Consider the following 144,179-nt stretch of genomic DNA (forward strand, 5'->3'; position numbering starts at 1 on the left):
AATCAGTAGTGCTTCATTGAAGTTAGTGGAGCTATGCTGATTTATATCTGCCAAGGATCAGGCCCATTATAGCTACTAATGAGTACTAAGTAGCTAGCAAAAAGTTCATGTCTGATATAACTCTGGTAGATATAGTACAAGCCATTGATCTAGAGCAGTGGCTCTCAACCTTTTCCCAATAACTGGACCCCTTCCAGGAGTCTGATTTGTCTTGCGTAAACCCAAGTTTCACCTCATTTAAAAACTACTTGTTTACAAAATCAGACATAAAAGTGGCACAGCACACTAGTACTGACAAATGGCTTACTTTCTCATTTTTGCCATATAATTATAAAATAAACCAATTGGAATATATTGTTCTTACGTTTCAGTGTATAGTATATACAGCAATATAAAACAAGTCATTGTATGAAATTTTAGTTTGCACTGACTTCACGAGTGCTTTTTATGTAGCCTGTTGTAAAACTAGACAAATATCTAGATGTGCTCCCTGGAAGACCTCTGCATAGCCCGAGGGCTACATGTGCCCCTGGTTGAGAACCACTGCTCTAGTGGGCCTGATAATCTCTTTACCAGCTGAATCATATAAGGTCAAGCCATGCAAATTGCACAATACATTTTTATTAACATTCATAGAAGAATGCACTACATGAACACTACTAGTTAGTTAGGCCCAAAGCTCAGCTAAGCACTTAAACGGGTCGTTAAATGATTAGCTGAATCAAGGTCCTAAGGAGGGATCAGCCTTGCTCTCACTTGCTCTTAGTGGAATCAGGAGCAGGCTCTATATTACTTCCAGTAAACAAGGTAATCTCCTAGATGATACAGAGCCAAACCTTGCCACTTACTGCACTGATGGGATGCTCGAGCTCACCAAGGAGGCATAGTATGCTCATTCTAAGTGCCACCTACCTATACAAAAAACTAAACATAGGTCCTGCTGCTTAAAATATTGTCCTGTTTTACAGAACAATGTACTGTATTTCTAAAGGAATAAATGGTTGACACTTTATAGACATGCATTACATATACATACATTAAAAAAATGGAAGCAGTTCCATGGTTAAATCAAGCATGTTATAAATCTATTCTAAAATATAATTATCCCTCTAAACTAATCAGGGCAATTAAAGAGAAAAACTAAAGCCTGCCACCAGTAAGGTGCAAGAAACAATTGAGATGGAGCAAGTTGTAGATAAAACTACTTGTTTGCTAGCTATAAGTAAAACTATAGTATTACGTTAGCAGGTATTTATTCTTTCCAATTTATATCAACACACACACCCAATCAGTGCTGCATGTACATTTACAAACACTCTTGAGAGAAAATAGTTATCAAAAAAACCCAACATAGATTGGAAATATTTTGCTGCCTTCTGGTTTGCAGTTTTGCTTTTAAATATAATAAACCAAGTCACATGTACTATGAGTTTTTAAATAAACTGATGACATTAAAAGTGAGTTATGATTTAGAACAGTCAACTTGACATTTGAATCTGCTCCGTAATACTGCAAATGGGAAAACAAGGAAATAAGATTAGCTACCTAGTCCACTATGAAGTATGATAAATATTTAAAACTAGAATACACTTGTTAAAAGAACAAAATACATTTTATGATGCATTTACTATTGGTTTTAAGTGTTTTCACTTATCTGCCAATTCAGTAACATGCCATCATTAGTCCAACTTGTGCAAGATCTACCGTGCATAAGTTAAATGTAAATAAAATGTGGCAGTGTTTGAAACACCAGACTGAACATCTCTAGTGGTAAGTGCTTAAGTTAAAAACAAACAAAACCAAAAACTTTTGTTTTAATTTACAAGATGGGGCAATCTTTAGATGAGCTTAGGGATTTTTTGTTACCCTCCAGGAGTCCGCATGCACATATTTGTACTCCTCTCCACTCCAGACCCTGTACCTTGGACACCCTCCTACCAAAGAGGGCTCCACCACCACAGAGCACCAATGCCATATAACACCATATAATAGTAAAGGTTCTGTAGTGCATTTTACAAAAATCTCTACAATGCTTTGCTATGAGATCTTTGCTAAATGGAGAAGAGAACACCATTTTGTGTGTAAGAGTAGAAATTAGTGAGTTCCTACCGTCTCCTAGCTGTAGAAAGCAGTAATACAACTTAAACTCTAAAACAAGGAGTCCTTGTTGTTTTTGTGGATACAGACTAACACAGCTACCCCTGGATACTTTAAAGATCTCCTCGTATAGAAGGAAAACTGAATTTTCAGTGATCCTGGCTCTTGACTGTTCCTCAAATTTTCCTCTTTCACTCTTCTCTTGGTAATGTCCAGTTCTTTCCTCTCTTCCCCATCCAAGTCCAGTGATGTTGTCCTGAGGGCCAGTTTCTTCCTCCAAACACTAGCACTTTCCTTCAATAAAGTGAGGTTGAAAGTCCTTGATCAAGGTTACATAAACTCTATACCTACACCAACCCAGCCCTCTGGGATTTGTTCTATCCTACTTCCATGAGGTACAAGCCTGAAGGAACAACACTGGTCCAATTCTGAGTTGCATCCAAGCTGAACTTGGTGAAGTTCACAGGTAGAAAGGATTGTTGTAATTCCCACCTAACTGCCCATGTCTCTAAGGCAGAGGTTCCCAATCTGTGGGGCGTGCCCCTACAGGGGTGAGGAGGAAAAATTAGGGGGACATGGCTGGGGCCACGGCTGGGGCCACATGTGGGGTGGGGAGGGAGTGCCATCCAGCTCCGCTCCTGGCCCAGGGTCCCGGCTGTGCAAGTGCAAAGCAGCTTTCTGGCTGCTTTGTACTTGCACAGCAGCACAAAGCTGCTGGCGCCATTGCATTACACAGTCCCCAAATCTCCTCCAGAACATTGGCGGCTGCTGCATCTCCATAGCTTCAGAAAACAGTGTCCATCACAAGCTCACATTAAAGACAAAACCAGTTTGATCAACTTCCCACTCTCTCGGTACATCATCCAATGTGCTTAGAAGAGCAGTCATGAAGACATGTCCACTGCTAATGGTCTGTTTACACAGCAATTAAACACCCATGGCTGGCTCGTGTCAGCTGACCCAGGCTCATGGGGCTCAGACTAATGGGCTGTTCCTCTGCTATGTACACATTTGGGCTCAGGCTACAGCCTGAGCTCTGGGACCTTCCTGCCTTGCAAGGCCCCAGATCCCGTGCTCGAACATCTATGCCGTGTAACTTCAGTGCCCTCATGGCCAAGATGGAGTCTGCTCTGCAGGCAGCTCTGGCCAAGAGACGGCGCGTACAGGAATGCAGCAGGCAAAGTCCCTTCTACCCCAGCAGCACCAGTTCCAAACCCCCCAGAGTGAACATACACGTACGCACCCCCCTGCCCCGAAAGTACAATAAATATAGGAAAGGGAAATATTGATTTACAGAAGGACGAAAGGAGAAAAAACAACAGGGGGTGGAGATAAGGGGAGAGATAAAACAGGGTTACATTGAACCCAAGGTCCCACAGGCCCAGTGGTAGCACAGTCTGAAAGGGCAGACACTGAGCAATATGTCTACACTCAGAGTTCAGGAATCCTGGGCAAAGTTCCAGTCCAGTGGTGAGTCTTGGGTGCTCCTGGTCGTCTTCGGCAATAGAAAACTTTCCCCAACAAACCTGTCTGGTGCCCTCTTCTGCTGCTCTCTGCAAAGCCACACAGAGCGATAACCTCCCAGCGTGGCCAGCTACAGCCTCCCTCCTTATTCCCAATGCAAAGTCACAAGCCCAGGTACTCATGGCCAACGTTCCCTCCAATTTTTTCCACCCATATGCGGATTGAATTTTGTTATGTGCACCCATATCAAGGTAATGTGCAGATGTGCGCCATGAGTAGAAACAAAAAACCTAGATAGAATATATTTTTAAAAAGTTACCATAGGGATAATTACTTCAGCCAGGAGAGGTTAGGCATTTTAGAACTCACTACTCAAAAAATTAAATTTAAGCATAAGAGAAATAAAAATTATGAAATGCATAGACCAGTCAAAAAAATAAAATAGCACTTTGAAAGAATAAAATTACACAGAATATACGTGCATTGCAGGAAGTATGAAGTAGAAACAACAACACTACAAGTATGTGTTGGGAGGTGAGTGTATGTGTGTGTGTGTGAGAGAGAGAGAGAGACACACACACACGGACACACTGTGTGTGTGAGAGAGAGAGGGAGATAGAGAGAGAGACAAGCGTCTCTCCCCAGCTGGAGCTGGGGTAGAGAGCCATCTCTTGTCCCTGTCACAGGCCGGGGATGAGATGTGTCTCTCTTTTTACCGCCACAGCCCTGGCTGGAGCTGGGGCCAGGGAAGAAGCACATCTCTCCTGGGGGACACTTTAGGATCTTATTAATATCAATATTGCAAAATTGCAATGAGTTGTGCCAGATATGCCATGTAAAGTATCTGCAAAAATGTTAGTTTTCCAACTATGATAATCTTGTTTATATGTTTGTATCACATTTGTATTATGAGTTATAGATGTGTATGTCTGTATTTCAAACTTGTGCTATGCTTCTGGGTGACAGTGACACCCTCAGACAGTTTGGCATCAGAACTGCCTAGCCTGCTTGATGGCCCATTAAGGACATCAACTGTATAATGAACCCATTGAAAAGGTCAAGGGCTACACCTTATGACTCAGCAAGGCTTGCAGGGGCATGCCTATGGACAGAACTCAAAGGCTTCCAGGTCATGTGCTTGGCAGCTTGTGTTTGGAACAAAAGGAAGCACAAGCACAAGCCGCATGGCAAAAGACTATAAAAGGCAGCTGCATCTTATCCATTTTGTCTTCAGTCCTGCTTCTTACCTCTGGAGTAACCAAGCTGTGGATGTGTTCCAGACGGACTTTCAAGCCAGCAAATTCACCAAGACTGCTAGGAACCTGATATGTGGATTTTGAAGTCTTTGTATGTGTGTGACTGTTTTACCATTTAACAACTCTCTTCTTTTTTTTTCTTCTTTATAATCCTTTAATTTTAGACACTAAAGGATTGGCTGGCAGCATGGTACTTTGGGTAAGATCCAAACCTATACTGACCTGGTGATGTGGGTGACCCTTTGGGGTCAGAAGAACATTTTGTATATGTGAACAGAGTTTTTTAAATAACTTCTCACTTTACAGGACCTAGGTACTGATTGGGAGCCAGAGAACTGGAATGCAATAAGGGGGCTGTGTGATTTCTTTTTTGCTTCTTGATAACCAGTGTGGGGGATCAGAAGCACAGCGTGAGACTGGCTGGGGAGTTTAACTTCAGTGTTACCCGCCAGTCTTGGGAGTATCTGCTCTACCTTGTGCAGCCTGCCCTGACCTTGGCATTTCCAGAGAGGGCTGCCCCAGGCACCCTGGGTCACATCTCTTGTCCCTGGTGCAGCCCTGAGGGTGGGGCCAGAGCAGAGAGGCATCTCTCTCTCTCTCCCCCTCCCCATCCCCTGCCCCCCCGAGCTGCATGCCCCAAGCTCCCCCAAACCCTCATCACCTCACCCCACTGCCCCCACCCTCCACATTCTCCCCGCTCACCAGTGTGCGTTCCTGCACAGCTGCTGCGCCGCCCTAGATGGGCTTGTGTGCGGCTGCGCACCTTAGAGGGAACACAGCGCATGGCCCCATACAGCTCTGGGCAGCAGCGACACTGGGTCTAGCTCCGGTTTGTCCTTTTCAGGTGATTCCTCCCTGACACAGTGCTCATCCTGGGGTGTCCCCGATTGGCCGCTCTGTGCCTTCCAGGCATCGGGTGGGTTCTCAGCTGCTTCACTCTGTGAGACCTAATAGCTGTAGCCATTGGAGCTCCAGACACACACCCCCTGTCAGTCTCCCTCTCTCTTTGCTCCCTCCTGCCAAATCACCACTTCCTCCTCCTCAGGACAAAAAGATTTAAAGGGGCCATGCTCTCTAAACCCCAAAGGTGATACAACTGCAATTAAACAGCCCTTTCACCTGAGCCCCATGAACCCAAGCCAGCTGCCATGGGCCAGCCGTGGGTTTTTAATTGCAGTGCAGACATTTCCTAAGCAGCCCACAAATGTCAGTAAATCTACCTTACAGTATGAGCCAGCCTCATTATAGCTAGATGAAAACTTCATTACATAAATTATAGGAATGAGGCCACATTCAGCAGGTGTTACACTGGATCTGATCTGAATTTACTAAGGGGTTTGTAGTGCCAACAGTCTGCTAGGTAGTTTACAGACAAATATAACGATAATATGTCTGACCTGAGGAGCTTACAGTCTAAACAGGCAACATCCAAACAAAGGAAATGGAAGAGAACCAACACACACAACAGTGACTGAACAGTGATTTTTGTATGACGTTACTTTGAACAGTTTTTTTCAGTAAGTTAAAGGGGGGTGGGGTGAAGGAGCAAACCCATAAAATTTAAGGGTGTAGATCATCAGCACAGAATTCTTATAAGTGACTCGCAGCTAGAATAGGTTAATTATCAGTACATTAAAAGTAATGGCAATTCAAACTTTTCTTAGGAGATAAAGAATTACTAATTCACTGCATCAGAGTAATCTGTTTCACTGCTAGGAATTCTGTGATAGAAGAAATAGAACTTGGTTTTATATCTTGTTTCCTCCTAAAACCTAGAGCAGAAAGCACCCTGTAAAAAATTAGACTTGCCATTCACAGTGACAATACAGTACCATTTTGATAATCCTGGCAGATCTACCATACCATCATACTTACAGACCAGAAAATGGATTTTATCCTCTGCACTTGTCATTAAAACAGGTATTTGCTTTCAGACCAATTGCAGAACACCACCTCTGAAGGACAAGTGGTTAAAACTGTATATATTACTTTATTAGTTTATAGCAGCTGTTTAGATGCTTATCGATTTTATAACTGCAACCACATATAAAATAATTTATATGACTTTATTAGCAAAATGTAAGATCAGATCAGGTTTACTGGGATACAACCTTCTATCTGGATTTCAGCTGGCCAGCCGTTATATCTGTTCTTGCTATTCTCAGAATGGTTGATCTGGTTAAAAAAACAAACAAACAAAAAACCCCCCTTCCGTTTATTGTTTATAGACTGTCATCCTGGAAAACTTCATGCTTCCCTGTGTACCAAGAGGGAAAAGATATGGAGACAGGGGGTTGGAAATCATCAGATACACTTCACATTTTGCTTATCTTAAACTGGCACCTCCTCACCCCATTATCTATTATATAATCATTCCTCAAAATGTTATAATCCAAACCCCTTATTGCCCAGAAGACCTCACAGTATAGGACAATGGATGTTGAAGTCTTTCCTGTAGGTAATCGGTTTCAGTAAGTAACACCCAACAACATTCTGGAAAAGATGTGAAACTAGGGATAATTCCATAGATCATCAGAAAATAGAATAGTTAGAGAAATCTGTGGAAACTGAGCTGGGCCAAGCATATCAATTTCTTTCCCCCTCCTTGCATCACAGAAAGATGACTGTATGGAGCATATAAATTAAAATACCACTGCTATGAGGAGAAGTTCTGATACAGAAATGATTCCTGTTAAATTTTCGTCAAGTCTGAAGAAACCAAGATTTTCAAAAATGACTTGCGATTTTGGACATCTTCCTGCCTGGGTGTCCATCCTGAGACTCTTAAAGGGTCCTGATTTTCAGAAAATGCTGAGCGCCTACCCTCTGAAAATTCAGACCTCCTTAAAGGTGTCTCAAAAGTTGGGCTTTCAAAAATTGAGACATCCTACATGACTAGTCACTTTTGGAAACTTGTTTCCAGAAAGAAGTCACAAACACAAGGTTGTGATGGGTTTATGAAAATTATAGTTTTAAGAAACAAAACAGAAAACAAAATAAACCCTACCTTTTCTTTTTGAATGTTATCTGGTAGGTTGAAACCTTTGGCAGCTATAAAGGCCCAGCTTGACCTGAACTTCAAGTTCCATATTTCTTTACTGCCAAGCTCTGCTATTGCTTTTTTTGCACCATCCTTCAATCTAGTAGAAGAGTTGAAAAAGTTTACACTGGAGACTTTGAAATTCAGAACTTTCAAAAAATAAGTTACGTAAGAAAGGATATAGTCTTGATATTTTATGGTGTAATTTCTGATTTCCTATTAATGAATAATGTTTAAAGCCTTCCTGTATCTTCTACTGGAGAAGTGTCCAGTAATATGCCATAAAATTCATGGAACCAAATTCTATGTCCACTTACACCTGTGCAACTCCACTGATGTTAATAAAAGACAATGAGTTTGCACAGGGGAGCAGAGAGAAGAATTCTATGTTATTAGGGATTCTCTCTCTTTTGTACATTTTACTGTTTGAACACATTTCATGTAATCTCAGTGTTTTTTGAGACGTTCAGGCCGCGTTAAATGGGTAAGTGTTGAATGGGACAGCAACGAATGACTGAGAGAAGGAGGTAAGTGATTAAACCTGATCATAGCTCAAGCTGTAACAACTTTTGCTTCTCAGAAGGTTACCACCCTGAGTTGCAAGCCATTTATTATTCTAGCACTGGGCTGGTACACACTTTCTTGCTTACCTGCTGCTTCCGTCATCATGGGTCACCATCAAGAGAAGTGACCCTTGAGGTGCATTTTTAATGAAAGTAGTCATGGGTCCCGAGAAGTCTGTCGATACAACAAATGATTATTCATTACCCCCATGCCGATGCACAAAACACCTTATACTCAGTTTATTGCTACTTTTCAGCTTTGCTTCTCCAAAAAACAGAAGTTATTTTTCTCTAGCCAGATAATTCCCCCATAACCAGGCAGAGGGCCCAATCCTGAAAGGTACTGAGTGCATTCAACTCCCACAGAAGACAGTGAGCATACAGAATAATCAGCACCTCTCAGGAGCTCTGGAGTAAGTAGGAGGAGACAGATTAGACTCATAGACTTTAAGATCAGAAGGGACCATCGTGATCATCTAGTCTGATTGCCTACAGCACAGCAATCTAGAAATAAAGGCCTGACACAATTTAGTTTTTTTTTTTAGTATTAAACTGTACTCCAGATGAGCAGAGATAAATCTGTTTTGCCATCTGTTTTAGATTAATTACTGATCATTCTTGGAGATCTTTAGCAACTATCAAATATTTAATTGAAAAAGAAAAAACTTTTAGTCCAAATGTCTTCTGTATGGAAAAGTGTCTACAAGAGACCCTCTGCCACTTTTATTTGGTAACCTTTGGCTCTTACCTCCTTCCCACATGTCAAAAAACTCTGTAGATATAACTTTTCCTGTTTTATCTGCAATAAAGAAATGATACACTTTAAATACAGGGAAGGAAGGGGATATGTAAAGGGAAAGTAAACACAATGGTTACAACTAAAAATAAAAACAACACGGAATCCAGGGGCACCTTAAAGACTAACAGATTTATTTGTTTTATTTATTTAAAATAAATCTGTTAGTCTTTAAGGTGCCATCGGACTCCTCGTTGTTTTTGTGGATACAGACTAACACGGCTACCCTCTGATAACTTGAAACTATAGTAATATAAAATAATAGATGCACTTATTTTTAGTTTTCATTAGTTCCAGATTTCCTTCTAAGTTAAAAAATTAATCTGGTGTATACATATATGACCATAGTGATTCTCCTTGACAGCATTAATTCCTGCCCACCAATGGTACACAGAAGTGATCTGTTAAATCTATCCTGCAACTGAACACCAAAACTTTAGCATGACATAAAAGATTTCTGCCCAGATTCTTTCAAATAATGGAATTGGCTTTACTCTTTTAGTTTATGTTTAAAAGAATGAGTGAATTGTATTATAAGCTTTGGTGCTTGCATATACACTTTCTACTAATTCCTAACTAGAGTTGGGAACAACGGCTAAGGTTTTCAAGTGGCTGTTGATTTTGGAGGCCCAACTTGAGACAATTTCAATAGCCCTAATTTTCAGTGGACAGCTGCTCAGCACTTTCCAAAAAATCTGGCCTCTTTATAGTGGCTCAAGTTAGGCTCCCAGACTCACTACTCATTTGAGAAAATCTTGGTCAATAATCATAATTAATTTCATTGTTGTCCAAGTGGGCCTATTTTTGAGTTCATGAAACAGATGTAAAACTGGAGGTAATTCTCAAGACTTCAAAATTCTTTGACAAATGCATGAAACATCTTTTTTTGCGAGTAGGAAAACTGCAAATCCAGTGACCAATTTTCATGTTATGCTTTCAAATGCCAAATGGAGTCAGGCATTGATCAGTTACATAAGATATACAAAAAGAAAAGGAGGAATGTGGCACCTTAGAGACTAACCAATTTATTTGAGCATAAGCTTTCGTGAGCTACAGCTCACTTCATTGGATGCATTCAGTGGAAAATACAGTGGGGAGATTTATATACACAGAGAACATGAAACAATGGGTGTTACCATACACACTGTAACGAGAGTGACCAGGTAAAGTGAGCTACTACCAGCAGGAGAACGGGGGTGGGGGGTCTTTTTGTAGTGATAATCAAGGTGGGCCATTTCCAGCAGTTGACAAGAACATCTGAGGAACAGCGTGGGGGAGGGGGGAAGAGGGAAATAAACAAGGGAAAATAGTTTTACTTTGTGTAATGACACATCCACTCCCAGTCTTTATTCAAGCCTAAGTTAATTGTATCCAGTTTGCAAATTAATTCCAATTCAGCAGTCTCTCGTTGGAGTCTGTTTTTGAAGTTTTTTTTGTTGAAGAATTGCCACTTTTAGGTCTGAAATCGAGTGACCAAAGAGATTGAAGTGTTCTACGACTGGTTTTTGAATGTTATAATTCTTGACGTCTGATTTGTGTTCATTTGTTCTTTTACGTAGAGACTGTCCAGTTTGGCCAATGTACATGGCAGAGGGGCATTGCTGGCACATGATGGCATATATCACATTGGTAGATGTGCAGGTGAACGAGCCTCTGATAGTGTGGCTGATGTGATTAGGCCCTATGAAGGTGTCCCCTGAATAGATATGTGGGCACAGTTGGCAACGGGCTTTGTTGCAAGGATAGGTTCCTGGGTTAGTGGTTCTGTTGTGTGGTTGTTGGTGAGTATTTGCTTCAGGTTGGGGGGCTGTCTGTAAGCAAGGACTGGCCTGTCTTCCAAGATCTGTGAGTGATGGGTCATCCTTCAGGATAGGTTGTAGATCCTTGATGATGTGTTGGAGAGGTTTTAGTTGGGGGCTGAAGGTGATGGCTAGTGGCGTTCTGTTATTTTCTTTGTTGGGCCTGTCCTGTAGTAGGTAAATTCTGGGTATTCTTCTGGCTCTGTCAATCTGTTTCTTCACTTCAACAGGTAGGTATTGTAGTTGTAAGAACGCTCGATAGAGATCTTGTAGGTGATTGTCTCTGTCTGAGGGGTTGGAGCAAATGCGGTTGTATCGTAGAGCTTGGCTGTAGACAATGGATCGTGTGGTGTGGTCTGGATGAAAGCTGGAGGTATGTAGGTAAGTATAGCAGTCAGTAGGTTTCCGGTATAGGGTGTTTATGTGACCATCGCTTATTAGCACCGTAGTGTCCAGGAAGTGCATCTCTTGTGTGGACTGATCCAGGCTGAGGTGGATGGGGGATGGAAATTGTTGAAATCGTGGTGGAATTCCACAAGGGCTTCTTTTCCATGGGTCCAGATGATGAAGATGTCATCAATGTAGCGCAAGCAGAGTAGGGGCATTAGGGGACGAGAGCTGAGGAAGCGTTGTTCTAAGTCAGCCATAAAAACGTTGGCATACTGTGGGGCCATGCGGGTACCCATAGCAGTGCCGCTGATTTGAAGGTATACATTGTCCCCAAATGTGAAATAGTTATGGGTGAGGACAAAGTCACAAAGTTCAGCCACCAGGTTTGCTGTGACATTATCAGGGATACTGTTCCTGATGGCTTGTAGTCCATCTTTGTGTGGAATGTTAGTGTAGAGGGCTTCTACATCCATAGTGGCCAGGATGGTGTTTTCAGGAAGATCACCGATGGATTGTAGTTTCCTCAGACAGTCAGTGATGTCTCGAAGATAGCTGGGAGTGCTGGTAGCATAGGGCTTGAGGAGGGAGTCTACATAGCCAGACAATTCTGCTGTCAGGGTGCCATGCCTGAGATGATGGAGCGTCCAGGATTTCCAGGTTTATGGATCTTGGGTAGCAGATAGAATACCCCTGGTCGAGGTTCCAGGGGTGTGTCTGTGCGGATTTGTTCTTGTGCTTTTTCAGGGAGTTTCTTGAGCAAATGCTGTAGTTTCTTTTGGTAACCCTCAGTGGGATCAGAGGGTAATGGCTTGTAGAAAGTGGTGTTGGAGAGCTGCCTAGTAACCTCTTGTTCATATTCTGACCTATTCATGATGATGACAGCACCTCCTTTGTCAGCCTTTTTGATTATGATGTCAGAGTTATTTCTGAGGCTGTGGATGGCATTGTGTTCTGCACGGCTGAGGTTATGGGGCAAGTGATGCTGCTTTTCCACAATTTCAGCCCGTGCATGTCGGTGGTAGCACTCTATGCAGAAGTCCAGTCTGTTGTTTCGACCTTCAGGAGGAGTCCACCCAGAATCCTTCTTTTTGTCGTCTTGGTAGGAAGGTCTCTTTGGGTTAGTATGTTGTTCAGAGGTTTGTTGGAAATATTCCTTGAGTCGGAGATGTCGAAAATAGGATTCTAGGTCACCACAGAACTGTATCATGTTCATGCGGGTGGAGGGGCAAAAGGAGAGGCCCCGAGATAGGACATATTCTTCTGCTGGGCTAAGAGTATATTTGGATAGATTAACAATATTGCTGGGTGGGTTAAGGGAAACACAGTTGTGGCCCCTTGTGGCATGTAGTAGTTTAGATAGTTTAGTGTCCTTTTTCTTTTGTAGAGAAGCAAAGTGTGTGCTGTAAATGGCTTGTCTAGTTTTTGTAAAGTCCAGCCACGAGGAAGTTTGTGCGGAAGCTTGGTTTTTTATGAGAGTATCCAGTTTTGAGAGCTCATTCTTAATCTTTCCCTGTTTGCTATAGAGGATGTTGATCAGGTGGTTCTGCAGTTTCTTTGAGAGTGTGTGGCACAAGCTGTCAGCACAGTCTGTGTGGTATGTAGATTGTAATGGATTTTTTACCTTCAGTCCTTTTGGTATGATGTCCATCTGTTTGCATTTGGAAAGGAAAATGATGTCTGTCTGTATCCGTACGAGTTTTTTCATGAAGTTGATAGATTTCTACTCTCTACAGCTAAATTCAGTGCCTTGCATAATGACAGGTTTCAGAGTAGCAGCCGTGTTAGTCTTTATCCCCAAAAAGAAAAGGAGGACTTGTGGCACCTTAGAGACTAACAAATTTATTTGAGCATAAGTTTTCGTGAGCTACAGCTCACTTCATCAGATGCATGCAGTGGAAAATACAGTGGGGAGATTTATATACACAGAGAACATGAAACAATATACACTTCCCTGTAGAGGAGGGTGCTTTCCTCTGGAGCACTGTGTGCTGCCACTCAGTGGGAAGATCTAACAATTGCTGCTCCCTTTCTGGCTCATCTTGGCTCTCCTTCTTGGCAGGATCATGGTGGAGGGGGAAATATCTTAAAACCACAGGACTCTGTAAAAGTTATTTTCCACGATTCAGGAGGCAGAGTCCAGAACTGGGGAAATAACATTCCAGACCTGGGCCTCTCTTGAGCAGAGACCAGAGATCACACCAAACTGAGGATGCTGGATTTTACTGTGCTTGTATGTGGAATATTGCTTTTTCTTCCTGTGTTGTTAATCTTGGTTTATAATTTTCTCTTCCTTAACAACAAAAACTGGTCATTCAGAATAGAAAGGGGACAGCCATGTGAATTAACATATTAAAGTGATACTACAAAAAAAAGTGTTGATACAGTCTGTAGTGGAGAGGTTTAATTAATTAGAAAATATGCAGAGGATGTTTTACTGTATTGCAGTGTTAGATATGGCCACTTTTCTATCTGAACCAGTGAATAAAGGAAGCAAGATAATTAAGGAGTACATGTGAATATTTATTTAGCCAGAAACTACCTCTCAGTGGAAGGATAGAAGATATTCTATTATGAAATATTTTCACACATTCTAAGGCCCGAAAGGACCACTGTGATTATCTGGTCTGACCTCCTGCATAACACAGGCCATAGGACCCCACCTAATCATTTCAACATCAAACCCATAATGTCTGTTTAAGTTGTAGCATATCCTTCAGAAAGAGATTTAGTTTTGATGTAAAGACTTCAAGAGAATTCACTATATTAGTAAGTAAGTTGTTCCAATGGTTAATTACTGTCTCAGTTTAAAATTTTCACCTTATTTCTAGTCTGAATTTGGCCAGTTTCCAATCACTGGATTTTGTTATGCCTTTTTCTGCTAGATTAAACTGCTGTCTACTATCAGAAATCTCTTCCCCACATAGGTACTTGGAGACCACGATCACATCACCTCTTAATCTTTTCTTGGATAAACTAATTAGGTTCAGTTTCTGTAGTTTCTCATTATTAAAGTTTTGCTGCTCTTTACTGAACCCTTTCCAATTTTTAAGCATTTTCTTGAAGTGTAGACCCCAGAGCTAGACACAATATTCCAGTAATGGTCTCACTAATGCCACATACAGAGGTAATAGCACCTCCCTACTCCTACTTGATATTCCTCTACTTATACGTTCAAAGATCATGATCACCCTCTTAGTAACAGTCTCACACGAAGAACTCATGTTCAGTTGGTTGTCTACTGTGGCCACTAAATCCTTTATGATTTTTTTTTTTAATAGAAAATAAAAATACAAGGTAAGTTTGGTGACAAGGAAATGAAAATTTTGGACCAGCTCCTCAGCTGATATAAACAGGATATCTCTGATGTCAATGGAGCCACACCAATGTACACAACTTGGTTCTTTGTGTAGCTATTTACCTTCCAAGTGGGTGGGCAAACAGAACAATTTTTTTTTTAAATATTGCAACATTTTTGCATCAAAGCAAACACCACACTACATCTGAGCTTCTTTTCCAGACTCAGGGCTCTTATTCCTCACAGGAGAGGCCACTATTAAATATATTGCACCTCATCCTAGTCATTAGAGAACTGAGAAATTTCTTTTACGTGACATGCAAAGTAAATTTACTCTCTCTAATTTAAAATCCAGGGCCACTTGGACAATTTTTCATGGTTGTCCATTCTCATCCACTGAAAATTTAACAAGCTTATTTCTTTTTTGTTTCCCCACTATTCTAAGATTTTTTTTTCTTCAGGTGCTTCTTTTTGTTAAAGCGAAGAGGAATTTGAATCTGATAAACTAGAAAGTTACAAGCTGCTGCTGTGTAAGGAAACAGAACTCCTCTAAGGCGGTGAAAGAGATGTGAATGGCAGTCTCTGTACTACTGCCACGGAGAAGGCTGTGGTTTTCCTCTGGGGCAGTACCATAGATGGACTGCATGTACCTTTACACCCATAAGCGGGAGGGACAGAGGGGAGTGCAAAAAACTTGAGGGCACAAGATGATGTTACAATGACATACACGGAGAGCAGCCAAAACTCATTATGACTAGAGACTAAATTAAGGATTTAAACCAGAGACTAATATCACTGTGGCCTAGCATATAGAGCACTGGACTGGGACTCAGGAGACCTGAGTTCTGTTTCTGGTACTTGCCCAAAGTCACCAGACAGGCCAAGGGCAGAAATTTTACCACTCTATGCCTCAGGTTCCCTATCTGTAAAATGGGGATAATACTGAACTCATGTGTAAAGCGCTTTGAGATCCACAGATGTAAAGCTCTGTATAAAAGTTAGATATTATTATCTAGAATAGTAACTCATTACACTATCTGCAGTAGTCCTTTCTATACATCTTTTCAGATCAACATTCTTTACCCAATTTTAAGAAGTGTATCGATCACTCATATTTCAGGAATTGCCTTTCGTTTAGAAGGTAAAAGCTTGCTGGAAGGGGCAGAGAGGGAGCGTAAGAGAGGAAAGTTTGAATCCAAATGATTCTCGGTTCAGTCATTCATATATTGCAAGGTCACACTAAAAGTGACTGGGAGTGACAAACAATGATTGTTCTTGGTTACTCTACTTTCATAAGTGTCCAACAGAGAGGAAGTGGTAGTTTAAAAATATAGAAGGAAGACTGTTTGATTTTGCATGTCTGAGATGCAATCTTTTTTCTTAGTGTACTACCATTGTCCCCATAACATTCCTCTCTTACTTACAATTCACAATGGCAATGTTTATACCTCTTCCAACATTACCCTTCTGTTCACTTATGAGCCTGAAATTGAAATAAATACATCATCAGTCAGGAACTGTACTTGAGAAGGGTGGTGATATTTACCTAGGCAAAGTCATTCCTGTTATTCTTGTTTTTAGCTTAATCATTTAATTGAGGAGTCTACTGAAAGCAATGGAGCCATATCTTAAATATCTATGGCGCGTCTCCTCCAGAGAACCCATAATGAGTCTAGTTCAAAACTGTAACCTGTACAAGTGCAACGCAAGCAGAGTAAAAACAATGCCAAAGAAAAAATAATTCGTTTTGTGGCACCATTCCACACAGATTTATAGAATAGGCCAGTGTATCTTCACAACAGCTCCACACCAAGATTTTCAAAAGTGACTAGTGATTTTAAGGGCCTCAGTTTTTGAGTGCCTAAATTGAGACACTGTAAAGAGGCCTGATTTTCAGAATGCACTGAGCATCCAACCTCTGAAAATTAGGCCCTTTTATAGTGTTTCAAGTTGTGCATCTGAAATCTGAGGCACCCACAATCATTAGTCACTTTTGAAAATCTTGGCCCAAAGCAGTTTATATGAACAAAAGAGAAAAGCCAAGATGCAAGGTTAAAAAAAAAAGTTAGAGATAGAACAGAAAGATTACTTTAGTGACACAAGCACAGAGAAAACAAAATGACAAAGTAGACTAAAAGGAAAAAATCTAAAGTATCAAAGAAACAACCTAAGTATACTTTCAGAATACATACAGCGAGGGACACTGGAAAGATGCAATGGAACAGAGAGAAAATTAGGTGGAGTTTAATGTTGGTAATGGGCTTTAAAAAAAAAAAAAGGGGGGGGGCATGCGGCATTCTCCACACAGATGGAACAGAATTATTCAGGGTTTAAAGTTATAAGATATCTAAGAGTTGACACAATGAAGCCAATCATGTAGTCAGAAGAGAGAGAAATTAAAATTTCAGGGGTGTGTCAGATACACAGAAATAAGGACAGAGTCAAATTTTTGCCTCAGTAAAGTCAGTGAAAATTTTGGCGCTGAATTCAATGAAAACAGCATTTCGACCCAATGATGAAGAAAGCAATGATCTATCCCAAAGGGAGAAAACATATGGATCAGATGTAACAAAATTTAAGAGGTTTATAATAATTAAAATTAAAAACCACAACATCTAAATGAATCCCACCTCTGGATTTCCAACCGTGCTTCATTTGCTGTGTGCCTATCCTAGAATCACACCTATACTTTACAGAGGAGAGCTGAAATGGTGGTGTCTTGCTTGAGGGATGTAAGGAGCGTAACATGGTAAATAGTATTGAAAGTTGAAAACCCCAAGATTGGTGGTTTTGTATTATGTAGTTGGCGTTAATCCAAGAAATGTCTCTTTATAAAAAAGTTTAGTCTGTTGCTAAACCAAAATGCCCCTACTACTCCAGGTAGCCCTTGCTTAGACTCGAAGTAGACTGGTACTTACAACTCATCTTCAAAACAAATCTTGGCCAACTTTTCCTTGCCACCACCACTGAGTAATCGATAAGCATAGCTTCCAGGTGAGCATGGAGACCAATGGTCACATTTCTGTCTTTTGGGGGGTGGGGCTGTAGTGAATAAGAAAGCAGAACATGCTTTGTTTGAGAACTATGAAAACACCATTCATATACCAAAATGACCAATTAATTTCAATATATCAGAGAAAGGTCACACAAGTACTTACAAAGGCAAACCTTGTCAACCTACAAACATCATATCAAAAATACCATAGATTTATATGGGTTTGAAATTGGCACCTGCTTGCCAAATGAGGGTAGAGAGCAAAGAGGAATTTGATTGGGGAGAATGGGTCCAGCAGTCCTCTGAGATGATCTTTTGACCAGTGTTCTAGCGTACTATAAACGTAGACAATTGCTCAGATAAACAAGCTTGGTTACAATTTGCAGGGATATTGAGGCTCGCTTCTTGTTCACGTCACCTGAAAGTGAGAACAGATGTTCGCATGGCGCTGTTGTAGCCAGTGTTGCAAGATATTTATGCGCCAGATGCGCTGAAGATTCATATGTCCTTTCATGCTCCAACCACTGTTCTAGGGCACATACGTCCATGCTGATTATGGGTTCTGCTTGATAACGATCCAAAGCAGTGAAGACCAAAGCATGTTCATTTTCATCATCTGAGTCAGATGCCACCAGCAAAATGTTGATTTTCTTTTTTGGTGGTTTGCGTTCCGTAGTTTCTGCATTGAAGTGTCGCTCTTTTAAGTCTTCTGAAAGCATACTCCACACCTCATCCCTCTCAGATTTTGAAAGGCATTTCAAACAAGAACAAGAAGTAGGACTGAGTGTACTTGTAGGCTCTGAAGTTTTACATTGTTTTGTTTTTGAGTGCAGTTATATCACAAAACAAATCTACATTTGTAAGTTCTACTTTCACAATAGAAAGATTGCATTACAGTACTTGTATGAGGTGAACTGAAAAATACTATTTCTTTTATCATTTCTCCAGTGAAAATATTTGTAATATAATAATATAAAGTGAGCACTGTACACTTTGTATTCTGTGTTGTAACTGAAATATATTTGCAAATGTAGAAAACATCCAAAAATATTTAATAAATTTCAATTGGTATTCTATCGTTTAAGAGTGAGATCAAAACTGTGATTAATCATGATTTTTTTTAAATCACAGTTATTTTGAGTTAATCACATGAGTTAACTGTGATTAATCGATAGCCCTACTTATTATACAATCTGCTCATTCATTCTTAGGAGAACACCACATAACCAATCATTCATTAACTAACAACTCATTTGCAGGTTAAATTACAAAACACTGTGCTTCACTTATAATATATTAGCAGAAAAAAAAGTCATGTGACCACATACCCTTAAGTACTGGTTTCTCTCCAATTCTCTGAATATTTTCAATAGCTGATGACATCGAATCTTCAGGTATGATATCTGCAAACAGGTATCCCAAATACCAAGCACACACTGATGCTAACAGAAGTCCTGATAACTTCGCAAGGTCTGATAAGAAACAACAAATCCATTATTTAATGAGAAAAAAGGCAGCATGTGATAAGAAGTCTACACAGGGCTACTAAAAATATAGCATCTTCTATGGTGCTGTTACACAAATACACTACTTTGAGAGCGGGAAATTCAGTCCTTATGCACAGACATTCCACACCATTTGAGATCTTCGGTGGGGCTGCAGACAGAGTTAGTTAGCATGGCATTCAACAATGACAACCCCTTCCACCCCTAAAAAAAAAAAAAAAAGTCTTAAAACACAATTAACAACAAAAAGACCCACTCTATCCCCAAGCAGAGGTTTGACCCTGAAAAGGAGACATGCCAGAGATTCCCTGAAATCATCTAGAGACTTGGCTATTCCTATCTATTTTAGATTGGCAGCACCCAGATGCTACGGTGATAGGTGGCAGTTAAAAAACCTACCCTACAGATAGCTCACAGGGGGCTCTTCATATCCTCTTTGAAATACAGGAGAAGACTAAACTAGGCCTGAATAGGCAGATATGTAAATGGAATTGGGGTTCAGATTGAGGATGGAGTTGTGAAATCTAGATTTGCACACATCTGGAGGCCCAGAAGCCTGCACAGAGATGTGGAGTGACAACAGCCACTAGTCCAACCTCTCTCACTTATACTATAATTTCCATCACAATTGTAGAAGCTATAGTAGTGTCTATATGGGCAAGGAGACAGGTGTGTATCCGCTATGTTTTTGTGAGTGAAGCTGATAATTACAGTCACATTGTACCAGACACTTGGCTTCCCCTTCTCCAGAAATAAAAATTTATACCCTGACCTGGAGATGGGTCATACACCCTACCCCCATGTTAATAAAATATCACATTTCTATTGAATCTTTCACCACAAAATGACCCAAGTGCTTCACATTGTGAGTATGTACACTGTGTTAATTAAGGAACTACTTCAACCATCACTGAAATGCAGCCTTTTAGGGGGGCTGGAAGATGGGGAAGGGGCAGGGAAAACATGGCGGCTTTTTTTACAATACTCAGCACTTCAGACAAGAAAGTGAGGATGAACATCAAATTTGGAGATTCTCCTGTTTATTTTTAAAGTTTCCTTTCCCAGGAATAAATATGGGATATATGGGTGGTTCCCAAATCAAATTCCTGAGCAAGAAGTTCACAAATTCCCTGTGCTTTAGCACAATCCCAGCATGCTAGGTCCAGTCTATGCTGGAGGGGTAGGTGGGTTGAGTTTAAAATGACGTAAGTTAACATGATTTATTTAAGTGCTGTTTAAAAACGTTAGCACTAGGGCTGTACAGGAACCAACATTTCTGTTTCATGTCAAATTCTGAAATGCTGAATTTTTTTCATTCTGATTTGCTACGTGGTGTGACAAAGCTCCGACCTTGTCCCAGTGGATCCCGTGCTTCCAGACAGATTACGCTAGCCTAAGAGGCTCACTGTGACCCTCCATGTGGCCCTTCTCTCTCTAGAGTCAAGGGTCACACACTCCGAGCCATTTTCATCATAAGCCAGCAAGGAAGGTGGGAAGAAGCAACCCTCCCTCGCAGTCTCTGTTGTCTCACAGTCTCTGTGATTAATCAGGGAGAGTTGGGGAGAAAGAAGGAGGAAGCCTGGGCCTGCCCTCTACTCCGGGACCCGAATAGTTGCAGCTATTGGTAGCTGACCTTTTGAAATAGAACGAGTACAATTCCCTGGGCCAATTCCCCACAGCAGCCCCCATTTCCTCAACATCTACTTCACCCTTACCTCAGGGCCTCCTTCCTTGTGCCTGATAGGGTTTTTCCTGCCCAGTTTCTCCAGCAGTGCGGCTTCCTCCTACAAATCCTGACACATGCCTCTAACTGACTAACTGGGAGGCTTTTAACTAGTTCCAGCCAGCCCTTGATTGACTTCATGTGTCCCAATCAACCTGTCTCCACTGCTTTCTGGAAGACCCTTAATTGGCCCCAGGTGTCTAGATTAACCTGGAGCAACAGCCATTTGGTTACTATGGTAACAGGGATTTGTTTAGCCTGGGGCTAACATACGTGTTTCTCACTACTTTACTATAGTCATCTGGCCACAGTGGAAATTTCTAAATTTTCCGCAAAATAGAATTTGTAAAAAAATAAAAAAAGTAAAATAAAAATCAATTTTGGGTCAGGTGAAACACTGCACTTCAATAAAATCAAAATATTTTGTATCCATTTTGACTTTTTATATTATAATTTAGAATGTAAAATAAAAATTGGAGACAAAGTCACTTCAAAATGGAAAATTGAAATGTCCCAGTCCACAGAAGTCAAAACAGAACATTTTGACCATATCAGAATGCTTAATTTTGATTTTTTTTAAATGAAATTTCATCAAAATTGACACATTGCTGAGGAGAGTTTAGATTGCAACAAAATGGTATTTTCTGATGGAAAAAGATTTTGCTGGAAATTTTTTTTTACCAGCTCTAATTACTATCCAATTTATATGGGTTTTTAACAACTGAGTTAAGCTGCTCATGGTCTATGCTAGAAATGGAGGTAATTAGATATTGCAAACAAGTGCTTTGTATTAGAGCTAGTTGAAAACAGGATGTAATTTTTGCAAAATATGTCAAAAATTACATATTTTTGGTCAAAATTTGACATTTCCAATAAAAAATTGCATTGAAAAATTGAGTCAAGTTTTAGTACATTTTAGCTAGCTCTATTTAGCATTCACTGATTGCTAAACCCTAGTGTACAATTTATATGATTCAGCAGGTCTGAAGCTGAAGGGAGTGGTACAAAACAAACAATTGAACGGAGTTAAGTAATGAAAACAGAGGATTCTTTTAAAGTAAAATGTGAACAATGTCAAGAGTTGCTAAGCAGCAAGCTAGACAGGATTTGTAGTCACCCTCAAAACAGTGCAGAAACTCAGTTTCGTTCACCTTTTGCAGATCAAATGTGACACTGAATATAATTGTTAAAGTGAAAGAGCAGAACTTTGATGAGTTTGGTGATCATGTGAGAGATTTTCAGGATCATAAAAAATATCCACGCTGTTCTGTTAAGACCCTTGTTCCACGCTTATAGCTTTTTAACATTAGCTTGATTCAAGAGAAGTCTTTTGTTCATTTTCAGCATCCAAAGAAAGGCAAGGGTCGATCAGTGTTTATTTTTAATATCATAATCTGAAAAGCAAAGTTTTCCACTTGGTTAAAAAGCAAACAAAAAAGCCAAACTTGCAACCTTCCTTTACGCATTACCTTCAATGAAGTACAAAATAAGCATTTTAAAGAAATAATTGATGCACTTAGCCTTGGGTATACTCCTCCAGACAAATGTCAACTGACAGACCCACAGTTAGTTTTTCTCCATTGAAAAATTAATTCAAGTTTCTTATGCTTGAGTATTACTCTTGAGCTAGCCTAGCCCTAGTGGGAGCAGCAACACAGCAAAGTAACATGTAACATTTGAGCTAATTTGTGCACACAGGCACAACACTCCCTCGTGTGGCATTACACTTTTGTCTTCACTAACACAAAGGTGTGCATGATGGTGGGGGTTTTTGTTTAGTTGTTTGTTTACGCTAGATAACAGACAACAGTTATCCCACTGTAAAATCCTAAGTACAGGCAAAGCACTTTTATTGTTTATCGCGAGATACCTAGGTGAGGCCAACACTACATTACTGTCTGTAGTTGACCTCACCTAGTTTACTTTTAAATAAAAGTAGTGCCTTATCTCCACTGGGATTTTACAGCAGTATAGCTAACATATTTGTTAGTTATCCTGTGGTAAAAACATACCATTTTTGTCAGTAACGACATAGCCTAAGACTTCTGGGGGTATATCCCAGGGTTTTTAGTGTTGCAGTTAGCTGAATTGCTCCAGGAATTCTTTCCCAGTGAATTGTGGGAGGACTTTTCTATATTTCCTGGGCACATGGGAGGAATTGTGGGAAAGTGCTGGAGGACTAGCAGCATTTGAAGGGAGATAAGACCACTCTGTAGCGTGGACACAAATTAGCAGCTGATGAGTTGTGCTAACTCAAGAGTTAGCCTATACCCTCCAACGGGACAGCCAACAAGGGTTAAAAGCACCACCACATTCAAGTTCAGAGTTTGTCTGTGTGGATGAGGGACACATGTTAGGCATAACACAAGTTCTATGTTGAGTTAACTGCAGTGAAGACAAGTCCAAAGTGGGTCCCCATTCACTCAAGTTAACCTAGCTCAAGAGACGTAACTTTAAATAATGCAAGTTAAGGCTATATCTTCACTGCAGAGTTAAGTACTCCAATGGAAACAGAGGAAACAGTAAAGGAAGAACTAAATGGATCAGCGTTGATATTAAGGAAAGATGATGAAACATGAAAAATGACCCTACAACAGCTATAAGCAGCCATTCTTAGAAAACTGCAATCCCAATGAATACTACTGAGTTTATTTCTAAATAGAAAAAAGGAGAATACTGTGTCCAAGCTGCTGAAGATACCATCCAAAGAGAAATATCCCGAGGAAGTCTTTGCCATTGGCTTTGGCAATAAAAGTAAAATGAAAAAGATGAGTGAAGGTCTCAGGTGGATTCATCCTTAGCTTCTGATATATGAGTGTTCACCACAGTATTTGAACCTCATTGAGGAAGTAGGAATACCTAACAGTTCTAAAATGCATTCAAAAGTTCTTCTGTAACCCCCATCAGATTCATTTTGGTTGAAAAAAGGGGACTTAATGTCCCAGTTTCTCCAAGACATATGGTAGAAGTCTCAAAAAGTTTCTCTCTCCATAGCTGCATCCAGCTACCATAAATAATGTTGGAATTTGCATATATATGATAAGGTCTTAGATTTAAAAAAAAGCACATTTTTCACATAGCACTAAAAAGCAAACTTAGAGGGTATGTCTACACAGCTGCAGAAGTGAGCCTCCTAGTCCAGGTCGACAGACTTGGAATAGTGATCTAAAATAGCTGTGCAGACTGTGCTTTAAAGTTGTGCCTCAGAAAGGAGCCCTCCATAGGCTTCAAAGCCAAAGTCGCAACCTCAAAGCACAGTCTACACATCTATTTGTAGGGTACTAACATGAGCCTTGCAAGTCTGAAGCTGTTGAGCTGGAGGGAGTCTACAGAGCCCATGGAAGTGAGACCTACACAGACAGACTCAATAGATTTCAAATCACTCTAGTCTCAGTGGAAATTCGGTCTGATGTAATTAACTAAGAAATGGAACAACACAAGGACCAAACTGAAAATGATTCAGTGAACCCGTTACTGAGCCAAAATACAAAGGTCAAGCCAGAAAAAAGGTGAAAGTTTCTGATGGAATGTAAAAGTTAAAGATCCAGGTTTCTACCACAAGCCTATATTTGTGAAGGATGTTGGGTCACAGTTTTTTGCATCAAAATGGTTAAAATTTTTAGAACTAAAAATCACAGAAAAAAGAATTGATTTTAGAACTTTAAAAAAATAGCAAAGGCTCTGCAGTCCTGTCCACCCAGTTGAGCATCAGGCAAGTGTTTCTTATTGTTCAGTTGGGGGGATTATTATTATTTTTAATTATTGGTTTGGTCCAGTTCTGCAATAGACTTGGTGCTGAAAGAGCAAATAAATTAGTCCAAGTGTATTGGTGCCTAAGAAAGATACAAAAGAGCAGAAGACCTAATTCGTTAATAGATGAAGGACTCTGTTATCACATTCTTGTAGTTTACTTACATAGCTGCAAGCTTGTTAATTTTTCCAGTGTGTGCTCATCTCTCTCTCCTTCCCGCACCCTTCCTCCTTGTTTAAAACTAGTCGTTGCTCACTACACTCCCACGCCACCGGGCACCATGGTGTACATCCTTATGCCTATCACTCCACACTGAACAAGGAGAACAATAGCCACACATACACTGGTACCTGTGAAAACCACAGGGCAGCGTATATGTAGCCACAGTTGCAGGTTTCAGATACATGGACATAAATGTTCCCTGCCCTACCTCTGTTTTCACTTGGGATTTCAAAGTCACAAGTTGGTAAAAGATTTTTTAAACTTAGTGTTTGTTTGTTTGCACTTTAACTTTGTTCTCTGCTTCTTTGCACATAATGAAGTTCTATTTTTTGGAGACTCAGTATCTTTATTAGTTTATACCAGGAATTACAGTGAATAGCAGGAAGCAAAGCCCCACCCATAGTAAGAACACCCAAGGGACGTTATGTAATAACAACATTAGACACCACCACTGTGGCTGACTGATAAACTGGCCTTTTAAGATCTCCCTCAGCTACGTAGCTCTACAGTTGGCTGTTCCACTGGCCCTTGCCTCTTGCTGTTCAAATTCAGCAGACAGCCTGTCCCTTCCAACCCTTCATCCTGATGGCAGCTTTTACCCTTTGCCTCACAGCTATAATGCATTACACACCATGCAGGTATAAGTAGGAGGATATTTCTCCTCTCTGAGATCCAGTCTCCTAAATAAGCCATGCTAGTGTCCATTCAATCTACCAAAAGCATGTTCAACTGCACCTGTTGAGATGGTAATTGAATCTTTCCTTGATGCTGCCAAGGTGACCAGTGTACAAATTCATGAGCCAGAGGAGCAAGGGGCAGGCCGTATCGCTCCAGGATCAATATCGGCATTTCAATATCACCTGTGGTAATCTGCCCGTTGGGGAAAATGTCCCTTCTTGCAGTTTTTTTTTTAAAATCACATGTTTTTAAACATGCAAACATCATGCACCTTCCCTAACCAGTCTACCTTGATATCAGTGACAGATCACCAGTGATTCACTAGTGGTTATATAACCATGAAAAAAAATATCCCTTTCTGTTGATATACTTGGTGGCAAAGTGGGTTAAAGCCAGAAGAGGGATGTGTATGCTATCACCCCACCTGAGTTCTGGAACCGCACTGATATGAATCCATCTACTACTTCTTGTACTTTACCAGGAGTCACAGTCCTGTGTAGCAGGAGATATTTAACAGCCCTACACACTTAGACAACAATGGCCCCCTCTGTGATTTTTCCAATTCCAGATGCCACTGACTGAAAGCAATCTGGTGTTGCAAGCTTCCACAGCACGACTGCCACTCGCTTCTCAATGCGGCTCGCATTCTGGGGTCCGTGGACTGTCTGTCTGGTGCAAGTTCAGCACACAGATCCAGGAACGCAGCCTTTTGAACTCAAAAGTTCTACAACCCCCGCTAGTCATCCCAACTGTGCATTATGATGTATTCCACCAATCAGTGCTCATTTCTTGAGCCCGGATACAATGATTGTTGAGTGGAGCTGCTCTGTGAATGCCAGCGGCAACCTGGCTTTTTTATTTTTTGGGGTGTGGGGGCTACATCCATCAGCATCCAGTTATTGTGACAGAACTTCTCCCCATCATCACCATCCCTCTGAACTCTGCAAACACAGGAGAATCCTATGTCCTGTATCAGCAACACTCCTGAACACTGTGCTGAGCTCTTGCAAGATCCAGGTCTGTGAGCAAGATGGTGGAGACATAAGGGACAGTGGGAGGGGTTGTTTGTTTGTTTGTTTTTTTTAAGTGCAGAAATTATGGGATGTGGAAAGCATTATGGGGTGTAGAAATTGGCATGGTGCGAACGTGATCCCTAGCTCCCCAAAACCCCTGGGCAAATCGCTAGTTTCCCACAGAACACTGTGCCAATGATCCACAAGGCAGTGAGCCAGACAACGGGGAAGAGCACGCTGGGGTAGTTACCTACCTGTGGTGCACTACATTTTACAGAGGTGCAAGCATTCGTGGGGAGTACGCGCACTAGCGTTGACACACCGCTGTGCATGGGCCAAAGGGCGGCTGTACTAGCCAGTCAAACGTGGAAGTGTACAGGTAGCCAGACGAGGCAGAGAGCAGGTCCCAGCCCGTGCCAGTGTGGCTGGGGAAGAGGGTAGAAGCCCAGGAGAAGTGCCAAGAGAGGCAGGGATGGGAGAGGGGACGAGAAGCCCCAACACCTCTAATGTCCCAAGCGCCTCCCGGAAACGATCGGGGGGACAAACCTCAGGAAGCAGCAGCAGTCAGACTTGCTCTGCTGTTGGAGGGCCGGGGAGAGCGAGGGCTGCGGGGCCGGGGCCAGCCAGTGGCGGGCTGCCAAGCACACCCGCCCGGCCCGAGGGAAGTGGGAGGCTGAGCCCCGAGCCCCGGCGGCCAGCGCGACACCCCTGCGGGGAAAGGGGACCTGCCCGCCAGCCCCCACAGGAAGGAAGCCGGCGGCAGGGCCAGGGCCAGGGCCAGCGCCCGCCGCCCCTTCCCCGCAGCCTCCAGCCCGGCCCCAGGGCAGGGGGGCGGCCCGCCGGCTCCCGCTCCCGCCGGTGCGCGGCGCCTACTCACTGCTCCAGCCCAGCCGCATCTTCCCGGGCAGCGGGGCTCCTCCGCGGCGCCCCCGCCGGCCCCCCCGCACCTGCTCCGGCAAGAGCCCCGCCGCGCCCCGGGCTGGGGAGAGCGCAAACCTCGCTGCACCCGGGCGGGCAGGGGAATAAGGCGCACACCGTGACCGCTGGGCGGCGCTCGGGGGAGGCTGGGAGCGGAGCTTCCCGCCCCCGCCAGGGACCGGCTGGAGCTAGGAGGCGGCGCTGCCCCCGGGGAGCGGCCGCTGGGCAATCGCGGTGCCGAAGTCCGCCGGCACACCCTGGGGGCTGGGCTGTGGGGCGAAGCAGCAGCGATGGGAGCCCGCCCCCCTCCGTGCAGCGCGGCCCTCACGGGTCTCCCCTCACAGCGCTTTCGGTTTCAGCGCAAAGGCAAGGACGAGGCTGGGTCCGGCCTTTCACAGCCGGGAAAAGCGCGGGCACGACTCGCTTTTTGGTCCTTGCTCAAGCTGAAAGGCTGTCTAGCGTCGCGCAGCTGTTCAGCCGCAGCAAGAGTCAGGGCTCAGGTGTATCCGAAGGCCGGGACGGGGTTGGGGGGAACGCTGCTATGCTTTTTTACACACACACATCCCCCCCTTCCTGCAGGAAATGCTCTCTGGTCTGCCCTGATCTCAAGAAGAGATCAGAAGCTTGGGTCTCACCCCCACAAGTTGGTCCAATAGAAGATATTACCTCCCCCCCCACCTTGGGAAGAAGGTCCTTGAAGAAGGTTCACCTCTTCCCCACCATGGGAAGAAGGCCCTTGAAGAATTCCACCTGGATTTCAACAATTTCCACCCCACCATCAACCTCAGCTTGGATTGTGTTAGTGTTATCACTAAAGAAAGATCTTGGAGTCATTAGGGATAGTTCTCTGAAAACATCCACTCAATATGCAGCGGCAGTCAAAAAAGCTAACAGAATGCTGGGAATAATTAAGATAGGATAGGACAGAAAATATCCATGTTGCCACTATATAAATCCATGGTATGCCCACATCTTGAATACTGTGTGCAGATGTGGTCGCCCCATCTCAAAAAAGGTTGGAATTGGAAAAGGTTCAGAAAAGGGCAACAAAAATGATTAGGGGTATGGAATAGCTTCCATATGAGGAGAGATTAATAAGACTGGGACTTTTTAGCTTGGAAAAGAGACAGATAAGGGGAGATATGATTGAGGTCTATAAAATCATGACTGGTGTAGAGAAAGTAGATAAGGAAGTGTTGTTTACTACTTCTCATAACACAAGAATGAGGGGTCACCCAATGAAATTAATAGGCAGCAGGTTTAAAACAAATAAAAGGAAGTATTTCTTTACACAATACACAGTCAACCTGTGGAACTCCTTGCCAGAGAATATTGTGAAGGCCAAGACCATAACAGGGTTAAAAAAAGAACTAGACAAATTCATGGAGGATAGGTCCATCAAAGGCTATTAGCCAGGATGAGCAGGAATGGTGTCCCTAGCCTCTGTTTGCGAGAAGCTGGGAATGAGAGACAGGGAATGGATCACTTGATAATTACCTGTTCTGTTCATTGTCTCTGGGACACCTGGTACTGGAAACTGTCGGATGATGTACCAATGTGGACACAAGAACAAATGGATATAAACTGGCCATAGGAAGTTTAGCCTTGAAATTAGACGAAGGTTTCTGAGCCCTGGTCTACACTAGGACTTTAGGTCGAATTTAGCAACGTTAAATCGATTTAAACCTGCACCCGTCCACACAGTGAAGCCCTTTATTTCGACTTAAAGGGCTCTTAAAATCGATTTCCTTACTCCACCCCTGACAAGTGGATTAGCGCTTAAATCGACGTTCCCAGCTCGAATTTGGGGTACTGTGGACACAATTCGATGGTATTGGCCTCCGGGAGCTATCCCAGAGTGCTCCATTCTGACCGCTCTGGACAGCACTCTCAACTCAGATGCACTGGCCAGGTAGACAGGAAAAGAACCGCGAACTTTTGAATCTCATTTCCTGTTTGGCCAGCGTGGCAAGCTGCAGGTGACCATGCAGAGCTCATCAGCACAGGTGACCATGATGGAGTCCCAGAATCGCAAAAGAGCTCCAGCATGGGCCGAACGGGAGGTACGGGATCTGATCGCTGTTTGGGGAGAGGAATCCGTGCTATCAGAACTCCGTTCCAGTTTTCGAAATGCCAAAACCTTTGTGAAAATCTCCCAGGGCATGAAGGACAGAGGCCATAACAGGGACCCGAAGCAGTGCCGCGTGAAACTGAAGGAGCTGAGGCAAGCCTACCAGAAAACCAGAGAGGCGAACAGCCGCTCTGGGTCAGAGCCCCAAACATGCCGCTTCTATGATGAGCTGCATGCCATTTTAGGGGGTTCAGCCACCACTACCCAGCCGTGTTGTTTGACTCCTTCAATGGAGATGGAGGCAATACGGAAGCAGGTTTTGGGGACGAAGAAGATGATGATGATGAGGAGGTTGTAGATAGCTCACAGCAAGCAAGCAGAGAAACCGGTTTTCCCGACAGCCAGGAACTGTTTCTCACCCTAGACCTGGAGCCAGTACCCCCCGAACCCACCCAAGGCTGCCTCCTGGACCCAGCAGGCGGAGAAGGGACCTCTGGTGAGTGTACCTTTTAAAATGCTATACATGGTTTAAAAGCAAGCATGTGAAAGGATTACTTTGCCCTGGCATTTGCGGTTCTCCTAGATGTAGTCCTAAAGCCTTTGCAAAAGGTTTCTGGGGAGGGCAGCCTTATTTCGTCCTTCATGGTAGGACACTTTATCACTCCAGGCCACTAACACGTACTCGGGAATCACTGTAGAACAAAGCATTGCAGTGTATGTTTGCTGGCATTCAACCAAAATCCGTTCTTTCTCTCTCTGTGTTATCCTCAGGAGAGTGAGATATAATTCATGGTCACCTGGTTGAAATAGGGTGCTTTTCTTCAGGGACACTCAGTATAGCCCATTCCTGCTGGGCTGTTTGCCTGTGGCTGAACAGAAATGTTCCCCGCTGTTAGCCACAGGGAGGGGGGAAGGTTGAGGGGGTAGTCACGCGGTGGGAGGAGGCAAAATGCGACCTTGTAACGAAAGCACATGTGCTATGTATGTAATGTTAACAGCAAGGTTTACCCTGAAAGAGTGTAGCGACTGTTTTATAAAATGTGTCTTTTTAAATACCGCTGTCCCTTTTTTTTTCTCCACCAGCTGGATGTGTTTCAATGATCACAGGATCTTCTCCTTCCCAGAGGCTAGTGAAGCTTAGAAAGAAAAAAAAACGCACTCGAGATGAAATGTTCTCCGAGCTAATGCTGTCCTCCCACACTGACAGAGCACAGACGAATGCGTGGAGGCAAATAATGTCAGAGTGCAGGAAAGCACAAAATGACCGGGAGGAGAGGTGGAGGGCTGAAGAGAGTAAGTGGCGGGCTGAAGACAGGGCTGAAGCTCAAATGTGGCGGCAGCGTGATGAGAGGAGGCAGGATTCAATGCTGAGGCTGCTGCAGGACCAAACCAGAATGCTCCAGTGTATGGTTGAGCTGCAGCAAAGGCAGCTGGAGCACAGACTGCCACTGCTGCCCCTCTGTAACCAACCGCCCTCCTCCCCAAGTTCCATAGCCTCCACACCCAGACGCCCAAGAACGCGGTGGGGGGGCCTCCGGCCAACCAGCCACTCCACAACAGAGGATTGCCCCAAAAAAAGAAGGCTGTCATTCAATAAATTTTAAAGTTGTAAACTTTTAAAGTGCTGTGCTTAAAGTGCTGTGTGGCATTTTCCTTCCCTCCTCCACCACCCCTCCTGGGATACCTTGGTAGTCATCTCCCTATTTGTGTGATGAATGAATAACGAATGCATGACTGTGAAGCAGCAATGACTTTATTGCCTCTGCAAGCGGTGATTAAAGGGAGGAGGGGAGGGTGGTTAGCTTACAGGGAAGTAGAGTGAACCAAGGGGCGGGGGGTTTCATCAAGGAGAAACAAACAGAACTTTCACACTGTAGCCTGGCCAGTCATGAAACTGGTTTTCAAAGCTTCTCTGATGCGTACCGCGCCCTCCTGAGCTCTTCTAACCGCCCTGGTGTCTGGCTGCGCGTAACCAGCAGCCAGGCGATTTGCCTCAATCTCCCACCCCGCCATAAACGTCTCCCCCTTACTCTCACAGATATTGTGGAGCACACAGCAAGCAGTAATAACAGTGGGAATATTGGTTTCGCTGAGGTCTAAGCGAGTCAGTAAACTGCGCCAGCGCGCCTTTAAACGTCCAAATGCACATTCTACCACCATTCTGCACTTGCTCAGCCTGTAGTTGAACAGCTCCTGACCACTGTCCAGGCTGCCTGTGTACGGCTTCATGAGCCATGGCATTAAGGGGTAGGCTGGGTCCCCAAGGATACATATAGGCATTTCAACATCCCCAACAGTTATTTTCTGGTCTGGGAGGAAAGTCCCTTCCTGCAGCTTTTGAAACAGACCAGAGTTCCTGAAGATGCGAGCGTCATGCACCTTTCCCGGCCATCCCACGTTGATGTTGGTGAAACGTCCCTTGTGATCCACCAGAGCTTGCAGCACTATCGAAAAGTACCCCTTGCGGTTTATGTACTCGCCGGCTTGGTGCTCCGGTGCCAAGATAGGGATATGGGTTCCGTCTATAGCCCCACCACAGTTAGGGAATCCCATTGCAGCAAAGCCATCCACTATGACCTGCACATTTCCCAGGGTCACTACCCTTGATATCAGCAGATCTTTGATTGCGTGAGCTACTTGCATCACAGCAGCCCCCACAGTAGATTTGCCCACTCCAAATTGATTCCCAACTGACCGGTAGCTGTCTGGCGTTGCAAGCTTCCACAGGGCTATCGCCACTCGCTTCTCAACTGTGAGGGCTGCTCTCATCCTGGTATTCATGCGCTTCAGGGCAGGGGAAAGCAAGTCACAAAGTTCCATGAAAGTGCCCTTACGCATGCAAAAGTTTCGCAGCCACTGGGAATCGTCCCAGACCTGCAACACTATGCGGTCCCACCAGTCTGTGCTTGTTTCCCGAGCCCAGAATCGGCGTTCCACAGCATGAACCTGCCCCATTAGCACCATGATGCATGCATTGGCAGGGCCCATGCTTTCAGAGAAATCTGTGTCCATGTCCTGATTACTCACGGGACTGCGCTGACGTCGCCTCCTCGCCCGGTATCGCGTTGCCATGTTCTGGTGCTGCATATACTGCTGGATAATGCGTGTGGTGGTTGATGTGCTCCTAATTGCCAAAATGAGCTCAGCGGCCTCCATGCTTGCCTTGGTATGGCGTCCGCACAGAAAGAAGGCGCGGAACGATTGTCTGCCGTTGCTCTGACGGAGGGAGGGGCGACTGACGACACGGCTTACAGGGTTGGCTTCAGGGAGCTAAAATCAACAAAGGGTGTGCCTGTACATCAAGGAGTATTTCAGGCAGGACTGCACGGAGGGTTCCAATAAGAAATGGTGCACCAAAGTTATCGTTGTTATTGGAACAAGGAGGTTAGCCTGGCCTCTGATTGATACATGGCTAGATTAACCTCGCTGCGCCTTCTCTGTGACTGACTGCAGTGTGATCTAGACAGGGGAGGAGGAAAATGAGTACAAAACAAATCTGGTCTATTTCTTGTTCTGACCCACTCCATCTATCCTTTACATCTTTGGCTGGCAGCAGACAAAAAAGGCGCGAAATGATTGTCTGCCCTTGCTTTCACGGGGGGAGGGAGAGTGGGAACGGGGTCCTGACGATATGTACCCAGAACCACCTGCGACAATGTTTTAGCCCCATCAGGCATTGGGATATCAACCCAGAATTCCAATGGGCAGCGGAGACTGCGGGAACTGTGGGATAGCTACCCACAGTGCAACGCTCCAGAAGTCGACGCTTGCCTCGGTACTGTGGAAGCGCTCCGCCGAGTTAATGCACTTAATGCACTTAGAGCATTTTCTGTGGGGACACACACACTCGAATATATAAAACCGATTTCAAAAAAACCGACTTCTATAAATTCGACCTAATTTCGTAGTGTAGACATACCCTAACTATCAGAGGAGTGAAGTTCTGGAACATCCTTCCAAGAGAAGCAGTGGGGGCAAAAGACATATTTGGCTTCAAGACTAAGCTTGAAGGGGTGATGGAGGAGATGATATGATGGGATAGCCTAATTTTGGCAATTAATTGATCTTTGACTACTGGTGGTAGATATGCCCAATGGCCTTATGAGATGTTAGATGGGGTGGGATCTGAGTTACTACAGAGAATTCTTTCCTGGGTGTCTGGCTGGTGAGTCTTGCCCACATGCTCAGGGTTTAGCTGATCACCCTATTTAGGATCGGGAAGGAATTTTCCTCCAGAGCAGATTGGCAGAGTGTCACGGAGTCCCTGGGCGATGCTCTGGAACTGCTCCCCATGAAGCCAGTCAGGACTCTGGGGTAGTCGCCTTTCTGTGAGCAGCCTGTCTTCAGGACACACAGCTCACACAGCTTCCACCTTCCTGGGTCTGACCTCGGAGCATTCAGCATCCTCTGCCCCTCCGTGCGCTTCCCCCCAGCGAGTCCACTCAGGTGGGGCTCCTGGGGAAGCCAGAGGGTCCTGCACCCCAACTCCGCAGTCAGACGTGACTCTCAGCCAGCCAGTAAAACAGAAGGTTTATTAGACGACAGGAACATGGTCTAAAACAGAGCTTGCAGGTGCAGAGAACGGGACCCCTCAGCTGGGTCCATTTTGGGGGGCAGTGAGCCAGACAACCACGTCTGCACTTCACTCCATGTCCCAGCCAGCCCCAAACTCAAACTCCCTCCAGCCCCTCCTCCTCTGGGCTTTGTTCCTTTCCCGGGCCAGGTGGTCACCTGATTCCTTTGTTCTCCAACCCTTTAGCTCTCACCTCGCAGGGGGAAAGGGCCCAGACCATCAGTTGCCAGGAAACAGGGTGTCGGCCATTCTCTGTGTCCAGACTCCTGCACACAGCGGCCCTCTAGGGCTCTGCAATGATCATACACCCTTACCCCACCACCTAGATACTTAAGAACTGCCTAGGGGAAACTGAGGCACCCCCATACTATTCAGAGGAAACATTAAGAAGAGTCCCACTTCATCACACAGAGGCCCTGGGGTTTTTTTACCTTCCTCTGCAGTGTGGGGCAAGGATCACTTGTTGGAGGATTCTCTGCACCTTGAAGTCTTTAAACCACGATTTGAGGACTTCAATAGCTCAGACATAAGTTAGGGGTTTGTTACAGGAGTTGGTGGGTGAGATTCCATGGCCTGCGTTGTGCAGGAGGTCAGACTAGATGATCATAATGGTCCCTTCTGACCTTAAAGTCTATGATACTGGGCTAGATGGACCTTTGGTCTGACTCACTAGGGCCATTCTTACGTTCTTATAAAGAAGAGGGGAAATCTTTTGTGCCAAACAAAAAAACAAAACAAAAAATCAGTGAATTGACCAAGCTATTCAAAATTATTCCAACTGATTTAAATACAAATTTTTAGAGTTGTTTAATCAAAAATATGAAAATATCAGGAAAGTTTACCAATTTTTTTCTGTATAATTCAAAAAGGTATTTTTTGTTTAAAGATAAAAATGATTTCAACCAGCCCTAGTAATCAATCAGCCTACACAGAAGAGCGAGGGGAAGCCTGCTCTAGGGTAGTGCAAGGAACAAGGAATAAATAATTAATAGGGTAGCAAAATTTAGAACTTTGTCATGGCAAATTTTGATGAAATGATCCAACCCCCGGCCCCCTATCTATGATTCATCTTGTTTCCCTTGCCACCCTCCCCCCCATAAAAATTCCAACATATTCACCTTACACATTGAGGCAGATCAGTGACAATATTTCTAATCCCTCCTCCAGGGAGAGTGGCAGCAAGACTTCCTCTACCTTGCCAGGATCAGCTTCTGTGCCCCCCCCCCACACCCTATGCCATTTCAGGGAGCCCCAAGATTAAAAAACATAGAAAGATTTGCAGTGTTCACTCTCTTCCCCCCAACAGTAGGGGAGTGCGCTGTGAGGATGCTCCTGCCAACAGAGAGGGAGCCACTCCCTTCCTTGCTGGGATATTGCAGTCCCCCCCCCCCAGGAATTAGCCAGCCACTGCAGCCATTACCATTCCTTGTCAACATGACTCGAGCTGGTAGGTGAAAAGGAATGTCCAGGAGCCATGAACTACCTGGGCAGCATAGCCAGGATATCCAAACAGGTTCAGGCAGTAAGGAAGCAGATGCCAGGAGACAAGACAGGTGGAAAACGTGGCTGGGTGTGAAGGATACCAGATGTCAGAAAAGCAAATGCAATTAAAGGAGAAGAGAGAGAGAGAGTGTGTGAGTAAAGCTGAGAGAAGGAGCTGAGCTGCTATTACTTTTTAAAGTAAACAATTGCTGCAGTTGCCACAGGGATGTTGCAGGACAGCAAATAAGAGGGAAGGGGGCTGGGAGATGTAGTCCTCCCTATTAAAAGTTTTTAGCTCGCTGTAAGAGAGAATTAGAATGGCTTTGAATCTAAAACAGTTTAAAACTTGACAAGTGGCAGTTTCTTTTCTCCAGTCTGTGGCCAAGACACTGAATTAAGACTCAGAACAACTGGGCAAGATTCTCTGCTTTGCAATATGCTTCCTGCATGGCCTTTAGCAAGTCACTGAATCTCTATGGGTAACACTTTCCAAAAGTGAAGGGACTGGATATCCTGTGTGCCTCAGTTCCACAGCTATAAAATGGGGATACTTCCCCCTAACTTTATAATACCATTGGCGGTAAATTAATTAGTTAATAAGAAATGTCCAGTGCTCAGCACTTTGGAAATACCATGCGACTTTCTTAGGTACCTAATTATGGATTGTACAGTTTAACACTTAGCACCTGTTTTGAAAAATCTTGGCCATGAATGTTTGTGAGGTGCTCAGCTCTATGGTGATGCAGGACATAGAAAATCTACACACACACACACACAAAAGGCGCTCTGGCAAACAGCCTACAATCATGGCAGAGCAGAGATATGTTTAAGAATGACTCAATGTCAGTATTTTTATAACACCAGGAAGGTCATGGTTCTGTGAGTTGGTAAGGCAACTCCCATCTTTTCATGTTCTCATTTTTTTTCCCTTTCTCTACACACACCCCCACACACCCCCACGCACCCTGCCTACTGTATTTTTCACTCCATGCGTCTGATGAAGTGGGTTCTAGCCCTCAAAAGCTTATGCCCAAATAAATTTGTTAGTCTCTAAGGTACCACAAGGACTCCTTGTTTTTCCATGCAGGTGGATGGACTCTTGCAATCTCATGGAGTTCTATTAGCAGTAACTTGCAGGATCAAGGCCTATGTCTACTTCAAAACAAAAATAATGAAATAGACTCTCTGGTGACACTTGACGTCCTCCATGAAACCTGGAAGAAAAGGTTTGGGACACAAGCCAGACTTTGAGAATATTAGATTAGCTTCACTGAAAAGCAGAAGGCTTAAACAAAATACAAAAAACACAGGAATTAAATAAGTAACAGAGAAAGAATGCTGAGCAATAAAATAAGCACTTTCAAATGATGAGCTAGAACAGCCAGTGAGACTGGAATCCAATGGGTTGGTGGTGTACAATTTATGGTTTTGGTTTATGCTTAGCATTCTTTAACCTGAGGGGTGGAGGTTTGGCACATACTATTAGCCCAGAGTCACACTGCGCATGAGAAAATTAGATTTCACCTCTTCCAGATAAAAGGACATTAAAACTGACATTACAAGCTTGAATCAGTAGAGGCATAGGAGTAGAGATGGGCAAAATGGGTGGAGATGGGTTGGACTTGCAGGACTGAATGGGGAAGAATGGTAGGAATGAGTTTAATTGGTGAAATAGAGTGTAGGAGTGAACTGAAGGAGTTATCAGTAATTTGAGGATTAAAAATCCCTGCAGAACATTGTAGGTAGCAACACACAATCCCAAAGAAACGCTCCCCCACCCAAAAAAACCCCCAACAAACCAAACCAACCCCCACCCCAAAAATTAAAAAAGATGGAAGTCAGATTTAAGGCTTTACTTAAGAAATTCAAACATTGAAAAGTAGGAACATTCACAGCTAAGTTCCCCAAACTAATTTAACTGTCCCTGCAGGAATGTTCTGGGAAAACCATGCTACCTTATGTATCCATTACAAAGTTTCATATTATCAATGACCATGAACACCGTATCATCATCCTCTTAGTCATACATTTGCTAGAGCTGACAACTCTAGCCTTCTTTACAATTATATATGTTCCATAGGAAAAAAACTGCTTTACACAAATTCCTGGTTTGACAAACAACATATTAAGGCAATTATTCTCTGTTCCCCTTTTAAATGCTGAGTCTTGTGTGGTATTGAAGGAATTTGGCACCTCTTAGGATAGGGCCCAACGATTCCAACTACCAAAAATGCAAGTGCCATTAGACACAGATCTGACATCAATGAGGACATGAAACCAGTTATAGATGAAGGTCTGTGGAGCCCAGTTCACTATTCCATTTCATTTGCTAGCTGTACAAATTCCATGGCTGTTCAAAATTTAAGCCTTTAGGTAGAGGAGTTCTTATAATTCTCAGAAACGTTTCTTCAAGAAACAGACATCTTGCAAAGCCACTTAAAAAAAACAAAACAGGTAAGCAATTGTTGAGGGAGCAGTGACAAATTAGTTTGGGTACTTTAACCGTGAACTTTCATACTTTCAGATATTTGGGGTATTATATATTTAACCTTAACTCTGAACATCCTGGCTTTGAATAGGGTTTGTGCTAAATACAGTATTCTTTGTAGGAATTTTTATTCTTAACCTTATACTCAAATTTAACAAGCGTTTTGTCTGCAAGTGGTACGCACGCTTACTCTCCTTTTAAAGGGGCAAAAATGGTTTTGTTAAACCAAACAAATCCAATTGTGGATATTTGTATTGTTTAGGACAAAGTTTATATATAGTCCTAGAGAAAACTTTCAGGAGTACAGATGGGCATCTCATGGGCTGTACTCTGAAGCAGTGGAAGTTTTAGACGTGTAGGAGAAAGTCAAGCACAGGAAAGAACTCTCATCTGACCTGTTACCAAAAAGTTGGAAACAGGGATGTGTTACAGCCAGGCTTCATTGAACAGGAAAAGGCAACAATCAACTGAAATATATATGCAAAAGTATTGGGTAAATTGAAAATACTGTTCCATTTTAGAATATAAAAATGTATCTTGTTTCACCAAATAATCCCGGTATCCATTGACTAGCAACATATTTTGTACAAATACATAAAAAAGGCCACCTGGCAGCTTAGAAATAAAGGATTTTAAAAAACAGAATGCTGATTCATCAACAAAAAGAATCAGACCATCATTATGGCATAAGACAGGGGTTCTCAAACTGGGGGTTGGGACCCTTCAGGGGGTGGTGAGGTTATTAGATTGGGGAGTCACAAGCTGTCAGCCTCCACCCCAAACCCTGCTTTGCCGCCAGCATTTATAACGGTGTTAAATAGACAAAAAAAGTGTTTTTAATTTATAAGGGGGGGAGGGGTGTCACACTCAGAGGCTTGCTATGTGAAAGGGGTCACCAGTACAAAAGTTTAAGAACCACTGGCATGATTATTTATGTATATGGATTTTTTTAAAAGGAAACAACTTGTAAACTGTTTTGATTTTATTGAACTCTATCAGTTGTGAAGAAAGTCTCAAAGAAGCACATCTGAGAGATGTCACAGGAGTGCCACCTTGTGAGAGAGAATCCAATAGGCAGAGTGAATTTAATATTTCTAGATCTCTATGTATGACACCAAAAGAAAGTAGATACCTAAAAAGATATAGTATTACCAATAGTACCTTGAAGTTTGTGTCCCTTTTTATCTTATAGCCAGAGCATTAGATATAGCTATAGTTAAAGTAGCCAAAGTGTTACTAGTATAACTATTTTCCATCTGTATTTCTAAATGATCCAAAAGTTTCACTTACTGGGCTAAAATTTTCCATGTCTGATCTCTGTCCAATGGGGAATACTCTTGAGGGAAAGATGAAGCAAAAATAATTCATTTCTAAGTATGAATGTGAAAATCTCACTCTCACATACAGCAGTCAGCCTTCTGCAGGTTTTAACTTTCAATCACTTATAGACAAGTTCTACTCTTACTTTAGAGCTGAAGCCATATTGAGGGGTTACTGTTGAGAATCTTACATTTGGTCAAAGGTATCCTGAATTTCATTGCATTGGGAACAATATGGTTGGATACTGAACACTAGTGACCAGGAAGTGAAATACAACATGATTTAAAAGATACACTGAACAAGTTAGAACAATTATTCATTTATTTAAACAAGCAGAAATTTAAAATTTTTATATAGTGCAGATCGAAGAACAGTGGAACTTGTACAAAAATACCAACCTTTAGAAAATCCAGAAATGATGCTTAGCAGTAATTGGGAATAACATTGCACAGCAGCTGAAGACTGGCTTTATAAATGTAGCATCCCCCTTTCTAAAGATTTTGGCCCCATCTTCGTTTAGTTAACATTCAGCTCTGAACTATTCAAATAAAATTGAGTTCTCAGGTGGAGAAATTTCTCCAGTAAATGGAATTATTTCTTTAAGTGAAATTTCTATCTGGTGTATCATGTGGAACTAAATGTATTCAGTGTTAGAGTTTTAGAAGTCGATACATGATTTTCTCTTAAAAAAACAAGGCAACTTAAAATGATTTTCTCATTTATGTTTTCCCTTCCAGATGAGAGATATTTCAGAACTCAGATTCTTATAGTCACTCACACTCACGCTCTTTTGGCCAGTAATGCACGCTTCAGATGAGGCATTAGAGCAGGGGTGGCCAACCTGTGGCTCCGGAGCCACATGCGGCTCTTCAGAGTTAATATGCGGCTCCTTGTATAGGCACCGACTCCGGGGCTGGAGCTACAGGTGCCAACTTTCCAATGTGCTGGGGGTGCTCACTGCTCAACCCCTTGCTCTACCATGGGCCCTGTCCCCAGTCCACCCCTTTCTCAGCATGCCATGCCCTCGCTCCTCTCTCTCCCCCTCCCCAGAGCCTCCTGCACACCAAGAGACAGCTGATCAGGAGGTGCGGGGAGGGAGGAGGAGGTGCTGATAGGCGGGGTTGCTGGCGGGCAGGAGGCGCTGGGAGCGGGGAGCTGATGGGGGGCCGCTGACATATTACTGTGGCTCTTTGGCAATGTTCATTGGTAAATTCTGGCTCCTTCTCAGGCTCAGGTTGGCCACCCCTGCATTAGAGTAACATGTTTTGACTGTTGATAGGGAACTCACACCAGCTGTCTGCTCCTCTGATATTTGTGGCTCCAAAGGGGGGCAAGGCCCAACCCCTCCTGGCAGCCCCAGAGGAGGGGCCACTGCTTCCCCCCTCACCTCCCCAGGAGGCTGTGGCTGCAAGAAAAGCCCCTGGTGGCCATGTTTGAGAAATGCTGGCTTAAGGGCTGGTCCTGACTTACTGCTGACTTTCCTACAATTATTCCCTCATGTCACCTCCTTTAGAATTTCTTCCCTCTATCCCCGTTCCCTCCCCCACCCTCCCCCCCAGCATTTCCCAAGTGGCGAGAGAGAAGATATACATGTAGATAATATTTTGACACTAAAAGTTTAGAAACATTATTTTTAGTTACCATTATTAATTGGTGTGATCACAGCCATAATTTAATTCTTTGGTCACCAGTTCAGTTTTATTCCAAAAGGGAAAGAATAAGTTGTGTCAGCAGTTTCTCTCCCTATTTTGCTCATAATGTACAAACTAGAGTCAAATACACAGTTAAATTCTGATGACAATCACTTAATTTTAAATAAGACATGAAACATTTAATTGAAAGTTATGTTCATTTGAAAAGTTAGTTACTTTCTATATTTAAAGCTTTTGTTGGCTGAAAAAGTATCCTATCTGCATTTTTTGTCGCAATATAAACTGTCTGCCTAACACTAGAGAGCCAACCATGCTGAATTAACAATGAAAAGAAAAAAAAGCTTAAATATTTGTGAAGCTATGCAAGTAGTAATGAATATTTAATATATTTAAAATATATATAAGAACCTAGTTTCATTTGCCTGCAAATACACTATCAGCAATGCAGAAAAACAAGGTTATCCGCAATCAGAATGCGGGAAAAACTATGTAGTGGGTGCTTTGAGATTCCAGTCTGGAATCATTACACTTGTTAATGAGAATTATGCATCCACTCTGACGTGAAGAACATGAGAGAGGTTCTTTAGGATAGTCTTATTTTTGAAAGCATACCTACAAGTGAATTCTCACAGAAGGTGCCAGACTGTGAACTAAGATCTAAGTAGCCACAGCAGAGGTAAAGCCAGAGAAGCAGCAACGCAAGCTTTTCTATTCTGCCCTGCCAACAAACATGCTTCAGCTGTGATCAGTCTTTTAGTAGGTGCAGAGTACAGTCTCTTCGCATACTATTTTACAAAACTAATCCATTTCAACTAATCCTTAGCCTCTCTGCCTGTCAGCGCCAGTTGCAACAGAGGTTTTTGCAATATGGCTCCCTTTCCTATATAAGCCGAGCTGAGACCATCAGTTAATTTCAGAGCAGTGAATTATGTCACCTAAGAGCCATTAGGCAGTAGTAAGACCTGGGACCATTACGAGCCTAGCCTAGATATGAAGGAAGTTACTCTGAGAAGCTCAAGAGATGGGAGGATGATAATGGGATACAACCTAACTCGCTTATGATAGTCAAACAGCAGCAAGAATGTCAATGGTTATAAAACCAGCATCTGCAACAGTCCAGGAGTAGAGTCTGACTTAACTTGAACCTATAGGAGGCATAAAGTAATCTATAATCATTTGTAATATTTTGGCAAATTGTACCTGAAATTCATGTAAAGAATGCCAATTCTGTAGATTTTAAACTGTTTTACAATAGAAACAATTACAAATTATGGGCAGCTTACTTTTCTGATTTACACATATTTCATTTACTTTCACACTCATTTCTACAGGTTACCTTTCCAAGCTTCTTCATGCTGGCAAAGCTGATGTCAGAATTGGAAGACTCGTATTGGGACCATTAAAGAAATCAAAAATCACTTCAATGGAACAATCATTCTGGATGACCTCTGAGCCATAGAATCTAGTCTCTTGTATTTAGCAAATCCTACGGAGAATTGCTATGCTATTGGGATAGGTGCACCAGGGATTTTCACACACAGACAACACAAACTACCTACTACCAAAACAATGTACCCTGCAATCAATACCAAGGAAGACTTCCACTCTTATAAAGAAAACACCTTAGGATTCTACTCAATTACTGGCTTTATTGTTAAGAAGTTAGTGTTTCTTTCTTAAAAAGACATACAGATTCTTAGTTCTGAGGAGTCTGTGATTTACTATCTATTAATCTACACAAAGGCAAAGCTCAGAACTGGAATGTTAATGACTGATAAATCAGTGTGATTTAAGTAAGTTCAAGATCTATAGCAGAAGGATGCTAAGTGTAGGCTATTTAATTAACATTAGCAGTCAGCTCAACTTCATTACAATATATAAAAAAAATACTTTCAAAATCATATTTATCTGTTCTTGTCACTGTCTGAGTTGAGCAAGTTAGCCCAAAATAAGATCCCTGAAATTGAACTTGGAGCAACAGAACAGTAAAGACAGAATTTTTGTTTTCCCTTGCTGCAGCTTGAATTCCAGCATGAAGTGAAATCAATGGCACATCAAATTAATTAGGAAACAGCTAAATTTTATTAATGATTAAAGAAGCTCTGTGCAATGAACTATGACTTTTCCACAATTGCCTGGTAAATAAATTTAATGTTAAAATTGGGACTGCATTGCATCAGAAACTACTATGGTTATATTAGCATTGGGATATATTGGTCTATTACCCCTTCATTTGGGGTACATTTGTTTATTTTTTTAAAAGTGACAAACTGTCTTGAAAATCAATACCTATTTTCCCCTATAACCTTGTTTTTGAAGGCATGGTTTAAAAATCTATGAATATCCCTGAAATAAATCAACAGGAGTATCAGATACCTTATAGCACTATTTCAAAACTGGAAAAAAAATCTTCCTGAATAAGAAACACTTCATAAGATTTTAGTTTATCATTGAGCTTCATCTTTCATAGAAAAACGCTCAAGTGCATTATTTTCGTAATGTGCTGCTGGCTAACAATTGAAACCTGTAAGAGTTCCCATTGTTTTTCCTGTTGCCAGAGCAACAAAACAATACCCACCTGAATATCTGCCATGGTGAGTATCAATTTAGTAGCTGAGAAAGTTTGTTCGGCTAGCGGGTGTAACTAACAGCACTTTAACATAAGCCAGATTTTTAGTGGCAAGGGATGCCGTGAAAACTCACACTGTATTACCGCCTATTTAATTTCTGTTACTGGATTATTGCTTACGTAATTCAAGTATTTCTATTAAAATATCTTGACTGATGACATTTAAAATGAAACAAACAGAAGGGCTTTTATATGAAATACAGTACATTAAAAATACTTTATTGAACTACTCTGGAGAGAACTAACTTGTCAATACAAAGTATACCAATAATTTTGTCCAATAATTTGCTTAAGATCTTCTTCAGTTATCAGAAAGCTAAAGTGAAAATATTTCAAGGGTATGCAGTTTTTCCCCTTCAAAAGTAATAAAGATGGTTCCATTCTCCCCTGTACTATTAATCCAGATTCTGTACAAAAAGTCAAAAATATTTTAATTTAAAACAAAATATGACAAGAGTATTAAACATATTTCCTTAACAAAAACCAAAAAGATTATTTTCAGTCACATTCCTATGTGCCAAGCCAAACTCAGGAGGACTGAATGGAATTGGATTAAAGAACTAGAAACACCATTCTTTCCAAAGCAAAAACTTTCGTTAAAACTCAAAAAGGAACTTTCTTTTTATGTTTCAACTCAATGCTCCTAATGCAAATTTGTTTCAATGGTATGAACCTTCAATTATAAAGAAACTCAGGGCCACATTTTCAAAAGTTCTGAGCACCCCAGTGCCATGTGAAGTCAATAGGAGTGGTGGGAGCTCAGGACTTCAGAAAATCAGGTGCATTGCATTTTATTCTCCTTTTCTGCAAGAAAAGAAAAATCCAAACTTAATCTGAAAGTGCACTATGGAACAGAAATGACATGATATGTGAAAGAAAAAAACTCAAGTCACCCAGCTCACATGAGGAAACAAAGATGGTGCTTTCTTAGCATGATTTCAGTCATCTTCATATTAGAACTGAGAAAGGAAAAAAAAAGTCTATTTTTTAACAATAATAAAAGGGAAGTTGTGTGGATTTATAGTGAGAAATATCATCGGGATAAAAATCTATGAAAATAAGCCTAATTCTAACACATTTTTCTCATTCTTGCTATGCAGATTTTTACATTTCTTAGTATAGATTTTTTATAAGGCCAGAAGAAGAAAAAAAACCAAAACAAGACCTATGCAGAAATTTCCTACTCCTAGTTCCAAGAAAAGCATTTTCAGATGTATAAACAAACTCCAGCTATTTCCTCAGACAACCCAGCAATCTGAAACTATAATAAAACACCGTAAGAGGCACTTTTAGCCAGGGGACAAAATGTAGGTCGTGTTTAAAAAGTGTAACTATAATTGAATTTCTAAGCCTAGCACTGTTCCTCCCTCCCTTCCCTCCCCCCGCCACCCCATTGACTGGGCAAGAACTTTACGAAGAAAAGCAAGGTTGAGCTACTGCAACACTGGCTTACTAGCTATAAGAAAATACTCATCAATATTTGAAGAAAGGGTCATATTCTGATCTCCGTTAAACTCCAGATTTATGCTTGTACAACTGAGATAATAATCTGGTCCAGAGTGGTTTTTTATTTTTAATATAATTTTTAGGATTACTGGACCAGTACTTTTCAGTCTCTTACCTAGCGTTCCCACCGCTCAGCGTCAATATATTTTTCACCAAGATGGACATGCCAGAGCTAAGCTGACATACCTTAACGTGTTTAAGTGAAAAACTATTTTATAAAAGGAGGATTAAGCAATAACTATTTGGGAGTCAAGAAAATGCATCTTGTGGTAAGAGATTTCTAGTGGTTTAAGAGCAGTTTTATGTGCGCCACACTTACCAAGAGTAAGTATCCTTATAAATTAACAGAGGTAGTCTTGTTTTACACTAAAGCTGAGTAGTTTTGGTTTCCCATTTTCCCTCTTCAATCTATTTAGGAAGGATGGCCTACAAAGGGAGACCCATTCAAATGTCAGCAGTTTATTTTCTTGGAAAATAAAATAAAATTTCTGCTTGACCTGACTTTCTTCCATCTGCTGCACAAGACTCACCTTTCCCTCTCCCCCGCGCTGTGAGCACTGTTTGAAAATGAATTGCTGTAAACAGAAAATAGTATTTCTTTAATGTGATTAATAAGAAAAATCAATAAAACTTATGGTTCTTTTTTCTTTCTATATTCAAGGCTTGATTAAGATTAGAAACTTGACAGTTCTTTTCTTCTTGTGAGAAAGGGATGAGTAACATTGTGCATCTGATGGAAGAACATCACAATGTTGGTTTTTTTTGGTTGTTTTTGTTTTTAAAAGCACTACTGAGATCTTAAAGGTTCAGCTGTGCTATTGAGGAGCAGAACCAGTAAGGTAGCACTTGAGTAAGGTTATAATGTTTTGGTCAGAATCAGTGTTAGAAAATAAAGCGTAAAAGTTATGATGCAATATGCCTGCAGAGTATCCAGCAGTAGAACAGTGATTTGAGATTAATGTATATGGAAGATGGCCTTGGCTTTCTCTCCATGGTTGGAAACTTTATCCTTAATTGTGTTAAGAGAATCCAAGGTTCTTTGACTTTGATCAAGTTCCTCATTTCCATCGATGACGCACTAACGATGACTCGTCATTGACTACATCATTGTCAGTGAAGCAATGCTGACAGCGAGGTGGAAGAAGCAGAAAGATTATCAAGACAAGGAGGATGATTCCGCATAAACTCATGAGAGCATAAGAGATAATCCACAACATCGGTTCATGGAAGGTTATCTTGGCAACACAGTTGCTTGCTATATCTGATGTGGTGAAAGGGCCTTCAATCTCAGATACTGGAGAGCCACCAACTTCTGAGAAATTACAAAAAGAGAAACATTATCTAAACAGCTAATGCTGAAGGATGGGAAGAGATGACTTTTCTTAGCAAGATTTAAAATAAACTACAACAGTAGCAAATTCAAATAGTTCTGTATTTTAGATATTTGGAATAACTGCATCAGCGCTGTGCTCTTCACACAGTTTTTGGATAAGAATTATGCTTTATCTACATTTTTGGAAAAACCAGGGAACAGTTGTGGTAAAGACATCAGGTTAATGTGTTAGGGTTTACACTGTATGACAAACAACAGTGCTTTTCTATCCCTTCTTACTACTTCTACATAATAAACACTTTCCCTGTCAACTAATTTCTAGGGGTGATGTGTCATTCCCCATATTTCACCAATCACCCATGGAGTCTTCCAGCAAAACCAATGTAAATCACACCTGACGCTACTACTAATACAAAAATAAGACAAAAATAAGACAAAATATTCTATTTTAACACAGCAAAAAAGGGACACAATTTTACTGCTTTGCAGGTAGCCTTTAAATATATACAGTCCATAATCTCTCAATTTGTTTTGAGAGTAACAAAAAGGCAACCAAAAATGGTTGTCAGAGCAGCTGACAGGAGCATAAAAACATCCCACCAAAATACAACTGAATAAAATAGGGAAATCTGTCTAATTTATTAAAAGTTTTTTTTTTAAATATGAACCAACAATTATGACCACTGTTGCACTTTAGCTATGTTAGGGTATAAAATGGAGCCAGGATTCCATCATAGGTGCCCATGATACAACTTAAAATTCCAACAAATTTATATCAGTGTATGTTTTGCCATTGCTTTCAATAGGGCAAGAATTTCACTTCTGGGGTGGTGCTCCTTTTTAAACATACATGCATGCATAATTTGAAAGGTTTATAGTGAGACCAAGCAAATTTCAGCACACATTTCAGTGGTTTGTATTTTTAAATGTTGGCGGTGTCTGATAATTACTTTAGATAAAAGTTTAATGACTGTAAATATGACCATTGTATATCTGCTTTCTGTGTTTGGCCATGAGAATCCCTCAGAAAATGCTTTGACAGATTTAGGTTAGAAAATGATCAATCAGCAATATGGTCAAACTAGTTATTTTAATTTTTTTAAATACTGCTATTTTATACTTTTATCTCTTATACGGATAACACTCAGTATATTTCTTACATTCTTATAATTTAGTACAAAAAAATTTAAAGGCAGAATCTTACTACATGTAGAAGTTATGGTTAATGAGAGCTGCATTGCTTAATAAGCAAAAAAACATTAAAAAAAATCATATGATCTGAACATCTATTCCTGAGTGAGAATTTAGAGCCTGATCCAAAATCCTTTGTTTTTATTTTGCAGAGACAATGACAGGCTGCAATAGCTCTAATGAGGCAGCCACAGTTTATGAACCTTCCTCCTCTTCCCTCCATCCCCCCAAAAGCTGGTTTTTGTTATGAATTTTTCCAACAGTTTTAAAATAAACTGGATCTTTAGAATCTGGACTACTCTCCCCAGCCTATCACCTGAGAACTTTTCACAAATTCTACTTCAGTATACTCCTTTAAATAACATTGAGGCAGATTTGAAATTTGAAATGAAAGAAACTTGTTTTGAAGCTTTCCTTAAATTAAGCTCAAATGTTCAAAGGCTTATCTGAACTAGTAAGAGTTTGGATTTCTTCTCTTCCTGCAATAAACTGACAGCTTTCCCCTAGCCCTCTATCAGACCCTCCTCAAACTTCAGCTCTCTCCCAGACAAGCAAGGCAAGTACTGGAGAAACTGAAGGGGTAAGTGAGAAAGAAGGGTATGAAGATTTGGGGAATCTGTCTGTACAACTTGTGAATTCTCTCCTCCAGAGTGGTGAGGAAACTGAGGCAGGGAAATGCGTGTAGAGTTTATTATTTTTCTACAGATCTGTGTATTTATTGTGCACTTAAAGAGCAATGGTGTTAGAATCCTGTGCAGTCTGTATTTGTGTTTTTTGTTAACCTGTGACCCCCCCAAAGCACCCACACTACTGGAATTCTGAGAGGGGGTGTGTTTAAGATATGGGGGGGATGGGGCGTGAGAGTCTGAGGAGTCAGCCCTACTCCCAGGAACTAGCAACTGGACCACAGGATCTATGCTTTCAGGAAGATCAGCACCCCCAGGAGAGTGCCTAGGGTCTCCAAGATGGGGCAGTGCCTAGACTCTGAGGTCCAGAGGCTTAAAGCACATGGGATCCAGCCAGCAGTTAGTTCCCTCACAGCAGTGTGGTGCATGCCTGATAGGGGATGTTTGACTGGCACATCTTGGAGAACTTGAAGGGTTGAGCAAGCAAGAAAGGTTCCCAGAGATAAGCTAGTTCTTACTTTACCAAGTCAAACCTCAAAAGAAGTTTGGGGTTCAGTTCAGTGACTGGTTTTGGTCCAGTTCTTAATTTTTGCTAATTATATTTTTAATCCCTATTTAAAAGGCCATAAAACCCAGCAAATTCAAAGTGCAGGTCAATGTTCTATCATTAACCACCAACCCTGTTTCATTATATAACCAGGGACAAGAAACTATGTATTCAACAAGCTCTCAAAAGTGAGGAAACGTAATCAGTAATTCAGTTTATTTTAAGCCGGTGAATAGGCTTAAGAGTCCCACTAAAATACAGTAATACAGTTGCTATGGAAGTCATGGTTTGGCCCCTGTGGGAAGCCAGTTATGCTGATTAATCTCTTTACACCATGCTGACTGTTTACCATGCATACTCATGGTTTTCTGATGAAAAATTCGTTTACCAGACCTCTTGTATATCCATAATATGGAAGCTGTCAAGAAGTGAATTCAGAGTAACTAGTGTATTTGGCCATGTATCAACTTTCACATGTATGTGGGAATTGCCACATCTGCAGAATAGCCTGTTTTAGACAGTGGCTTACATCACATGAAGAAAGCAAGTTCTCATAATAAACATGGACAAATGTTACTATACCACAATGCTGAGGAGATTGGTTGAGAGAGGAATTCTTCCCGGCACCAGCTGGTGATCAGTTTATATCCTAGCTAATATAAATACAGATTCTATTCTTATTCAGCAAGTGTAATCCCTTTTCTTTGAAGTAAGATTCTCAGAACTGTATGAAGTACCCACATTTCATGGATTTATGACAACGACAGGGCACAGAGAGAGAGGAACCTGTTAGGTAGCCAGTTATGGCTCATTTGGCTCCCTGCCCACCATCTTAGAAGCTGCTCTAAACTAAGTCAGCTGGCTAGGCTCACTTAAGGTATGTCTACACAGCTACAAAAGACCCATGGCAGCAAGTCTCAGAGCCTGGGTCATTTGACTCAGGCTCACACGGTGGGGCTAAAAATAGCAATGTGAGCATTTAGGCTTGTGATGGAGCCCATGCTCTGGCACCCCACAAGGGGAATTACTGATGCACTCTCCTATGTTTCCCTAAAAACTAGTTAAGAGATGAGTGACAAGAGTTTACTCTGTACCCCTTGGTAACAACATTTCCTTAACCATTTGCTTAGGACCATCAAAAGCCTGTAAAAGTCTTTAATAAATTATATACACCTTTTCCAACCTTAATGTTTTCAGATACTAGTGAAAGGTCAGAAAGTCACAATTTTTACTCTTTTACAAGCTGTGCTGGCTTATTACTATGATCTCATCTTTACTGGCAATGGTGGAAAATTTGCATCAGCTTCTACTTATCTGCAAATTGCAAACTTGTAAAATGATTGTCCTTGTTGACAGAGCAGTTGATAAAGCTCCAGTTTTGAAAATGGCAGATATTTCCCATGGGGAATGTTTCTCTTACCTGCGCATGGACTAACTGCAAAGCCCACTCTCTTCTGAGCCCTGTCAAAGATAACATAGAAGCCTTCCATAACTGTAGCACCAATAACCAGGGCACTGGTGGACGAAGAGATGCCAAACCGGTAGCATTCTAAATTCTGTCCAATCCCAAGGATGGGTTGAATATAAAGCTGTTCATTTAAATAAATAAATAAAATAAGTAGCAGTAATCCACAGTATTTAGAAGATAATGACATTAGTCCATAACTGTGGATGCATGCAATAACACGGCTCTTAATCTGGAGTGTTCTCCAGAGCTTTTGATTTCTAATTTTGAGCACTCAGGAGTTCATAAGAAATGAATGAATTAGAGTAAGATGAGTGTTGTAAGATACTTAAAACTGGGCAGAGTGTCAGTGGAGTTAAGAACTAGGAACACTGGTTAAATTTGGACTTTTAATGAGCTGACTCTTAAAAGTCACCTTCACTTTCATCTAAGTGAACTTTTTACATTTTCTATTGTGTGTGTGTGTGTGCGGGGGGGGATGGATATGCACTCAAATTACAGAAATATTCAAAAGGATTATCTGGATGCAGGGGATCCAGAGAGCATTCATGTCAGCTTCAAGCCTCTACATGAATAAACTAAAGTCAGTTTCACACCCTTGTTTCTCACTCAGGGGATGAAAGACTGTCAAGCTACATGGTCAATACAGAAAAAGCTTACATCAAGCCTTTTCTCTATTTCATGTAAAGTTTACCTATATGTTTCAGCCAAGGTAAGAGGGTGTAAAACTGATGTTAATTGATGTTTAGTTCATATTGCCACCAACGCTGAAAAGGCGATCAGGAATTATATTGGTTTATGATTAAAGCAGAAGTGGCACATTATATTTTAAAAAACGGACAGTACATACTGTATCTAGGCTATAATGACAATAAAAACAAACTGGGAAATTGGCAAAGGGACAATAAGGTCCTTTGCCAAGAGTACCATTTTCAGGAAGAAGTGCCTCACACTGTCATGGGAGAAAAGAGTACAAAAGCATTCTTGGAATTTTTCCTGACAATTTGAAAACTCCCCCTTCTGCTCCACAGTTAGCGAAAAAATGGGGATGTTTTTGCAAAGTGTCATTGAAATTTTTCCCTTTTAAAATTTAGCTTTCAAATTTCATCAGAAACGTTCAGCAGATCTAGAAGTAGTCCTGTTCAGACAACCATTAAAAACATTTTTTGTAAGTAGGAACTCCAATGATAGTTAAATAAATGACTGGGATTGATTATCTGTGCATCACCAAAATAGCTTTATACAAATGGGATGAGAAGGCAAGCTGAATGCAAAGATGAAAGAACTATGTCATCATAAAGTTTACTTCTCTGTTGCTGTAAGGAATTATTAGACTGTAGTCAGAGTAGCAGCCGTGTTAGTCTGTATTCACAAAAAGAAAAGGAGTACTTGTGGCACCTTCTAGACTAACAAATTTATTTGAGCATAAGCTTTCGTGAGCTACAGCTCGCTTCATCGGATGCATGTATGGTAACACCCATTGTTTCATGTTCTCTGTGTATATAAATCTCCCCAATGTATTTTCCACTGACTGCATCCAATGAAGTGAGCTGTAGCTCACGAAAGCTTATGCTCAAATAAATTGGTTAGTCTCTAAGGTGCCACAACTCCTCCTTTTCTTCTTTAGACTGTAGTGTGGCTGATCAAATCCAAATAAGACAAGTTCAAACCTGTGGTAGGATAGTGATCCGAAATGATCTGCTAGAGTTTTCATCTCTCAGGTAGATAGAAAGTTTAGGAAATAAGGAAAATGGTGTTTTGGTTTTATCCCAGCATGCAAGCTGGGAACCAGTCCAGAATCCAGAGGAGAATGTTTGGATCTATGGAAAAAAATGTGACACACACATGTTACATATCCTCTAATAGATGCATATAACAATAATTTTAATCTCTTTAATATTCAGGCATGCTTTCTTCTCCCTTAACTAGGGGAGCTCAAGGGTGGACAAGTCCAGTGGAGGTGTTTGTCGTCTTCTGTGATAAAACGTATGAAGCTTGTGTCCATTATAAGCCATCAGTGAGGTCATGTCAACCCTTCAGGCTGTTCTAATGCATCAAACTGATTAGTGTTAAGACAGTTTATTAAAAAACCTTATTGTGGCATAAACGCACATAAATATGCCTAGTGGTAGGATTTTGGAAGGACTGTGGGACATCAACATCTCTATTAGGTCTGTGGATCAAAACACTAATTTAGTCTTGGCAGCAGGGACAGAATAGTTAGAAACTATTTAACTAGCTGCAGTAAATATGTAGGCAGGATGGTCAAACTCATAAGCTCCCTGAGCAATTACTGCAACATTAACAAACAGGAAAAGTAGTAACTAGCCGTTACTCCTTCTCCACCCATTCCCCGAACTTTCATGTACATCTGGAGCTGAGCATAGATACAAAGAAGTAGGTACATTTTAAACCCAAACAATCTAACAAAGTCAAGAACCTCCTCCCTTTTCCAGAGATACACTATTGTCTTCATGCGATTTCCAAGCTATGAATTTAGGGTCTTATCCAAAGCCCTTTGAAATCAAAGGGAACCTTTCCACTGACTTCAGCAGACTTTTGATCAGGCCTTTAGTCCCTTTTCCTGCCTCACCCCTCATACAACTTGACATGCTTTTGAAATAAAATTGATGAACAGCGTTTCTTACTACAGCCATGGTATTAACCAAGCAAACAATAAACCCTTGCAGAGCTTCTCCGCCCAAGACAAACATCTTGTTCTACTCCCTGAAGCACATAAATGTTGACATGATGCCAGACAAGACAAACACACTTCCTGAATCCTGTGCAGTACTTTGTGCCTGTTCCTGTTTCCTTATGAAACAGCACACACCACACAGTACGAAACACCATCACACCAAACATTCTGTGTAGGCGAACAAAAAAGCTAAACCCAACTTCCTCTTACATGGTTTATTTATGCGTATTCACCAAAATAGACTCTCATAACAAATTGAAGCCATATACCCAGAAATTAATTATATAGAAAATTCCAGTGGTGACATGTGTTTGCAAACATGGCTTAAAACTTTCTCTAAAGTCTTAAAATAAATATGTGAATAAAAAACCCCCTACCGTTTGGAAGTCAGAGCACAGTCATCAATCATTTAGACTTCAACATTTCCTAATGCAATACCTGTCTATCATTCTTGTATAACCCCCATTACTATAGTATCTGAGCACCTCACAACCTTTAATTTAGCCTCACGTCATCACTGAGGTAGAGAAGTGTTATTATCCCTGTTTCACACATGGGGAACTGAGGCACATAAAGATTAAGTGACTTACTCAAGGTCACATGCAGAGCAGGGAATTCAGCCTGGATTTCTAAAGTCTGAGGTGAACATCTTAACTACTGAACTGACCTTGGTCCCTTTAGGACAAGGTCTGCTCAAACTGATGCCATAGTACTCCTCCCACATGGTGTGTGGGGTTCACTTATTTTACAAAGAATGGGTGACATCATCCTAACAGCAGTGTCTGGAGAAATGTTTTGAGATGGTGATCTGCTTATTTCCACAAAGGACTCTGAAAGATCAAAGTTGCCCGTGGGCTATCCAGCACTGAACAGGCTGCTCTGTGTTAAGGGCTTCAGTATGGCAAGGTGGCGAGCACTGTTCCTGGGCTAGCCAAGCACTTAATCATGGGAGTTGTCCCCACTGAAGTCAATGGACTACTTGTGTGCTTGAAGTTAAGCACATGCCAAGTGGTTGGCTGGCCCAGGACAGAGTGCTCAGCACTTTGAAGGTCTCAGCCTTTGGTCTGAACTACTCAAAAATAATCTAGAAAGAAAATACTTCTTTTCTCTCTCAACCTTCTCTATGAAGATAGACCTTGCAATCTGAAAAATACTGTGTGCTGGCATTAGGCCTGGACAGGGCAAGACTATACGGTTTTGAATGCTTGCTTTGATTTCAAGAATAATAGTTTCTCACATTACACTTATCTGCCTTATTTTTATATGCCAAACCAATATATTTTGGGAGGCATGGCTTTATACCACATAAATGGACCATGCAGGTCATTAAAATAAAGGATTTTAGCCAAATTTAAGAATCCCCCTCCCACCACCACTTTTTAACAGAATGTTAATCTAAGCAAATGTCATATTTCAATGAAACAGTGCCTTCCACGAGCGAAACATGTTGAAAGTGGTACTACAGCACTGTGTTGCAGTAGAAAGTACAGCTACTGAAATATATTGGATGCTAAACACGATCCTGCTAACATTACTCATGTGAGTCAGAATCTGATACTCTGACTCCCCCTCCATGAACAGTTCTGATTTCAGTAGGACTGGTTCCAGAGCAAGATGCTTCTAAACATAATGGTGGCAGAATCAGGCCCATAAGTAGCTTTATAGATATGAATAGTCTCATTGAAGTCCACGAGACTCTAATGACAGTAGGCATTATGCCTGACAGGAAGTGCTCGCAGAATCAGCCCTTTATGTTTCATGAACATTTACTTTTGAATCAGTGAAACTAATTGTCAGACCCAAGTGCACTGAATTTGAGAAGCAGGGAATCACATTAATGGTTCTTCAGTGCATCAGAACAAGCATTATGCCACTGCAATAGTTCTCAACCTTTTCCATATTAGGACTCCTTTTTTCACACTGGAACCCGACCCTACCCAGAGCCATTGCCCATTTAGCAACGTGGGCGGGGTGATCGCAACCTCCAGACACATGAGTTCGGGACCCCCCAGATTGAGAACTCACGAACTCTAGTGCTAGACAACACCCGAAAATATCCACATGCAGGTTTTCCTTCCAGGAACAAGGCAGGTTTTACAAGATCAGCTTACCAATGATGTGTGCACAATTGCTTCGACCACGGCATTGAAGACTTTCTGGGGCAGGCGGAGGAGAGTGGTGCCACTGTCTACTATTGCTTTGTCCGCATTATACTACGAGAACAAGAGGGAAGGAGCGCAGTTAATATACCGTATGAGAGTTAAATGGTGTCGTCAGTTGCTTCATAACAATGACTAGACTGTTCTTTTTCAGTAGCAGTGCTTATCATACGAGTCACCATCAACAATACAAATGTCAAACAAACACTTCACCTACTTTTTACCTCTGTTTCTGTAGTAGACAAAAAAAAAAAAAGCAGAAGTGCACAAGGAACCACTGAACCAGAATGATGAATTCAAGTCTTATCACATTATAATCCATGCTTGCAAAATTGACATGTTTCTCTTCTCATATACAAAAATCCAGTAAATTCAGAAGCTTCTCAAGCATAAAGTACAGTATATGAATACATAAACATTAACAAGGCATGCCTTTTACAAAATACCTGTTAGTGACTATTGTTAATGATAGAAACATGTGGAAATGGTAGGGGTTTTTCTATGAACTTCTTTTTCTATCAATTGAACCAATATATGCAACATTATTTAGGAGTTGGATGTTTATGGCACAATTTAAAAAAAACAAACAAGGAAACAGAGTCTTTAATTAGTTTACACTCTTAAATTACAGAAGTAACACCACAATTTTAAATCCTTAAGTTTAATGAATATCAATTACATGGAATATTTTTAATGAAGTTCTGAAATGCACTGATGAAACTCAAATCTGGTTAAAACCAAAAGATACTTTGGTTTTCTTTTGGTAGTGCTTGGTCCTGCAGATTGCTGAGCACTGCTAAAAGAAATGCAGAGAGTTTAAGCATTATATCAAACCATTTAGTGTTCATTCAGCATGTGTGCAGAAATGCTTCTATGGAGCAGAGGGAAAGGGAATTGAGGGAGGAGGTTGTGGTCAAGACATGTATGTTTAACTAACACACAAACAAACAAACCCCACAAGCTAGTGAACACAAATGATAAGCACAGCAGTCATGTTTATTATTTTCAGTTACTCCTGTCACCACCAACTAGCATCTCAGAGCTGCACTTGGAAGCAGTTTATAGCAAACACAGTCATGATGGCCATCCACTGACAGAAATACATGTGAAGGTGCAAAGAAAGCAATATTACTCACAACCTAACAGCTCAATGCTTTCTATGCTAGTCACAGTGTGTTTAGACCCACCAGTATGCAAAGCCTGCTTGCCTTAGATTAACCTTACTGGATCACAGACAACAATCCACCAGATGCGGCAGCTATGCTGGCAACTCAGCACTTCGCTCCCCCAAATCCTCACCCCGAAGGATCAAGACCGTAACTGCAACAGAATACTAGACAGCTTGCCAGGATTGAAGAAAAGAGATTAGATTTTCCAGAGAGGAAAGGAGGACTGTTGTCTCTTGTGACTGTAAGTTTTACAAAAATGCTCTATTTCCTAATTCATTAGCAAATACTGAAGGGTAAGTCCAGTGGATCACAATTCATCCTCCCAGGGTAATCATTGTGCATCTATGCAAATTCAGAAGGACTAACGAGCTAGCTAACCTTATAACTACTCTGACCTTTGTCTACTGTTTAGCTCCTAAACTTTAATTAGGGGTCTGCTTTGATCGTGGCAGGGACTATGTCTTCAGACTTCTGTACAGTGACTAGCATGGCCTGGGCATTCTAAAAATGACAGAAAATAATAGCAGCAACAGTACCTGCAAAAATATTTAACTTCAGTGATAAAACTAAAGATTTAAGTGGCAATTTTTTTTGTGAAGGACTCATACCAAAAGGCTACAGAAGCAATGGCAACCCACTTCTCACCAGTACCATTTCAAGGTGCTTGTTACACAGTGGCTGCAGCCGAGCACCCCTTGTGGCCAGCGGTGCCTCTGCAATGCTCTGCCTCCTTTTCACTTTGTTCAGGGCTCCTTAAACAAAACTGCACACAGTCTTGCTCATCCGCTCAGAGCCCTTCTTGAGGCCCGGTTTATTTGTTAATACACGAGTTCCAAAAAAACAAACACAAAAACAAAATCTTGCACCTAGCATTACACTGGGCATAGTCTCTTCCCACTGTCAGAGCCGATAGAGAAGATGCTAGGGCCTAGCTTGCCTTCTCCCAAAGGAAAAACAAAACTTTCAGCTAAGTCTTCTTACCCAGCCCCAAATTCCTTCATCAGGGACCACTACAGGAGACCCCCTCTCCCTGCAGCTTCACTCTGCAGGTCCCCTTCTAGTTTTACCCTCACTCAGGGCCGTCCCTAGCTGTTCTGGGGCCATACGCAGCTCCCGCATGGGGTGTGGGGGGAGAGGGGGTGCCCAGGCCTCCATGTGGGAGGGGATGGGCAGGGCTGGCTTGGAGGACAGAGGGGAAGCACCCCCCAGCACTCACCAGCAGCGCAGCTGGGTCAAGGTCGCTGCACTTCCCACCGCTGGTGAGTGCAGGCCTAGCCCTGCTGCAGTCCTCAGGGGCGGGGGCCATGGGGAAGAGGCGGAGCGGGGGCTGGAGCAGCATGCAGCTGCACAGGGCACCAGGAAATTTGGGGCAGCTGCATACTTTGCATATGGGTAAGGACCGCTGCACCATCACTGAATTCCCTCAGACCCTTTATAGCCCAAAGGCAGCCCTGCCCTCTTAATTGGCTCAACTGGGAGCAGATGTTCTGGCACAGAGGCGCTGGACCTATTTCAGTAACCTTGGGCCAGCCACCCTGTGACAGTGCTGTTTGAAACATTTTCCTTTTCATGTGTTTGGCATATATACAAACACATCGTATTGTTTAAGATGTACAAAGTTTGTTCTTTTTCACGGGTTGTCACCAACTTTTAAATCTTGTAAAGAGGGCTGCAACATACTTCCATATAGAAGGGCAGTACATTTCAGAGTTTAACTCGGATTGCTTCACTTTTTGTTTTAAACCAAATGAATGGACTCTTTGCTTAAAAAATAGTTAGGGTGGTGTTTTTTGTTTTGTTTTTTTAAACCTATATACAAACAGTATTCTCATTGCAAATACCTCTCTGCAGTCCAGGTTAAGGTTCTGGCCTCCAACCTCCAGTTTGAGAATTTCAATCTGGTAATACCACTCCTCCTTTATAGGTGTGTACCAGATATCACCCTTGTACAAACTTGGTTCAATTCCACCCATGATCTGAAGAGACAAAATCGTAAGTTTCAGAGTAATGCAAACTCCCCCACGTACTTGCATAAAAACTAAGAAAACTGTGATTACACAGGGCAAATACATTTTACTGAGCTCCATCTGCAAAAATTCAGTTGTTGAACACAATTGGATAAAAGGATATGTTTCAAGTATTTCAAACGTCAAGATGCCAGAGGGCACTTGCTATAGTTAACAAGTCAAAGTCCTATTTAGGACCTCCTCTTGAAGTGTCCTAAGTGCCCGCAATGCCTGCCAACTTCAAATTGATTTCCTTATGGGAGTTCCCTTCTTGAGTTAAAATTAAACAGGGTTTTTAATGATACTGCCAAGGCTGAATCTAGGCAACACACAAGAATGGGAAAGAACATCTAGCCTTCACATGAAAAATTCACTTAAGAGTACAAAAGAGTTAATATAGCCTAATAATGCAATTTTTAGATGCACTTAAGAGAAATGCAATATGGCAGTTGAGTCAATGCTACCATTATTAGTTCCTGGTAGCATTTCCATTTCTGTTAATTGTACCTTTGATACACTAAAGTTAGTTAGTTTTAATTTAAGGCCATTTCTTGGTCTTACTGACCTCCATGGTAGCATTCTCTGAAATGCTTCCAGTTCCACATGCAAATAGGCAGAACTACAGGTCTCAATGTGTGGATGAGATGATGGTGTAGGGAGGCAGGTTTTAGGTTTATTAGGAACCTTTGAGGAAAGGAGGAGCCTACACAGGAAAGATGAACTCCACCTAAACCAAAATGGGACTAGACTGCTGGCATGTAAAATTGAAAAGGTTGTAAAGGATTTTTTTTTTTTTAAACTAAGGGCTGGGGGAAAGCCAATAGGTGCAGAGGAGCATGTGGTTTGGGCAGAGACATCCCTTAGGGATGAATTTATTAAAGGGGGAACTCTATAGTCTAACACAAAGAATAGGAAATAAAATCGGTAAAGTGCAGGTAGTAGCTAGTGAGGAACAGTCACACATAAAAGAATCCAGTTAAAATATAAACACATGGAGGCAAACAACTGACTATTGACAAAATATACAAGGGCTTATATACAAATGCTAGAAGACGAAATACTAAGACTAAATACTAAGATGAAGAAAGATGAGTGCCTGGCATGAAGTGAGGATATTGATATAATAGGCATTGCAGAAACTTGGTCGAATAAAGATAATCCATGGGACACGGTAATAATGGGTTTCCACTTTTGGAAAGGAAGATAATGTCTGTCTGTATCTGCACAAGTTTTTTCATGAAGTTGATGGATAAAGGGGTACAAAATATACTGGAATGACAGTTCATGCTGGTGGGTGAGTGGAACTCATTGCCAAGGGATGTTGTGAAGGCCAAAAGGATAACTGGGTTCAAAAAAGAATTAGATAAGTTCATGGAGGATAGGTCCATTGATGGTATTAGCCAAGATAGCCAGGGACACAACCCCAAGCTCTGTGTGTCCCTAGATCTTCAACTGCCAGATGCTGGGATTAAATGACAGATCACACAAAATTATCCTGTTCTCTTCATTCCTTCTAAAGGCTCTGGCACAGGCCACTGTCAGAAGACAGAATATTGGGCTAGATGACTTGTATGGCCATTCTTATGTACAATAAGATCAGAATTTGCTCTTTGTCATATACATTTCTCAAGTGTATTAACTTACACATTTGTCAAAAATAACTGTAGCAAAAATTTGCAAGGAGTAGGGACCAGATTCTGCCAGCTTTATTCACATCAAGTACTACTTTATTCCGAGTGTTCCTATTAATTTAAATTATGTTACTTGCAGAGTACGGGACAACTCAGTGTGAGCAAAGGTGGTGAATCTGGCCTCAAGTCAAAAAGTTAAGGGACAGTGCTTCTTTCTTACAAGTTTCTAATTAAAAAGACAAAATTCAATATGAAATGTAGCAGTTGGCTCAAAAAACACCAAAAGAAAAAAACCCAAAAGGTAATTAGTGGAGCATATTTAAGTAAAAATGGATAAAAGGTGGAAAGAATAAAGAGGCACTTTAAACTCTGTAAATTAAAATAGATTTCTTATGTTTATTAACTCTGGAAAGCGAGAGAATGATTAGTTTGAATGATTTTTCCCTTTCAGACTGACAGATACCCACAAGACTACCTCCGTTGGTACCACTTCCAGAAACAGGCCTTCCAGCTCCACACATCTGCAGGGAGAAAACGTTGGGAATCTCCGCTTGACTCACAAGGGAATCAAAGAATGTCCCCACAGAACTTGATGGCTAGAGTATGTTGAGGGGAAAAAAAAAAAAGGAAGAAAAAAAGCAGATAAATGCAGGATTATTCGCTCAGATGATAAACTGCTTTAAGAATAATTTTAAATAGGTTTTGTAGAAACAAGCGAATCAATCACAAAATTCCCCTTCAGTGGACGAAGATGAATTTCTGACAACTGATCGATGAACAAACACTCCAGATTTAAATAATTAATTAAAAGGAAAACAGAACAGACAAACTTTTGTCATTTCCCTGTCTTTAGATATTTCTCACACACATTTTTATTCTTGGCCATTGATACATGCATCCAGAAGACAACAGTGTACTCATTGATTGCAGTATTGGCTCCTGACAAAGCCTACGCATTTCACTGCTAAAAGCACCGAAGGGCACTCAATTTCTGCAGAAGGATTTGCCATATATTGCATTGTGGGTCAGCAGAAGAATCAGGAATCAGTTTTCCCTGCCACTTTTCCACGATCAAATGGCAGCATTTTAGAGCTCAATCATCCAGCAGTTCAGATTTGAACGCTAATCTTCAGTTTCTAAATCTTACCTTCCTTCCTTTGGAATGGGTGGAATATCAAAATGCACCTACCACAATTAACTATTGGTTTAATAATTGCTGTCATACACTACATGTCTAGAGTGATACTGTGCCCTCACGCTAGCCTTTACAGTTTCTATAAAAGCAGTTAAGCTGAGCAGGTTTATATTGAGATATATCAGCTCTGCATTTCATAACACTTGGGTATTTGTTCAGCACACAGAACACTAGGGCCTGATCCTGTGAGGTGAGCACCCTTAGAACTTCACAAAACCAATGCCTTAATAAAAAGAGAGCAAAACCCTTAAGTATGTTATTTGCCTAATCAGCAATTTGAAAAAGAGCTCCCTTCCCTCCCTGCTACCCTCAGTGACAGCGCATTACAGTAAGGAAGGTTCAACTCAATGTAATTGCCATCCAATTACGTGTAAAGAATTCCAGTTCTGGTGGCAACTGATAACACATTTTACGTTATAAGTGGGCAAGTTTGAGTTTCTGGATTTCTCAGGGCAGCACAATGAATGTAGAGTTAAGGTAGTTTGGGTAGTCTGATTTTCATCTCCAGATCTCTAGAGTTATTGTAAATTTAACCTTTTTCCTCCAAATTTCCTGGCTTTTTAATAGTAGGGCTTTGTGTGGTTTATAAAAATAATACCCTATGCACGTTTTTTTCCTCTCTTACATTACAGATATACATACTCCAAATCTCAATGTATGTTTGGTTTTTGTTTGTTTGAAATAAAATCAGCAACATGGGGCTTTGCCTAGAACATGCATCAGCTTCCAAGCAAGCATAAAGAGATTCACCAAGAACGCTCCATGTCCTAGCCTTATATATATTAGGAGATGTGTGGCCTCCTACCAGACGTTACTTACCCGGGTGCTGTAGTATGTTCAACAGCCAAACCTTCCACTACTAGAAGATTGTTCAGGCCAAATGAGCAAAAACTGGGTCATCAGCCCCCAGACAAGCCTAAATCCTCATTGGGGGTAACAGCTCCATTTAGGTTTCAGAGTAGCAGCCATGTTAGTCTGCATTCGCAAGATGCTACAAGTACTCCTTTTCTTTTAGCTCCATTTAGGTTTGCTGGGATCTGCCAAACCTGATAGGCTCCCAGCGGACATGGCGTAACTGGCAGGAAGCCTTGACAATTTTGCTAAGGGCTTGTGGGGAGAAGGCGGGGGGGGGGGGGGGAAGGACAAGGAGTCTAAAGCCTTTAGGGGAATGCTCCATGACATTTGAAAGCACCTCCCTTCATTACCCTGTTTTTATTTTTTGCTTTATTTTAATCATGAAAGGTGGGGTGGGGGGGGGGGAGCCTTACCTTGGCTAAGGCATCATAAGCAAGTCCAAGGATTCCATGCCATTTAATCCCCGGTAAAAAGAAATTCTCTGAGTCCAGAATGGTAGCAATGTTGACAGTGTAAGTGCCATTGATTCCCTTTGGAATAGTAATGACATCAGTGCCAAGCACTCCAGTCCAACTTCCTTGAGTATACCGAACAGCGACATCAGTGCCTTGTGACTTATATGTACTTGACCTATACAACGGGGTGGGAGACAGAAGAGATGCTATAAAATAAATGAACTGCTCCTTTATCATGCAAATACTGTTTAACTTTTTTTTTTTCATGAGTAGGAATAATTTAAAGTGACTTCTGGAAAACAAATCACATATACTCCAGGAGGATTGTCAGGGTAGAGAATGGAAAGAGAAATTGACCCCCTATTTTGGTATTTAACCCCTTCAGTGATTAAACTCTTCAGGATTTGAGATGGCTTTTTAATCGGGGATTGTACTAGACACTGTACAATAGGACCCGGATTCTGGTTGCACCAGTACCACTATAGAAACAAATAATAGTGCATTCAGTGAGAAGGTGGGTGAGGTAATATCTTTTATTGGACCAACTTCTGTTGGTGAGAGAGAGAGACAAGCTTTCAGGTTAGTTTCCCAGACCTGAGGAAGAGCTCTGTGTAAGCTTGAAAGCTCGTGTCTCTCACCAACAGAAGTTGGTCCAATAAAAGATATTACCTCACTCACCTTGTCTCTCTAATATCCTGGGACCAACACAGCTACACCACCACTGCAAACATTCAATTTACAGGAAACTGAATAGCTCTGTGTTCAAAACTGAAATGCCAAGCTAATTTAATAGTTTTAGACAGACACTTAATTAACGTTATTAAAAATTCCATTTTGGGTAAATAGGAATGTAATTCCTAGTTACATAGCAACAGAACATAAGTTATATGCATTTCAGAAAGTCTTAATTGTAATTCAAGGAAGGAGACAGATTTAATAGTGACTCATTGACTTACAGGAGGAGGGAGAAAAGTTCTGTATAGACTTAGAATCATAGAATATCAGGGTTGGAAGGGACCCCAGAAGGTCATCTAGTCCAACCCCCTGCTCAAAGCAGGACCAATTCCCAGTTAAATCATCCCAGCCAGGGCTTTGTCAAGCCTGACCTTAAAAACCTCTAAGGAAGGAGATTCTACCACCTCCCTAGGTAACGCATTCCAGTGTTTCACCACCCTCTTAGTGAAAAAGTTTTTCCTAATATCCAATCTAAACCTCCCCCACTGCAACTTGAGACCATTACTCCTCGTTCTGTCATCTGCTACCATTGAGAACAGTCTAGAGCCATCCTCTTTGGAACCCCCTTTCAGGTAGTTGAAAGCAGCTATCAAATCCCCCCTCATTCTTCTCTTCTGCAGGCTAAACAATCCCAGCTCCCTCAGCCTCTCCTCATAACTCATGTGTTCCAGTCCCCTAATCATTTTTGTTGCCCTTTGCTGGACTCTCTCCAATTTATCCACATCCTTCTTGAAGTGTGGGGCCCAAAACTGGACACAGTACTCCAGATGAGGCCTCACCAATGTCGAATAGAGGGGAACGATCACGTCCCTCGATCTGCTCGCTATGCCCCTACTTATACATCCCAAAATGCCATTGGCCTTCTTGGCAACAAGGGCACACTGCTGACTCATATCCAGCTTCTCGTCCACTGTCACCCCTAGGTCCTTTTCTGCAGAACTGCTGCCTAGCCATTCGGTCCCTAGTCTGTAGCTGTGCATTGGGTTCTTCCGTCCTAAGTGCAGGACCCTGCACTTATCCTTATTGAACCTCATCAGATTCCTTTTGGCCCAATCTTCCAATTGGTCTAGGTCCTTCTGTATCCTATCCCTCCCCTCCAGCGTATCTACCACTCCTCCCAGTTTAGTATCATCCGCAAATTTGCTGAGAGTGCAATCCACACCATCTTCCAGATCATTTATGAAGATATTGAATAAAACCGGCCCCAGGACCGACCCTTGGGGCACTCCACTTGATACCGGCTGCCAACTAGACATGGAGCCATTGATCACTACCCGTTGAGCCCGACAATTTAGCCAGCTTTCTACCCACCTTATAGTGCATTCATCCAGCCCATACTTCCTTAACTTGCTGACAAGAATACTATGGGAGACCGTGTCAAAAGCTTTGCTAAAGTCAAGAAACAATACATCCACTGCTTTCCCTTCATCCACAGAACCAGTAATCTCATCATAAAAGGCGATTAGATTAGTCAGGCATGACCTTCCCTTGGTGAATCCATGCTGGCTGTTCCTGATCACTTTCCTCTCATGCAAGTGCTTCAGGACTTGGGGCAACAGAAGTTTAGGAACAGCAAGTCAAAGAGAAGGGCAGAAGGAGTTCCGAAAGGAAGGAAGGAAGGGGCAAATCCACGCAGGGTTTTGGAAACTAGAAATGTTTTATGTTATTGGGTTTGGAGATTGACAAGGAGACAGATAAAGTGAGGTAAGATGAGGTTGGTACGGTCCTACTTCCTGAAGAAAGTCTGAATACAGCATTCTGAATGCTAACATTCAGGACTTGATTCTACACCACTAAAGTCAGTGGGAGTTTTGCCCTTGACTTCAATGAGAGCAGAATCAGGGCCCCACCAAGCACATGTGTGCAGGGCTGGTATCAGAAAATGGAATTGCCATAGCCTAGTGCTTTATTTTCAGACAGACATGCCAAAAGCCATTCTTTAAAAGCTAAAAGCGTAAGTCATATTTAGGAGCCTTGACAGAGTACTTAGGATTTTATTTTTTGAAGGCTCTGTTTCTAACAAGAACATAACCATCATTTCATGAACTTCACAATGATTTTTTTTTTTTTTTTTTTTAACATTACAGGAGAGCAATGAAACTTGAATTTCTTGCGATTGACTTTTGGTCCAATTTCCTGGCAATCAGTGTTTTAGTGCCAAATGACAGGGCTTAGTTTAGTTCAATACGTCTTTACCATCACAGAGTAAGAACCACCTTTGCTGGGAGCCTGTAAGTTAGTGAGTTTTATAGTGATGACTAAATATGTGTAAATACGTAAAATAGTATTATAATGTATAATTTAAATATATAGCAGTGAATATACATTAAAGACAAGCTGTGCTTGTTGAACCATCTGTATTTGGTTCTCAGCACACATTTATATTCAATTAAATATGAAGATGTGCTGGATGAAAATTTTTTGCATCAAAATCCAAAACCAAGCAAAATTCCCCTAACCTCCAGCGTTCATGGGAATCTTGAGGAAGAGTGCAGCGAGCCTATGCAACACAACACAGCAGCCTCTTCCAAAATTGTGCATTGTATCTTCGCAAATCACAGTGAAGTTGAATAGTTTACTTTACATGGTTTTTTAAATTATTATATATAAATAAAAATGGTCCAACCTCCAAGGACAGGAAAATTTTGAATTCATAACCTGATACCTTTCCCCCCCAAAATTGGGGGGAAAACCCCACCAAAATGGTTATCACATTAACATACCTCAGCACTTTTTTTCCTTGAGAACCAACATAGCTGTGAATATTTTTGTTACAAGGATTCCAGATTTTTTCCCCCTCCCAAGAGGCAAGTGGAAGCTGGTCAACTCACTTGCTTCCTTTCCTGTGAACTTACTCTGTAACAGGGCCTTCCGTAAGCTCAGCAGAGCCAGGGAAAAAACACATGAAACTTATTAGGTCAGTAGCAAGGAGTGTGGTGTATAAGGGACTGCATGAGCATCCAAGATTGCATAGGAGGCTCCCAGTTTTTCCATATAATCATGACATTCCCTAGAAAGGAGAACTCCTTTCATGCTCAGTGGAAAACTCCTTAAGAAACCCCAGCCTGGTCTGCGTGCGATTCCCACAGCCCTCGTTGAAGAGAAGGATGCAAAAGCTTTCTTTGGAGCTCAACCTCCAGTCCAAAAAGGGGGAAAGGCAAGCACTCTCAAGAAGCAGAGTGTCAGCTTTCTTGCATACCTAAACTTCTGGCCCATGAACAAAAGACCAAATTATAGTCTCAAATAAATACTGCCCTCCATCCACCCCTGCACAGGGGACCCCTGGCTATTTTGTTGGACTATAAAGCAGCCAAACTGCAGTTTTCAACTTAAAAATTTTCACTTAAATTTGAAGCCCTTATGCCTAGTGGTAGGGGAAAAGAAAAAAACCTAAACTCCATTCACAGATTCCCTAAAATTAAGGGCTGTCTAACCATTAAAGAGGTTAGGGTTAGGGTTAAAGGTCCGTAAGAGTCCATAATCCTCAAAAAGAAAAAAAAAAAAGGTGAACTAATGCACCACTCCTAGGGGCACTTCTTCAATGCCACTTTCCTAGTGTTACCTTTAGTACAGTACATACTGAAACTGTACTTTTCTCTTATCTTAATGGCACTTCTTTTCTAATGTACTTATGGATTTCTTTAGAAAGTCTGGCTACAGAGTCTATTCTTCTCTTCTCCATTAGGGAAAAAAGATCACTTCCTTCATGCATCTGAATTAGAGATATTCTTCTTTAATTGCAGTTTTATCCAGCACGCTCCCCTACAAATTTTGAAAATACCTGCTTCCAATAGCACATCTTCATGAACTTCCTGCCAGGTGTGTACCTCAGTCACTAAACATGTCCCAGAACCAGCTGAGCATCCGCTTTCCTTAAATTTCAGAAGCAGTCATACCACCTTTAACTTGTCACTGCTACAGTTGTGTTAACGTGATTGTGTATACCATTTGTACTGCACCTAGCACAATGGGGCACCTGATCCAGGGGTGAAAGTAAGTTTAGGGACTTATCGGTACAGGGCTGGGCTGGGGTCGGCTCTGGTCCCCAGAAGGGGCAGGGCCTCAGGCGGAAGGGGCGGGGCTGAGGGAGGTCAGAGCCAGCCCCGGCCCACCCTGTACCGGCAAGTGCCTCCTTCCCCCCTCCCTGGGGTAACAGTGGCAGCCAGGGGCTCTGGCAGTGGTTTAAAAGGGTCCTGGGTGGTAGCGGCGGCCAGAGCCCTGGGCCCTTTAAATCGTCCCCGGATTCCGCCGCTTCCCCAGGGCTCCGGGGATGGAGCTCCGACCGCCGCTACCACCCCGGGCCCTTTAAATCGTCCCCGGAGCCTGCCGGAGTCCTGGGGAAGCAGCGGCGGATCTCCGGGGACGATTTAAAGGGTCCAGAGCTCGGCCGCCGCTACCGCCCCAGGCCCTTTAAATCGCCACCCCAGCCCCGCCGCCACTACCCCAGGGCTCCGGCAGCAGGGCTCTGGAGGCAATTTAAAGGGCCGGGGGCTCCAGCCGCTGCTGGGAGCCGCAGGCCCTTTAAATTGCACCTGGGGAAGCCGATCCAGCCCGGGGCTTACCGGCTTACTTTCACCTCTGACCTGATCCCAAATGAAGTCTCAAAGCAGTATTGTAATATTAAAACAATTGTATAAAATCAAAATTGGGTCTGAATAATTGGCAATATTTATGAAGGAATCTGAAGGGGCTGTGGAAAGGGAGAGAAAAAAGGGGGCAGGTAAATTTGGGGGGGGCTTGTGTGGGACAACAGAGTATGGGAGAGCGTGAATTGGTGGGGCAGGGGCTGGGCGGATAAAGAAGGGGGCAAAAAAAAGTGTGAAAAATTACAGCTTTCCAAAACACCAGAGGACAGGAAGGATTAAGAAGAGAGAGTCCTTCTCTTCTTAGCAAGAAGTGAGATCTCCTTGTGTGAATGCATTTAAAGGTTGAATTTGAAGCTTGAAATGATCACACACAAATTAGGGGTGAAGGCTTCCATATAAAAAGCTGAAAAATACCTGAAGGCAAAAAAAAAAAAATCATTTATAAATGGTCACTGTTTTTAAGCCCCCTTTTTTAGGGGGAGGAGGGGAAGGGGGATGGGAAGAAGAGTAGAAAAATCATACTTCTGATTTCTGAATACATGTGGCTAGCAACATTGAGAGCATCTAACCCTTATTCTATAATTCACTTTCCCTCCTTTATTAGGAGAGTGACAACCCAGCAGCATCCTGGGATCTGATGACACCCTGGCGGAGGTAGTTTTATTCTATGGCATGTATATACACTTACTACATCTGCTCTGGACTGCATGACTAGAGTCAGCCAATATTTTCATCTGACTGATCCAAGAATGCTTTGACTTCTAGTAAGTTGTTCTAGTTCATGGTCCCAGTATTTTAAACTAACACAAAAAGAATCCTACACAAACCACATTGACCATGATTAGAAAATACAAGAGGCTCCAGCACTCCCTGAAAGGAGTGCACCGGAACTTCCGGGACAAATAAAGGGCCCTGACTTGCTTCCATGTAAAGCAACTATGGGGATTGTAGGGCCACTAGTGTTCTCCCTGCCAGCACATGGGACTGAAGCCCCCACAGTGTCTCCCTGTGATGCAGCCTATAGGAGCCTCCAGGCTCTTTCTAGGAGGCAGAAGGCACAAGCCGAGGAGGCAGCCAAAGCAGCAGGGCATGCACTTCAGGAGCACCACTGACACCAGCGCCTGCAGTTGATGGGCATTTTTTTTTGTGTTGATGATTTGTGAGGGAGGGGGCAATGACTCGATCTGGGGGAGGGAAGAGGGGAGGGAAATGAGTAACTGGGGAAGTGACTGAAATTATTTCAGAATTTACTGTTTTATGTTGCTAACAAAACAGAAAAAGTATATTAAAAGCTAAACCATTTGGAAGTCTTTTCTTAGTCCCCAATCCTGCACACCTCGGTAAACGGTTACACCCAGAGCCACATGGGCACTGCAGTCTGCTCAGATGTTACAGGATTTGGGCCTTAGACTAACCTCTTCTGTACTTGGAGTGTGCCTAGCATAACGTACATGCTACTGTAATATTTAAAAAACACATGCAGAGAAAAAAAAAAACCCAAGAAGAATCAGTTTAATAAAAACAAAAAACACTTCAAGTTTGACCTCAGTCAAAAATGGAAATAAGCTGTGGTCTCATTTGAGTGCTAGTTGTGTACCCATCTTCAGTATTAAATAAAACATAACCCAGTACATGTCTTCCTTGAAAGCAGATCAGTTCAGGAGAAGATTCACTGGCAGAGCAATATGAGGAAAACCTAGCACCCAACATGTCTATGATCAGTACATGGAATTCTTTCATAATCCCCACTCGCCACTCAAAAATGCCACACCCAGACCCCACAAGCCAGTAAAACTAGGCAAAGAGAAAGTTTGCTTCATATTTTCCTGTAAATCCCCTACAGTCTCCACAGATCCAAGTCAATGTCTAAAGAAACTCAAACAATAGCAAAGAATGAGAGAATCAATGGATTGAACTATTTTAATGAAAAGTTGTTTCTGTCTCTTCTCCCACCCCCCTCCCCACCCCCCAATTACAAAAACATCAAAATGCCAAGCAGACCTTCAATCATTTCCCTTGTTGCCAATTCTTCCTCTAAGGCAAAAACCAAAACCAAAACCAAAAAAAAAAAAAAACAAAAAAAAACAAAAAAAACAACCAACCCCCCACCAAAAAAACCAAAAACAACAAAACACACAAAAGCCACCAAACCAAAACAGTAAAACTCCTCATAAATCTCTTCCATGGTTTAAACTACTAAATATTTAGCCAAGAAGGCAAAGTTGGGTATTCTATTTGGACTCAGTTCTTCGGTGCATATGTCATTAAAACCATACAGGAATACTGTAAGGCAATGTGACTTACTTCTGCTTGTCCTTATGTATATTTTTAGCATGATGTCAATTAGATATAGCTAAAACAAGCTAGAAATAAAGCACAATTTTTTTTCCTTTTCTTTTGCCCAAACAGGGAGGACAATTAGCCATTGGAAAAAATTACCAAAGGTTGTGGTGGATTCTCCATCACTGACCATTTTAAAATCATGTTTTTCCAAAAGATATATGCTAGTTCAAACAGGAATGCTTTCAGGGAAGTCCTATGGCCCCTATCATGCAGGATGTCCAACTAGATGATCCCAGTGGTCCCTTCTGGCTGTAGACTCCATTTATGGATACTCCTGGCTCTCAATTTTTAGATATGTTCGACTGGGAAGTTAGATTTACCTCCCAAGTCCAAGGGATGATCAAGAACATGCATGCCCCAGTAGACGTTTCAGATCAGTTCTAATGCTTAGCTAACAAAACTGATAAGTTAAAAGGTTTTAGAGAAGAAAACTAGACGGATTTTCATGACCAAACAATTTGAAAAAAGTAACTTTATTTTTTTTTAAAGGATTAGTCTAATTGAAGACTCAACATGATATCTGAAATATATTAAACACCCCACACAACAGTTCAAGTAAATCCTTTGTGGAAAAGTAGCAAGCTACATTCACCAACAAGTATTTTTTGAACAGCATGAGAAAAAGAATGTTAAGAACTTTTTTCTTGACAATTCACTTGCAAAAGGTTCAAGTGGTTTCCATCCATTACCAGAGAACATTCTCACTATCCCACTTTAGGATTACTGAAACAGATCCTTATGGATGATAATTTACATACTAAACTAAGAGTAGTTGAACTATTAACTTTTCAAATGAAAGACTGTCAGAGCACCTCATAATCCCCAGCGTGTACTGCTGTTGTTTAATGGAATTGAAATTGCATGAGATATAATTGACGGGGAGGAGGGATTTGAAATTTTTTTTATTTTGTTTTAGAGCAATACAAATAGGCCCCCATCTTTAACCTCTGTAAACTGCAATGGGGTGGAATCCTGCTCCCACTGACATCAACTGTAAAGCTCTCCTTGCCTTCAATGGGACCAGGATTCCACCCACAGTATGTCTATGCTTTAAAGAAGTGTTTGGAATTAGAAACGTGCGATCTATCCATGTTCATATGTTCAAAATGCTTGTGCTACAAAGTCTTATATTATGTTGTCAAGGTTCCTCCCCCACTCTGAACTCTAGGGTACAGATGTGGGGACCTGCATGAAAAACCTCCTAAGCTTATCTTTACCAGCTTAGGTCAAAACTTCCCCAAGGTACAAAATATTCCACCCGTTGTCCTTGGACTGACCGCTACCACCACCAAACTAATACTGGTTACTGGGGAAGAGCTGTTTGGACGCGTCCTTCCCCCCAAAATACTTCCCAAAACCTTGCACCCCACTTCCTGGACAAGGTTTGGTAAAAAGCCTCACCAATTTGCCTAGGTGACTACAGACCCAGACCCTTGGATCTTAAGAACAATGAACAATCCTCCCAACACTTGCACCCCCCCTTTCCTGGGAAATGTTGGATAAAAAGCCTCACCAATTTGCATAGGTGACCACAGACCCAAACCCTTGGATCTGAGAACAATGAAAAAGCATTCAGTTTCTTACAAGAAGACTTTTAATAAAAATAGAAGTAAATAGAAATGAAGAAATCCCCCCTGTAAAATCAGGATGGTAGATATCTTACAGGGTAATTAGATTCAAAAACATAGAGAACCCCTCTAGACAAAACCTTAAGTTACAAAAAAGATACACAGACAGAAATAGTTATTCTATTCAGCACAATTCTTTTCTCAGCCATTTAAAGAAATCATAATCTAACACATACCTAGCTAGATTACTTACTAAAAGTTCTAAGACTCCATTCCTGGTCTATCCCCGGCAGAAACCAGCATATAGACAGACAGACAGACCCTTTGTTTCTCTCCCTCCTCCCAGCTTTTGAAAGTACCTTGTCTCCTCATTGGTCATTTTGGTCAGGTGCCAGCGAGGTTACCTTTAGCTTCTTAACCCTTTACAGGTGAGAGGAGCTTTCCCCTGGCCAGGAGGGATTTCAAAGGGGTTTACCCTTCCCTTTATATTTATGACATATGTTTAGTTAGGATTTGTTGAATGTTTTTGTTCCTCTCTGTATTCCCTCAGTGTCACCTACCTTTTGTTAACTATCTCCCAGGAGTGAGTCACAGTTGTGGTTCTTTTAGTGAAACTCATTACAAGCACAGCAAAGAGCAACCTTAGCCCTGGATTTCAATGTCCATTTTTTCTGCCAAGTGTTTTTCAAAGATAACATACACAAAACACCGACGTGTAATTACAACCTTCAAGTGTTTTGTATGGCAATTCTTAGGATGGTGTTGGGTGGGTGGTAGATTTGTTTTAAAATGGTCCTAAATCCTAGAGATAAGACCTGTCCCTACAGATACTAAGAAGTCCCTGGGGAAGAGAAGGAGGGCAAGGAAGGATCCCCTCCTCCCCCCGGGTCTGTTGGCCATGAAGTCTCCTCATAACCCAGTCCTCACCTACCAGCCTGTGAAACGAGTCCCTAAGCTTCTGACATCCTACAGTCTATACAAAAAGGGAGACTCCACTCTCTGCAGGTCCTCAAGATAGGGGATCGTTTGCTACACAGTCTAGGAGGGATATGGGAATTAGGCTCTCCTCTTGTGAGCCTCTGGATGTTTGCAGGACTGGGGCTGTTTTAAGGCCTTCTGGGGCAGAGGCAAGAAAGAGCATGGTTTACTGGAGGATTGGGGATCAACAAACCCGGAGGGTGTAGGGTAAGAGGAAAACCTCCTTCCCCATTCTACCACTGCTCCCCAGCCCCCATGGAGGGGGTAGGTCCTACTTCCTCCCTTCCTCCTCTGCTCCCACCCTTTGAGCCTTACGATACTAATCAATGCCTCCCACAACCCCCACCTCATGGCTCTCACAGGAGGGCTGGAATTGGCCGTCCTGCTTAGCTTCTGAAAGCTTACTGTGGGGGGAGGAGGGAGAATGAGGATTTCCCCTCATTCACAAAGCAAGAATAGAGCTGAAATTTTTCAGTCAAAACTTTTTCGGCCAAAAAATGCAGATCGAGCGACATTTAAACATTTTGCAGACATTCACGTCAGCTTTGCTGACTTGTTCATGTAGAAAAAACAAAAAATAATTCCCAAACAGTAGAAGACTTTCCTTTAGACATTTTAAAACAAAACATTTTGATTATTTTTAATTCAAAACAGCTTCTGATTTAGAAACTTCCTTCAAATTTAATACATTTTAAGACATTAAAAATGCTCTAAATCCAAGTGAAATGTTTGGTTTGACCCACAATGATTTTTTTTGCCTAGTTTTTCTGATTTGCCAGCAAAGCGAAAATATGTTATTTGCACAGCTTTACTCAGGAAGCAATCAGGTGATATCTTCCCCATAACATTTATATCCTCCTTAAAACCATTACTGAACAGGGGTTCTTCAGTTGGCATACAAGGACTCCAATATTAAGAATGACAGGGAGAGCACTGAAGAGGAAATATTGTTAGATGATAAATCAAAATTTACAGAAAGACAGAGTAAGAAAAATGCTGCTTCAGAACAGGCTTTGATTTAAAGACATTTACACTGTATATTTTGACACAACGTTGACAAGTCACATTTTAATGGTTATAAAGCTTTTACTTTTTGAATCTCGATGTCTACTGTCATTAAATAATTCTCTAACCACCCCCATAAGGTCCCACAACTGTGAAAATTTAAATATAATAAAAATTGCAATGCATAAGTTTTCACAACTATTAAAATTAAAAATAAAAATTTTAAAAATGCTTAAAAATAAACATTGATATCACAGTTGCCAACTTTCACGCGGTAAATAAGCACACCAACTTTAACAATAAACCAAAAATCAAGCTAATCCCAAATTAATCCCATTTTACAACAAGGCCAAAACAAGCCAATCCCTAAGAACTCCAACTCTCTATGTGATTAGATGCCCCCAATGTGCAGTCTGGGACTGTGGTGGGCCCCTTGGCACCCCGACTCTCTTCCTCCTCCCCTTAACTCTGCTTGCTGGGAGCCTTAAAAAAAAAAAAAAAGCTACAAGCCAAAAAACTAGCCAACAAGCAACTCACAAGCCAATTAAGCCAAAAACAAGCCCAATTTCTGCAGTTTTTTTGTGGGTTTGGCATGTCTGATTGATATCAGTCAAAATGATAAAAAAAGTAAAAGTGAAATTCTGGCAAACCTAGATATAGTTGCATCTTTTTGCAGAAACCTACCTAAAATAATTTAAACTAAGAAGAAAAAATGGTGAAAACAGCCAAACCCTGAGATGACAAGGCCTGAGGCCATTTCAATTAATCTTGAAGCTTATCTTGATCTTGTATTTGGTGCCTGGATTCTAGAGCATGTGGTATTGTACAAGTAATTTAGGGTCAGATTAAAAAAAAAAAACAAACAAACAACCACCTCATGCCGCAAGTAGCTTCACTGAAATCTGTGGAACCAGTTGTAGAGTAAGGAGATACTCAGCATGAGGAAAGGTGGTAGACACTCGTGCTAAAAACAAGAGACATATACACCACATTCAGCAATCAACTGCAATAGAAGCCCATCCACCTGCTTTGCATTGTCTTTTCCATATACAGTCCAGCACCCAGGACATTCAATCCTATTCAAAGAGTTTTATGAAGATACTTACTCCTTTGTATTGAAGTACAATGTTACATCAGGGTTTGGGGCAGCTGCGACTGCAAAATTACTGCTTCCAGTGTCAACCAGAATATTTAACTGCAAAACCAGAAAAGAAAGGGGGTTTTGTTTTCATATTAAATTTAAACTTAGATGAAAACATAAGTACAATCTTAAATTTATAAACGGAGATGAATATTCTTGTGGAGAATAAACTCAAACATTTATGCAAAAATCACCGTAAGGGAAGATATATTGTTGTGACCTTTCATCAAATTAGCCCACTACAGTAAAATGCTTTGACGAATCCACATGTCTACAAAGGAAGGGGAGAGGGAACAGCAGTAGAGCACTGAAACAATAATTCAAGAAGGAGATACATTCAATGCTTTCCACAAATATCTTTTAAGGATCAAATTCATTCTGAATTGTTAGTATGCTGTAACTCACGAAAGCTTATGCTCAAATAAATTGGTTAGTCTCTAAGGTGCCACAAGTACTCCTTTTCTTTTTGCGAATACAGACTAACACGGCTGTTACTCTGAAACCTGCCATTATGTATAGTTCTAGGCAGCCTGTTGCCTGTAGAGAGACACCTTGAATAAGGTACTAACTACTGAACAAAGAGCTATAAACAGCTGCAATCACTGTTTGCACCCAGTTCACTTGAAAAGTACATCTGCAATTGGAGCTGACTACAGGGGAAACAGACTAGGTTCTCAAACTTCCTTGCGCAACGACCCCTTTCCGACAACAAAAATTACTACATGACCGCAGGAGCGGGGACTAAAGCTTGAGCCCGAAGTGATGGAGGGAGGAGGGGGGAAACTTGGGCTTTGGCCCACAGCATGTCTAACGCCAGCCCTGGAGACTCCATTAAAATGGGGTTGCAATCCACTTTGGGGTCCCGACCCACAGTTTGAGAACCACTGGACTAGGATCTTGCAGCCTGGCTCCACCTATGAAGCTCTTCTGCATTTGAATTTCATTTTACTCCTTGGCTCCTGCTAAACCTTGGGAAAAAAAGTGTTAAAAAGGGGAAGAGATATAAACACTTAGGGTTACTCTTGAGTTTATGTAGTACCTGATCCTGTGGACAGACACATTTAACTTTAGGCACACAAGTAGTCAGTGGAACTATATGCATGCTTAAAGTTAAGCACATGTATAAGTGTTGTCAGGATTGGCTGGAGGGATAAAGATAGGGATAAAGGATTGGCTGGAAGAGATCAAGGGCATATGTTAATAGCCTGGGCTTGAAAATGTGGCCATTGTATAATCGATGTAAACGGAGGCGGTAGTTGGGGGGGGGGGAAAGGATTCCCAATGTAGCGCAATTAAAATATCAGATATGTTAGAATTTATGGAGTTTTTGCCCCAGGACTCGTTGGTAGCAGAACTAAGGGGAGATGAACGTTTCCTCTTACTCAAAAGATGAGATAAATAAAACACAGATTTCAAATATCTATAGCACAAGCAGCCGAGAGAGATCGGGGAATGGGAAAGAAAAGTCCCAGGTTAGAAGTGGGAGAGGAAGTGAAGAAACAAGGATAAAATATGGGGGAAGCAGGAGCATTAGGACATAGATTAAAAAATAAATAAATAAAAGGTAGAGTTTGGGTCAAGATATTTTAGTTCACAGTTCATCCTGAAATGATCGTTTTAGCAACATTGAGTAGAAATGTTCCAAAATCAGAAATTCTCCAAAGTTAACCTTTCAAGAACACCATCATTAAATGACCTTACGATTTGTCACTTTCAAACTTGCATTGGGAGTGCACCTCAGTTAACTTTTATTGGGCAGTCACTGGCAAGTCCAAGAAGCATATTTAAAAAATAAAAATGTTTCCATTCTCACTTTCTTGGGTAACTTTAGTTTACCTAGTTAATAAATGATATGGGATTGAACAGATAAGTAGAGATAAAATAACTGACCATCAGTCTATGGCACAATGTTCTGAACTGCTCACTTGTTGACAGAATAACTTATCCTCATTGCTATCAACACCAAAAGCATTCAAAAAAATCACAGGTAAGTTAAAATAATAGCTTTTGGATACTTTTTACTTGCCTTCTGGTTTCTCAGACTTTGGGGTACATTTAGATTATGTTTTCAAGCTTTATTCTGTAACCACAAGAGCTAGAAACTTACTTTTTCCCTAAAAAATGAAAGCTGAAATACTCATACTCACTTGATTCCCAGAGCTGAGGCTTTAAGAAAAACATTATGTATGACTGGCAATAAAATAATGATCTGACAAACTGTATCCTTCATTTAACCAATGGCTTGGAATAACGTCTTACAATTTATCTAGAGAGAACAACAATTTTATACTATTTTTCTTTACAGTAGAAATGAGTATTCTTTCCAGAAAGAAATGGCTATAGTGACTAAGCCCGTTAGAAACAACACATTTTACCTCGGGGGGGGGGGGGGGTCTGCATATAGAACTGGGTAAATAATGGATTGGTTCAGTGGCAATTCCCCCCAAAATTGAAAAAATAAATTTATTTTGAAACAAAACATTTTGTTCAACCTGAAATGAAACATTTCATTTGGATTCCAAGCATTTTTACATTTATAGATATAATAAACAATTTCAAAACAAAGAGTAAATCTGAAATAAAACAATTTAAACATTTCATTTCAAATGTGTTGAAATTAAATTTTAAAAAGGTTTTTTTTTTTAAAAAAAAAACAACCCTGAAACAATTTGGTGTAACTGACACAAATTCACAAAATGTTTTGGTCTCACCAAACCTGCATTTTTTGTTGAAAAAAAACATTTCAGTTGAAAAATTATGTCCAGCTCTAGATGCAAGACTTCAAATTAATTAGTGTTTCTCAAACAATTTGTGATCCTTGAGTGAAGTAATATTATATGTGTATGTGTTGTCTTGACATCAGTAAAACGCATGGCACCATACATGGAGGAAGAGTTTAATTTAAAAATCAAAAATCACAAAAGCTCATATATGAAAGATACTTTAAAACCCCAGAAAGGCAGCACCACACAATTCATGAATCCCTGAATAAAAGGCAATTTTACTGCCTACTTCACTGAGCAGTACAGGATTCACTCTGTCTGGTTCTTAAACAAAGAAAAAAAAATCCCCCCTAAAATACAAAGAACAGTAGTAGAACACAAAAAAGTCGCAAGCCCACTCTAGTATAACCAGCATTCACATGACAAATTGCTATTCAAACTCATTCTGCATCTATATATTTATGCATAACTAGACACAGACAGCTAATACAAACACGGATATTGTAGACTTCACAATAGATCCAGTGAGTAGTGGAACATTTTGGGATGGGTGTAAATTACTGAGTTTTCTTTTTTAGGTCTGCAGTTCCTTACAGCTCCTTCACATCTCATCATGAAGAAAACCCTTTCTGCATTGCCAAATATTGAAGCCTACTTTACATTGCACTGTACATTGCCAATATAACAGAAGCAGCTTGCCGTTCACACTGAAAGCTAGAGTTATCATTGTTACTTATGTGCGGGTATCCAACAACCACCATGTTTTGTCATGAAGTGTCAGAGGAATTTATTGAGAAATCCAAGAGCATAGTAACACAACTGAACAGAAACACAAACAAAAGATTATAAGTTAGCAAGACTGCTAAAGTGCAAAGCATTATTTAAGAAAAAAAAAAAAGACATGATTGTTTGCTCCTATTTGATGTATAAAGGAAAGCCTGAAAGGGTTTTTTTTAATTGCTGTTTCTAACTTCAATTTCATATATATATATATAAGAAGGTAGAAGCTACTTTTTCCTTTGTAGGTCACCTTTAATAGAACTGTAAGACATGCAATGAACATCTATAGGGACACTTGAGTGTTATTTTGTTGGATTTAAGTCCCTATGCAGAGGTGGATTAAGGTTTTGTGGGGCCTTGGGCCAGATCAACTGGGGGTCCCTCCCCACCCCTTCCATTTGCAGTCCCCAGTTCCCCTGCCCAGCACTCCTGCCGGGGCGTGGGAGCTTGCCCCACTCCACCCTCCCAGCACTCCTTCCGGGGAATGCGGGTGCCCATTTTTCTGGGGCCCTCCAATTGGCTGGGGCCCCATTGGCCCAGTGGCTAATTCACCACTGGTCCGATTCATGTTGGGTTGACCACGATGAGGATTACACTAAGAGCATCTAATCCAAAAAGCAGACAAGGTAGTGACATTTTTCTTTGCCATGCCAAATTTGAACATGACATTTTACACACTATTCTTTGTAGCTCTTTTGCTGAAGACACAATAATATAAAATGCCATCAAGTTGTGCTAGTAAAGAGAAATAAAACAAAGCCATAAATGTATTTAAAATCCCATATGCTAAACATGTTATGACATAGTGAGGAGGAAGGCTATACATTTATATGGCACAATCTATATTTGTTCTGAATTGGCCAAGATATTAAACCCAGGCAAAATGTCTATTAGGGAGTTAAAATCCCTGCCAATACATCATTTAAAGGATTCCCCAAATCTCCCAGTATTTGGGTTTTGATCCAACATCAAGCAGAGTTTTCTGTATATTGCTCTACTTCAATTTAAAACAAAAGATGTAATGATTTGGGGAAGCTATTCACTACTTATGAATTCTGGCTCATTTTATGAAGTTGCTGTGCCATTTAGTGTGTTTCAGCATATGCGGAATCAACCATCTGCTTTCAGAGCTGGTATCATATGTCTCCCAGATCTGGGACAATCCCAAGTCATTAACCTGAATAGCTCCCATTCAAATGGGAGTACCTTTGAACAATAGCTAAAGCCTACAAAATGGCTTTAGCTAAAGCCTAAAAGATGGCTAAAGCCTACAAAAACCAGTTTGACCCAGCTTGTCTGCAGGAAGAGGCGATGGAATTCCCCCAGAAGGTGAACAAAAAAGCCAGTTATCCCCACTAGCATACAGAGGTGGAGAAATTGATGAAGTACTCACAGAGGGACTCAATGGGGCAGGTTGCTTGAGCAAGAGGAAACCTCTTTGATCAGATGGAGCTGAAGGACATTGACTGCTGGAGTCACAGAGAAAGACTCCATACGTTCTGGAGGAGAAGCCATGAGCTGGAGGAGTACAGTCCAACACAGGGGACTTGGAACCTTGAAAGAATACTGACCCTAATTCCAAAGAACATTCAAGAGTGATGAGGAAACCAAGTCAGGGAATGGCCTACAGTGTTTATATTTTACCTGGAGCTGTATCTCTTGTGCTGTCTGAAGTAAAACCAGCGATTTTTTTAGAAACTCCTTTGCAAAGTGTGTCTATTTCCTTTAACGATAAAGTGTCCCAGAATGATTAAACAGTAAACCAGAATGCCCATGAGAGGGAGCTCTCGGAAATGTGTATGCATAAGCTACTGGGGTCTTGCAGAGGTAGGCAGTGGTCCTGGGGGCCCAGGCAGGTAGGCCATGGAGTCCCACTTCCAGAAGGGGTACCAGACAGGAAGTGTGCCAGAAATGCCAGTTTACCCAGTGACCAAGGGGAGCTTACAGGCACAAAGTCCCAGCATGCGGGTACAAAACCAGCAGCCGGGTGAGTATTCTGGGAAGCTTGACCAGGGTTGTGACAGACTTACCAGAGTGCCTTTAGGAGTTTTTGTTTTTTAAAAAACCCTCTCCATTGATTAATATCAGTTTTAGAAGCTACAAAACATTTGACTATTGATTTGTTGTCTTTTTCCATCTGGCAACACCTCAGTCATCTCTGGTTCTGATCTCTGTCCCACTTATTTGCTAGAACATGTGGTGTTCCTATAGTATCATTATTGATAGTTAAGTGAAGTACTGATAATGCCCAAGCATGGGAGCTAAATACTCAAACGTGCAGACATCAGCCAGCCCTTCAGGAAACCGTATCCTGCCAATCACTGAGTGTCATAAATATAAAGGGAAGGGTAAACCCCTTTGAAATCCCTCCTGGCCAGGGGAAAGCTCCTCTCACCTGTAAAGGGTTAAGAAGCTAAAGGTAACCTCGCTGGCACCTGACCAAAATGACCAATGAGGAGACAAGATACTTTCAAAAGCTGGGAGGAGGGAGAGAAACAAAGGGCCTGTGTCTGTCTGTATGCTGGTTTCTGCCAGGGATAGAGCCTTAGAACTTTTAGTAAGTAATCTAGCTAGGTATGTGTTAGATTATGATTTCTTTAAATGGCTGAGAAAAGAATTGTGCTGAATAGAATAACTATTTCTGTCTGTGTATCTTTTTTGTAACTTAAGGTTTTGCCTAGAGGGGTTCTCTATGTTTTTGAATCTAATTACCCTGTAAGATATCTACCATCCTGATTTTACAGGGGGGATTTTTTTATTTCTATTTACTTCTATTTTTTATTAAAAGTCTTCTTGTAAAACACTGAATGCTTTTTCATTGTTCTCAGATCCAAGGGTTTGGGTCTGTGGTCACCTATGCAAATTGGTGAGGCTTTTTATCCAACATTTCCCAGGAAAGGGCGGGGTGCAAGTGTTGGGAGGATTGTTCATTGTTCTTAAGATCCAAGGGTCTGGGTCTGTAGTCACCTAGGCAAATTGGTGAGGCTTTTTACCAAACCTTGTCCAGGAAGTGGGGTGCAAGGTTTTGGGAAGTATTTTGGGGGGAAGGACGTGTCCAAACAGCTCTTCCCCAGTAACCAGTATTAGTTTGGTGGTGGTAGCAGCCAGTCCAAGGATAACGGATGTAATATTTTGTACCTTGGGGAAGTTTTGACCTAAGCTGGTAAAGATAAGCTTAGGAGATTTTTCATGCAGGTCCCCACATCTGTACCCTAGAGTTCAGAGTGGGGGAGGAACCTTGACACTGAGTCTCTCAACATTTCGTATGTTCTTGAAAAGGCAAATGAGAAGGCAGCGATCATTCAAGTTCAGATGCACTGGAACCCTCCCATAGATCTGCTACCTGCTTGGGTCCTGGCTTTCTTTTAGACTTGAGCCCACACTAGTCAGAGTTATTAGTGATCTCTTGCTGGTTTTAGATGGGGGAAACCTGGTCATTCCCCACTTTCTACCACCTGGCACCCCTCACTGGAGTTCTCAGCACAAACTAATCACAGTACAGTTCTGATGCAAACTAGTGACAGGTTACCGTGCCCTCTCCACTTCTCTGAAACTGCTCCCACCAACATTTAACACAACCTTTTCCTGGTCAAGTCCCAGGACCTGCACTCCACTCTCATAGACCCCGCTGCTGCTTTCGATGCTATTTGTTGTATAATCCATATGAAACCACAGCTGATCTTTGATTCTGAAGACTGGACTGTGCAAATAGTTTTTTTTGTTTGTTTTAAGTCTGCTACTGCCTTCAAACTAGTGGACCTGATCCTTTTAGTTGCAGCGGCAGAGGTTTATACTTTTAGATCGAAAGGTCACACGTTCAATTTCTTGTGGCCTTGTCTTTACTGAGGTGTTGGTGGGGAAGGGAGCTTGGTAGGTAAATTCTTACCTCAAGGTAAAAATCCTAGTGACGACAAGGCATTTTGTAGTTTTCACCTGAGTTAGCAGGTTGAGTTGAAACACTTAACTTGACCTGCTAAATTATGGAAAAACTATGAACTGTCTGGTCTTCACTAGGCTTTTACCTCAATTTAAGAACCTACCCCCTCACCCCAGTGAAGATACAAAGAACCATTCAGGAGTTGTTACAGTCACACACTGCTCAAAACTTGTCCTCCCTTGCTCTCACGCTTCCTACTTCTCCTGCTTCAAATACGATTTATAGTCCTACTCTCTTGCTAGAGTGTGCCCATACAATACGCTTATTCAAGGGGCTGCTCCCCACCTTTAGGGACTATTCCCTTAATATGTATAGAAACTCCAATGCTTGCACAAGTGAGAAGCTTAGTTAGTAAAGTAGTACACTCTGACACATGCAAGTCTCATGAGACACTAAAAGTCTACCATAATTGAAAAAACCCAAACATGTAGCATTAATTCATCTCTTATTTTGTTTTACACATCTGTAATCAACCTGACTAGAAGTAATTTTCTAAACAATACATTAAATGAGGGAAAACAGTTAGGTTTGTAGTTAGTGATTAGCAGCCAGAAATCGTTTGGATAACACTTTTTTAAAAAAAAAAAGAAAAGCTGCTTAATAGATAGGAAAATTAGCAGCCAATTTAAATACTGCCTCATTTAACACAATGATTCCTAATTACTTCATCAGCCCATCTGGTAAGAATTGCTTGCAACCATCAAACAAGACAGAAAATGCAATCTTACTACTATATAGTATATTTGTCCACAGTTGTGTGTTATTTATTGGCACTGATTTTGCTAGTTGTGTTCTTTTACAATTTCATTTCTGAAAATAATTCTTAAATGTGGGCTTTTTTAAAAACAGTTACAGTTTTTCTCTATCTGGAATGAGATAACATTTACAGACAGATTTCTCAAAACAAAAGACTGAGCTTCACTATAGATTTTTTCCCACCTGTTCCTTTTGAAGATTCACTTTAATTTAAAGAAATAAATATTTGGAAGAATGCCTAAGTGTATAGGATCCCAGTGTTGTGCACAGCAATCAGAAACATGGCTCCACTTTTTTGCACATAGACTATACATTTACAGCTAATGCTTTTCAAGTGAGCCTGGAACAAAATACCGTCCAACTTTGCTAATCTCTACAAATGACTGAGATCCTGTTGTGGAACTCCACAGGTGACAAAAGAATTCCCAGGTTTGCCATCATTTCTGGGCAGTTCCCAGATTGCAGTTACACAGTCATAAATTATTCTGTTGTACCCTGCAGAAGAACCCATAGAATGGTTCTCAGCTGTTTCTGACTGGCTGTTATACAGCTGCTCTGATTCTGAATAAGTGGCCCACCCAGCTCTACCCAACTAATTCTGCAGCACTGGCTAAAGTCTCCATGTAAATAGCCGGCCCAACAGCGAAAGCTCTTTTACAATGGCTATCAAAGGGAGAGGGGACAGCATGCCGTTTCATTAAGGTAAACTGGGAGAGTCCCCAGGCTGATCGGGTGGGAGTGGCAGTCGGGAAGAAAGACATCTAAACATTGCCAGTCCTCTCACCCTAGCTTCATTTTTAAAAGGAAGGTTTAAAAATGAAGCTAGCGTGAGAGAACTGGCAATCCATGTGAAAAAGAAAAAAGGCGTACAAGACAAAATGGAGATGTGAAAACTTAATCATTTCTCAACATATTTTGTTACATGGGCAGTGCCACACATTTTACCAGTGTGTCACATTGTTTGGTTAGGCTGTTGAGAGATATGCAGATGAACAAATTTTGCAAGTCAGTGAGTAAGCAAATGAAAATGTCAAGGATAACACAATAGACAAACACACAGACAACTGCAAAATGATTTTAGTGTTAGTACATGCTCTGTAGAATATTTTGTAAAGAGTACTGGCTTAACATGAGACCTCCCCCCAGCACTTCTTCTAGCTGGGGTTGCCAACGTTCTGATTGCAGAAAACCGAACACCTCTGCCCTGTCCCCCCCCACCAGGCTCACTCCATCCCCCACTCCCTGCATCGCTTGCACTCCCTGCCCCGCCTGGTGAAAATGAGCGAAGGGAGGAAGTTGGTGTGGGAGGGGGTGAGGTCTCCAGGGTGGGGCCAGAAATTAGGGGTTCGGAGTGTGGGAGGGGGCTGGGGCAGGGGAATAGAGTGTGGGAGGGGATACAGGCACTGGGCTGGGGGTGTGAGCTCTGGGGTGGGGCCAGAAATGAGCGGTTCAGAGTGCAGGGGTGAGGACTCCAGCTGTGGGTGTTGGCTCCGGGGCGGATCTGGGGCTGAGGGGTTTGGAGTGCAGGATGGGGTGCGGGCTCTGGGAGGAGCTCCTGGATGGGGCAGAGGGTTGGGGTGCAGGAGAGGGTTCGGGGTGTGGGCTCCAGGTGGTGCTTACTTCAGGCGGCTCCCGGAAGTGGCCGGCATTTCCCACTGGCTCCTAGGTGGGGGGGCGGCCTGGCAGCTCTGCATGCTGCCCCCTTCCACAGGCACCACCCCCGTCCACAGGCACTGCCCCCACAGCTCTCATTGGCTGTGATTCCTGGCCAATGGGAGCTGCAGAGCCAGCGCTTGGGACAGGGGCAGCGCCCCCATGGCCACGCCTCCGCCTGGAAGCCGGAGGGAAATGCTAGCTGCTTCCAGGAGCCATGTGGAGCCAGGGCAGGCAGGGAGCCTGCCTTAGCCCCACTATGTCGCCGACCAGACTTTTAATGGCCTGGTCAGCTGCCAGGATCCCTTTTCGAGCGGGCGTTCCAGTCGAAAACTGGACACCTGGCAACCCTACTTACTTCTAGCTCTTTACTGAGCTACTACTGTTTGTTTATTAGCAGGTGATTAAAACACAAATTAAGGTTCTATTGCAGCGAAACAGAAGAGAACTCAGAAACAAGTTCCTCTATAAGGAAAGGAGTACTTATGGCACCTTAGAGACTAAAATTTATTTGAGCATAAGCTTTCGAGAGCTACAACTCACTTCACCGGATGCATGTAGTGGAAAATACAGTGGGGAGATTTTATATACACAGAGAACATGAAACAATGGGTGTTACCATACACACTGTAACGAGAGTGATCAGGTAAAGTGAGCTATTACAGCAGGAGGGCGGGGGGAGGGGAAAAAACCATACCTATCACTACAAAAGGTCCCCCACCCCCACTAGTAATAGCTCACCTTACCTGATCTCTCTCATTACAGTGTATATGGTAACACCCATTGTTTCATGTTCTCTGTGTAATAAAATCTCCCCACTGTATTTTCTACTGCATGCATCCAATGAAGTGAGCTGTAACTCACGAAAGCTTATGCTCAAATAAATTTGTTAGTCTCTAAGATGCCACAAGTCCTCCTTTTCTTTTTGCGGATACAGACTAACACAGCTGCTACTCTGAAAAAAGTTCCTCTGTAGTACTTCCACAGTATTTTCTCAACCATCGTACATCTCACTGACTTCAATAGGGCCAAGATTTCACTTTGTAAAGTATTACCCTAATCGTGGCCCCTTTCACCTGCACAGGCCCCATTGAAAACAGTAAGGCTCTCTCCAATGCATAGATCTGCCCCTGTGAAGCACATTGTAGGACTTGGGCCAAAGTGCCTTCCCTCCCTACAAAGCACTAGTCTCTTTCCTTTGTGGTTACAAGAGGATGAGCGTTATATGGACTAGTCAATCTGCTGGATTGTGCTTTCTGTAGGTTAGATTCGCATTTTTTAAAATACCAAAAATGAGCTACTGAAACTTATTAAACCATACTGGCAACAGAAATATGAACATCGGACTGTGGGAATGATGAACAGTCATTTAGAAGAGAGATATGGGAAATGCTTTAAATATATTATCATTTTGACAATAATAAAAGGCTACTACAGTTTAAATATAATAATAATCAGCCACTCAGGGTAACAAAATATCCAGTATTTGTTACTGTGCTTTCCCTTCTGCCAATTTCTGAACATTTCCCCTACACACACTTGTGCCATTTCTTGTGGTGTCATTTTTCAGACTGATATTTATTCTCAGTATTTAGATTTATTGCATATCCCATCCACGATACATGAACATGCTTCATTGCTGAACACAAGCTATTCCTTATTTATTTTAAAGCAGTGTGAAGTTTAGCAACTTCATTTAATTCCTCCTTGTACCAGATTTTTAAAAAAATATTAACAAATTTTTAAAAGATGTGATTTGGTGTAAGAGGCCTCTGCTGATAGTCTTGGGTACCTACAGGTTCTCCAGGTCATTTCCAGCCATTCTTCCTAAACTGAACATTTTATTTTTAGAGGCACTTTTGAAGTTAACCACACACACACACACACACACCATTTTTCAAAACATAAGTCTTTGTGAGTCGAGTCCTCTCTCTAGCTTCTCAAAGACCCTGATCCTGCAAACATGCACATGCTTAAAATTCACGCATGTGAGGAGTCCTGCTGGTTTCAAAGTTAAAGATATGTTTAAGCACTGACAGAATCAAAGCCCCAAATCTCTGCCACATTCCACTGTGTACATAATTCCCTGGTTTGTAGGGCTGCTCACGAGCATTAGGCTGCTAGCAATTATTTTAAGATAGTGGATTTTGAAAACACGAGCTAATTATATTGAAACAAAATGCCCTGGGTAAGCCACATTCTACGTCTATTAATGGAAGTGGTATTTCTTTAAAATTATGATGTTCTAATCCGAGCTTGTTCCTGCTCTTCAGCGCAAAAGGCCAGCCTCATGTCTTAGAAAAGTTACTCTGTACGACCTAGCAATTTAGAGACTAACCAATTTATTTGAGCATAAGCTTTCGTGAGCTACAGCTCACTGTAGCTCACAAAAGCTTATGCTCAAATAAATTGGTTAGTCTCTAGGGTGCCACAAGAACTCCTTTTCTGTTTGCAAATACAGACTAACACGGCTGTTACTCTGAAATCTGTATGACCTGCATGCACAAGGACACTAGCCAAGTTTTCCCAACATGATCAGCAATGCATGTCTGCATGTTGTAGGCCAGTTACTGTCCCTTAATAACCAGGGTGCTCAAGGAATAGAATTTTAATCTCAGAAGCAGTTCTCAAAATCTTGCATTGATTTATTTAATTAACTGAGGTCTGTAGTGTACGTAGAAAACATATAGAAAAACTTTCTTTGAACTCACAGAACACAAGATTATATATTATATATAAATAATATAAAAATAAAAGAGTTAAAAACAAAAACACAAATGCCCCATGAAAGTTATGAAAAAACTTAAAATCCCCCCCCAATCTTGTTAAATACAATTAAAATTTCTACTTAGTCTCCTTTAGGGAGAATTTAGGAACTGAAGCACTGGCATTCTGCTCACTACACTACAGCATTTACAAGAAAACTGATTACAAGCAGAATGCCACTGGGACCAGCTTTTAGATACTACTGTAGGGGATAGGTCTCAATACAGATGCAAAAATTATATTAACAATATTATTTTTAATATTAGGTCATTAAACTTGCGAGTGCCTTTACTGAAGCTTATGGTATATTTATCATTACTTTCATATGTATGGTAGTTGGAGAAAAGTTCCTCACATGCATGCATTTTTGTTTAATTATATGAAATATTGAAGCTGACCAAAGCAATTTTAAGAGGCTTCTACCTTATCTCCCAAGGACAAGCAAATATCAGGGAAGGTGAACATGGCTTTAGAGTCAAAATATTTATTATCTCCAAGTATGTTTATACAGACTCTGGAAGCCAGCTTTATAACTTCGATTTTGCTTTAACATTGTGTATTATTTTCCTTTATATGATGCTTTACAGGACACATACAAAGTTAGTTTTTGTGTTTTATGTATAAACAAACCGGCCCGCCAGGGGCTTCCCCTGCATAAGAGGCGGAACAAGTTTGGGAACCACTGGTCTAAGTAAATCTACACAAAGAAGTCTAGAAATATCCTAGCTGAAATGAAATTTATAATTAACCTAAAAAACTTCATGCAGAAGAGCCTGTTGGAAAGGTGCCTAGCTGGAAGTGTTTTCAATCTTTTGTTTGTTTCTTAAACATTGAAATAGCAAAAACCTTTGTGAAATGCATACTTGCAAATATGTTCGCGAAATGCAAAGCTCCTAATATGATTGCTGTGTAAACAGTAAAATGATTTATGTACAAATATGGCAAGATAATTTGATTCTAAACAGGTTATTCATATAAGAATATTAATAGGGAAATTAGTATCTGGTAATGCGGAATCAATCCCTCACCTAAATCATGAGGACAAACACAACCTCTCCAAAGACTGGTTAAAGATAGGGCTAGGGCAGGTCTTTTATGAGAATTTAAACTTCAAGAATTTAAATTAAAAAAAAAAAAAAGATTATTTTAAGAGCTGACTTGTATAGAAAGAACAGAAGTTTTTCGACTCATTTGAAACAGAATTTCAACTCCTATTAAACCCTGAAGGAACTGAATAGATCTCAGAGAATGCACTTAATAAATAAATAAATAAATGGATAGAAAGAATTAATACTAACGTTAAATGTTATCTGAGGTTTTCCCACCACAAGAACAAAAGGTAATTAAAGAAATATTGCATATTCATTAGGAAGACTGCATATTCAGGAGCTGAAGGTATCACCTCAGCCATCCCCAAAGCCATGAAGCCAATGAAAGAGCAACAGCAACTAGCTTTGAATCTAAACAAGCCTGAAAGGTGCATTTGCCTAATTCCATGGAAATAAGAGAAAAAGAATATTTTATATATAACTCTGAAGCGAGCACACCTCACACATACACCCTTCACTACCCTGATTAGGCAGCAAACACTTCACAATTACTGTCCATCTCTACAAGCAATCTGCCACAGACAGATTGGGGGGGGGGGGGTAGGAGGAGGGAGAAGAAATTTACCCAAGGAAAGTCACTCCAAAACTTCAACATGGATTGGTAATAGAAAGTTAACTAATAAGACACTGCACAGGAATTAGATTTAAACTCATATCATGATTTTACCGGGATACTGAAATGCTACTGTAACTTAAAATACTAACAGTTCCTCCTGTTAATCATCAAGTGATTAGACCATTCAGTTCCTGTCTCCAGGAATACATCTTCTTAAAGAGAAATAGTGGAATTTAAATATTCTTCATCTTTGTAATTGACCCTTCTCAAGACAAAAATCTTTAAATGGCTACTTCTAAATAACTAATTTAAATATTTACTTTGCCCAATTATGAACAGTCTGATTATTTACTAACAAGCAACAAGATCCTCTTGCCCTTAAACAAATTGTTTTGCCCATACATACATCTAATAAGATACTAAAATTGAATTCACAATAGTATTTGGAAACAGTAACTTTGGTCTTAACTTGCCAAACGAAGAACACCAAGGAGGCAGTCCATTCTCAGAGTGTAATGTCTGTTAGCTTTCCACAGAAACATATATAGAAGAGATTGTAATGGAAATAGCCATCTTATCATTTGTATTCTGTCATCTGTGTTGTTTTGTTTAATAAATTTTTTTCTTTAATAAAATAGCATTGGTTAATAATTGTGATTATTTTGCTTGGTTTTGATGATAGCATCTCCCCTAACATATGTAAAAGAACTACTGTGACTTAGGCCATGTCTACACTACGAAAGTACTCCGATTTTACATAAGTCTATTTTTGGGAACAGACTGTACAAAGTCGAGTGCATGCGTCCACATTAAGCACATTAATTCGGCGGTGTGTGTCCACAGTACCGTGGCAAGTGTCGACATTCCGAGCGGTGCACTGTGTCCCGCAGTCCCCGCTGCCCATTGGAATTCTGGGCTGAGCTCTCAATGCCTGATGGGGCCAAACATTTGTTGCGGGTGGTTATGGGTAAATGTCAACAGCAACAGCAGACAATCATTTTGCGCCCTTTTCCCTGGATTGCTCGAGCAGACGCCATAGCACGGCAAGCATGGAGCCCGTTCAGCTCACTGTAGCAATTATGACCATTGTAAACACCTCCCGCACTATCATGCAGAACCAGCACCTGAAAAACCAGGCGAGGAGGTGACAGCAGCGCAGTGATGAGGACATGAACTTAGATTTCTCTAAAACCGTGGTCCCTGGCAATTTGGAGATCGTGTAGTTATTGGGGCAGGCTCATGCTGTGGAAGAGTGGTGGTAGAGCGTGCATTTGGACGTTTAAAGGGTCACTGGCGCAGTTTACTGACACGATCAGACCTCAGCAAAACCAATATTCCCATTGTTATTGCTGCTTGCTGAGTGCTCCACAATCTATGTGAGAGTAAGGGGGAAGACGTTTATGGTGGGGTGGGAGGTTGAGGCAAATCGCCTGGCTGCTGAATACACGCAGCCAGACACCAGGGCGGTTAGAAGAGCACAGCAGGAAGGGCTGTGCAGAGAAGTGTTGAAAACCAGTTTCATGACTGGCCAGGGTACTGTGTGATACTTCTGTTTGTTTCTCCTTGATGAAAACCTGCCCCCTTGGTTGCCTCTAAATTCCCTGTAAGCCACCCGCCCTCCCCGCTTTGATCACAGCTTGCTTGCAAAGGAAATAAAGTCACTATCATTTAAAAAACATGTATTCTTTATTAATTGATTACAAAAATAGGGAGATAACTCACAAGGTAGCCCAGGTGGGGTTTGGGAGGAGGGTCAGAGGGAAGGAGAAGGCCACTTTAACACTTATTGAATGCCAGCCTTCTGTTGCTTGGGCTGTCCACAGGGGTGGAGTGGTTGGGTACCCGGAGCCTCCCCCCACGCGTTCTTGAGCATCTGGGTGAGGAGGCTATGGAACTTGGGGAGGAGGGAGGGCGGTTAAACAGGGGCTGCAGTGGTAGTCTGTGATCCTGCTGCCATTAATGAACCTCCACCAGATGCCAGAGCATGTCCGTTTGATCCTGCAGTACCCTCAGCGTTGCCTCATGCCTCCTCTGATCTTCCTGCCGCCGCCACCTCTCCTCACGTTCATCAGCCACTTTCCTGTACTCTGCATTGTGTCCCTCCACAGATTCTGCTGAGCTGTCGGTGCTGGATAACTGCATGAGCTCAGAGAGCATTTCATCGCACGTGCGTTTCTTTTCGCCACCTTATCTGACCAGCGCATCCATTTGATTCTTTGGTTTTCTGGTACGCTTGTCTGAGCTTCTTAAGTTTCACGCAGCACTGTGTTGCGTCCCTGCTGTAGCCTCTGTCCCTCATGGCCTCAGAGATTTTTTGAAATGTTTTGGCCTTTCATCTTTTGGAACGTAGTTCTGATAGCACGGATTCGACTCCCCATACAGCGATCAGATCCAGTACCTCCCATTCGGTCCATGCTGGAGCTCTTTTGCGATTCTGGGACTGCATGGTCACCTGTGCTGATGAGCTTGCCTGGCCAAACGGGAAATGAGATTGAAAAGTTCCTGGGGCTTTTTCTGTGTACTTGGTAAGTACATCCGAGTGCAGAGTGCTGTCCAGAAGGGTCACAGTGGTGCACTGTGGGATAGCTCCCGGAGGCCAATACCTTCAAATTGCATCCACACGAACCTGGTCACGAGTTCTGGTCTTTTGCTGCTTGCTGTCTGTGTGACAAGAACCAGAGAAGTGGGAGGGTTGAGGGAAAGCCCTCTAACATGGTAGACAACAATGAATTAGATAACTCAGTGATAATAAAAAATAAAATAATCTAACAACATAAAAGCCTGAGCCCTTGCTACACTCTCTGCCTGTTTTTTTGAGGTGTAATCATAAATGCCATTGTAGCTTTGGCAGCCACTTTTTGAGCCTACACAACTTACCTATTTTAAGCCCATGGGACTGTTCAAGAGACTAAAGCAGGGATCGGCAACCTTTGGCCCACAGCCGCCAGGGTAAGCCACCTGGCAGGCCAGGCTCATTTGTTTACCTGCTGAGTCCAGAGGTTCGGCCAATCGCAGCTCCCACTGGCCACGATTTGCCGCTCCAGGCCAATGGGGACAGCGGGAACCAGCGCGGGCCAAGGGATGTGCTGGCCCGCACTCCAACCCCCTCCTGCACCCTGAACCCCTCATTTCTAGTCCCACCCCCAAGTCCACACACGCAGCCGGAGCCCTCACCCTCTCCCACACCCCAAGCTCCTGCCCCAGCCCGGTGAATGTGAGTGAGAGTGGGGGAAGAGTGAGAAACGGAGGGAGGGGGGAAAATGGAGTGAGTGGGAAGCATGGCCTTGGAGAAGGGCCAGGGGTGTTCAGTTTTGTGTGATTAGAAAGTTGGAACACTATCTCACAATTTCATTGCAAGCCTTGTGATATTTGATGTTTGCTTAAAGCTCCAGCTCCCAGATCAATGCCGTTTGATTTTCAGCTTTCATTTAAATAAAAAACAAACAAGATTTCTAGCCCTCAGGCTTGTGGAGAAAAATTTTGTACATGTGACTTGAGTAACAGCTCAAACACACACACACACACACACACGCTCTCTAACATTTTAAAACCAATATCTGCTTTGAATGTTTGGCTTGGGCAATACTGCGACCTACTCAGCCCAATTCTAGATCCCTTGCTCCCTAGTAACCTCTCCAGAAATCAGTGGGAGCTTTGTGTAAGGGATGCAGTACCAATCCCACTTTGTGCTGATCTGTAATTATTTACAATGTCCAAACTTACATGTATGTTCTGTTACCAGTTTGGTAACTTATAAGAAACTAAAATTACTTAGGATAAAAAAGTGTCCTTTTTTTGTTAAAAAAAAAAAAAGGAAGTCTGATAGTCCATATCATAATGAACAAAAGTGATGTCAAGTAGTTTAGCCCCAAATATGGGTTCATTTGTGTATTATTAAAAAGGGAAGGTTACTAAATATGATTGTAATATGATTATCTTTTTAGTTTAAACAAATCAGTATCAACTTCATTGTTTTATGTGATTTAAACTTTTTTGAACACATACAAGCCATACATAACAGCAGTTTGTGCTAACGCATGAAAGAGAGACACAGCTGGTTATGTTCTGTTTTACTAGCAGTTTAATTGCAGTAGTCACAAACTGAATTAAGTACAGACTTAGAAGGAAAGTAATAATTTTTAAAAGTCTAATTTATTCTTCATAATTTATTATGAAACATAGGTAAGGAGAAATAATTCTCAAGTGTAATCATCTTGACAGTACCCCTTTAAAACAGAGCCTTTTAATTATGACACATTAATTGTATTTGATGCACTATAATTTTTTTCAGTTAATAGGAAATTTTTCATCCAACCTTTTAAAGTTACCTTTTGTGGAAATCCCCTCTCTCCCATGCACAATTTCTTCATAATGTAAGTGGGGCGTTTGTGTACTGTATGAACATGGAACCTTCCTAGATCTTCTTGTTAAACTGGAAACCAAAAATCTGCATCTCAGGAGGAAAGCTACAGAGCAGGAAGAACAGTTTGTTCCCCAATACATGGTTTATTTTTTCAGAAAATAAGACGCCAATAAGAAAAGAAGAAAAAAAAATAAAAAGGAGGAGAAGCAGGTCAAGGCAAAAAGAAAGAAAGAGGGAAGCAATAATGGGGGAGGGGAGAGAAGGAAACCATGACAATCCAAACTGCCTTGGGCAAAGGAAGTTAGACCACTGGACTATTATGTTTTTAGTTCTCTTGAGAGGCTCTCAGAGACCATGGTCCTAGGTGTCATTGTAGAATCAAGACACAGAAAGCGAGTGAGTGAGAGAGTGAGCGAGCACGCACTCTGTCTATGCTGTTATTTTAAAGCTTCTTCCCAGTTTGGAAAGTAAAGACAGCGACATTAAGTCAAACCCACTTTTCTCCTTGAGGTAACTAAACTACTCTGCTTTATGAGAGAGACAAGGTGGGTGAGGTAATATCTTTTATTGGACCAACTTTTGTTGATGAGACAGACGAGCTTACACAGAGCTCTTCCTCAGTGACCTGAAGATATTACTTCACCTATCCGATGAAGTGAGCTGTAGCTCACGAAAGCTCATGCTCAAATAAATTGGTTAGTCTCTAAGGTGCCACAAGTACTCCTTTTCTTTTTGCGAATACAGACTAACACGGCTGTTACTCTGAAACATTCACCTACCTTGTCTCTCTAATATCCTGGGACCAAAATGGCTACACCGCCACTGCATGGTACTTTGCTTTAAAGCAGTTGTTTTTTTTCTTCCTTCAATTCCTCAGATAGCATTACTCAAATTTGCACACAGAACAGACTATAAAAAGATAATTCCTTTTTTGATTTTAGTAGGGTATATTTCTAAAGTAAACAAAACCATCTGAAACACATGCTTCTTTACATTACAAAAGCTAAGTCGGAAAAGCAGTGAGAGGTTAGACAAAGTTGTAGAAATGCTGTGTCTGGCAGAAAAACCACTTTTCTTCTTAAGATGAATATGATGCTTACAAATTACAGGATGGAACTGCTGAATATTATCTTGTGCTCTTACAAAACCTGAACCCAAACCAAAATCCATGCAGAAAAGGGGCTGGGAGCCATTTCCCTCTCAAATTCACTCTAACTATGAATAAAGTCACACTTCACAGCAACAGAGAAAAGATAAAAAGAAATTTTGACTCCTATTAGCAAATATTGAAATATAGATGTGTTACTGTACTCAGCTTCCTGCTAGAAGAGTACCTAGGCTTGACCATGACCAGCTAACACATTTTCAAATGTGACTTTGTGACATTTCCCAGGATGCAATCTGGGCCACTGGACTGCTGTGTCCCCTTAATCCTTGGCCATTCTTATGTTAATCCTACAGCCAGAGAGGTCTTTTACACTGCTTTGGTGGTGAACAGCAACTTCTACAGGCTCTGTTCACTCATAGCCACCAGCATGTAAAAATCACTCTGATGGATACATGAATGCTATGCCCAGCCACCCACAAATTATATACAGGGTGACACCCACATAACTCCAGTCCCAAGCCTTGCCCCTCAGAAATGTGTGTCTTGCACTCTTCAGTAGAGTTCTGGCCAGCACAAGCTCATTAATAGTTCATCATTCCATCAAAGGAAATGATTATGCACCAGCCTTTGTTAACCTGAGTAGAGATTCCCCAAACACACACACTGGTTTTGATAAAACAATAGAACAAGTTTATTAACTACAGAAAGATAGATTTTAAGTGATTATAAGTGATAAGGCATAAAAGTCAGAATTGGTTACAAAATAAATAAAAGATAGAACTGTAATCTAATTCTTAAACTTTACCAAAGTAAGTAAGATTTGAAGCAAACAGCTCTCTCACCCACCAGATGTTGCAGGCAATTCACAGTCATCAGTTCACAGGCTGGATTTCCTTTCAGCCTGGGACCTCCCTCCCCCTGATTCAGTGCCCTTAGATATTCGTTGATGTCATAAGCAGACAGAAAAGTTGTTGCAAGGAGAGGAGAGGTGAGGTGGACAGGGCCCTTCTCCTCTCTCCACCTCTCTTATACCCCAACTCTTTGTACTGGAAAAATCCTTGCTGGATCGCAGGGGTAGACACTTCCACTGCATATGTGCTCTGCAAACCATCCTTCAGAGGAATTGTAAATACTCTGTTTATTCCTTCCCTCCTGCTGGTGAATGCCCAATTAAGCAGTTAATAGTTTCTCGGCACCTGTGCTCAGTCTTTTGTGTTGTCCCTGAGGGGCAATTCTCCGCACTTCCCAAAACCATAGCACATTTTAGTAATATTATGCAGTAAAATCTCATAGTTTCACATGCAGTGTTGTTACACACATCATAACAGGACAATGATGTTCAGCAGATCATGAGTGTTCAAACAATACCTCACAAGGCATACTTTGTAGAAAATATATCAGAACCGTATAAAAGTGGTGAACATGGGGTATGGGGTGTCACAGACTTGCTTTATCCATAGCAGGTCCAAAGTCTTGTTTAAAATCATGTTAATTTTAATGTATTGGCTAACATGTCTAGACAAGCCCACAGAGTAGAAGATGCTTTCCAGAAAAATACTTCCTATGTGTTGATGCAACATATAGTACTTTTTAATCTACCTTGGCACACAACTTGTCAGGTCCATGACTATTTAAGGTTTTATGTCAAAGGTAGTATAGCAGGTTTACATAGCATCACCTGTCCCCAGCGGCCATGCTCCTGTGGGTGTATGGTTTTTAAAAAAACATTCCTTACTCTGCTGATTCCATCCTAGGTTTTCCTTCCAGTTTTCACCCACTCATTCAAAGCCTAGTTCTATCCCTTATTTCCCTTCCCTACCACCACTGCCCACTGATTTAGCCTGTAATAATCTGCTATACTACCCTAGTTCAACTGGCGTTTACCCAATTGGCCTCCCTTTTTCTGTCCTATCCTATCACCACAAGTCTTCAGCCCCTCTTGTCACTCCTCACTGGCAGCAATTACTCTCCCATCACCACACCCGGAACTGAATCCAGAACTGTCAGAATTTATAACCTTTGAAACATCAAGCCACAAATTTTAAGTGCGCAACACATAGTTAAGGTATTTAATACATATTCCTCGGTTTTTTTGTAGTTGGACAGTGATAGAGGGACTGTCTCCAGTTAATCTTATGGAAATTGGAATTCATGGTTTGCAATGAAGACAGTTAGTTCCAATAACCACTTTATCCTTAATACAACTTTCTAAATGCCAGTTATAGGTCAGATTTTTGCTTACCCTCTGAGCAGAACAAACTGCCATTACAAAAGCTGCTTTCATGTTTCGCATTAATAATTAAACTGAACGAGTGCATAAAACAGATGTTTGGTCACTAGAATAAAATTCAAGTTCCGCCACGGTTTCAGTGGCAACTGATCAAAACTCAGCTGCATCATGCTGACTACTCAGAGGTACATAGTTCCTCCACCCACCCTTTTGCATTAAAGTTACAAGGAAAATATTTGTGTAGTCTCAATATAGGCACAATTTGGGAACACAATGGCATGAGAGGATAACAAGATGGGTGTAATCTGAGGAAAGTGCTACTCTGCAAATGTTAAGAACGATCAAGATAGACTCACAAAAGGAATCTGGGGAAAATGTAGGTTTTTTTTTTTTTTAAAGTTAGGCTTCTGTCTCTTGTTTGTTTGTCAAAAACTGTAGGAAGGAGCAAAGTAGACAACGCTTTAGTAAAAATACATGGAAAACAAATAAAACTAGACAATTTTTCATTCCACTTATCAAAGTGCTTATAGCTTCCATTTTGAGGCTTGCAAAAATAATACAATATTGAGTAAAGGCATTTAATCTATTTCCAGATTATTTAAAGAAATAAAAAATTAGACTAATGCAATCAATGCCTTCTTACCAACTCATATTATAATCTTCAGATTTGGAATAGCAGGCAGCCATAAAGTACACCATTCATCAGAAACAGGACAACTCCATGAAATAAAAGACGTATATAATAACATTCCTCAAAACACCATGACATTTTTAGCTTTCAAATAATTCTCAAAGAACGTATGTGCACTTGAATCTATTGGTAATAGAATGAGGGTGGATTGGCAGCTAAATTGGAGTCCTAATATTTTTGGGATACTGTGCTATAAATCATCATCTTTCAGAGAGGCTGAAAGAGGACGAGATATACTACCTTTTAGTTGCTTATCAGTTTATACGCTTCACTGTGAGGTACACTTGCATCAGATATATGTTTGCCATTTCAGAGTCAAGCAGAGAAGGTGTGTAAAGCACCTCACTTGTTCAGCTGAAACTTTTTTTTTAAGTCTTGATCCTGCAAACATTTAAGCATATCCATGACTTTACTTATAAACATCAATGGGATCATGTTTCAATGTTTTACTCTGAGAAAATTCAGTTTACAGTGAGTTAAACTTTAAACCCAATTTCAGATGTAAAATGATGACCAAGTTTATTTTAAATTTTACATTAACTGTTAAGTGTATTACAAGTAAAGTAATATCACTTATGGGTAAGGACTTGGGGCATATAATTGAAATAAGGAACATCTTTCTTAATAATATTATTCCTGAAGATCTACATGAATCTCCATAATTTTGTTTTTCTTCTTATTTCAGAACCACTAAAAGTGTATAGGTCAGAGATATTCATATTCTGTTTATTTACCTTTTTCTACATACAGTTGTGTTGTAGTTTAAGGCACACAGGATCAGATTATTGATATGATCAAGTCTGATATCTTGAATCTCACAGAAGACAGTATTGGACATTCCATAGAGTAGTGGAAAACACACTCCCCCATACCCTAAGCAGCATTCAATATCGAGGAAAAAATTCTTCTTGAACCCAGGGGCAATCAAGTGATAGATCTGATGCATCAGATCTAAGTAGCCCCCATAACATGTATTTATCATAAAACTATCCAACTCTGTCTGAATCCATGTACCTGCTTTATGACCTACGGTAATACATTTCAATTAGTCAGAATGGCAATTAGGCCAATCCTCTTCTTCTATCAAAGCAGAAAAATTATTATACACAAGCCCAGAGAGGGCTTATTAGCTGAACTTTTCCTTTTTACTAAGTATCTATATGACTGACTAACTTTTCACTATGGTAAGAAGTCAGAATAAAAAATAAAATAAAACATTTTCACCTACATAGGGTCGCTTCATTCACTTAAATCTCATTAAAAGAGTGGGAGTACTAAACTTGAGGGGAAAAAAAAATGACACAAAGCCCCAAGGGCTTTTAGAGAATTAATCCTTCTCAGCTGACAAGTCATCCCCACCAACAATCCACCAAGGCTTCACATGACACAAATGAAAGAACAACCAAGTTTTCAACACTTTTGAAAGAATTTGTAAGGGGAGGGGGCAAGAAGGAGGAATAATTCCAACCACAGGAAGTGCATTCTTTAACTATTAGCAGTATAGAGGCTACATTTTAAATAAAATGTAAGATGTTTTAAAACTTTGCTTTACTGTAGTACTTAATTTAGTAAGAGTAGTTGAGTAATCTCTATGTGGGGGATCAGGAGCGTCTGGCAGTCAGCCTACTCCATCACACCTCAAGGCTGACTTCGCAAATAAGATAAGGTATGTTAAATACAATATTTTTGACTGACAGAGAAACTTGTTTCAAATCAAATTGACATCAAACAGTTAGAAATAAAGAGACCGGCCCTGCAGGATTTCCTTAAAATTACTGTGCCTGAGGACATTCGTTTTTCATGCAAAGTGCCAATGAATGGAAATGCTGCCTTGAAGAAAAGTTGCAAGCGGTATAACTGTACTTAGCAGGAGGGCAATACACTATCTTTTCGTTTTTCTATTTTTCGCCACCTAACAATACTGCAATTAAAAGGCAACAAGGGGGTGGGGAAGTCAATCCAGTCCTTCAACACTTGCCGTCATCGCTCACATGTGTAACAGTCACGTCTAACTCACCAACACGCTGATGACATTTAAGGTCTTCCAATGTTATCAAAAAAAGAAAAAGACGACGAAGCCAGGAGTGACTTTTCCTCCTCTCCACAAGCAATCAAAGGGACGGACCTCTCTAGTCCTCCAAACTACATGAGAAGGGTCTCTGGGGTCCACCGTCCCCTGCACCCGTGGCAGCCCAGCTGAGCCCGGTCTCATTCCCAGGGGAGCTGGAGGAAAACGTTGCTCCGGGGAGGAGGAAACTCAGGAAAACTTCTCCCCGGGGGTAGCTGGCCAGCATGGGAAGACCGGCGAAAGACGTCTAACGCCCCCCGACCTGCCCCCACCCAAGAACCTTTCCTCCTTGACGCGCCCGCGGGGCGCAGCGCCCTGCACGCTGGGGCAGGGGGGCAGCCGGCAGGCGCGGGGGTAGCAGGCGGGGGCTGCAGCCCCGTTGGAAGGCAAGTCGCTTGCCCCGGGGAGTCTCACCTTCTGCGGCGGGGTCCCGATCAGCATCTCCAGGTAGTAGCCCCGGCCGGAGTCTCCCTGCAGATTCTCCACCATGGCCAAGAAGCTGACGGCGGCCCCGGGCTCCGAGGCTAAGGCCAAGCCGTCCGCCTCGCCGAGGGGGGCCAGCTGGCGGCTGCTCCCGGAGCCGTTCCCCGGGGCGGCCGGCGGAGACACCCGCAGGGGGAAGGAGAAGCGAGGCCGGCCCAGCCCGGCAGCGCCAGCCAGGAGCAGCAGGAGGCAGGGAGCCGCGGGCAGCGTCCCCATCCCGGCAGCAGCGGGACGCTCGGCGGCTCAGGCAGGAGAGAGCAGCCGCCTGGCCGCGGGGCTGCAGCAGCCGGGGAGGGGGAGGAGGACGAGGAGGAGGGCGGCTCCGGCTTCCCCACGCCCCGGCTTCATCTCGCACCCCGGCGCCCCACCACTGCCCCCGCCAGAGCCCGGGGGGCGCTCCGCGCTCAGCGGCGGGACCCAAGAGTTTGGGCTGGGAACAAGCGCCAAGAAACTTCCCCACGGGGCTCGGGCCAGCGGATGTGACGGGGCCGCCTGGAGCCAGCAGGAAAAAGTTTACCCAGGCCCTTAAAGGGACAAGGGGGAGGAGGGGGGCAAACACCACCCACCCCTGGCAGGGCGGGGCGGGGCTCGGCTCAGCCCAGGGAAAAGTTGCTTGTTAGCTGCTGCCCAGCCCTTCCTGCGGCTGGAGCACGCGGCGCTCGGCCGCGTTTACACGGAGAAAGAGCCGGTTCCAAAGTTCCCCTGCGAGGTTCGAGCCGGCGAGTCGCCTGGAGGGAGGCGCAGTATGGAAATCACCCGTCAGACAACATCCCTTGGGGCCAGCCGCTTCTGCCAATGAGTTTGTGTCCGAGCATGGCATTTCTCCGGTGCTTTTCATTACAGAGGACACGGCTGTCACCACCAGAGTACGGAATAACCTCACACACAGAGACACCTCTCATCACCTCCCCTTCCAGAGCTAGTTTTCTCACCTCCCCATTACACGTTTTTCCACGCTGTGGGGGTTTCAATGGGATCTCTTTTTTTCGTTACGTTTATACAAGTAAATCACTTTTATAATCGCACCCTCCAGCCTCTCTCTGAACTTTCATTAATGTATTACTCCTCCCTCCCACCGCCTCCAAGAGACAGGGAGATAGATGTATATAGTTAGGAAGTAATTAGAGGAATAACTTGTGATCAAGAAGCCAGCTCCTCAGCCCGTGTAAATCAGTATAGCGCCCCTGATGTAGCTATTTATGCACACAACACACTGGCTGAGTGAAGAGAAAAGGAGGACTCGGGGAACCTGAGAGACTAACAAATTTATTTGAGCATATGCTTTCCTGAGCTACAGCTCACTTCATCGGATGCATCTTCTAGCCCAAGATCAGAAACGAAATGATGACCATTTACTATTTATTTTATGTTAGCGCCTGAGGAACACAATCAGGGATTAGGACTCCAGTGTGTCACATATACACTCTGTGTAAACAAGTAAAATAAAAACGATATCTGCCCTGGAAAGCTCTCAGCCTAGGATTTGACAATAAAGAGGTGAGCCAACAAAATCGGGAAGACGTTCAAGGTAACAATAAAGATAAATGACTTTGCATGTTAGTAATCACCCTGATCTCAATCGCTATACATTTACATTCATTTTCCATATTAATATGGTATATCGTTTACTGACTTGAGTATGAAGTAGTTATACGGAATAAATCCTTTGGTTGTAATCACGATGAGCTTTTTAACATAATCATAACACAAATAATAACAATCAAAAGATGTGAAATCTAATGAGCTTTTCCTCTAACCTGCTGCAGCATTAGTGTTTTTTTTTTAAACCTCTCCAGTAATGATAAAGTGAGTGCGAGATAATTAAATTGAGATGAAGGTCTGAAACCCTTGAAAAATAATAGGATCCAAGTCCAATCTGCACCCTTTCTAGCTCTTCCTCCCTGTGTTAAGTAAACAGGAAAATGTCCAGACCCAAATCGCAAACCTCTAAAGAATCGCTAAACAATTTGTTGTCCTGGGCAACCACCTGTTCTGTCTTTATGTGTAAGCCAGCCACCACTTAAATGGCTTAGGAAGGAGAGCTTTGCACTGAGAGAGAGAGAAAGGATAGGCATTAACTTCCTTCATTATTATAATGAATTTCAGAAGATCTGCAAATGTTTCACAGATATTAATAAATCCCCACAACAACCCTGTAAAGCAAAAAGTATTACCCCCATTTTACAGATGGGACAGCTGAGACACCAGCGGGGTCCAGGAGCAACGTGCTGGGGAGAAATGCAGATGAGGGTGTTATCCCTGAACATTGCTTAGAGGCTCCAGCCCAGATCCTCAGTGGGAGATAGGCACCCAAATATGGGCCTCCAGCTTTTGTATCACATGATAAATTTGAGGTTCCACAACCCTCTCTGAATGCTTCTTACAGCCTCCTGACTCTTTCAGGGGGAGCATCAGTAACTCTGTCCCTCCCACCATCACACATTTTGGAGCTCTTCTCCACTATTCCCACTTGGTCCACATGCCTCTCTGCTGCTACTCAGAGCTTTCCCAAGAAGCAGCCTAGCAAAGTTGACATGAGTCTTGTCTTTTTAATGAATGTCTATACAGTTCTCAACAGCAGAGGGACACTGACCAGAGGTTTCTTAATTTCATTCTGCTGTTGCCTGGGAATGCTATATGCAGCAAGCAGAAACAATGGAAATGCCTGCTTACAGGCGCAGGTAGACACTACTGCTTAAGTTCACAGTTGGAAGGTTATTTTTGCACTCAAGGCTTAGACACTATGCTTTTAAATGCAAGCTTAAATTTTGGAGCAATTACTTAGGACCCCTGGCCATGGAAAACTTGCTACTTACCACCGAGAAGTAGGTGAGTGAAATTTTTCAAGTCCTGCTATATCTGGCCTCTCATGCCCTGGAATCACAGATAACAGAACTAGACACCACCACTTGGGTCAAAGAGTCAGACTCCCTGTGTCTAGATTGATAGCAGCTAAACAACTGTGGAAGTGGCATGTTCAGAGCTCACAAGAAAGGTTATATTGCTGTAGTAATGACTTTTCTAGTCTAACAAGGCACAGATAGTGACAGGTTATTCAGTAACCTGATCATGACCTGTCTAATCATGGTCAATATGAGGCCTACTGGCAACCAGGGGGAGTCAAAGGATTAGGACTCTTTGTGGGAGTGCTGAGAATGGGAGGAATGATCTCACCTTGCCAAGGAAAAGGAAATTAGAAAACAATTTAAAATCCCCTCACAGCAATAAGGGTATATTATGTTAGTCAGCAGCTATATAAATTTTGTTTAAATTCTTGTGCAATACACTAAGTCGTCTCCCTCTGTTGCTAAGATATCTAGATGGTATCTCTGGCTAAAGCAACAGCAGTCAGAAGAAACATCTGTGAAGTAAAAGCTTTCAAAAGTATATAACATATTCTGTAGTATCTTCTAGATGTTCAAATGGAAACTAGTCTTTTTGTAACATTTAAATGTAAGCATTTGGTAAAAGTTTGAATCTATCTGGTCCTGTTGCACACAGGACTGGGCTTTTAGAATGCCTGCTTACAAATGATGGGAGTCAAGAACCTTCTGCAGATTGAAGGATTGTGTTTTGTCTTATAATAAATTATGTGTGCACAGCTTCACTGTATTCCCCCACCCCGCCCCGCCCCACTCCGCTCCACCATCATCACAGCAGAACTTGTGTTTGGTTGCACAATGGTTAATTGTATGGGCTCTGCCACTTCTCGTTTCTCCTTTATTCACCCTGGTAGTTTATTCATTTCTCCTTTATTCACCCTGTGGCCCTGATTCCATAACATGCATGTGAATAGTCCTATTGAATACTCACATGCATGACAGTGTCACTGCAGGATCAGGGTTTATGAAAGCAAGACAGATAACTGAAGGAAGTCAAAGTCCTTCAAAAAATCTGAAGACACTCAGATCCAAAATATTTCTTCCAGGGCAGATCATTTGCATATAGTACATATAAATTTAATACACAACTTTGTGCACAATATATATATAAAATATGAAATGTTGGAAGCAGGTAATCTTAAGTATCTGTTTCTCCTGTTTTCTAAAATATCTTTCAATAATTCTGGTTTCTATGATATATTCCTCTTCTTATAAATATGAGAAAGTTATTTGATTTTATTGAAAGTTATTTGATCTATTTTGCTATAGGCATCTATGCGTAGGTATAAATCTATATTTATGAAGACATCCATTTACATGTAGAAATGCAAACTGGAACTTGATTCACCACTGTATTAATCCAGTTCAGTGGAATCATACCAGCATAAAATTGGAGTAACCAATTAGTGAACCAGGCCTATTGTATCCATATCTATTTCCAAAAGAGCCTTCCACTGGTATAAACGGAATGCCCTGTGTGACAGCTATGGAGCTGATCTGTAATTTTACGAATATTTTATGTTGACCTGGTTATTGGGATGTTTACTGTATGACTATATTGGGTTATTCCATTGGGAAAACAAGCAGGAAGTAGGTTTGCCAACATTCTACTTGCGCAAAACTGAACACCCTTGCCCCACCCATCTTGAAGCCCCGCCTCTGCCCACCCCTGTATCCCACCCCTGCTCACTCCATCTCCCCTCTGTCGCTCGCTCGCCCCACCCTCACTCACTTGCTCATTTTCACCGGCTGGTTCAGGGGGTTGGGATGCGGGAAGGAGTGAGGGCTCCAGCTTGGGGTGCAGGCTCCAGGGTGGGGCCAGGGATGACAGGTTTGGGGTGCAGGAGGGTGCTGGGGGCTGGAGCCAAGGGGTTCAGAGTATGGGAGGGGGTTCTGGGCTCGGGCAGGGTTGTGGGAGGGGATATGGCCTCTGGGATGGGGCCAGATATGAGTGGTTCAGGGTATAGGATGGGGCTTTGGGCTGGGGCAGGGGGGAGGTGAGGGCTCCAGCTGGAGGTATGGACTCTGGGTTGGGGCTGGGGATGAGGGATTTGGGGTGCAGGAGGGTGCTCCAGGCTGGGACCAAGGGGTTTGGAGGGCAGGAGGGGGATCAGGGCTGGGGCAGGGGGTTGGGGCACGGGAGGGGATGCAGGCTCCAGGCGGTGCTTACCTCAGGTGGCTCCCGGAAGCAGCAGCATGACCCCTCTCCGGCTCCTTTGTGGAGGTGCGGCCAGGTGGCTCTGTGTGTTACCCCATCTGCAGGCACCACCCCCACAGCTCCCATTGGCAGTGGTTCCCAGCATTTTGTGACATTGCCATATTACGCTGTCCGTTCATCCAAACAATAGCTAGGAAATGGCCAGCAGGTTACACAAAGGAAGCAACGGCATAACTCATTATTTCTGCAAAGCCAAATAATAAAGAGTATCTATCAGTCATATCTGACACCCACAATCAATCCCAACAGATTGCCCTCATACAGTTTTTAAGTTATCTATCTTTCTCTCTTTTTCACACTGACTAATTCCTGGAGGAGACTGTGTAGACTGGGTACGTTATACAAAATTACCACCAGCCATAAAGATTTATGCTAAGATCTGCAACTTCTTTAAATTCCTGAAACTACAGATAAGTTACACTGTCCTGGGGTTCTAAGTTAGATGTAATGTAACCCCAGAGCAGATGTTCAGAACTGAATGTGGCCCACAGACTTCAGATCAGTGTGTCTGAGTGACTCTTGGCAGGAGGAGGGGGGATTTGGGTTGGCAAACTGGGTACAGTACTTAGGAGGGTTCATTAACTGTGTTTGGGAAGGAGCTAGAACACAAAGTTTAGCTGTAGTCTGACTGAGAATTTTAATTCAGAGCTGATTTGTTTGGAGTTCTGAAAGTGGTGCTGTGTGTGTGTGTAAACTTTGCTATTTTTATCTAAAATTATCACAGGAATTATGGGCCAAATCTTGGTCTCATTGAAGTCAATGACAAAATCACCACTAGGACCAGCATTATATACATCAAATTAGAATCACAGAATATCAGAGTTGGAAGGGACCTCAGGAGATCATCTGGTCCAACCCCCTGCTCAAAGTAGGCACAATTCCCAATTTTTTTTCCCCCCCTCAGAGATTGAACTCACAACCCTGGGTTTAGCAGGCCAATGCTCAAACCACTGAGCTATCCCTCGTATGTCCACTCTTCTAACAAGGAAATAACCCAGCAATAGGGTTCAAATCTTTCCTGATGTCTCAGAATGATTAGATTTGAAATGTGGGCATATCACCAAGAAAAAATAAATATTCCACAGTTATCCAGATCTTTCTTGCAACCAAACCATGGTCCATTTGATCGGCATATGTCACAGTTTCAGGGTTAAGAGCACCTTTGTCCCCCTTCCTGGTCTTTCTTGAAGGCATCCACGTAAGATTTCAGGTTTCCAACCATCACCTCTCTCAGGTGGACACCTGCACCTTTCTCCCTCCAGACTGGGCGGTTTTGACTTGCAATCCCCCTATACCTCACTGCGATTTCCCTAGCAGGTCTGACCAGCACTAGTGGTTAATCTTTCTCCAAGGGTTACAACAGTGCATGCCAGTTATCAATCAGACTTCTCAAAAAAATATTTATGTAAAAGCATTACACAGAAAACATTTAAAACACAAAGACAAAAAAAAAGTTTCTATGCTAAAAGCTTATGAGAGGTCACCCATCGTCTTAGATGGCTCTAGTGAGCCAAAATCTCTCCAGCCCTTTCACAAGGGTTATCTCCCCCCACACCAGAAGGTCCTGTCCATTTGCTGGATCAGAATGAAGGCCCTGAGTCAGTTTAAACTCAATCTTTTCATACCAAAACCCCTTTCTTTGTCTGATGAACTCTAGGAAACCCAGTTTGAACCAGTGTATGCATCCACAACTAGCCTTAATCACCCTCCCACCCCTTCCCAGCTGTTTTTAATTCCTGGATGAGTTGTGGTAACCCTTGCCCCCTGAAGTTGCATACAATCTCTGGCCCACAATGACATACAGACCATTCATAAACTTAATGCAATATGTTCCCCCAAAGATACTGCAGGCAGTCATAATATCTGTCACAGTGTATAGCTATCAACATTACAAAATATGCTTTGTTAGTATCTTCTTGTTCCTCTGCAGACCTTCATTAAATTAAACATTTTATTGGGGCTAAAGGACAAAGATATAGAATTTTATTTCACTGAATGCACTCCAATACCAACTATAATCTTAGTTCACAATGTTCTGGGATAGATGAAGCTTTCTGAGTGTTATCTCCAACTAGAAGAACAGTCACTGCCTAAAACTCACACATAATTTAAAAACTGATAATGAACTACTGATAGCTCTGGACACAGGACCTTCTGCTGAGGTAGGGACAAGTCTGTTCAGGTTTTTAAAAGTTAATTAATAATAAAAGCACATGCCATCTTAAAGCCATATGGTAACTATTGGTAGATATTGGTGAACGAGTTTGTATAAAATATGAACCAGGACAAAACATCATACATCCTCTTTCAAAACAAACCAGAAACATTACTAAGTTTGAAAAACACTGAGTTATATTTACAAATATTATTACCTGCCTCTGCATTTCAATTTTTCTATTTATTTTAATCTTTGTAGTGGTTCATTGTTTCCTATCCTGATCTGGGCTCATAGATTTCATTGTAACTTTTGTATCTCCCACTGTTTGTTCCAAATACCTAGCAATGAGGCTAATTATACTTGCCTATTGGCATTCTTTGATTTCAGGAAACAATGGACCAGGGAAACTGTTCCATTAAGGTAGATTCTCATAGGCAGATAGCCAAAGAAGGCAAAACTTCAAAAACAGCTTAAGAAACTTCAGGTCATTTATAATTGTGTAACTCACTGAAGTAAATGAGATTCGCTGGCTCTTTATATGGGCAGAATTGAGCCATTTTTCTTTAACCAATTTTTTTTAAAGTCTAATTCATTTTTATATTATATCTTTTGTTCTGACATTCAAATAATGCATTACAGGAGTTGGTAGTGCTATTTACAGTTAAGATTTCCCCACACTTTCCATTATAAGACCCTGTTTTCTGTTGCTTATAACTTTGCCAAAATTTAGCTGTTTGAGCTGAAATTTTCCATGCTAGGTATCTTGCCTTCAGCTGAATTATTTTGGAAAGTTTCAGCAAAAACATTTTAGACATTTTAGGTTAAGGAGAAAAATATATTGTTTTGCCACTTAAAAAAAATGTGAGCAACCTTTGCTTTGAGAAGCTCTAGCAACTCTGTGCTTTGGAGATGGGGCTTGAAATTTGAAAGGGAGCTTGCTCTCATGTCACAGATGTGTCTTGCTGTTACAGTGAATATTCACGTCAATTTAGTCAAGTTATAAGCCTCTGAAAAATCTGAGTTTGCACATGCTCAGTAGAGACTTGTTAGAGTATTGCAACTAAATTCTCTGAAGACTCCATCTGCACTGAGCATGCTCTGCCTCCTCAGAACTCCTACATGTTACCGCCCTTTGTATGCACTATCATTATGGGGCAACTGAGCATGCTCCATGCTAGGGCTGCAGAGGCTCAGCTGGACTTCCCCTGTAATTGCCAGAGGCCAAAGTGGTGCTGGACTCAGGAACTGAGAGTAGACAGACTGTGTCACCTGTGGTCTTAATACTCCTCTGGGGGTGCTCAGGCAGCATGCGTGAGAAGGAGGTGGTGGTGGTGGCAGCAACAGCATCTACAATGGAATGCAAAGTGTTAAGAAATGGAGAAATGGGTACAGAAGAAGACTGGTTTGCAGCAGCCAGATGGTGCAGAGAAAACAGAGGAGTGGGGACAGGAGCAGGGATTAGGGGGGCTAGATGGGCACTGACGGAGTGTGGGGGGATATAAGTGAGGAGGTAAGGTGTGGGTTTGTCTAGGAGCATGGGGGACAGAGGCAGGCTAGAGGCACGGGGTAGAAGGATCTATAATCACTACAGTACACTCCCCTAAGTAACCTGGAAATTGAACCCAGGATTCCTCAGTCTCCACATTTCTCTGCTGTCAGAAAATAGATTAATAAATTCCTATAATAAATGCATAGATTTTAAGGCCAGGAATGACCATTATGATCATTTAGTCTGACTTGCACAACACAGGCCGAAGAACCCTGGCTTATATTTTCTGCATCAAGCCCATAACTTCTTTTTGAGCAAGAGCGTATCTCTTAGAAAGAGATCCTGTCTTGACTTAAAGACTTCAAATGATGAAGGATCTACCAGGTCTCTGGGTAAGTTGTTCCAATGATGAAGTATCCTTGTAAAAATCTGTTAACTGTTTCTAGTCTGAACGCCTTCTGATGGGTCACCATACTTTTTGAATTGTAGACACCAGAACTGGACACAACAGCAGCTGCAGAGCATCATTTAAAGTGGTGCATCCCCTGCCATTCAACCCTCCCACTTGACTCTTCTTCCTCCTCTCAGGCACCCCCCGTAGAGCCTGACCACCCCTCCCCCACAGGCCAATAAGCCTCCATGCCCCAACCCCTCTCAGGAGCCTCAGCCCTAGAGGGAGACCTCCTATCATCTCCTCCCAGGAGCCACTGCCTCCCCCACCCCACTTCTTACCTTACCCTACCTGCAGGCAAGCCTCACCCTCGGGCGATGGGTCTGCCCTGCTTCCTGTCTTGTTCCCAGCTCTAAGAGGCGCCATCACTGTTTTGGCAGCTGGTAGGTGAGGGTGTGTCACTGCATGCCATGCACACAGAGCAGGCCATGGGTGCTGGCTGCAGCATGCTCCCAGCCCTGGTGTGTGGCACCACTAGTTACTAGCTCACTGAATGTGCAGCCGTACGCGCGTGCAGCAAAAAACTCTGGCAAATTACATCTCTTGACTGGCAAGAGAGTAGAAAAGGTGGCCAGGGTGGTCAAAAACGGGTCAGATGGTAATAATTTTTTCCACATTTCTGTTTAAAAGTTGCTGAGTCATAGCTCAGGTGCTCCCCTCTTCCCCTGCAGCTCTGCGGCCCACAGGACACAATATTCCAGTAATGGTTTCACTAATGCTGTATAGAGAGGCAATACCGCCTTCCTACTCCTATTTCATATTCCCTTGCTTATACATCCAAGATTTGCATTCACCCTCTCAGCTACAGCATTGCACTGTGAGGTCATGTTCATTTGGTTTTCTACCACAACCCCTAAGTCCTTTTCAAAGTCCGCAATATTATAAATGTGATCTCCATTTTTATTCCTAGATGTATGACTGTGCTTCTGGTTGTTAAAATGCACATGTGATGGTGTAGTCTGCCCCTACTTATCAATCTACCCTGCCACCTGGCATAGCCCTTTACGAGTTTGGGGTGATCTGATTCACAAAGACTTAGGAGACCCGGGGAGAAAGGAAAGGGGTCCCAGGAAGAAGTAGTATTTAGAGGGGATCCTGGTACTGTATCTTTATGGGACTGCAACCTGGAGCCATGCAGAAAGGGTGGGGCAGGGCTGTCCTCTTACCCAGCCAATAAGGAATGATCACTACAGTACACTCCCCTAAGTAACCTGGAAATTGGACCCAGGATTCCTCAGTCTCTATATTTCTCTGCTGTCAGAAAATAGATTAATAAATTCCTATAATAAATGCACAAATGCTGCCATTGACTTCACAACAGGTCAGCTGTTTGCAGATGCTGAAAGGAGTAAGAGGGCCCCTGCAGGGCCTTGAGTTAGCTGGGATCTAAACCCAGCAGGAGAAGGTTTCCAAACCCTCTGAACTTGAGGATTAAGTGGGGCCAGTTTCATAGATTCATAGATATTTAAGTCAGAAGGGACCATTATGATCATCTAGTCTGACCTCCTGCACAACGCAGGCCACAGAATTTCACCCACCACTCCTGCAAAAAACCTCACACCTATATCTGTGCTATTGAAGTCCTCAAACCGTAGTTTAAAGACTTCAAGGAGCAGAGAATCCTCCAGCAAGTGACCCGTGCCCCATGCTACAGAGGAAGGCGAAAAACCTCCAGGGCCTCTTCCAATCTGCCCTGGAGGAAAATTCCTTCCCGACCCCAAATATGGCGATCAGCTAAACCCTGAGCATATGGGCAAGATTCATCAGCCAGATACTACAGAAAATTCTTTCCTGGGTAACTCGGATCCCACCCCATCTAATATCCCATCACAGGCCATTGGGCCTATTTACCATGAATATTTAATTATCAAAACTATCTTATCCCATCATACCATCTCCTCCATAAACTTATCGAGTTTAATCTTAAAGCCAGATAGATCTTTTGCCCCCACTGCTTCCCTTGGAAGGCTATTCCAAAACTTCACTCCTCTGATGGTTAGAAACCTTTATCTAATTTCTATTCTAAATTTCCTGGCGGCCAGTTTATATCCATTTGTTCTTGTGTCCACATTGGTACTGAGCTTAAATAATCCCTCTGATATATTTATAGAGAGCAATCATATCTCCCCCTCAACCTTCTTTTAGTTAGGCTAAACAAGCCAAGCTCCTTGAGTCTCCTTTCATAAGACAAGTTTCCCATTCCTCGGATCATCCTAGTAGCCCTTCTCTGTACCTTTTCCAGTTTGAATTCATCCTTCTTAAACATGGGAGACCAGAACTGCACACGGTATTCCAGGTGAGGTCTCACCAGTGCCTTGTATAACGGTATTAAAACCTCCTTATCCCTACCGGAAATACCTCTCCTGATGCATCCCAAGACCGCATTAGCTTTTTTCATGGCCACATCACATTGGCAGCTCATAGTCATCCTATGATCAACCAATACTCCGAGGTCCTTTTCCTCCTCCGTTACTTCTAATTGATGCGTCCCTAGCTTATAACTAAAATTCTTGTTATTAATCCCTAAATGCATGACCTTACACTTCTCACTATTAAATTTCATCCTATTACTATTACTCCAGTTTACAAGGTCATCCAGATCCTCCTGTAGGATATCCCTGTTCTTCTCTAAATTGGCAATACCTCCCAGCTTTGTATCATCCGCAAACTTTATTAGCACACTCCCACTTTTTGTGCCAAGGTCAGTAATAAAAAGATTAAATAAGATTGGTCCCAAAACCAATCCTTGAGGAACTCCACTGGTAACCTCCCTCCAGCCTGACAGTTCACCTTTCAGTAGGACCCCTTGTAGTCTCCCCTTTAACCAGTTCCTTATCCACCTTTCAATTTTCCTACTGATCCCCATCTTATCCAATTTAACTAATAATTCCCCATGTGGCATGGTATCAAACGCCTTACTAAAATCTAGGTAAATTAGATCCACTGCGTTTCCTTTGTCTAAAAAAATCTGTTACTTTCTCAAAGAAGGAGATCAGGTTGGTTTGGCACGATCTACCTTTTGTAAAACCATGTTGTATTTTGTCCCATTTACCATTGACTTCAATGTCCTTAACTACCTTCTCCTTCAAAATTTTTTCCAAGACCTTGCATACTACGGATGTCAAACTAACAGGCCTATAATTACCTGGATCACGTTTTTTCCCTTTCTTAAAAATAGAAACTATGTTAGCAATTCTCCAATCATATGGTACAACCCCTGAGTTTACAGAGTCATTAAAAATTCTTGCTAATGGGCTTGCAATTTCATGTGCCAATTCCTTTAATATTCTTGGATGGAGATTATCTGGGCCCCCCGATTTGGTCCCATTAAGCTGTTTGAGTTTCGCTTCTACCTCAAATATGGTAATGTCTACCTCCATATCCTCATTCCCATTTGTCATGCTACCATTATCCCTAAGATCCTCTTTAGTCTTATTAAAGACTGAGGCAAAGTATTTGTTTAGATATTGGGCCATGCCTAGATTATCCTTGACCTCCACTCCATCCTCAGTGTTTAGCGGTCCCACTTCTTCTTTCTTTGTTTTCTTCTTATTTATATGACTATAGAACCTTTTACTATTGGTTTTAATTCCCTTTGCAAGGTCCAACTCTACTTGACTTTTATCCTGTTATCCCTACATGTTCTGACCTCAATAAGGTAGCTTTCCTTGCTAATCCCTCCCTTCTTCCACTCCCTGTATGCTTTCTGCTTTTTCTTAATCACCTTTCTGAGATGCTTGCTCATCCAGCTTGGTCTACAACTCCTGCCTATGAATTTTTTCCCCTTTCTTGGGATGCAGGCTTCTGATAGCTTCTGCAGCCTTGATTTAAAATAATCCCAGGCCTCCTCTACCTTTAGATCTATAAATTCTTCAATCCAATCCACTTCCCTAACTAATTTCCTTAATTTTTGAAAGTCAGCCCTTTTGAAATCAAAAACCCTAGTTGCAGATTTATTTTTGTTAATCCTTCCATTCAGTTTGAACTGAATTAGCTCATGATCACTTGAGCCAAGACTATCCCCTATAACCATTTCTTCTATGATGTCCTCACTACTTACCAAAACCAAATCTAAAATGGCATCCCCTCTTGTCGGTTCAGCAACTACTTGGTGAAGGAATCCATCAGCTATCGCATCTAGGAAAATCTGAGCCCTATTATTATTACTAGCACTCGTCCTCCAGTCTATATCTGGGAAGTTAAAGTCTCCCATGATCACACATTTTCCATTAGCATTTACTTTATTAAAAACAGTAAAAAGGGCTCTATCCATATCCAAATTAGATCCCGGCGGTCTATAACACACCCCAAGCACTATCCCAGGGGAGGCGCTAATAGTTTTCTTCCCCAATGTAATTTTTGCCCAGACGGACACAGCCATATCCATTTCATTGCTTCTTATTTCTTTACATTCTACCTCATCATTGATATACAATGCTACTCCACCACCTTTACCTTTATTTCAGTCTTTCCTAAACAGCACATACCCCTCAATACCTGTCGTCCAGTCATGACGACTATTCCACCATGTTTCTGTTATCCCTATAATATCTAGTTTTACTTCCTGCACCAGTAGCTCTAGTTCCTCCATTTTGTTACCTAGGCTCCTCGCATTGGTGTACAAACATCTTAATTTTTGCTGTTTGGCCTCACTCACATTCTGTACCCGATTAGGCACGGTCATTCTACAGCCAGTATAACCTATTAGACTGGTATCTACACTGCCCTTCCTCCTATCCATGGCTGTATCCTTTCTTACTTCGTTTTCTTTCCTCTCAATGCTAAAATCCGGTGTGGAGATTACCTGGACATCTCCCAATCATCTCCCCCAAATTCCTTGAGGGAGGTAAATTACTAGCCAGCTCCAGAAAGAGAGCTCAGGGTTCTTGGTAGGGAGAGGGATAATAATTTCTGGAATTATCCAGCTCCAGAAGAGAGCTGAGGCTCCTGCCATGAGGAGAGACTTAAAGAGTGAGAATGCTGAGACGACTAAGAATAGAGCTTAGCAGGCAGGCATCAGAGGAACCTGAAAGCCAGAAGTACCTTTTGTTTAGCTGGGACTTCTTGATTTGTTTTGTTTGTGTTGGTTTTAAGCTATTTATTTAGGAAACTAACAATTTTACAAATCCTTGCCCTGCAAATATCGGAAACAAAACAATAATTACAACAGTTAGTTTTGTTTTAAGAGCAGTTATATAGGAATCTCATCATCAGATCTTTCTATTTAACAGGGTGTTACCATATTACGGAGTGAGCATCATTACAACACCTGTGTCATTTCTAGTGATTTTATTAAATTGTGTGAAATCTCTGTATACACATGTCAAGGTTCCTCCCCCACTCTGAACTCTAGGGTACAGATGTGGGGACCTGCATGAAAAACCTCCTAAGCTTATCTTTACCAGCTTAGGTCAAAACTTCTCCAAGGTACAAAATATTCCACCCTTTGTCCTTGGATTGGCCGCTACCACCACCAAACTAATACTGGTTACTGGGGAAGAGCTGTTTGGACACGTCCTTCCCCCCAAAATACTTCCCAAAACCTTGCACCCCACTTCCTGGACAAGGTTTGGTAAAAAGCCTCACCAATTTGCCTAGGTGACTACAGACCCAGACCCTTAGATCTTAAGAACAATGAACAATCCTCCCAACACTTGCACCCCCCCTTTCCTGGGAAATGTTGGATAAAAAGCCTCACCAATTTGCATAGGTGACCACAGACCCAAACCCTTGGATCTGAGAACAATGAAAAAGCATTCAGTTTTCTTACAAGAAGACTTTTAATAAAAATAGAAGTAAACAGAAATAAAGAAATCCCCCCTGTAAAATCAGGATGGTAGATATCTTACAGGGTAATTAGATTCAAAAACATAGAGAACCCCTCTAGGCAAAACCTTAAGTTACAAAAAAAATACACAGCCAGAAATAGTTATTCTATTCAGCACAATTCTTTTCTCAGCCATTTAAAGAAATCATAATTTAACACATACCTAGCTAGATTACTTACTAAAAGTTCTAAGACTCCATTCCTGGTCTATCCCCGGCAGAAACCAGCATATAGACAGACAGACAGACCCTTTGTTTCTCTCCCTCCTCCCAGCTTTTGAAAGTATCTTGTCTCCTCATTGGTCATTTTGGTCAGGTGCCAGCGAGGTTACCTTTAGCTTCTTAACCCTTTACAGGTGAGAGGAGCTTTCCCCTGGCCAGGAGGGATTTCAAAGGGGTTTACCCTTCCCTTTATATTTATGACAACACATAAAAGACCAGGTATGCCTATCAAATGTTAATATTCCAGAAAACTGGACAGGTGTGTTGGGTTTTTTGGGGGAGGGGGGAAGAGGGGAGGTGAATGTACTTCGTCTGGGCACTGAATGAATACAAGAGAAACTCAGATATTTTGTTACATCTGTCCTCTATCTATTGTGCTGGGTGCATAATTGGTGTATGTATTTTCCATAACCACAATGTTTTTGGGGAACTATTCCTAGTGGTTGGGCTCTTTCTTTTTTCCAATGAGAGGCTACCAATTGCTGAGCCGCTACTAGCAGATTCATTCTTTATTTTCTTTTTGTGTGACCACTGCCACTAGGAAGCCCCAGGAGGATTACCAAAGGAGCGTTTGGTAATAAATATCCAACAATTTGTGATATTTGGTTACGGATTTCCCAATAGTCTCTAATGACTGGACAGGTCTACCAAACATACGCACATAAAATCTCCTCTTTCACCACAGTTTCTCCAACATGAATCCCTATGTAATCTCTCTCTATTTTTAAACCTGACTGGTGTGAGGTATCATTGAAACAGTATCTGAAAGAAATTTTAATTTTATTGTACTACAGACTAAGGTTGCTGGTCCTCTTCTCCAGATCAAACCCCGTTCTCTTGGGGTAATTTGTCTATCCACATCCCTTTCTGAGCATGGCATATGTGGACACTTTTTTTTTGTTCGGAAAGCTGTCTGCAAAGCTTGATTATAAATTTGTTTTTTTGTTTTGTTTCCTAGCTTACCAGATGGCATAGGTTCTATTAAAATTAGCTTTTAGTATAAAACAGGCATTCTAAAAAGTTGAGAAACATAATTCCTGACTTGAAAGTACTGGTATCAGGGGAGAATGGGCCAGTTAAAGTTATTTAGAGATCAAAACTAAGTTAGAAAAGTCTCTTTACTGAGTAGCTGGCCCACTGTGTGTATTCCACAGCCCTCCCCAATCTTTGAAACTCTCTGGCTTGTGATTTGGGTTAAGATCTGGATTATTTGCACTGGGTGTCACTGAGAGAAGAGAATGAATTTTCTCTCTAGTCTTATCCCAAATCCATAGGTTGAAGAATGTGTAAATTTCAGAAGTGTCTGCTGTGTGTGGTTTTTTTTGTTTGTTTTTTGTTTTAAATCCATGGTAGTTTACCCATTGTTTATATTGCTGCAATTTTCTTCTTCAGTAAAGACCCAGCGTTTTTGGCTGGATTAGAGCACCTCCAATCCACTACAGTGTTGAGCTGACGGGCTTGATAGTAACAAAATATTTGGCACAGCTGGTCCACCCTGTTTAATAGGTCTGTACATAGTGTCTGCTATCACTCTTGGTCTTTTCTTATTGGGACTTTTTGTTCTGGCCCTTTTGTAGGGGTCTTGTAATAAACAAGCCTTAAGGAGGGTATTATTGAATCAAGCATCAAGAGTGACTGAGGTGGAATTATTGGCTTTTTGAGAAGGAAAACTGAAGTAGAGTGTACTTACAGCATCACACTGACTCAGCAGGGGACACTACAGGGCAGGCCTAGCCTATGACACCATATTTTTCATATGAGTCCACCTACCAAGTGGTCCAGGTCAGTCTATATAACTGCCAACTAGCTGTGACACACACTAGCAAAGCGTATGTCTCAACCCTCTTGTTAGGATATAGATATTCAGGCCTGTCTGTAAAGGCCTATACTCTAAGAATTTAGGTGTATTCTTATCACTTGGCTAGTGATAGAGGTATAAAAGAAAGAATCAAAATCACTGTCTGCTGGTGTAAGGGCCTTCTCTTACTGTGACAGTCTGAGGCCCTGTTCTTAGGCTAAGGCCTTTGGCTAAGCAGCAGAGGCAGCCATAAGCTGGGAAGCGAACGGTCACATCCTCACATTCCAAACTAGTCACATTGAAATAAGGTGCTATTGGGCTGTTAGGCACTATCAGGACAGGATTGTATTCCTATCACCTCCAGAGAAAGGGAAGTGCCTAGAAAATGTAAAAGGAAACTTAGTTTGATAGCATCCTGTCTGGCAAGAACTCACTTATCAATAGCTGGGATGTGAAATCCTCACTTCTGCATTGTTTTGTCATTATAGTTCCCACTTTGCTGTTGTTTGTCTGTATAATCTGTCTGGTTCTGTGATTGTTCCTGTCTGCTGTATAATTAATTTTGCTGGGTGTAAACTAATTGAGGTGGTGGGATATAATTGGTTACATAATCATGTTACAATATGTTAGGATTGGTTAGTTAAATTTCAGGAAAATGATTGGTTAAGGTATAGCTAAGCAGAACTCAAGTTTTACTATATAATCTGTAGTCAATGAGGAAGTGACTGGGTGTGGGTGTGGGTGGGGGTGGGCATGTGGGTGTGTGAGATGGGAACAGGGAATGGGGGTAAGAAAATTGGAATCATGTTTTGGTAAAGGGGGAGATGGGAACAGGGGTAAGAAAATTGGAATCATGTTTTGGTAAAGGGGGAGATGGGAACAGGGAATGGGGGTAAGAAAATTGGAATCATGTTTTGCTAAAGGGGGAAATGGGAACAGGGAATGGGAGTAAAGAAGTTGGAATCATGTTTGGCTAAGGGCAGGAATGGGAACAGGGACACAGGTGTGAGGCTCTGTGGTGTCAGAGCTGGGAAGGAGGATACTAAGGAAGGAAACTGGAATCATGCTTGCTGGAAGTTCACCCCAATAAACATCGAATTGTTTGCACCTTTGGACTTCGGGTATTGTTGCTCTCTGTTCATGCGAGAAGGACCAGGGAAGTGAGTGGGTGAAGGAATAAGCCCCCTAACGCCTCTTTAGTGGCTGGTCCACACAGAGGATAACAGCCTCCTACCACTATCAGTTACTCCATTACTCAAGTGGTAGAGATCTGCTGTGGCTCTAAGTAGCCCAAACCTGCTGATGAACCATGTGGGAGTCAATATGGTTCCACGTGGTAGGGTTTTTTTCAGTTTTATATAAGAAAATAGGAAATTACTTTACAAGAACACTAAGGATACAAAGTCAAGCATTGGAAAGTTAGGGAATGTCACTATTCAGGTTGCCCATGCAACCTTAATTCAGTCCCCTTGTGCATATGCATTACGATACAGCCTTTGACATGATCACATGCCATTTTTTCCCCCACAGGACCTCTGCCTCATTCAGTGCACAAGATAGACTGTCTTCCAGCAGTTCCCTATCTTGTGTTCACCACCTACCTTCCAACTGCTTCCACAAATTAGACAGGGGTCCAGCAGATAACCGCCTTCTTCACTACAGAATCCTAATTCATTCCAAGAGCACAAAGATTGTTCTCGTATTCAAAGGAGCAGAATGGCACCCTGGAGAATTGCATTCTATCCCTGCCTATGCCACAGAGTTCATATGTGCTTCTATAGAAATTCTAAGTATTCAAAAAAAAAAAAAAATCAGGTCCTGGGCATCTCAAATTTGGCACCCAAAATCAGTGAACCCTTCGACAACTTTGGGCCTTAAATCTCTGTGCCTCCATTTCCCCAGCTGTAAAATGGGGATACCACCACCTAATCTCAGATTGGTGGTATGAAGATTGATTGCTGTTTGTGAAGCACTCAAATACTCTGAGAGCATTATGGAAATGCCAAGGTGGAAATCAGTTTTGTATTCAGTGCTGGGTTTGGATGGTGGATGTTAAATAAAACCTAGGCCCACACATTGAATGTGGAGGATAAGATGAAATATTGGAAAATCTACCCATTCACTGACGGAGGCAGGGCTTATTCTGTGTATGTGTTTGGAGGGGGCGGGGGCGGGAGTGAAATAGTATGAGATCATATATAATTAAAGACTGTATCATAATGCAGTTGCAAAAGGGAACGAATTTAAATTTTTATGGGATACCTTGATTATGACACTTCCTAACACTTGTGTCCTTGACTTTGCAATCTTAATTTTATTTTAACACTTTGTGGGATGTAAGAGAGATATTGACAATGTTTTTATGCTGTTTGGTGTGGGTATATACAACACATATTCATATATACACATTTATAGGTGTGCCATATCTATGTAACTTTAACTATAAAAATGTAACTGTTGGCTGTTGTGCTTGGCAGACTCATTAGTTAATAATAAGCCTGAGTGAAAATACACTTAGAGAAAAAAAACTTTTGAATGTGAAGCCTGTTTAGCGAGTAAAAAAAAAAATCTCTTAAATTAACTATAGTTGCATCCTATTTGTAAATGGTAAATCTTAGTCCATGTATGTATGTGCACACACACAGGATTAAAAGTTGAATAGAGCTGATAAAACTAGTTTTTCTCCACTTCATTCCCTGCAGTAGAATAGACCATTAGAATACTGAGTATATGATAGAAATATTGTGTTAATGTATTATTGTCATTGCATGCAAGTCTCTCTCATAGAGTACTCTGTCTCATCTATCTTAATAAGACTTAGACTTTTGGATCCTTATAGGTATATTTATCATTGCAGAGAATGACTGAATTGATTACAAGTTAATACATTCTACAGACCTACACAAAAAACCCGGCCTGTACACTGGCCATGACAAAGGGTTGACTGCTCCTGTATTTGAATCTGAATTTCAGGATATAGTAAACATAATCCTATTAGCCAGTCTAGAAAACAAAGAAACAAAACTCATTGCAATGTGGTAGTTAATCCCCTTCAGTGAACTTGCTGAAAATACAAATCTAAAGGGGGAAATAAGAGAGCACTTTCAAGGATCACAGTCTCTGCAGCAGGCCCTAGAAAAGCATCCATATTTTAATCACATAAAATGATCAGGCAACACTCAAGCGTCATCTCAGCACAGCACTTCACCATGTGCTTAACTTTAATCTCAACCCTCTTCAACAAAGCATGTGCTTAAAATTAAAGCTCTGCTGAATCATGGCCTTAACAAGCCATTGTGGGTTCACCCTACCACACAGAATTATACTAGGAGATGCGTAGTTTACAACAACCACTTGGATTTGTAAGAAATGGTGGCAGGATTGCCTCCTGCTTAGTGACCCTTGCTAATGTCTCTTCTGCGATTTCCAGGGCATGAGACGTTGCTGTGTGCTAAACGGGTACTCTCATGGCAACTCTGACAAGGGCAACACTATGGATCTCTAAAGGGTTAACAGAAGATAAATCAGAACTGTCACTCTCCCCTTCATCCCAGACATCCAAAAATTAGAACTATTCCTGTGAAGAAAATCCTATACCTCTTGCACTTGGATTTTAAAGGGGAATCCTTCCAAACAAACAAACAAGCAAAAAAAACCATGAGTGAAATACTTCATTGCAAGGAAAATTAATATTAATGGGGGAGTTCTTCTTACACTATCCCTTGGTGATGAACACAACATATAAAGTGTCTAATGAATTTTAAAAAACAGCTGGAGGGGCAAAAAGGACATGCATGGCTGCTTTGAAGGGAAGAATGTCCTTACTTCATACTTCGGAAAAATCATTCAAGAGCAGTTCATCCATATGAAAATGTGACCCCTATAATGCTGCCAAGGTCCGTAAGAGCCAGGATGATCTGCTGAGGAAATGCAGCTTATGCAAGTTTAAAAAAACATACAAACAAACAAAAAACCACACACATCCAAAACCCACAAGAGAGCTTTGAACTTTACCATTTTTTCTGCGAGTAAAACATATGTGGAGAAGAGATGATTGGTAGTGATCATATGCTTATTTTGGAGTGATTCCTTTCCCCTTTTTGTGGAACATTCTCTCTCTTTTTGAATATACAGGCACGTCTCTGTAATTTTTTGTTGCAAAAACTGCGTTGTGAGAATAAAATATAATTAGCAAAACTGCCTACAAGTTAACGCCTCATCCTTCCACAAGAAATATAGGGTTGCCATCTTTCAGTTGTTTGAGTTGTACAACAAATTGCATCATTATAGACAAAGCTGATAGGGTTGCCTACAGTTAACATTGCCCAATGCATCTCTTTAGAATACACTGTCTTTAGTTACTTATAATTTCACTGAATTTTAACCATTTGGGATGAATTTTTCCATGCCGATGGTCTGCCTCAGGTTGAATTTTTTTGGGAAGCATCAGTTAAATGTTCCAGACAGAGAACTAAGTTGGGGAAAAATGAAAGTTCTCCCCTGGTTAAAAACAAATTCTTACTACATTTAGTTGAGAAGCTATAAGGCCTGCATGCTTTGGCTCAAGGATTAGAAAGATGGCAAGGGTATTTCCCTGTAGTCAGTGATGTGCCTTTTACTGTCCCCATAAAAAATTCACCTACATTTGGGTGAATTTTTAAACCTTTGAAAAAACGTAGTTGGCATATGCTCAGAGGCTGGTTAGGATTTGGCAGATAAATTCTCGAGGTTCCACCTACACTGGGCATGCTCCGATCCCTCACATGTCACCAGCTCCGACCTGTAATCAGACTGCCTCTGTGCCATCCCCACAAAGTGACTGAGCATGCTCCAGCCAAGGGCTGCAGGGGAAACTGGACTTTCCCTGCACTTGCTCCTCCTAATGGCCAGGAGACCGTGCAGTGCCAGGGCCAAATGAAAGCAGGGAGATTCTGTCTCTTCTGTGCTGTCAGGGCTCCTCCTGCTGGCATCTAGGCAGTGTGGAGGAGTGAGAGCACAGGAGTGAGGAATAGAGTAGGGGAGGGAAAGGAGGAAGAGATGCAGAGCAGTAGGACGAAGGTGTAGGAGTCTAGGGGAAAGAGGCTAGGAACAGGACTGGAGAAAGGAGCAGAGGGGGTAGAAGAAAGAGCAGCAACTGAGGACTGGAACAAGAACTTGGGGGAAGGACTGGGGCAGGAGACAGATGCAGGAGTGGGGAGGGAATAAGAGGGGCAGAAGAATCTGATAGACCACTCTCCTCTACAGAACTGGAATTTCATCTAGGGTCCAAAGACCATACATTTCTTTGCTATACAGCAAAGAGTTGTGAGACCCACTGAAAAAATGTATATCGCCTTCCCCTTCTAGCAGCCTATCCACATAGAGGATAGCAGCCTTTGACTGTTACCAGCTACTCTGTTTGCTAGAGGTGCTGTGGGTGTTCTTCTGAGGACATATGTGGAGGGTCAGTGTGGTTTCCCCCCCCGCAATATTTAAGTTTTTAAAAAACAAAGGAAATTACATCCAAAAGCTGTTAAAAGAACATTCAGGTTGCAAAGTCAAGCATTCCTTGGAAATGAATGATTGGCAGTGTCAGCCCCCTTGTTTGGGTGCATTCAGATACAGTCCTGAATTACATGATTACTTACTATTTTTTCCACAGGAAGGATCGTGCTCTAGGAATGTATCAGCGTTATGCAGTGAAATAGGCTGTTGTCTTCAGGACTCCTTCCTCCTTTGTTGTAGAAGTTGGAAGGTGTATAACGAGTGAGGCAGGGGGCCAACAGGAGCCCTGCTCTGAATGTATAAAGTGCTGTAAAATGTAAAGTACTCTGAAAAATCAGAGGCCCAGGGCTTCTCAAACAACGCTCAAAATTAGTTGACATTGTTTACAATTTTGGCTTTGATCTTTGTGCCTCAATTAAAATCTCAGTATAAAATGGGGATAATAATGCCACTTTACTAGAGTGTTATGCAGATAAACTTCATGTTTGCAAAGAACTGAGCTATGCCAAGAGCACCATAGAAAAGCCCATGAGGAAGCTAATAACTCTGTACTGAGTGCAGGGTTTGGCTAGTGTCGGTAGATAAAACTGAATGGTGAGGATACAAAGAAATATAGAATAGCTGCCCACTCAGTAAGCATTGGTCATTCTGTGCACAAAACAATGAAGGGGGTCCTGTGGAAAAAATAGCTTGTAATTACAAATGTATCAACACATACAAAGAGGCTGAAATAAGGTTTCATGGAAAGCCAGCAAGTGCTCCAGTACATGAATTCACTCACCACTGAAGTGCAACCACTTCTCAAGTGAAACCTGGTGGTTCCTTAACAGTGCCCAGCAACACTACACAACAGTTCAGGACAGAAAGCCAAGTATAGTTTATTCACTTAAAACAGCAGGAGGAATTTATGCAAGCATGTTGCCATCAGAACCCTGGATATGTGTACAATGCCTTATTATGTAGGTCAGTTATTCTAAAACCTGGTATTTTCTCAGTTCTGCAGGAATTGTTCAGGTAATGCTGTGCTAATGTACAAAGTGCATAACTAACATTATTGTAACTCTTCCTAGGATATCTAATCAGTTTGCCTTTTCTCTCTTACAGTCTCTTTCAGTCTCACCTGGACCTCACCTATTCTTCTTCCCAGCACTAATTCCTTTCCTTCTGTGCATTCCTTAATTGACTCCACACTCTCCATCATCACGGGAAATGGAATCAACTGTTTTTATAGAGACAGCTTAAAGTTGCTTCTTAAACTTTCGTTCCATCCTACAAACCAGGACAGACAGAAGTCTTTGTATTACAGTCATCTGTGGCCTTCATCACGAACCCTGTCCTTCCCTCATTCTTCCCATATAAAACTCTTGCTGTCCCCATTAACTCAGCACTTTCATTTTCTCTATTCTTTAAATCTTCCCTTGATCCAGTCCCACTGCAGCTGAGCTATTTGTCTGCTTCTACCTCCTAGAACTCATGGAACCTCCTGTACACGGATACTGTTCTAGCAAGGGATAGTGTTTATTTTTCTTCTCTGTAACTTTGCCCCTGATTGCCATTGGTCTGTTCTGCACCTTGTTATACACCCCCCCCCCCGTATCTGTCAGATTCTGGGAGCCATTAGGAACACAGAGGGGTCTCAAACATAACTTACAGTAGCCCCAAGAATGTAATAAACGAGGCAGGGACCAGGTAGAAAAGATAGTATGTGATCATGTAATTAAAAACTGACTCATAGTGCATATGTGCATTTTGCTCTTGAACCTTTCCAAATCATTTTTATCTTGTGTCATTTTACCATGATAGGTCTCACAAAACAAAACAAACCAAAAAGCCCCCAAAAAACAAAAGTAAAAACTAAACTTTTTAAAATGAGCAAATCCAAAAGTTTCTCCTTTGTCTTCTTTCTTCATGATTTATCTTTGGATCATTTCCTTTTCCTTCCTCACCTTGGCACCTATGCTTTTTCATATTTTTTTCAATTTTTATCCGGCTTCTCTAGCTGATCCTTCAAGGCGTCTTGAGAGGATGATCCTTTTCCTCTCAGTGGATGTTCCTCAGGGTTTTGTTCTTGGCTCTATTTTATTTTTATACTTGCGCTTTTGGCAACACTTTTGCTTCTGACCTGCAATAGTTGTATGCTGATGACACCCAGCTGTGTTTCTCCTTTCTTGTCTGGTCACTACTCATCAATAATTCTATTTGTACCTTCCTTATCTCCTTTGTTTATGAAAGCCAACTACTTTAAAGTAATAATTAGGAAAACAGCAATCCTTTCCTTCCCCTCCAATTCTCACTATTCATCTTCTCTCCTCTCCTTTCTCACTATTTATTATATTCTTATAATTTCAGTTGCCACCACCAAGAGTACATAGTCTCTTTAAAACTAATTATGTTATTTTTTCTTAACCCTGGTCTCTCAAATGCTCAAAAGATATCTGCATGATTTGATAATTTCCCACCAAAATTACCACCTTCAGTTCTATCAGTGCCATCTTTCATGCACTTCTTATTTTGTGTCTCAACTCTTACAACATTGTCTATGCCCATACCTTCCCCCCCCCACACCATTTTTCTAGTTGCCCCCTTCAATCTGTTCAAAACCATGCAGCATGACTGATTTTTCACTTTGATCTATTACTTATGTCTCCCAGCTGTTCTGTCTCCAAAGGTTCCCTCTTGCTTTCCTACTATTCTCACCTTATTTTTATTCCTACTGCTCAAAGTACTTTTCCTTCTTCTTCATTCCCTAGCCACCCGCCTGGTTCCTTTATTCAAAAATTCTCAATTTTAGCACAATTTGTTCATCCCATGCTGTTTCTAACATCAAGCTTTCTCCTCTGGCTCCTTCTCTTTGCAAATATGTCCCTTCCCCTTTCACTTTTCATTTCTTTCTTCATTCTGAGTCTCATCTTAAAGGCTTTCTATGTTCTACAACTTAATGCTACAATATTGTCTATGATGCATCAAGATTCCTCTTCTTAGCTTCCTTATGTCTCAATACAGCACTTATACTGGGATCTAGCGGTTGCTGACTTTGCCATTTCTGTTTATTATTTTTCATTGTTTCCTTTGTAACTCTTGTCCAGCTCCAGAGAATTACAAGTGATGTATTAAAAACCTGCAATGGGATGTGATGGACTTTTAAGGGTAGACCCCAGATGCAGCGCTATCCTGGTATTTTTTCAGCCCAGAACCCAGGCATTTGGGGGGTTGTAGTTCCAATAGGTACCAGTGCAGATATAGTTCACAGCAGGAAATATAAAGAGGGGCAGTCACAAGGGATTCAGAGTGTTGCTAATCCTCAAGATTTTATCTCAAGTCTTACAATATTTGGTGTTCTTTCTGAAGCTCTGGCTCCTGGTGTATGGATAGGTGAGAATCTCAGCTTTCATTTAGGTGGGGGAAACAAACAAACACTTTCTAGCTCTTACGATTGTGGAGGAATGCTTGAAAATGTGACCCGAGTGCACCTGAAAGACTCAGAAACCAAAGGGCAAAAAGAACCCAATATTAAAATAAAAAATCCTTATTTTTAATCCAACCTCATGATTTTTGAACATTTGGGGTTGACAATACTGGATATGAATACCTCACTTTCCCATAACAGAAGAGGTTTGGAAGAGGGCAAGGCTTCTAGAAGGTTTGTCCAGCAGGGCCGCCCAGGGAGTGGGTGGGGAAAAGTGGGGCAATTTGCTCCAGGCCCCGCAGACAGGGTGGGGGCAATTTCGGCGTCAGGTCTTTCAGTCCCTCTCTTCCTCGTCGGCGGCACTTCGGAGGCAGCTCAATCGCTCCGCTTCAGTCTTCTGCGGCAATTTGGCGGCGGGTCCTCCCGTCCTCTTCTTTCTTCGGCAGCACGATTTGGGTTTTTCTTCTTTTTTTCTTCGCTGCTTGGGGCGGCAAAACTAACCTTTTTTTACGGAAGGGGCCTCCGAAATTGCTTTGCCCCAGGCCCCCTGAATCCTCTGGGTGGCACTGTTGTCCAGTGGAAAACTTCGGAAGAATCTAGAGTGTGGTCTCCCTGTCTGCCCAATAAGCGTATGCCTAGACTACATCTGTGAGAGAGCCTCCCAGCATGCATCCACAGACTCAGGGTCGTGGGGCTCGTGCGGCTCGTGCTAGTGAACTAAAAGTAGCAATGCAGACATTGCTTTGATGTTGCAGCTCACCTCACCCCCAGGATTCATGGACTCAGCCCCGATGGCTACACAGCTATTTTTTGAGCACTACTGCGAGCACAGCTAGCTCAAGTCGGTGGACCCAAGCTGGGAGGCTTGCTCTCAGATGCAGTACAGACATACCTAAAGGCCCTGGGGAAGGGCCCTGCATGCCAATAGCTTCAGCTGTTGCAAGAGTCATTTGGCGAGAGCCAGACAGCTGGAGAAGGGAAACCTGGAAGGGGACTGTGTGCAATTGTTTGTGAGGGGGATTGCATAAAGATTGAAGCTCTCATAAAACAGTATTAGCTGTAGCTAATTCATATGGGGATTGGTTGTGCCCTCACTCTGCCTTGAGGAAGGGATATTGAATGAGCCGTACCACACCAGGAATGGCCTGGTGGGACATTATTCCCTAGAGACACCTCAATGAGGCACAGTTCTGTCCCTGCTTCTCCCTTGCCCTGGGGGAGGGTGTATGTGCGTGGGACTGCTGGCTTATACCAGCAGCAAATTACAACCCCGTATACTAGCTCAGCTGTGCTAGATGGTGTGGTGGGAGATGGAAATAATTCTCCACTCTTGAGTAGGCGAGCATTGTGTACACCACACCCACTTCCACTATGTACCTGGACCAAAGTCTGGGTAGCTCAGACCCTGATGTAAGCGGGAGTGAAGGCGTTCTTCCTTCATCCCTTCGTCCATACAGGTGTGTAGACCAAGTCAAGCTAGCCTATTGTTATCTGCATAATATATTGTGAACTGAACATTAGAGAATGGTGTTATCAAAACACCGCAGCATCGCCAGACTTCTTAAAACAATAAAAGACTAGAAATATAATTGAATGTGTTGGAAAAAAAGTGTTCTGACAGCCTGTTGTTCTGGTTTGACGTCACCCTCAGTTTGGCTCCTTGTTTTAGAGTTCTGGCAGTCACTCTAATCCCACTCATTCTGATTGGCCAAGTCAGTTTCTATGGCTGAATTCTAGTGAATTTTATGGTCAAATTCTCTTCTTCAGAGCAGCCTCTCTGCCTCTGTCACGTCCATGTGGACCAGAAGCTGCAGCCTGTACTGTTCAGAAGTTTCTGCCCTACTCTCTGTAAATGAATGGGCAGATTCTGCCACCCTCACTCATACTGAGTAGTTCTTTACTCTGTGAATAGCCCCATTGAAATCAATGGAACCATTTTCAGTGTGAGTAACAGTAGCAGAATCTTGCCCTGAAAAACACTTCCACCTCTCCCTGACTTGTTGTCGTTCTTATGAAAAGATGCCTGATTGAAATGCCCAGGGAATGAAAGATTCTGTTTACCCACAAGACAGGTACAGCACAGACAGCTCCCTTTCATTGTTTCACCAGTGTGTGTTTAACTTACACTGGATGATCCTTCCCTACCCCCTCAAGCCCCGCCATGCACACACAAGGGAGAGGAGGAGGCTATGTCTACACTTAAAATGCTACAGTGGCACAGCTGCAGTTGCACTGCTGTAGAACTTCAGTGTAGACACTTACTACAGCAACTCAAGGGGCTCTCCCAACACTGTAGTAAATCCACCTCCCCGAGAGGTGGTAACTAGGCTAACGGAAGAATTCTTCTGCTGACCTACTGCTGTCTACTTGTGGGGGGGGGCGGGGGGGGACTTAGGCTGCCTTAACTCTGATACTCAGGGTGTGGATTTTTCACACCCCTGAGCAATGTAACTGGGCCGATCTAATTTTCTAGTGTAGCGTTTCCACACCATTCACACTTTAGCCTTTCAGTGGTGAGTGCCAACAGCTGTGTTAATGAGTGCCAAATTTGGTGCAGATGCTTAATATTGTTGACACCCCCCATCCATTAAATACTGCATTGAGAAACGTACTCATTTCCCACACAGGTCCCTAAACAATCAAATGGTAATAATTTTCAGTCTGTATCAAGCGGGGCTGGATTCAAACCGATGACCCAGAAGTGAAATGTTCCTTGTCACATGATCAGTCCCCTGAGCCATCCAGACCTGCAATAATTGTTTTCATTATTATTATTTATTGCTGCAGCACCACAGCTGTGCATGGCATTTAAAGATGAATATTAAAAACAGATTGCTCCTTTCATAAAGGAGTTTACAAGGTAAGAGCCAGATTGAGGCTGGTCTGTGAGTAGTGCTGCATAAGGGTAATGAGGGAAGAAGGACCTTTTAGTCTCTCCCCTCCCCCCCCCCTTAGATCTGGTCACAGTTACAGCATTTGTGTGTCCCTGAGGGCAAGGACAACATATCTAGACATATCTTGTTAATCCATTGGTTGAACACAAAACAAAAAAGTGTATGTAATAATCTAATCAAGAACAGAATATTACATTGTCTTAAAACAGAGAATTAAGCTAATTGAAATACTGAAAGGGTGCAATGAAGGGAAACAAATATAGTTTGAGAATGGCAGTATTTACAATGAGAGACTACGAAGATTGGGATTATTTAACTTGGTAAGAGACTTGACTAAAATAGCCAAGATTATGAAAGAGAGTGAAAAACAGTGTCAGGCACTTCTTTCTTAACTCCTTCCCACAGTAAAAGAACGAGAGTGAAAGGCAATACATTTAAAACAAACAAACCAAAACACAGTACTTGATTAAATATATCGGCAATCTCTGGAGTTGTTGGGGCCAGAAGTTGAGACAAAGGGCCCATTTGTCTTTGTTCAGCACAGGAACAGGTGGGTTAGGTGATGGAAGGAAAGGTGGCTTTAAGCCACATTTCAATCACCCATTTCTGGGTCCTGCTCAACCCCTGGTATAAGTCAGAGCAGCTCCAGAGTTGCTGCAGTTTACACTCAACTTCCCATGCCCCCCCCCGCCCTGCGGGCCACAGGAAGTAGAAAACAGCTGGAGTGCAGGATCATACTAGTCACACCCCTTCCTGACATGGTCCACCACACACAGACATGCCCCTCAACAATCTACAATAGAGCTTGGGGGAGGCACAAGCATAGCGCCATTCTTTCAGCGATATGTTGTGTGTGTGTGGGCATTACAATGGGCTATGCCCTGAGTGCCATTTCTTCCCCCTTTCACCTATCAACATATAATATTTATAGCCATGAAAAAAGAAAGATACAAGGGAAATAATTAGGGCTGTGAAGTGATTAAAACATTAATCGCTATTAATTACACAATTAAAAAATTAATCATGATTAATCGTGCTGTTAAATAATAGAATACCATTTAAATAAATATTTTTGGATGTTTTCTACATTTTCAAATGTATTTTGTGTTGTAATTGAACTCAATATAAATTGTACTGCACTCACTTTATTTTTATTACAAATATTTGCACTGTAAAAAAAATAGTATTTTTCAGTTCATCTAATATAAGTACTGCAGTGCAATCTCTTTATCACAAAAGTTGAACTTACAAATGTAGAATTATGTACAAAAATAACTGCATTCAAAAATAAAATGTAAAACTTTAGAGCCTACAAGTCCACTCAGTCCTACTTCTTGTTCAGCCAACTGCTCAGACAAACAAGTTTGGTTACAATTTGCAGGAGATAATGCTGCCCGCTTCTTGTTTACAATGTCACCTGAAAGTGAGAAGAGGCGTTCGCAAGGCACTGTTGTAGCCAGCGTTGCAAGATATTTACATGCCAGATGTGCTAAAGATTCATATGTCCCTTCATGTTTCAATCATCATTCCAGAGGACGTGTCCATGCTGACGACTGGTTCTGCTTGATAACGATCCAAAGTAGAGTGGACCGACGCATGTTCATTTTCATTATCTGAGTCAGATGCCACCAGCAGAAGGTTGATTTTCTTTTCTGGTAGTTCGGGTTCTGTAGTTTCTGCATCTGAGCGTTGCTCTTTTAAGACTTCTGAAAGCATTCTCCACAGCTCAACCCTCTCAGGTTTTGGATGGCATTTCAGATTCTTAAACCTTGGGTCAAGAGCTGTAGCTATTGTATCTGCTTTGAAAGTGTTCTTAAAACCACCATATGATGGATCATCCTCTGAGACTGCTATAACATGAAACATATGGCAGAATGCGGGTAAAACAGAACAGGAGACATACAATTCTCCTCTCAAGGAGTTACGTCACAAATTTAATTAACGCATTGTTTTTTTAACGAGCATCATCAGCATGGAAGCACGTCCTCTGGAATGGTGGCCAAAGCATGAAGGGGCATACGATTGTTTAGCATATCTGGAACATAAATACCTTGCAACGCGGGCTATAAGAGCGCCATGCGAACACCTGTTCTCACTTTCGGTGACATTGTAGATAAGAAGCAGGCAGCAGTATCTCCCATAAATGTAAACAAACTTGTTTGTCTTAGCGATTGGCTGAACAAGAAGTAGGCCTAAGTGGTCTTGTTTTACATTGTTTTGTTTTTGAGTGCAGTTACGTAACAAAAACAAAAAATCTAAATTTGTAAGCTACACTTTCACGATAAAGAGAGTACTTGTACACTACAGTACTTGTATGAGGGGAATTGGAAAATACTGTTTCTTTTGTTTATCATTTTTATAGTGCAAATATTTGTAATAAAAAATAATATAAAGTGAGCACTGTACAGTTTGTATGTGGTGTTGTAATAGAAAACAATATATTTGAAAATGTAGAAAAACATCCAAATATTTAATAAATTTTAATTGGTATTCTATTGTTTAACCGTGTGATAAATTTTTTTAATTGTGATTAATTTTTTTGAGTTAATCGTGTGAGTTAACTGCAATTTATACACAACCCTAGAAATAATACCTAATATTTCAGGCCATAAAGTGTTTAGCATTCAGGAGTTGGCTGGGAAGAAGTACCTTCCGCCATAGAACTGCACATCTGAATAGGTACATTCTCTATGCTTTTGCCTTCCTCAGAGCATCTGAAAGGTAATGGTTTCTTTACAGCAAATGTTGGACATGGTGTCACAACTCCTATCTTCCTAAAATAAAGAGAGGAATATCTCCCTTCTCTAAGCTCCTTCACTAAGGATTATTATTATTAATTGTTTTATTATAGCACCTAGAAGACCCTGTTTTGAACGAGGACTTTGTTGTGCTAGGTGCTGTACAAACAGAGAACAAAAAGACAGTCCCTGCCTCAAAGAGCTTACAAGGGAAGATCTAGAAGATAGGAGATCCTGTGTAGGTCAATTAGTCTGCTGATATTTTTATTTGACCTTTCCCAAAGACCTGCTGTTATGTTTTGCAATGCCAAGCCATCTTGTCTGAGGGCATTTTTTTACTTTGAGAAAATGAATCAGGACATCTTTATGTATTACCCCAGTAATCTAATAATTTACCTATATTTAAAGAAAGGAAGTTAAAATAATGGTTCAGAAGGTGAAAGATATTGACAAACATAGCAATTAGAGATGGTCAAATTATTCATTTGTAGCCATGTTGGTCCCAGGATGAGAGAAACAAGATAAATATTACCTTATCTTTTATTGGACCCAAGGGCACTGACTCCAGGGGCGGCAGGATTGTATAATTTTTGGTGGTGCCCAGAACACGTCCAAATCCCACCCCCACGCGCCTTGTAAGCAGATATATATTTTTAAAATAATGTCAAAATGTGAAGGCTCTGGGGTGGGACTGGTGATGAGGGGTTTGGGGTGTGGGAGGGGCTCAGAGGATTGAGGTTCAGGAGTGAGGGCTGTGGCTGACTATGAGGGGTTCATGATGCAGGAGGGGGCTCAGGGCTGGGGCAGAGGGTTAAGGTGCAGGGGGATGAGGGCGTGGACTGGGGATGAGGGGTTTGGGGTGTGGAGGGGCAGGGATGAATGGTTCAGGAGCAGGCTTAGGGCTGGGGCTGAGGGTCAGGGTGCAGAGGGGTGAGGGCTCTGGCTGGGAATGCGGACTCTGGGGTGGTCCAGGGATGAGGAGTTTTGGGTGAAGGCAGGCTGCCCCAGGGTTGGGGCCAGAGAACAGGACTCCCCCCAGGCCTCTCCCCATGGGCAGCAGTGAGCTCCAGGGGAGGGGCCCTCCTCTCCCCCCCACCGGCAGCACACTCACCTTGCACAACTGTCACTTCTAGGGCCCCTCTCTGGTCCAGGAAGCCCCCTTGCTTCCCCTGTGGTGGGTGCACGAGGCGGGGGGGGCTGCCATCACATGTGCGCCTCCTCTTCCTGCTGCTGCCCCTCACTGTAGCCTCACTGTGGTGGGGGGTTGGGCTGGGGGGCACCTGTGCTGGTGGAGGGTCCTGCTGGAAAAGGGAAGGGTCAGAGGCAGAAACCCAAGGGCAGGATCAGCCTGCCCTGGCACTAGTGGCTAGGGGGCACTAGGACCCTGTGGCAGAAGTTGATGCCGGGAACCAGCAGAGCGTAGCACAGCATGGAGCTGCAGAGGGCAGCCGCCCGCTTGAGGCAGGGACACTCTGGGGCAGGGGGGGAGGTGCGCAGCGGCGGCAGGTGGGTCCGGGGGAAGAGACCCAGACCTAAGCATTGGTGGAGCTGGGACCCCGGGCCCTGAATATTGCTGAAGCCCTGGCACCATGGGCCCATATAACTCGCTACACCTGGCTGACTCTGTGGGTGCTCTGCACCCATGAGCCATAGTGGTTCTTGTCTCACCCCCCGAGTTTCATACCGGAGGTGTCCTCACAGTGCATGCCCTCCCCAGAAGGAGCTCGGAGTGTAGAATGTGATAAATTCTGTGCTGCTCCCAGCTTCTGCCCTTGGGGCAGGAAGTTTATTTATAAACAGAGTCAGGATAACAAGGCTTGTCATTAAATTAATTTAAAGATCATTAGATGATCCTGAAAGCATTGCCAGGCACTCCAGTTAAAAGATAGGAAAGAAAGGGTTGGACTAAACGGTCCATTTTCAGAATGGAGAGAGGTAAACAGTGATGTCCCCCAGTGGTCTGTACTGGGACCAGTCCTATTCAACATATTCATAAATGACCTGGAAAAAGGGGTAAACAGTGAGGTGGCAAAATTTGCAGACAATGCAAAATTTGCAGACGATACAAAATTACTGAAGCTAGTTAAGTCCAAAGCTGACCACAAAGAGTTTTAAAGGGACTTCACAAAACTGGGTGAGTTGGCAACAAAATGGCCGATGAAATTCAATGTTAAATTTAAAAGTAATGGACGTGGCAAAATATAATCCCAACTATACATACAAAATAATGCGGTCTAATTTAGCGGTTACCCTTCAAGAAAGATGTTGTAGTCATTTGCAGTACCCTGGAAGCACTATGGTTCCAGAGTACTGCAAATTTATAAGAATCCCTCTCATTATGCCTGCATCATCCATGTGGAACACTCATTCTCCAGCTTCAGAAGACTTAAAAAATATCTCCAGTCATCAATGGGACAGATGGAACTGAATAATGTAGCTATCCTTAATGTGCATCCAGACCATACCAGGGAACTAGATTTAAAGAAGATTCTGGATAAAACTCTCAAAAAAGCTACCGTAAGATGTAACGTCTTTAAACTCAGATGTTAGTGAAGACAGGTCATACGTGATTGCAATTATTTTAATATACTGTAATTCATGATAATGTAATTGTGATGGGTTCAGTCCCTAGGGGGTCTCTGTGACCATCACCTGATGTGCTGGAATTACCTCTGAGCCCATTTTCCCTACCAGTTTGGGACTCCAGAACCTTGCCTTGTTGAGCCAGACACGCTAGCCTGCTGCAGCTCAGACCCAGGTCTGGTCCACGCCCCCAAAGCCGCAGACTTTAACCGAAAACAGCTCAGCAGGTTTCCTGCCTCCAGCACCCAGCTTCCATTGGGATCCGAACCCCAAATAAATCAGTTTTACTCTGTATAAAGCTTATACAGGGTAAACTCATAAATTGTCCACCCTCTATAACATTGATAGAGAGATATGCACAGCTGTTTGCTCCCCCAGGTATTAATCACTTACTCTGGGTTTACTAATAAACAAAAGGGATTTTATTAAGTATAAAAAGTAGGATTTAAGTGGTTTCAAGTAATAACAGATGGAACAAAGTAAGTCACCAAGCAAAATAAAGCAAAAACACGCAAGTCTAAGTGTGTTTCTAACATTAAGAAACTGATTACAGGAAAAATCTCACCCTCTGAGATGTTCCAATAAGCTTCTTTCACAGACTAGACCTCTTCCTAGTCTGGGCCCAATTCTTTCCCCTGGTACAGACCTTGTTAGTTCCAGCAGACATCTCAGATGGAAAGCAGGAGTGTTCTCATGACTGGCCTCCCCCTCTGTCCTGCTCCACCCCTTTTTACAGCTTTGGCTCAAGGTGGGAATCTTTTGTCTCTCTGGATTCCCACCCCTCCTTCTAAATGGAAAAGTACCAGATTTAGCATGGATTCCAGTATCAGGTGAAATGATCACATGTCCTGGGAGACCCCAGCCTCCATTCTTCCTGGGCTGGCCCACATGTACATAGGAAGGTTTGCAAGTAAACAGAGCCATTTACAACCAATTGTCCTAGTGAATGGGACCCTCAAAATTCTAAACCACCATTAGTGGCCCACACTTTGCATAATTACAATAGGACCTCAGAGTTATACTTCATATTTCTAGCTTCAGATACAAGAATGATACATGCATACAAATAGGATGAACACACTCAGTAGATTATAAGCTTTGTAATGATACCTTACAAGAGACCTTTTGCATAAAACATATTCCAGTTACATCATATTCACATTCGTAAGCATATTTTCATAAATCATATGGAGTGCAACATCACAGTAATTAGGTAGTTCATAACAATGTAATCGTTACTAAAATAGTAATTATACCAATGATAAACACATACTCAATAACTAGAATATGAAGTGTATAAATATGCTGAAAATAGCCTCTCCCAAAACTGGCAGAGTCTTTTCTCCCCTCCCCACAAACACATACACTTCTTCAAAAGCACCCACCTTCAAAAATGAAAGCCAGTGCCTGTGATTGGGCAAACTTCTGTTGGGGGAAGATATAATCTTTTGAGCTAAACAGAGCTCTTCTTCAGGACTGGGGAAGGAAGCAGTGTGTCTGAGCTAAATACAAGTTGGGACAGATAGTTACCCATAAGGGGTGACACCTTGATGGAGGTCACTTGAGATGGAATGGGCAATAAGGGTTAGATTGTTATGCAAAAGGGCTTGAAGTGGGCTGTTAAAGGTTAGCAGGCAGGTGTGTGTTACAGATTGTTGTAACAGAAGTTGACCCAATAAAAATTATGCATTGGCAATTTAACCCTTTTTCTGTTTGTGAAGTATTCACAGACTGCAACTGGTTTCTACAAATCTATAAATTACTACTCACTGTATAGTTTGGAAGTTTCCAGCCTATGTGTACAATATGGTCAGTCTGACTATTTGTGGTGTGTGACTGTTCACCTGGCTACATATTTGCCTTCTGGTTGGATGACTGACTTTTTAAATGGAATAATGAATTACAGATACCCTTGTTCGAGCATGAACATCCTTGTTTATATGCAAATATGGATATTTGTACAGAGAAGAGCTATTCCTCAAACATTCACATGAACCAAAAGCTGTTCACCTGAATGTTTATGAACAGCAAACAATAAGGACTACATGGACATGATAGTGGTTCAGTATTTAAGCAAACATTTACAAACATTGTTTGGCAATACTTGAACTGCTTTAGTATCTGTGCTCTGTCACCGCTGTAAATTTAATGGTCCAGTAACAGGGTGTACTGACCCTTCCAGGATGGTTCAGCTTTACTGAGTTCCTACTTTCAGTACAGCACCAGAGAATGCTGGGAATTGTAGTCCAGGAAACTACTGGGACATGAAGGCTACCCCTGTATTGAGGGCTGGGAAAGGGTATTAAAAAATAGCTACTCTCTCTCTTAATAAGAAAAGGAGTATTTGTGGCACCATAGAGACAAGGTGCCACAAGTATTCCTTTTCTTTTTGCGGATACAAACTAATGCGGCTGCTACTCTGAAACCTCTTAATAAGAGGACAGTAAAAAGGAGTAAGGAGCTGTGATTGGTATCTTTAGTAAGGTTCCTGGGAGACATCCAGATGACTGAATGAGGAAATCTGGAGTGAGAGAAGTTTTTGGGAAACTGACACCAACTGATTGTAGAGAACCTGTGAACCCAGAAGGAGGGTGCGGAAGTTTGCTTTGTCCTGACTTTTGTTTTGTTCACTTAGATTTTGCCACCAGACTTGAACAGAAAGAATGAGAGGCATGGAAGGTGCCTTCAGGCTGCCTGAGCTGGTCAGACTGGATAGTTTGGATTTTGAATGTGGTACCCTGAAGTGAAGCAGTTTAGGCTGGCTGGAGAGTCAAATACCGACCTGCCATAAAATGGTACACATGTTTCTCAATCACAAAGGAAGAGTATCCGGAGAAGTGGTCTGGGTGGAGGAAGCAGAGAGGACAGGAGGCTAGGCATCTGTTTGTTTTTTTTTTGTTTTTTTTTTAAAAAAAGAGGAGCTCTGGGCTACAGTTTCCAGAAGAGGGAGAGTGGGTGGGTGGGAGCTTCTCTTCCTCTCCACTATATTAAACGGGGAGCTTGCTACACTTTCTCAGTATAAATCTTGCTTTTTCCCCTCCATCACTTACTCATTTCATGCCTATGAAGTTGTGGCCACGGAGACTTTTAAAATGAACTCTGAAAGACACCCCCCCTTTTTTTAAATAGAAAAGTAATACATGATGTATCTTTGTCTACAAACACTTCCCACAATTTTTTGAAGGGTGTAAACATCAGACTGAAAATAATAATTTTTGAACACGGTCCAGGGATGTATAATTATAAGTAACAGTGGGAAGCAAACGTGTTTGCTGAAGGACAGACTGAAAGACAATGTCCCCCCACAAGGGAAATGGTAGAATCCCCATTTCTTGAGCCATATAAGACCAGTCTGAGCAAACCTTTTGAGACTAGCAACTTAGGGAACAAGCCTAGATCAGATTCCACCAAACTATCAAGCCCCATGAATTCTCACTGACTGTAATGGGAGCTGACGTGCATAGATTGGACCCCTACTTTCTTCCATGTGTAACTTTTATGTTAAAACAATAGCAAAAAATTAAAAAACAAACAAAAAAATCCCCCCACCAATTACTCCCATGTCCACCAGATGTCAGTATATTATAGGTCTACAAAGGGCACCCGATCAAACTAAATGTGATTCAATTCCTGTAAAACAGGTACTAAGGTATCTTAAATGTTTCCCTGCCCAAGTTCAGAAAATAATGGGGATGGTGGAGGGGAAGAATGTGTAGTCTAGTCTCCTTCAGACAGTGAAGGAAAGTTACTGTTTTCTGGTTTATCTGTATCGGTCTCCAAGGAATTGTTAAATGTTCAGACAAATGGCCAAATTTTCTGCTGGTGCAAATTGCAGCTTCATTGGCTCCAGCAGAGAATTGGATTCCGCCCCCAATAAACATTTGATAAAAGAAATAAACTTAAGGATGGTTGTGACACTCTGTACCTCGCAGTAGCATGCTGGAACCCACATATTCACCATTGTGATATTATGATATGTTTTGTAAAAAGTGTGCCTTGTAAGGTATCATTTTGTAAGCCTTGATCTGTTGAACAATAACCTCCTATTGGATTGTACATACTATCATTGTACGTGAAGTTATAAAGTATTATGTGTTACTGAAATATCTTGTGAGGTTGGAAACACCCACAACCAGTTACAACAAAGGAGTAGCCATCAATAGCCAAACAGCATTAATGGCTCATCAACACTATCCACTATCCTAGACACTTCTTGCAGAAGGTATATAATAACTCTCGTTACAGCAAGGACCTTTCCAGCAAGCTGGAAGAAAGAGGGGAAGTGACATCACGACTTAACCTCTCTCTCTCCCTCCTCAACACCTGGAAGACCACCCAGAAGACAAAGACTTTGAAGTGGGGGAGGGTGGTCCCAGACTAGAAGGTAGTTCTAGCCTGAGTATCGAGAAACAGTAACTTGTTTGTACCATCTATCAGGGTGAGACATTGATTCAACTCTTGCTTAGACTAAAAGTTTAGGATTTAGAATGCATGCTTATTTATAAATTTTCTTAAGGTAACTACCTCTGACCTTATAATCACTTAAAATCTATCTTTCTGTAGTTTCTGTGCTTGGGAAATCTCAGCTTGGGTTAACAAGGGCTACTGCACATCCATTACCCTCTTGTCGGAGTGGCGAACTAGGTAATGAGCATACACTGGCCAGGCTTCTGACCAGTGCAAGATGGTACAGTTCTGGGGTGCAAGATTTGGGAGCTGGGCAGAATTGTCTGGAGCCCCTCTATTGATGATTTATGAGGGGCTGGGAGATCATTCATGTAAGCGAGTTGGGTATGTCCTTGGCTGTGCATGTCTGAGTAAGTGCAGTGCCTTGCAGAGGTTTGTAAAAGCGTCAGAGTCCTGTGGCACCTTATATACTAACAGATGTATTGGAGCATAACCTTTTGTGGGTGAATACCCACTTCATTGGATGCATGTAGTGGAAATTTCCAGAGGCAGGTATAAACATGCAAGCAAGAATCAGGCTAGGGATAACAAGGTTAGTTCAATCAGGGAGGATGAGGCCCTCTTCTAGCATTTGAGTTGTGAACACCAAGGGAGAGAAAACTGCTTTTGTAGTTGGCTAGTCATTCACAGTCTTTGTTTACATCAGCATCACAGTGTGAGATGCAACCCAGGTTGGTGGGTCTGGGGGGGGGACTCAGTGGTTCCACAGTCCAGATTGCACCCTTTGGACCTCGGCACAGTGAGCAGGGTAAAATGAAAGAGTTTGTTGTTCTGAGTGAGATTTGCACGTCAGACACCGGTGTAGAGATTTTAAGTGAGACTTTAAGTGTGGTGCCTGAGAATAGTCAAGGAGAAAGTTACCAGTTTGTTATTTTCTGTTTGCTTATTTCGGGAAAGGGAAGGTATAAAAATTAGCACTAGTGATGCAGTTGCAAGCTTGGCACTGTACAAACTGCAAGCAGCCAAAAAGGAGAAAGAACATCAGCAAATCTTGGTGCTAAAGCAGATTGGCACCTGTGAGCCTTAAAGGAGAAGGAAGCAGAGGCGGCCAGAGGTTTGTAGCTTGACATCAGTGTCACAGTGTGAGAGGCAGCCTAGGTTGGTGCATTTTGAGGGCTCAGTGGTCCCACAGTCCAGGTTGTACCCTGGGGACCCCATCATAGTGGTATTGTATGAATGCCCTAAATAGAAAGGCTTAGAAAGACAATCAGCACTACCCTGATCCTGCAACTGGATCCATGTAGGTGGACCATTGTAATTCTGTATAGCCTCAGTAAAGTCAACAGGGCTCTATGAGGGTACAAAAATTCACCCACACAGATTGAATTGAAGGCTCATATTAATAACAAATTTTCAATCCCTTTGCACCCACACTCATCCACAGAATGCGATGTTCTAGCAAGCACTTTGCTGGTGATGTCACATCTTCAGCTCTCTGTTGCCTTGTAAGCAAAGGGGAACCAGCAGAGACACAGATCTTCACTATTTGCATCTGCCTCCTTCTTACTCTGGGGACTCCCAGCTTAGAAAATTCTCCTCCCCTCAGTTGCTTGTGCTGTTCCACCCACTGGCAGGAAGACCTGAAGTCTCAAACACTCCAGCCACATTCAGCCCCTACTGCTGGTCCCACTGCAAATCCCACCTCCTCTAATTCTTGTTTAGCCTCTGTAATTGCTGGACTGATAAGAAACAAGTGTCTGTGATGTAATTAGCTCATCATAAGTAGAGGGCTGGTCCAATCTGAAGGGACAGGCCTCTGTGACATCATTGGCTCAGCATGTATAGCTTGGTAAATGGATCTATTTGGAGTCTCTAGTTCAGCATCTCTACCAGTCTGAGCTGAGATTAGAGTTTATGCTTTTCTGAGACCATTAGCCTGGCAGCTTTAGCAGGCTGTGCCCAAACCAAGGCATGGGTCTTCTATCTTGCCATTACCAAAGTCTCAAAAATCATGAGTCAGGACCCCCAAATGAGGTTTTTTTTTTAAAAAGAAGTTATATTGTATTTTTGGTCTGGCCTTGGACTTTTGAGGCCCCCATCCCCAGTGTGACAATTAGTGTTGCCTATGCTCTGAAATGTACTTGGTAGAGGGGATTTTGGCCCCTGCTGCTGGAGGTCTCACTCCATATTTAAGCAACCCCGACCAGGAATTAATTCTACTGCTAATCTCCAGATCAATCCTGCCCCCAGCTTCTGTATCAATTCTACTCCCCCTGTCCCTCAGCCTCGCTTCTGCCGCTCCTAGGGTTCTCCATCCGCTCCCCTCTCTCTGTGTGCCCCAGCCTGGGAAAAGGGACCAGAGGAGCCATTCCATTGCTCAGAGAAAGGGAAGGGGAGGAGGGAGCTGGGCTGCCTGGAGCTGTTGGGCTCTTGTTGCTCCCCTCCTGCGAGAATGGTGTCTGCTCCTAAGCAGAGAAGGAGAGTTCTGTCTGCTTCCTGCAACAGCTCTGATTGGCTGCTCTTTCCCAGGAGGTGGGCAAGTGGGGCAGGCAGCTATTCAGGGGAGATTTCCCCCTTAGTAGGCCTGAAATTTGTGAGAGGCACTGGAGGTCCTCATGGCTTCCCCAGGCTGGCTCCAGACCCAGCCAAAATCTGTCACTTGTAGGGGGGAAAAAGAAATGCAAGAGTTAGCAACAGTTGTTGTGTGGGTCAGAAGCAGAAAGCCTCTGGAAAAAGCAGACAGAAAAACAGTTTTAGTGTGGCATTAGGAGAAAGCTTTTGGGCAGAGTGCTGGCTGGAAAGCAGCTTGGATTTGTGAGCAAGGAACTGCCTGCTGTTCTCTGTTCCTGTTGCGTTGAAGGAAACAGGACTTTATTAACAAAGATGTACACAAACAGGATAGCTCCAAAGAAATTCATGACGGTCATGAATTTCTTCCCCTAGTAGAAACAGCCAGTATTTTAGGCTTTGTGGATTAACTGATTGGGCCAAAAGGAGTGACAGTATATTGGAAATCTGATCATTGTAGGCGCCTGGATTCTTGAGGGCAAGTCAGTGGTGGGGACTCCTTTTTCACCTGGGGAGGAGGGACTGCTAGAAATGGCAGGCCTCCTCTCTATTCTCTCTGGGGGGGTGGAGTGGGGGGGAGGGGGAAGCCTCCTTACAGAAAGAGAGGTAAAGATTTGAAGCCTCTGTAGCTCTGCAGCTGGGGAACCAGCTCCTCTAGCTGCTCGCACTGTAGTATCTTTTAACTGCTGTAGGCTTTGTGGGAGCCCTAGGCATAACTAACAGTGTGAACCCAAAGCTGTGAACCAGAATAGGTCTGACTTTGACAAAACACCAGCACCGTAGGTATTAGCTAACACCAAGTAAGCACATTCTTGACCTGAGAGGATGGTATAGGAACACCTAGCGTTCTCAAGTAATGGTGTAAACACATTCCTAGGAGAAGGCACAGGAACCCCGAGTATGATAAGGATGAGATGACAGGGTAACGGATGGGGATGTTTTGTTCAGACTAGCAGTTACAAGGATAAGGGTGGTAACCAGTCAGGACTGTAACATGTAACTGGTTTGTATCAAAGTATAAAAGGGGCAGTCATAGGAGGGACACCTTTGTCCAGCCTAGCACTCCAGCAAGGCCTATACCAGCTATATCCTCATTTCACCAGTCATAGCTACTAAGGTCAGAAGGGACCATTATGATCATCTAGTCCGACCTCCATCACAATGCAGGCCACAGAATCTCAGCTATCCACTCCTGCAAAAAAACCTTTCACCTATGTCTGAGCTATTGAAGTCCTCAAATCGTGGTTTAAAGACTTCAAGGAGCAGTAAGTGACCTGTGCCCCATGCTACAGAGGAAGGCGAAAAACCTCCAGGGCCTCTTCCAATCTGCCCTGGAGGAAAATTCCTTCCTGACCCCAGATATGGCAATCAGCTAAACCCTGAGCATATGGGCAAGATTCACCAACCAGATACCCAGGAAAGAATTTTCTGTAGTAACTCAGATCCCACCCCATCTAACATCCCATCACAGGCCATTAGGCCTATTTACCATGAATATTTAAAGATCAATTAATTACCAAAATGTCTGTGAAGTAGTAAGAGGAGCAACTGCTCTGTGCAAGCTGAGATGCCTTTGTTGCCGGCACCCAGTGCCAGAGGCAAACAACAGCAAGGTTCGTTGCCCGTTGTGCGTCACCCAATAATCACAAGGGGGTGGAGAAGCAGAAAAGTTTATTTGTAGCTGCAAACAAGGTACAGGGAGAATAGAATCTCAAATCCTGCACACAGAGCAGGAAGCTACACAGGCTTTTATACATCCTTTCTTCAGCATACTTATCCAATAGCAAGCTGCCCTAAGTATCCATATAGCCAGGCAATCCAGTTACCAGCTAGTTCCCTTGTTTTTTGTATCATTTGTTAAACCATACATAAAGCTGCTTTATTCAGCATTGTTCTTCCATATCTGCCCTGTTTGGCCTTGTTAAGTTTCAGGCAGTCTGACTTTGCAACATATTGTTGCAGATCCTCAGCCTAACTGCTGTAAGTGCCTCCAGGCAGGGGGCCCAAGGACACTTGGGCCTAGTGCGAGGGGGCTTCATCGACACTCGTGGTCTTCCATCCCCTCGAGTTACCTAGTGGCCATGCCTCAGTGTCCCCAACACCTTCAAAAGGAGGTGGAAGGCGGAACTCCCTACTCTTTTCAGCAGAAGAGGAAGAGCTGTGCTCCACACTTTTTTAACTTGACCACGGACAGTGTTTCCTTCTGAAATTCCCAACCATTAACTCTTGACTATGCCCAGGATTGGGCTCCTTTTCCTCAGTTTGGGGGTCTCCCTACTTGTAACAATCATCTCCCTCTGTTCGCCTTTGGAAGTGGGGTAGCTCAGCACTAACTGTTAATGAACTCTCTCCACCTCCATGCTGGATTTGGAATTGAGAATCAGCATCTTGTCATATGGCCACATGAAGAAGCTTGGGTCTGCGCCTGTAGCCAGGCTGTGTAAGGAAAGAACAGCACAGCACATCCTGTATTGGGCAAACAATGAAATTCATTTTGAAAATCATCAATGAGTGTTGCATAGCAGACTGATTTTTGTGTGTGTCTCTCTCTCTCATTATACTTTTTTGGCCAGTATATTACAGATTGCCATATGGCCCAATAAAAAAAAAAGTCTGTGTATATGCTGTCTCGCATAATATATATGGAGACAGGGTAATTAACACTGATTAAAATCACTAACACATATATGAAACATAACCTTACAAATTAGTTAATTGGAGTTTGTTGGCCAATTCTTTAGCTTTTGGCTGACTGCTAACAAGTCAAAGATGACGTTACACAAAGATGTGGATAACATACTGCCACTCTGTGCATCGCTTGTGCTGTAGAAACACTTCCTGTGCCTATGGATTTTCTTATTCTTTGAAGTAATCAGAGCAGGAGCCTAAATGTGGGCTCACCATTCCCAAGACAATTGGG

The 144,179-nt window shown here is 42.1% G+C and overlaps 2 protein-coding genes across 7 annotated transcripts; both read right to left on the reverse strand.

Annotated features, from left to right (window-relative positions):
- Positions 1–603: 603 nt before the first annotated feature.
- On the reverse strand, positions 604–27,706 carry FAM3B (FAM3 metabolism regulating signaling molecule B). Of its 5 annotated transcripts, none has more exons than XM_073360315.1 (9): positions 27,465–27,693; positions 19,287–19,404; positions 19,024–19,167; positions 17,619–17,742; positions 16,125–16,183; positions 9,169–9,219; positions 8,508–8,595; positions 7,825–7,957; positions 604–2,391 (listed from the first exon to the last, which is right to left on the reverse strand). In XM_073360315.1, the coding sequence occupies exons 3-9, from the start codon at positions 19,076–19,078 to the stop codon at positions 2,149–2,151; spliced, it is 753 nt and encodes a 250-aa protein (XP_073216416.1). In that variant the 5' UTR covers positions 19,079–19,167; positions 19,287–19,404; positions 27,465–27,693; the 3' UTR covers positions 604–2,148. The 5 variants fall into 5 exon arrangements, with proteins under 5 accessions (XP_073216416.1, XP_073216408.1, XP_073216433.1 ...); XM_073360307.1 differs by lacking the exon at positions 19,287–19,404 and adding an exon at positions 22,075–22,317; XM_073360323.1 differs by lacking the exons at positions 604–2,391; positions 19,287–19,404 and adding an exon at positions 6,865–6,992 and having other exon boundaries at positions 27,465–27,670.
- An 18,092-nt stretch (positions 27,707–45,798) lies between these two features.
- BACE2 (beta-secretase 2) lies at positions 45,799–100,644 on the reverse strand. Of its 2 annotated transcripts, XM_073360344.1 has the most exons (9): positions 100,067–100,643; positions 74,878–74,966; positions 62,515–62,731; positions 60,519–60,647; positions 58,256–58,390; positions 55,198–55,299; positions 52,059–52,208; positions 50,344–50,512; positions 45,799–46,538 (listed from the first exon to the last, which is right to left on the reverse strand). In XM_073360344.1, the coding sequence occupies exons 1-9, from the start codon at positions 100,349–100,351 to the stop codon at positions 46,285–46,287; spliced, it is 1,530 nt and encodes a 509-aa protein (XP_073216445.1). In that variant the 5' UTR covers positions 100,352–100,643; the 3' UTR covers positions 45,799–46,284. The 2 variants fall into 2 exon arrangements, with proteins under 2 accessions (XP_073216445.1, XP_073216452.1); XM_073360351.1 differs by lacking the exon at positions 50,344–50,512 and having other exon boundaries at positions 46,399–46,538; positions 100,067–100,644.
- Positions 100,645–144,179: the final 43,535 nt, after the last annotated feature.

This window comes from Lepidochelys kempii, chromosome 1 (assembly GCF_965140265.1).
Source record: "Lepidochelys kempii isolate rLepKem1 chromosome 1, rLepKem1.hap2, whole genome shotgun sequence".
Taxonomy (NCBI): domain Eukaryota; kingdom Metazoa; phylum Chordata; order Testudines; family Cheloniidae; genus Lepidochelys; species Lepidochelys kempii.

Coding starts and splice junctions, on each gene's coding strand:
- BACE2 (XM_073360344.1), bottom strand. CDS start 100,351: ATGGGGACGCTGCCCGCGGCTCCCTGCCTCCTGCTGCTCCTGGCTGGC. Junction 58,391..60,518: donor GTACCAACGGAGGTAGTCTT/GTGGGTATCTGT, acceptor TTGTCTCTTCAG/ATCATGGGTGGAATTGAACC. Junction 55,300..58,255: donor TTAACCTGGACTGCAGAGAG/GTATTTGCAATG, acceptor TTGTTCTCGTAG/TATAATGCGGACAAAGCAAT.
- FAM3B (XM_073360297.1), bottom strand. CDS start 13,053: ATGGACATCATACCAAAAGGACTGAAGGTAAAAAATCCATTACAATCT.